Source organism: Trachypithecus francoisi, unplaced genomic scaffold, assembly GCF_009764315.1.
Source record: "Trachypithecus francoisi isolate TF-2019V2 unplaced genomic scaffold, Tfra_2.0 Lachesis_group0, whole genome shotgun sequence".
Taxonomy (NCBI): domain Eukaryota; kingdom Metazoa; phylum Chordata; class Mammalia; order Primates; family Cercopithecidae; genus Trachypithecus; species Trachypithecus francoisi.
Window position 1 is genome coordinate 133,387,439 of NW_022681453.1, and position 144,179 is coordinate 133,531,617.

Below are 144,179 nucleotides of genomic sequence, written 5' to 3' on the forward strand. Positions count from 1 at the left end.
GCTCACGTCTGTAATCCCAGCACTTTGGGAGGCCAAGGCAGGCAGATAACCTGAGGTCAGGAGTTTGAGACCAGCCTGGTCAACATGGTAAAACCTCATCTCTACTAAAAATACAAAAATTAGCCAGGTGTGGTGGTGTGCACCTGTAATTCCAGCTACTCAGGAGGCTGAGGCAGGAGAACAGCTTGAACCTGGGAGGCAGAGGTTGCAGTGAGTCGAGATTGCATCACTGAACTCTAGCCTGGCTGACAGAGTGAGACTCCATCTCAAAAAAATTTAATTAATTAAAAAATAAAAACAAATAAAATTTCATTTGTCTAATAATTAAAAAAATTTTCTAACATTTAATTTTGTGGGTACATAGCAGGTATATATATTTAGAGAGTATGTGAGATATTTTGATATAAGTGTGCAATACATAATAATCACATCATGGAAAATGGGGTATTAACCCCCTCAAATATTTATCCTTGTATTACAAACAATCCAATTATTCTCTTCTAGTTATTTTAAAATGTACAATTAAATGAGTATTGACTATAGTCACCCTGACGTGCTATGAAAGACTAGGTCTTATTCATTCTTTGTATTATTTGTTGCCCATTAACCATCCACCCCAACCCCTACTACCATTCTCAGCCTCTGGCAACCTTTGTTCTATTCTCTATCGCCATGAGTTCAGTTGTTTTGATTTTTAGGTCCCACACATTTGTGAGAACATGCCATGTTTGTCTTTCTGTACCTGTGTATAATAATTTGATTCTATTGTATTTTATCAAAGTATTGGTATACAATGCAATGAATTGGAAATTTTAACATAAAAGCTCTTTGACCACAGATAGTTTGACTTGAGTTCTCTTGAAAAAGTTCAGTCTGGAATATCTTCCCATAAGTTTATAAATGCACTTTCTGGAGTAAAAAGATGTTTGAATCCCCAGCTGAGAGTGTGCGCTTCAAAAATGGAAGAGAATCATAAAAAGAAATCACAACTTTAATTTATATCTTAACGGTTCATGATTTTCATGGAGTAACTGGTTAAAATAGAAATTTCTGGCTTCTGACCACGAAGTCCAGATGTAACAGTATGTACTTGATATACTGAACAGGACGGTAACTTGGAACATTTAAGAGGGGGAATTGGTTTCAAGCACTTCCTCATTTTCTTGGTCTGTAAAATGAAGAGGTGAGACCAAAAGAAAAAAACTTTCAGTGTTCTTTTCAGATCAGTATAAAACTGTGTATTTTTATAATTCTATAATTGACTATTAAGTTTAAACTTTTCTAATAAAGATATCTGCTGGTATATGACAAGGAATAACAACAGGTCTTCGAAAAAAGTAGATGGATAGTCATTATTATTAGTCATTGCTATTATTTTTTACTTTCTACAAATGCAACACATTTTTAGTGGATGGAACTGCCAAATACTGAATTATTTATCAGAGATTTGGTTTCTTTACCAGTAACTAGCTGTGTGACTGAGGATAGATGACTTCACTTGTTTGTGCCCTCTACTTTGGATGAGGAGATTAAATTCTGTTGCCAGCATCCCTAAAATGTCAAGGGGTGCTGGGGAGAAGGACGGAGGGCTACGTAGGTTGGGGACTTCTTGGGAGTTACCCCATCCTCAGCCAAAACAGCTTCTTTTTTGTGTTTAGAGATGGGTGATATGATTTGGCTCTGTGTCCCCACCCAAATCTCGTCTCAAATTGTAATCTCCAGGTGCTGAGGGAGGAACCTGTAATCCCCATGTGTTGAGGGAGGAAAGTGATTGGATCATGGGGGTGGTTCCCCCATGCTGTTCTCGTGATAGTGAGTGAGTTCTCACGAGATCTGATGGTTTCATAAGTGTTTGCAAGTTCCTCCTTTGTTCTTCTCTCTCCTACCATCATGTGAAAAGGTCTTTGCTTTCCCTTCACTTTCTGCCATGATTGTAAGTTTCCTGAGGTTTCCCCAGCTATGTGAAACTGTGAGTCAATTACACCTCTTTCCTTTATAAATTACCCTGTCTCAGATATTTCTTTACAGCAGTGTGAAAGCGGACTAATACGATGGACCTTTGACTCGATTCCCGTAAAAAGGTTGGGAAAACTCTTGGGCCATATGATTGCCAATGTCTTTGCTAGCCTTATGTTTGCCTATTGGCATTGTACCATTTAGTGGCAGATGCCTGAATTGCAGGTATATTGTCTAGGTTTGGGCGTTGAAAACTCAAACATATAGAAGACAGGCAAACTATGTAAGTGAATGAAGAGGGCTGGATATAAGCCCAACAGGGAGCAGTGGGGATGTGGTGAATTAGGAAGCACATGCCCTGTCTAAAGGGGACCTCAAAATTCAGCTCCTGCCCATTGTTGCCATGAGGAGATGTGAGCACTGCCTTAGGGGCCATGCATCCACTATGTATTCTCGGAGCTAAATGTGACTCATCTGCCCCCAAACTGTGGTTGACCTGAAATTCTTAGATTTTTTTTTTTAAGCTAAGTAACTAACACACATGATAGCAGGCTAGTAGGCCTAATCGTCTTTCCAATTGCTTAGCATGGTATTTGGTGCATGGTAAACAGACTATGGATGTTAGCTCTCATTATTATCATCATCATCATTATTACCTAATAATGATGTAGCAGACTTGGATCTGCTAATAATTGCAATGGAATTGTAAGATAATTATACAATTTTGTGCTATTCAAATTTAATTCCCTTAAAAGCCATATCATAAAACTGGAACATTTTGGAGAATTACTGACAACAGGAGAAAAGAAATAAATGAAGCCTCATTGTGAACTTGAGTCCTAGCCAAGGTAGGTCCTCTGCTGCTCTGCCAAGTGTGACCCTTCAGACTCACTGTGGTTCACAATGAAAAATGTGTGGGTGTCCAGCACTATCGCACACTTCGGTGTGCTTGCTCTGTGTCTGACAGTCAGACCTACTCCAGTGATAATAAAACAACACAGTCACACTGAATGTGAAGGTGTCTGAATATTTGGCGTCTTTCTCACCCACATGATTATTGCAACTTTAAAAGAAGTTAGAAAATCTACAGAATAAGGTCTCTTTTCTTACTTTTTTCTAAAAATGTTTTATCTTGTCTTAATGCCAGATAAACTTGCTTACTTATATGCAATGTAAATGCCCAGAGACTGATTTCAGATACTACTGTGAAATCCTGTCTGAGAATTGACTCTACCTTTAAAGAAGGCTGTAAAACAAAACATAAGAGGAAAATTTAAAAATGCTCTCTCAGTTCCACCAGCCTAACAAAAGCATGATCATTTCTCTGCATTCTCTCTCATACATGCTTTTACATTAAATAAACTAAATAAATCCTGACTTTACTGAACTTGTTAGAGGCTGGTAAAGGGGTGGGTGGTTACAAAAATGAGTTTTCTTATTTTCTCATAGTTTCATAGTTCTCATAGTTTTTACTCTCTAGGGGGTAGGGAGACACTGAGAGGTAAAGGAGAATCTTAAAATGGAATAAAGAGAGCAGAGGATGACAAGTGGGGGTGTCTAGGAAGAAGGAAGCATGAAGGGGAAGGCCTGATTAATACAGACTGTGGAATTCTCCAGCCTTGAGGTTCCAAAACCCCTTTGAAACCTGTTCTCACCGAGGGTTTCTTTTTTAAAGCAGATTTTTTTTTTTTTTTTTTTTTACTTCTTTTCTTTTAACTTTTATTTTAGGTTCAGGGGTACATGTGCAGGTGTGTTATGTAGGTAAATTTATGTCACAGGGGTTTGTTGTACAGATCATTTCACCACCCAGGAACTAAGATTAGTACCCAATAGTTATTTTTCTCTGTTCCTCTACCTCCTCCCAACCTTCACCCTCAAAGAGGCCCTAGTGTGTGTTGTTCCCCTCTATGTGTCCATGTGTTCTCATTATTTAGCTCCCACTTATAAGTGACAACATGCGGTATTTGGTTTTCTGTTCCTGCGTTAGTTTGCTAAGGATAACGGCCTTCAGCTCCATACATGTTCCTGCAAAGGACACGATGTTGTGCTTTTTATGGCTGCGTAGTATTCCATGGTGTATATGTACCACAATTTTCTTTGCCTAATCGGTCATTAATTGGCATTTAGGCTGATTCCATGTCTTTGCTATCGTGAATACTGCTGCGAACATTCACGTGCGTGTGTCTTTATGGCCGAATAATTTATATTCCTTTGGGTATATATCCAATAATGAGATTGCTGGATCGAATAGTAGTTCTGTTTTTAGCTCTTTGAATAATTGTCACACTGCTTTCCACAACGGTTGAGCTAATTTACACTCCTACCGACAGTGTGTAAGTGTTCTCTTTTCTTCACAATCTTGCTAGCATCTGTTATTTTCTGACTTTCAAATAATTTGCTAAGGACTTCTAATGCTGGAGACCCTACTAGATCTGAGGGCTTGAGTTATATGTGTACACATTTCTGTTTTCCTTTGATGAAGTTTTATGTTAAGAAGCAGAACATTTCTTGTGTTGCTACAGAGAGCCCTCATAACTATTTTTCGTAATCTACCGAAATGTTTTCCTTGTGTTAGGTATGTATGTTAGATCCAGTTTATCACAAATATAAATAACACTGTGACCAATATCTTTATACATACAGTTTGTTTTCTTCATTACAGTTATTTCTTTAGGATAAATTCTGTGAATTTGGGAATGTTGAGTTTAAAGAGATTATTATTGTGACTCATGTCATATTGACCAATTGTCTTCCTACAGGTTGTACGAATTCACATTGCTACCAGATTAAGTGGGAGTTTCAGTTTTCCTGCAGACTTCTGAGAACTGGACTTTATAGATTTTTGTTTTCATTGTTTTAATTTTTGTTTTAATCTTGGAAGGTTAATAGAGCAGAAGATCTTTAAAAACTGCTTGTCGATTATTATTATTACTACTTTTTTTTTTTTTTTTGAGACAGGGTCTTGCTCTGTTGCCCAGGCTGGAGTTCAGTGGTGTGATCTTGGCTCACTGCAACCTCTGTCTCCTGGGTTCAAGTAATTCTCCTGCCTCAGCCTTCTGAGTAGCTGGGATTACAGGTGCCCACCGCCATGCCTGGCTGATTTTTGTATTTTTAGTGGAGACAGGGTTTCACCATGTTGTCCAGGCTGGTCTTGAACTCCTGGCCTCAGGTCATCCGCCTGCATTGGCCTCCCAAAGTGCTGGGATTACAGGCATGAGTCACTGTGCCTGGCCTGATTATGATTATTTTTTAATAGAGACAGAGTCTGCCTTGCCCAGGTTGCAGTGCAGTTGTGCCATCATTGACTCACACTTGCAGTCTCAACCTCCCAGTCTCAAGCAATCCTCCTGACTCAGCCTCCCAAGTTGCTGGGACCGCAAGCTAATGCCACCACAAATAAAAGATAAATTTGATGAATATATAGAAATATATCAACCTAAATTTTTTATTTTTATTTTTTAATTTTTGTAGAGACAGGATCTTGTCATGTTGCCCAGGCTGGTCTCAAACTCCTAGGCACAAGCAATTCTCCTGCCTTGGCCTCCCAAAATGTTGGGATTACAGATGTGAGCCATCGCACCCAGCTTTGTTTATTATTTTTATTTTTTCTTGTGTTGATTGCCTACTTATGTCTTTCACCATTTTGTCTCATGGGATTGAGGTAATGCTCTCGTATATATATTTACCTACTTTTATATGGTATAAGTAGTAACTTTTTGACAATTAAAAATTAGCTATACTGGTCAGGTGTTTCTCCTTTTAAATCTCGGTTTAGTTAGGTTTGTGCTAATCTGACCCAGGCTGCCATGTACTTTGTTCATATCTCACTATGCTACTCATAAGGTTGTGCTGTAATTACTGGTTTATTTGTCTTCTCCTATGGAGCTATGAGCTCGTTTCTATATACCCAGCATCTTCCACAGGGTCTGGTACATAATATTTGCTCAAAATTGCTTGTTGAGGTTTTAGAGGAAAAAAAAACACACATTTGAGCAAAAGAATGAAACGAAGGAGTATGCTGCAGTGATACCACCATTTTCAATTTTAAGAACTAGAGGGAGACATGATTTTTCTTCCTTCAACCAGGAAGCCATAGGAAAACCTCTGGCTGACCCTGTAGGGAAGTTGGAGAGCAGGACTTCCTCTCTCCCCTGGGGCCTCACCCAGGACTCCGAGGCCTTACTTGGAGAGCCCCTGGGGGTCTGGGTGGGTAGTTACTTTCCTTTGGCACCACTTTCTGGGCAAAAGCTTCCAGTGTTTGGATTTTATTAGCCAATAAAATTAGGGGGAAAATGCTGGAAAAAAATCACAGCACACTGTTTTACTCCTGTGAATGAATAACATAACTGGCAACTACACTGTTAATGTCTAAATGGATTTTCTGTGCTCCAAGCCAAAACACATTTCATAAAGTTACACAGAGATGGATAGTATCCCAGTTAATAAAAAGAGTTGTGCGTGAAGGATACATGCTCCAACAAAAGGGGCACTGATTGGTGCTAGGTTGCTGGAAGTTTTGCATTTAGCTGTGATTTTATTTTATTTTATTTTATTTATTTTTTGAGATGGAGTCTCACTCTGTCACCAGGCTGGAATGCAAATGGTGTAATCTTGGCTCACTACAACCTCTGCCTTCCGGGTTCAAGCGATTCTCCTGCCTCAGCCTCCCCAGTAGCTGGGACTATAGGCGTGGGCCACCATGCCCAGCTAATTTTTGTATTTTTAGTAGAGTCAGGGTTTTTACCATGTTGGCCAGGATGGTCTCGATCTCTTGACCTCATGATCCTCCCGCCTTGGCCTCCCAAAGTGCTGGGATTACAGGCATGAGCCACCATGCCTGGCCAATTTTATTTTTAAAAAGTAAATGTTCTATTAAATAGTTGAACTTAAACATTATTACCAAATCCTAACTTTAAAAAGTATATTTATTGAGCAAGAGTTTGGAGATACAAACATGTAGGTGGAACTTTAGGAGTTATCTTGGATAATTTCCAACATTGTATTATTGACCACTTGAAATTCGCTTGAAATTGCAGCCACCTCTTCCAACAGGGCTATTTGTAACAATGGCTAGGAAATATGTGGTGCAGGACACAACCTGCTTGGACAAAGTAGATAGCATCCTACATATATTTAATATATATAGGCCGGATGCAGTGCCTCACACCTCTAATCCCAGCACTTTGGGAGGCCGAGGCAGGTGGATCACGAGGTCGGGAGTTTGAGACCAGCCTGATCAACATAGTGAAACCCCGTCTCTACTAAAAATGCAAAAAATTAGCTGGGCATGGTGGCACGTGCCTGTAATCCCAGCTACTTGGGAGACTGAGGCAAGAGAATCGCTTGAACCTGGGAGGCAGAGGTTGCGGAGAACCGAGATCTTGCCACTGCACTCCAGCCTGAGTGACAGAGCCAGACTTGGTCTCAAAAAATATATATATATTTAAATGTATATTATTAAATATATATCAAATCATTAAATTAAACATTAATAATCAAATATATATTTATTTAAATATATAAAATTTAATATATTTATATATAATATATATATTTATATATTTATATTTAACTTAAAAATATTTAAGTTTAGGCCACCTCGCCTGGCCTAAAATTTGATATTTAGATGAGATTTTGAACTTGGAGTTGATAGTGGAATGGCTTAAAATTTTGGGATCAGGCGGCCAGGCGCGGTGGCTCACGCCTGTAATGCCAGCACTTTGGGAGGCCAAGGTGGGCGGATCACGAGGTCAGGAGATCGAGACCATCCTAGCTAATACGGTGAAACGCTGTCTCTACTAAAAATACAAAAAATTAGCCGGGCATAGTGGCGGGCACCTGTAGTCCCAGCTACTTGGGAGGCTGAGTCAGGAGAATGGCGTAAGTAAACCCGGGAAGCGGAGCTTGCAGTGAGCCTAGATTGCACCGCTGCACTCCAGCCTGGGCGACAGAGTGAGACTCCATCTCAAAAAACATTTGGGATCAGGTGAATGTATTTTTGCATGAGATGAACATGAATTTTGTGGTGCCCTGGGGCAGACTATACCAGGTTAGTGAGTGTTCCCCCACACAAATTCGTGTCCTTTCTGGAACCTTGGAATGTGATTTATTTGGAAATAGGGTAGTTGTAGCTACAGCTAAGATGTAAGTTAATATGAGGTCATATTGGAGTAGTGTTGGCCTTAATCCAATATGACCAGCGTCCTTATAAGAAGAGGAGAATGACCAGGTGCAGTGGCTCATCCCTGTAATCCCAACACTTTGGGAGGATGAGGTGGGTGGATCATCTGAGGTCAGGAGTTTGAGACCAGCCTAGCCAACATGGTGAAACCATATCTCTAGTAAAAATACAAAAAAATTAGCCAGGCGTGGTGAAATATGCCTGTAATTCCAGCTACTCAGGAGGCTGAGGCAGGAGAATTGCTTGACCCTGGGAGGCAGAGGTTGCAGTGGGCCAAGATCGGGCCACTGCACTACAGCCTGGGCAACAGAGTGAGACTCCGTCTCAAAAAAAAAAAAAAAAAAGAAGAGGAGAAGGCAAACAGAGAGAGATACCCTACCCAGGGAGAAGGCTATGTGACAACAAAGCAGAGACTGGAGTGATGTGTCTACAAGCCAAGGAACACCAAGAATTGCTGGCAACACCAGGAGCCAGGAGAAAAGCATGAAACAGATCCTCCCCTAGAGCCTTCAAAGAGAGCATGGCCCTGTGACACCTTGACTTTGGACTTCAAACTAGGAGACAATAAATTTCTGTTGTTTCAAACCATGCAGTTTGTGGTGCTTTGTTTTGCAGCCTTAGGAGATGAATACAACTTGTATATGTGCCATTATATTGATATGTATATTATAAAGCATATACCGAAATTGATATTGAAAAATGCATAAAGATAAATAAACCAATATTTGAAAATTTTTTATCTTGTTTATCTATAGTATATGAAAGAGTTTTGAGAGCAATAATCTTGAATATATGCTATTTTAAAATAAACTTTAAATTTTGGAATAATTTTATATTTCTAGAAAAGCTGTAAAGATAGTGCAGAGAATTCTCCTGCGCCTTTCCTTGTGGCGTGTGCATGGCGGGGGTGTGGCAACCAGATGGTGCTTCCCAGATCGATAGCATCTGTGATACCCAGGAGAAAGTATTGACCTACTCTCAACATCAAAGCCCAGCTTTACTTCCACCATCTTCCTGCCTCAGTTTCCTCATCTGGAAACAGGGATGAAATTGTTGTGAAGATGAGTAGATCCTGCTCTCTCCTATGCTAACTAAACGACCCTGTTTCAGGTACAGTTTCCTCCTCTGTAAAGTAGAGAGAGTCATACCTTCCTCACAAGGGTGTAAGAAGAGGGGTAGTTGTTCAGCTCTAGGCCACTGGTCGTCTGATCTTCCCTTTCTTTATTTCTCACCCCATGTTTTCCAGGTTTCTCCTTAGCTCTGTTCTTGTTTGTGACTGTAAAAATGCCAAAAGACAGATCAAATATCCACACGGTATGTTCAGATGCACCATGAAAATTTGCTCTAAATACACAGCTCACAACATGTGCATTTGTGTGACCTTGTCTCTGTGTGTGTGCGTGTTAGAGAGAGAGAGAAAAAGAGAGAGAGAGAGAGAGAGAGAGAGAGAGAGAAAGAGAGAGAGATTGGTGACCCCTTATAGACCTTCCAGTCTTGAGATTCTTTGTATCAAGATAGGCAGAATCTAGGCTTGATGCTTTTTATGCTGGAAGTTGTCTTCAGTTCTGTAGTCCTCTGGAAAATTCCAGGAGGAGGCTTCTTCAGTACATATGTCTGAGAAACGCTGATTTGTTCTAAAACGAGCAAGTGTGTGGGTTGCTACGCACTGCTCCTCAGCACACTCCCCTCGCCCCCACTTCTGCCAGCACCAGCCTTGCCTTCAGCTGAGGAACCTCTGCAACCATGGCTCCTTTCTCTCCAGACTCCCTGGGCGGGGGGGAGGGGACACGCCCCACGGTCTGGTCCTCAGCCCTTTTCTCCTCTTGTTGCATGATGACAAAGATCCCAGAACACCCGTTTTAGAGTCAGCTGTTCTTAGATCATTTTGTCAATGTGTCTCAGTCCTGGCTACATTCTGGAATCTCCTGGGGGAGCTTTTAACACATACAGATTTCTGGGTTCCACCCTTAGAGATTTTCATGTAATTGGCCTGGGGAGAGGCCCAGGCATTGGTATGTTTTTAAAGCTCCCCTGGTGATCTAAAGTTCCACCATGATTAAGAACAATTTCCTCAGTCTAGGATTTTGCAGACCACCTCTTATAGAAAGCAGGGGTGTCTCTTTTGTTCACCACTGTTTCCCCTAGCAATGCAAATATTTGTTGAATGAATGATCAGACTCACTCCTCAAAGCCCTGGGGAGTCCCTGACTCTCATGCAGGGCTGGGGAGAAGAGGGGGCCAATTTTCTGGTCTCTAGGCCCCCATTCCTACTTTTACAGGAGCACCTCAGTTTTATTTGTTAATTTTCAAGAAAGTGTCCAGGTAAGATAAGGAAACCCCTCACTACTGATAGAGTGTGGTGGTTCTACACAAGAGAACAGGGGCCATGTCTCCTGATGCAGCAGAATGGCCTGAAGAACAAGGATTCCTGTAATAAAATTTCAACACATGATCATTCATGAGTAAAGTTATGTAGCTTAAGATTAATTTCATTATACAATTATAGAGTTCAATATGTTACAGCCATTTTTCATAATAGCCTTTTTTTTTTTTAGCATGGTTTCAGATTTGCAGAATAGTTGAGATGACAGTACAGAGTTTCCATATACCCTGCACCCAGTTTTTCCCTACTACTACCACCTTATATTAGTTTGTTACAGTTAAAGAACCAAGATGGATACATTATCATTAACTAAAGTTCATACTCTGTTCAGATTTCCTTACTTTTTGCCCAATGTTCTTTTTCTGTCTCAGGCTCTCATCCAAAATATCACATTATATTTGTAGTTGACATTTATCCTTAAGCTCTTCTTAATTATGGTAATCTCTCAGACTTTCTTTTTTTTTATGACGACCAGTTTTGAGGAGTACTGGTCAAGTTTTGAAGAATGTCCCTGTATTGGAATTTGCTTTTCTCATGGTTTAACTGGGTTTGTGGATTTTTGGGAGGAAGTCTGCAGCGGTAAAGTGCCATTTTCTTAGCATCATGTCAATCTATTAATATAGTTTGTCACCGTTAATGTTGACCTTGATCTGCTGGCTGAGGTAACGTTTGTCAGGTTTCTTCATGGTAAAGCTACTTTTCCCATCTCCCCTTGACCTAACTGTGCCCTTTAGAATGAAGTTACTGTGCACAGCCCACACTTACGGAGTGGGGAGTTACATAACCCTCCTCGAGTGGGCAGCATCTGTGTACATTATTTGAAATTCTTCTCCATGGAAGATCCTTCCTTCCTTCCTTCCTTCCTTCTTCTTCCTTCCTTCTTTCCTCCTTCCTTCCTTCCTTCCTTCTTTCCTCCTTCTTTTCTCCCTTCCTTCCTTCCTTCCATCATTTATGTCAGTGTGAACTCTGGATATTTATTTTATATTTTGGTTTGCAATCCAATACAGGAATACCTCAAAGATATTGTGAATTCAGTTCCAGACCACTGCAATAAAATAAATATCACAATAAAGCAAGTCACATAATTTTTTTTGGTTTCCTGGAGTGTATAAAGTTATGTTTACACTATACACGTTTATAGTCTAATAGGTGTGCAATACCATTAGGTCTAAAAAATGCACATATTTTAATTAAAATTACTTTGTTGCTAAAAATGTCAGTGATCACCCAAGTCTTCAGTAAGTCATAATATTTGTGCCGGTGGAGGGTCTTACCTTGATATTGACGACTGTGATTAGTCAAAGGTGGTGGTTGCTGCAGGTTGAGGAAGCTGTGGAGATCTTGGGTCACTGCAGCTTCAACCTTCTGGGCTCAGATGATCCTCCCACTTCCGCCTCCCAAGTAACTGAGACTCCAGGCATGCGCCACCATGCCTGGCTAATTTTTTGTATTTTTAATAGAGATGGGGTTTCATAATGTTGCCCAGGCTGGTCTTGAACTCCTGGAATTAAGAAATCCACCCACTTCAGCCTCTCAAAGTGCTGGGATTACAGGCACGAACCACCACTTTCTTTTCTTTTCTTTTTATTATTATATTTTAATTTCTAGGGTACATGTGCATAATGTGCAGGTTTGTTACATATGTATACTTGTGCCATGTTGGTGTGCTGCACCCATCAACTCATCAGCACCCATCAACTCATCATTTACATCAGGTATAACTCCCAATGCAATCCCTCCCCCCTCCCCACTCCCCATAATAGGCCCCGGTGTGTGATGTTCCCCTTCTCAAGTCCAAGTGATCTCATTGTTCAGTTCCCACCTATGAGTGAGAACATGCGGTGTTTGGTTTTCTGTTCTTGCAATAGTTTGCTGAGAATGATGGCTTCCAGCTGCATCCATGTCCCTACAAAGGACAAGAACTCATCCTTTTTTATGGCTGCATAGTATTGCATGGTGTATATGTGCCACATTTTCTTAATCCAGTCTGTCACTGATGGACATTTGGGCTGATTTCGAGTCTTTGCTATTGTGAATAGTGCCGCAATGAACATACTTGTGCATGTGTCTTTATAGCAGCATGATTTATAATCCTTTGGGTATATACCCAGTAATGGGATGGTTGGGTCTTATGGTACTTCTAGTTCTAGATCCTTGAGGAATCGCCATACTGTTTTCATTAATGGTTGAACTAGTCTACAATCCCACCAACAGTGTAAAAGTGTGCCTATTTCTCCACATCCTCTCCAGCACCTGTTGTTTCCTGACTTTTTAATGATTGCCATTCTAACTGGTGTGAGATGGTATCTCATTGTGGTTTTGATTTGCATTTCTCTGATGGCCAGTGAGGATGAGCATTTTTTCACGTGTCTGTTGGCTGTATGCATGTCTTCTTTCGAGAAATGTCTGTTTGTATCCTTTGCCCACTTTTTGATGGGGTTGTTTGTTTTTTTCTTGTAAATTTGTTTGAGTTCTTTGTAGGTTCTGGATATTAGCCCTTTGTCAGATGAGTAGTTTGCAAAAATTTTCTCCCATTCTGTAGGTTGCCTGTTCACTCTGATGGTAGTTTCTTTTGCTGTGCAGAAGCTCTTTAGTTTAATTAGATCCCATTTGTCAATTTTGGCTTTTGTTGCCATTGCTTTTGGTGTTTTAGACATGAAGTCCTTTCCCATGCCTATGTCCTGAATAGTATTACCTAGGTTTTCTTCTAGGGTTTTTATGGTATTAGGTCTAACATTTAAGTCTCTGATCCATCTTGAATTAATTTTCTTATAAGGAGTAAGGAAAGGATCCAGTTTCAGCTTTCTACTTATGGCTAGCCAATTTTCCCAGCACCATTTATTAAATAGGGAATCCTTTCCCATTTCTTGTTTTTCTCAGGTTTGTCAAAGACCAGATGGCTGTAGGTGTGTGGTATTATTTCTGAGGACTCTGTTCTGTTCCATCGGTCTATATCTCTGTTTTGGTACCAGTACCATGCTGTTTTGGTTACTGTAGCCTTGTAGTATAGTTTGAAGTCAGGTAGCGTGATGCCTCTAGCTTTGTTCTTTTGACTTAGGATTGTCTTGGCAATGCGGGCTCTTTTTTCATTCCATATGAACTTTAAAGCAGTTTTGATTGAGTTTCTTAGTCCTGAGTTCTAGTTTGATTGCACTGTGGTCTGATAGACAGTTTGTTATAATTTCTGTTCTTATACATTTGCTGAGGAGTACTTTACTTCCAATTATGTGGTCAATTTTGGAATAAGTGCGATGTGGTGCTGAGAAGAATGTATGTTCTGTTGATTTGGGGTGGAGAGTTCTGTAGATGTCTATTAGGTCTGCTTGGTGCAGAGCTGAATTCAATTCCTGGATATCCTTGTTAACTTTCTGTCTCGTTGATCTGTCTAATGTTGACAGTGGGGTGTTGAAGTCTCCCATTATTGTTGTATGGGAGTCTAAGTCTCTTTTTAAGTCTCTAAGGACTTGCTTTATGAATCTGGGTGCTCCTGTATTGGGCACATATATGTTTAGGATACTTAGCTCTTCCTGTTGAATTGATCCCTTTACCATTATGTAATGGCCTTCTTTGTCTCTTTTGATCTTTGATAGTTTAAAGTCTGTTTTATCAGAGACTAGTATTGCAACCCCTGCTTTTTTTTGTTCTCCATTTGCTTGGTAGATCTTCCTCCATCCCTTTATTTTGAGCCTATGTGTGTCTCTGTATGTGAGATGGGTCTCCTGAATACAGCAAACTGATGGGTCTTGACTCTTTATCCAGTTTGCCAGTCTGTGTCTTTTAATTGGCCCATTTAGTCCATTGACATTTAAGGTTAATATTGTTATGTGTGAACTTGATCCTGTCATTATGATATTAACTGGTTATTTTGCTTGTTAGTTGATGCAGTTTCTTCCTAGCATCGATGGTCTTTACATTTTGGCATGTTTTTGCAATGGCTGGTACCAGCTGTTCCTTTCCATGTTTAGTGCTTCCTTCAGGGTCTCTTGTAAGGCAGGCCTGGTGGTGACAAAATCTCTAAGCATTTGCTTATCTGTGAAGGATTTTATTTCTCCTTCACTTATGAAACTTAGTTTGGCTGGATATGAAATTCTGGGTTTAAAATTCTTTTCTTTAAGAATGTTGAATATTGGCCCCCACTCTCTTCTGGCTTGTAGAGTTTCTGCCGAGAGATCTGCTGTTAGTCTGATGGGTTTCCCTTTGTGGGTAACTCGACATTTCTCTCTGGCTGCCCTTAACAGTTTTTCCTTCATTTCAACTTTGGTGAATCTGACAATTATGTGTCTCGGAGTTGCTCTTCTCGAGGAGTATCTTTGTGGCATTCTCTGTATTTCCTGAATTTGAAAGTTGGCCAGCCTTACTAGGTTGGGGAAGTTCTCCTGGATGATATCCTGAAGAGTGTTTTCCAACTTGGTTCCATTTTCCCCCTCACTTTCAGGCACCCCAATCAGACGTAGATTTGGTCTTTTCACATAATCCCATACTTCTTGAAGGCTTTGTTCATTTCTTTTTCCTCTTTTTTCTTTAGACTTCTCTTCTCGCTTCATTTCATTCATTTGATCCTCAATCGCTGATACTCTTTCTTCCAGTTGATCGAGACGGTTACTGAAGCTTGTGCATTTATCACTTATTTCTCGTGTCATGGTTTTTATCTCTATCAGTTCATTTATGGCCTTCTCTGCATTGATTATTCTAGTTATCCATTCTTCCATTCTTTTTTCAAGATTTTTAGTTTCTTTGCGCTGGGTACGTAATTCCTCCTTTAGCTCTGAGAAGTTTGATGGACTGAAGCCTTCTTCTCTCAACTCGTCAAAGTAATTCTCCATCCAGCTTTGATCCGTTGCTGGTGATGAGCTGTGTTCCTTTGGAGGGGGAGATGCGCTCTTATTTTTTGAATTTCCAGGTTTTCTGCCCTGCTTTTTCCCCATCTTAGTTGTTTTATCTGCCTTTGGTCCTTGATGATGGTGACGTACTGATGGGGTTTTGGTGTGGGTGTCCTTCCTGTTTGTTAGTTTTCTTTCTAACAGTCAGGACCCTCAGCTGTAGGTCTGTTGGAGATTGCTTGAGGTCCACTCCAGACCCTGTTTGCCTGGGTATCAGCAGCAGAGGCTGCTGAGGATAGAATATTGCTGAACAGTGAGTGTACCTGTCTGATTCTTGCTTTGGAAGCTTCATCTCAGGGGTGTACCCCGCCCTGTGAGGTGTGGGGTGTTGGTCTGCCCCTAGTGGGGGATGTCTTCCAGTTAGGCTACTCAGGGGTCAGGGACCCACTTGATCAGGCAGTTTGTCCATTCTCAGATCTCAACCTCGGTGTTGGGAGATCCACTGCTGTCTTCAAAGCTGTCAGACAGGGTCGTTTGCGTCTGCAGAGGTTTCTGCTGTTTTTTTTTTTTTTTTTTTATTTAGCTGTGCCCTGTCCCCAGAGGTGGAGTCTACAGAGACAGGCAGGCCTTCTTGAGCTGCTGTGGGCTCCACTCAGTTTGAGCTTCCCAGTGGCTTTGCTTACCTACTTAAGCCTCACCAATGGCGGGCACCCCTCCCCCAGCCTCGCTGCTGCCTTGCCGTTAGATAGCAGACTGCTGTGCTAGCAATGAGGGAGGCTCTGTGGGTGTGGGACCCTCCCGGCCAGGTGTGGGATATAATCTCCTGGTGTGCTGTTTGCTAAGACCCTTGGTAAAGCGCAAATTGGGGTGGGAGTTACCCAATTTTCCAGGTGTTGTGTGTCTCAGTTCCCTTGGCTAGGAAAAGGGATTCCCTTCCCCCTTGTGCTTCCCAGGTGAGGCGATGCCTTGCCCTGCTTCAGCTCTCGCTGGTCGTGCTGCAGCAGCTGACCAGCACCAATTGTTTGGCACTCCCTAGTGAGATGAACCCAGTACCTCAGTTGAAAATACAGAAATCACCCTTCTCCTGTGTCGCTCGTGCTGGGAGCTGGAGACTGGAGCTGTTACTATTTGGCCATCTTGCTCCACCTTCCTCGACTGTCGACAATTTCTTAAAATAAGACAGAAGTGAAGTTTGCTGCATTGATTGACTCTTCCTTCCATGGAAGATTTCTCAATAGCACCCAATGCTGTTTGATAACATTTTACCCAGAGTAAAATGTTAAATGCCTTCAAAACTGGAGGCAAATGCTCTCAAACCCTGCTGCTGCTTCACCAATTACATTTACGTAATATTCTAAGGCCTTTGTTGTTATTTCAACGATGTTCATAACATCTTCACTGGGAGTAGTTTCCATCTCAAGAAACCACTTTCTTTGCTCATCCATAAGAAGCAACTCCTCATCTGTTCAAGTTTGATCATGAGATTGCAGCAATTCAGTCACATCTTCAGGCTCCACTTCTAATTCTAGTTCTCTTGCTGTTTCTACCAGTAACTGTAGATTACTTTCTCCACTGAAGTCTTGAACTCCTCAAAGTCATCCATGAGGGTTGGAATCAACCTCTTCCAAATGCCTGTTAATGTAGATATTTTGAGATCTTTCCATGAATCATGAATGTTATTAATGGCATCTAAAATGGTGAATCCTTTCCAGAAGGTTTTCAATTTACTTTGCCCAGTTCCATCAGAGGAATCACTATCTATGACAGCTATAGCCTTCACAAGATTTATTTTTTTTTAATAATAAGACTTGAAAGTCAAAATTACTCTTTGATCCATGGATGCAGAATGGATAATGTGTTAGCAGACATGGATACAACATTAACCTCCTTGTACATCTCCATCAGAGCTCTTGGGTTACCAGGTGCATTGTCAATGAGCAGTAATATTTTGAAAATAAATCTTTTTTTTTATGAGCAGTAGGTCTCAACAGTGGGCTTAAAATATTCCATAAACCATGCTGTAAACAGATGTGCTGTCATCCAGTCTTTGTTGTTCCATTTCTAGAGCACAGGCAGAGTCGATTTAGCATCATTCTAAAGGGCTCTAGGATTTTTGGAATTGTAAATGAGTATTGGCTTCAATTTAAAGTCACCAGCTGCATTAGCCCCTAACAAGAGAGTATGTCTGTCCTTTGAAGCTTTGAAGCTTTGAAGCCAGGCATTGACTTCTCTCTAGTTGTTAAAGTTCTAGGCCAGGCTTGGTGGCTCATGCCTGTAATCCCAACACTTGGGGAGTCTGAGGCAGGAGGACTGCCTGAGCCCAGAAGTCAGAGACCAGCCTGAGCAACATAGTGAAACTTCATCTCTAAAAAAAAAAAAAAAAATTAGGCAGGTGATGGCTTGCACCAGGAGTCCCTGCTACTAGGGAGGCTCTTAGGTGACAGGATTGCTTGTGCCAGTAGTCCCAGCTACTAGGGAGCTACTAGGTGGGAGCATCACTTGAGCCTGGGAGGTGGAAGTTGCAGAGAGCCAAAATTGCACCACTGCACTACAGCTTAGGTGACAGAGCAAGACTCTGTCAAAAAAAAAAAAAAAAAAGAAAAAAAAAAAGAAAAAAAAAGAAAAGAAAGAAAAAGAAAAGAAAAGATGGCATCTTTTTCAAACAGGAGGCTTGGGAGGCCGAGGCAGGCAAATTACCTGAAGTCAGGAGTTGGAGACCAGCCTAGCCAACATGGTGAAACCCCCATCTCTACTAAAAATACAAAAATTAGCCAAGCATGGTGGCAGGCACCTGTAGTCCCAGCTACTTGGGAGGCTAAGGCAGGAGAATCTCTTGAGCCCAGGATGGGGAGGTTGTAGTGAGCAGAGATCGCCAGCCTGGGTGACAGAGCGAGATTCCATTTCAAAAAAAAAAAAGAAAGAAAATCTGTTGGTTAGTGTAGCCACCTTCACCAACAATCTTAGCTCAATCTTCTGGATCTTCTGGATAAGCAGCTTCTCCATCAGCACTTGCTGCTTCACCTTGTGCTTGTATATTATAGAGACGGCATCTTTCCTTAAACCTCATGAACCAACCTCTGCCAGCGTCCAAATTTTCTTTTGCAGCTTCCTCACCTCTCTTAGCCTTCATAGAACTGAAAAGAGTTAATCCAATTGCTCTGGATTAGACTTTGGCTTAAGGGAATGTTGTGACTGGTTTTGATCTTCTAACCAGACCATTCAAACTTTGTCCATATCAGCAAAAAGGCTGTTTTGCTTTCTTATCATTCATGTGTTCTCTGGAGTAGCACTTTTAATTTTCTTCAAGAACTTTTCTTTGCATTTATGACTTGGCTAACTGTTTGGTGCAAGAGATCTGGCTTTTGGCCTATCTTGCCTTTCAATATGCCTTCCTCACTAAGTTTACTCATTTCTAGCTTTTGATTTAAAGTGAGAGATGTGTGACTCTTTCTTTCACTTCAACACTCAGAGGCCATTGTAGGGTTTTTAATTGGCTTAATTTCAATATTGTTGTGTCTCGGGAATAGGGAGGGGAGAGAGAGAGAGAGAGACAGAGAGAGAGAGATTGAGAGACAGGGAACAACAAGCTGGTGGAGCAGTAAGAACGCACACATTTATCGATTAGGTTTGCCATATGGGCACAGTTTGTGATGCCCCGAAACAATTACAATAGTAGCATCAAAAATCACTGATCACATGGCCAGGCACGGTGGTTCACACCTGTATTCCTGGCACTTTGGGAGGCTGAGGCGGGAGGATCACTTGAGGTCAGGAATTCGAGACCAGCCTGATCAACATGGTGAAACCCTGTCTCTACTAAAAATACAAAAATAGCTGGGCATGGTGGTGGGTGCCTGTAGTCTCAGCTACTGGGGAGGCTGAGGCAGGAGAATCGCTTAAACCCAGGAGGCAGATGTTGCAGTGAGCCGAGATTGCACCATTGCACTCTAGCCTGGGCGACAGAGTGAGACTCCATCTTTAAAAAAAAAAAAAAAAAATCACTGATCACAGAACACTGCAATAGATATAAAAATAATGAAAAGGAACTGAGTATTAAAATACTGTGAGACTCACCAAAATGCAACACAGAGACACAAAGTGAGCACTTGCTCTTAGAAAAATGGCACCAATAGACTTGTTTGATGCAGGTTTGTCACAACTCTTCAATCTGTAAAAAACAAAACAAAACACACACATACATACACAATGTATGTGAAGCACCAGAAAGTGAGGCACATGGGATAACTAACTACCCATATGCATCACATTGAAACTGGATCCATTCCTTACACCATATACAAAAATCAATTCAAGATGATTTAAATACTTAAATGTAAAACTCCAAACTATAAAACCCTAGAAGAAACCTAGGCAACACCATACCATTAGGAGCCAGGCACGGGCAAAGATTTCATGAGAAAGGTGCCAAAAGCAACTGCAACAAAAGCAAAAATTGACAAATGGGATCTAGTTAAACTAAAGAGGTTCTGCTAATTTCTGTAAGAAATTAGCGACAGAGTAAACAGACAACCTACAGAATGGAAGAAAATGTTTGCAAACTATGCATCTGACAAAGGTCTAAAATCCACCATCTATAAGGAACTTAGATGAATTTATAAGAAAAAAACACAAACAACCCTATTAAAAAGTGGGCAGAGAACATGAACAGACACTTCTCAGAAGAAGACATATGTGTGCACAACAAACATCTGAGAAAAAACTCAACATCACTGATCATCAGAGAAATGCAAATTAAAACCACAGTGAGACACCATCTCACACCAGCCAGAATGGCTATTATTAAAAAGTAAAAAAGAAAAAAAGAAAAAGAAAAAGAAAAAAATAGATGCTGGTGAGGTTGTGGAGAAAAAGAAACACTTTTACACTTTGGTAGGAGTGTAAATTAAACCATTGTGGAAGACAGTGTGGCAATTCCTCAAAGACTAGAGACAGAAATACATTCCACCCAGCAATTTCATTACTGGGTAAATACTCAAAGGAATATAAATCATTCTACCATAAAGACACATGCACAAATATTTTCATTGCAGCACTATTCACAATAGCAAAGATGCAGAATCAATCAAAATGCCTATCAGTAATAGACTGGATAGAGAAAATGTGGTACATATACACCATGGAATACTATGCAGCCATAAAAAGAACGAGATCATGTCCTTTGTGGGCACATGGATGGATCTGGAGGCCATTATCCTTAACAAACTAACGCAGGAACAGAAAAGCAAATAGTGCATATTCTTATTTCCAAGTGGGAGCTAAATGATAAAACGCATGGACACATAAAGGCGAACAACATACATTGGGCCCACTGGAGGGCGAAAGGTGGGAGGAGGGAGAGGATCAGGAAAAATAACTAATGGGTATTAGGCTTAATACCTGAATGATGAAATTAATAGGTACTACAAACCCCTGTGACACACATTTACCTATATAACAAACCTGCACATCCTGCACATGTACCCCTGAACTTAAAAGTTAAAAAAAACAAAGTGAGGCACAATACAATGAGATATTCCTGTACTTGTTAATTTTGTTGCTTAAGTTGTTCCAGCTTTGGCCATTGGGAGTTCTTTCACTTAGTTCTTGTTCCTTTGAAATATGACCACCAATTTTTAAATATTTATTAATTTTTTCGCATTTCCTTACTTTCTGGCACTGCAAGATGCTACAGTCTTGTGTTTATTTCCTGCCCCAGATTGTAGCCATTTACTTGTATTGTTCTTTTGTATTCCTTAATTACAGGCTAATGTTGTATTTTTTCCCTCAGAATAGCTGAAAAATTAAAAAAAAATTAGAATGGTGTGTCAGATAGTTAGGGTCTTGTGATATGGGCCAGCTTTAAAGATTTGTAAGTTGTTTTGATTTATTTTCTTGGTTGAAGTAAACTTTTTTTTTTTTTTTTTGAGATGGAGTCTCTCTCTGTTGCCCAAGATGGAGTGCAGTGGCATGATCTCAGCTCACTGCAACCTCCGCCTCCTGGTTCAAGCGATTCTCCTGCCTCAGCCTCTTGAGCAGCTAGGATTACAGGCATGTGCTACCATGCCCAGCTAATTTCTATATTTTTGGTAGATATTGGATTTCACCATGCTGGCCAGTTTGGTCTTGAACTCCTGACCTCATGATCTGCCTGCCTCGGCCTCCCAAAGCTTTGGGATTACAGACGTGAGCCACTGCACCCGGCTGAAACAAACATTTTCATACCAAATTTGGTATTCATGATTTTATATATATTTTCATTTATTTATTTTTGAGACAGAGTCTCGCTCTAGTTGCCCAGGCTGGAGTGCAGTGGTGCAATCTCTGCTCACCGCAACCTCCATCTCCCAGGTTCAAGCTATTCTCCTGCCTCAGCCTCTTAAGTAGCTGGGATTACAGTTGCCTGCCACCATGCCTGGCTAATTTTTTGTATTTTTAGGAGAGATGGTGTTTCACTGTGTTGGCCAGGCTGGTCTCAAACTCCTGACTGCAGGCCTCATCTGCTTGCCTCGGCCTCTCAAAGTTCTGAGATTACAGGCATGAGACACCGCACCCAGCCATACAGATTTTCCTTTAAAAGAGACCTTTCCGGCTGGGCTCAGTGGCTAATGCCTGTAATCCCAGCACTTTGGGAGGTCAAGGCAGGTGGATCACCTCAGGTCAGGAGTTCGAGACCAGCCTGGCCAATACGGTGAAACCCCATCTCTAGTAAAAATACAAAAAATTAGTTGGGCGTTGTGGCGGGCACCTGTAATCCCAGCTACTCGGGAGGCTGAGGCAGCAGAATCGCTTGAACTCAGGAGGCGGAGGTTGTGGTGGGCCGAGATCACACCATTGCACTGCAGCCTGGGCGAGAGAGCGACTCTATCACATACACACAGAAAAATAATAAATAAATAAATAAATAAATAAATGAGACCTTTCCTTTGTACTTATGACTTGGATGTTTGTTGCAAGAGGCCTAAAACTTTTATACAGTTATAACTGTGTAACTGTATAAACTGTGTAACTTTTATAACTGTGTAAACGTTTTAGGCTGTAGATATTTCCCTGCTGAGCCTCTGCTGCCCCTTGGCTGCCTAAAGTGAGCCACTGCACCAAGGAATGAAGTCTAGGCTTTCAACAGTCATGGTCAAGAGAGAGAGTGACAAAATCGGGACATGGAGAAAAAGCTGGCCCAGCCCATGGGCCAGGACAGCTGAGTCATTGCTTAAGCTGGTTGCTGACCACCAGCCTTTGTTAACAGCCCTTCTTTGCCAATAATGTAACTTCAGTTGTTGTATTTATTATTTTACTAACCATGTGGTACTGGTGATTCACTCAATAAGTGTTCAGCGAGAACATCTGCTATGTGTTAGGCATCTCCCTGGGCACGGCTGGAGATAATAAGCGAGACAGGAAACTAGGAAGCTAGGAACAAACTCCTAGAAACTTAAAGTGCAGAGGAAGAGGTAAGATAGGAGGGTATATGGATAATTACAAATGGAATGTAACCGGTACTCTGGAGCCATATAATTCTCTAGGAGAGTTGTATTCTCTTTTGGGGTATCAGGGAAAACCCCATAGAGCAGGGGATATTTGGATTGGGTCTTGACAAATGAGTAGAAGTTTGCCAGGCAGAGAAAGGGTCACTTCAAGTTGGGAAAGTTTCACCCTAAGCTTGTGAAAAGTCCCACCAGGCACATCAGGAACCCTAGAGAGGTCAGTGAACCCAAAATGTAATAACGATTTAGTATTCTTTCCTAGATTAACAGTTCCTGTGCCAGATTCATCGTCATAACTCTAGCACCCAGACGGAATAGTAGGTGTTCCCCAGCATTTGTTGAGTGAATAAAAGAAAACATGCAACACGCATTCTAAGTTGACTTCTTCAATGTATGCGAATATTTGACTATAAAGACGTGCAGCATAATATTACATACAACAATAAAAACCTCAAAAGAACTTACGCTTTCAGATTGGTTAGAAAAAGTGGGGTATGTTCACGAGTACAACAGAATTTGATGTGGCCAATAACAATAAATATTACATTTATGAATATGGAAGATTATTTAAATATATTGTTGTGTGGGAGTAAGAGGTTACAAAAACAAAATGTACAATATGAATAAGGTTTGTATACACAATAATTATATATTGTATATGTAGATTTATACACACACACGTATAAGTATATACACACACACACGTATATGTATATATATGAACCATCTGAAAGGATTTTTGCAAATAAACTATGGATTATTTTGATTTCTATTTTTGGTTTATTATTTTTCCTAATTTTTCTATAATGCATATGCATTAGATATGTAATAAGAAAACTGCTTTTAGAAAACTAAAATTTTGAGAAAAAGTGTTTACTCTTAAGTGTTTGGTTCTCAAAAGTAACCAAAAAAAGTTACCTATTAAAATGAAAACGTGTGTGTGTGTGAGTTTAGGAATGGTGTAGCTAGATTGATATTTTAACACCTTGTTGTCTCATGTTGAATGATGGTTTCCTAAACACTGTCTCATTTAATTCTCACTACAGCCCTGGGTTAGAGGCGAAACTGGCATTACTATGAGTGAGAAGTGATAGTACTGGGAACTGAGGCTCAGAGCCTAAATTCGGCCTTGCCTAAATTCTCACATCTGCTGACTGACTGAGCTGGAAGTCATCCACAGACCTCTCCACTCCAAGGGCCAGCACATTCTTCCTTTCTATTTCAGAGTATCCTGGGGGAGGCAGAAAACAGCCACAGCAATATTCCAGGGCTTTTTCCAGACATTGCAGCTTTTGAAGATGATACTCTGGAAGAATATTTGAAAATATGCAAAGAGGTCTACAAACAATTTTTAAGTAAAAAAAAAGCAAGTTACAGAAGTATGATCCCATTTCAGTAAAAACTAAAGTTTGCACAAACATATAAAATAAAAAGCAATAGAATATATTGTCAAGTCAAAAAGCTGAATGTAATAATGTATGTGATATGCCACCTTTTGTAGTAAGACAGGTGTAAAATAAGAATTTATGTTTGTACTTGTATTTGCATTAGACAACATTAGGAGGATGTAAAAACAATCAGAGTTTACCTGAGAAGGTGAGAGTGGGTGGGAAGCATGATGGAGGGGGAAGGGGTAGGGGCAACACTTCTCAAGGAATATCTTTTTAATGCCACTTTGATTTTGAACCATGCCAAAACCAAAAATTAAAACAATTTTAAATGTGGTAGACATAGCAAAATGCTTATTTTTGGGTAGGAGAGAAACAGAGAATATGTATTCCCTTCTCTTGGTGCATCTATATTTTCTCAATGTTTTACATGTGTAGGAAAGGAGTTATTTTGAAACATTTTATTCTAAACTTATTAAAGTCTTTGTATCCATGGCTGAAAAGAAGAGTTGAAGGAGATTTCAGAAGGATTTCAGGGAAAAAAAGGCATCCTGTAGGCTACTGTAAAAAGGAATCCTTTTTTTCACCTGAATCTGTTTATCCCTTCAGCCTGCCAGGCTGCAAAGATGCATTCTGGACCTGGTTTCCATTTTAGGAATAGTCCCTAGAGTTCTCTCTGGAATTGCATTCAGGATACTGCTTGGCTAAAAGGTGATTTCTCACTACAAGGCTAGTCCTCCTCAACCCCAATGTTGATTCAGATAATGCTCAAAAAAGAATCCCACACCACCTACTTTCAGGGAAATGGAAGACGTCCAGTCCCAATATATTCTCTGGGCCTTTAGCATTTTTGATTGATTGTGAATTTAAAGTATTTTTAACTCAATTCAAGTGCTTCTCTCTCCAGAGACTGCTCCTCCTCTGCTTCTCGGTTGTGTTATCTGAGTTGTATTCGGTGAAGTTTGGCTGGGTGTTTGTTGACACATTTTCTGGGCAAGGCTATTTGAGAAACATTGACATTTCCCCTAACTTCCTCTCCAGGCATTAACCCAGTTTGTCTCCTCATCCCTGTTGGTGCTCCAAGTCTCTTTCTTGGAAGCGAAGAATCTGCTTTCGTCTTCACAATCACTTTCAGATTTTTTCTTCTCTCTTTCTTTCTTTCTTTCTCCAGACTTGTCTCTATTCCCTCAGCTTGGGCCTCTGCCCAGTCAGCTTCCGAAACATGCTGTCTCCCTAAGCACACAGTCCCTCTGCTCTCAAATTTGGAAAGGTCCTCGGAAATCTTTTTAGTGTTGCAAAATAATCAGGAATCTCCTCTACCACATCTTGGCCAGATGGTCATCCAATGTCTTCTTGAATGCCCCTAATGACAGAGAGCTCACTCTCTTTCAAACCGTTGTTGGTGTTTCCTAAGGAAGCCGAGAGCAAGCTTGAGGTCCCCTTGCTTGCTTTTTAGTTAGTGTCCATCTGAGTGAAAAGAACGGCCTGAGGGAAGGAGGATGGAAAAGAGAAGAGATCATTGCCCAGTCGGGACTAAAGGGAGCAGGTCTGAGACTGGCATTTCCCCCAAAGGCAATGAGGTAGCCTAGAAAGAGCTCTGCATTTGGCCCCAGAAGACAGGGCCTTGTCCCAGCTCCATCTTTCACTTACTGACTCAGTAATCTGGGTCATTTGTACTGAGTCTAGCTTCTCTTATTGATAAAATTGGTGGTGTAATCACATCATAGGACTAATGGGAGTGTTGAATGAAATAATGCAGGTCGAAATGCTTTATAACTAGAGGGAGTCTTACAAACAAGAGCACAGTTATCGTCTAAGATGCTAGATGCCTGGCTTGGTAAATCTGAACTAGCTCAGCCCAAGGAGGTTACAAAGTGGAGAGTTTGTGGATTTACTCTGCCTGTACCTATGTGTCATTGGCAGAGTCAGCTTGTGGCCACCGTGGCCTCCTCTGAGGGGAAAACTGCAATGTGATGACAGAATCTGGGCAGGTTGGAGACTGAGGATGTGAGTTCTCATCTGGAATAAAATGCTCATTTTCAAGATGAATAAGATGGGTTGGCGACTTGCCCAGTCCTGTGGCTCACTACGGTGGGCTGGACCGTGACCCTAGAAGCCTGATTTCTAGGCACAGCTGCTGTGAGGCTTCTGACAGAGGTGCAGTTGTTATGTCAGATAGTATAATCTTCATTGTGCAGGACTTCCTGGATCACTGTTGCAAGTTTAACACCCCTGGTCCTCATCCACTAAATGGCAGTTGCAGCCCCTTGTCGTAAGGCTATTAAAAAGGCTCCCACACATCTGCCATTGCTTTTGGGGGCAGTACTTCCCCTGGTTGACAATCACTGGGAACTTTAGCGATACGTCCGGTAAAGTGCAAAGAATATTGGATCAGGAGTTAGAAAATAATGTCTGCCCTTAACCAGCTCTGTGATCTAAAGAAAATGATTTCATGGCTCTAAGCATTAGTTTCCCCATCTATGGAATGAGGGAGCACATCCAGAGGTTCTCTGAGGTCTCTTCCACGCATCTGTGTCCCAGGCCTTCCTCTCTGGACTGCCTGCACCCAAAATGCCTCTATCAGTGAGCTTTCATGTTAGGTCTTGATATGATAGGTGATTTGGGTTCTTTTATACACACCTTTCTATATTTTCTAAATGTTATACATTGAACATATATTGTTTTTCATAGTCACAAATTGATATGGTTTGACTGTGTTCCCACCTAAATTTAATCTTGAATTGTAGCTCCCATAATTCCCATGTGTTGTGGGAGGGACCTGGTGGGAGGTAATTGAACCATGGGGACAGGTTTTTATTGTGCTGTTCTTGTGATGGTGAATCTGTCTCATGAGATCTGATGGTCTTATAAAGGGCAGTTTCCCTGCACATGCTCTCTTGCCTGCTGCCATGTAAGACATGACTTTGCTCCTCCTTCACCTCTTGCCATGATTGTGAGGCCTCCCCAGTCATGTGGAACAGTGAGTCCATTAAACCTCTTTCCTTTATGAATTACCTAGTCTTGGGTATGTCTTATTAGCAGTGTAAAAATGGACTGATACACAAATAGTTCCTCATCTGTCTATTCTCGCACTCTTGTTCTCATTCTCACTCTTGTGGACTAGCCTCCCTGCAGCCCCCTGTCATTCCTCACCCTCTCCCCTCTACCAGCGGGGATTGTTCCTTTGCTAGTCAAGCTTCTTTCACTAAAGAAACAAGACCAAAATCCTTTGACCAACATATCTCTCTTTTCGTCATTACAATCGCAGCTGTTTTAAAAATTATGTGCCATTTAAAAAAAAATTTTTATTTTTCCATAATTTCATACTTACAGAAATTTGCAAGACTAGTACAAAGAATTCCCACATAACTTTCACCCAGATTTCCCCAACATTTACATTCTACCATATTGCTTTAACTATCTCCCTATCTCTCTCCCTCTTTTTTTTTTTGAGACAGAGTCTCGCTGTGTTGCCCAGGCTGGAGTGCAGTGGCACAATGTTGGCTCACTGCCACTTCCACCTCCTGGATTCAAGTGATTCACCTGCCTCAGCCTCCTGAGTAGCTGGGATTACAGGGATCTGCCAGCATGCCTCGCTAATTTTTCTATTTTTAGTAGAGACGGGGTTTCACCATGTTGGCCAGGCTGGTCTTGAACTCCTGACCTCAGGTGATCCGCCTGCCTCAGCATCCCAAAGTGCTGGGATTACGGGCATGAGCCACTGCGCCCAGCCCCTATGTATCTCTATCCATGTAGTTTAATATAAACATATAAATATATATGTATTTTTTCCTGGACTGTTGCAAACAGGTTTCGTCTTTGTCCCTAAATACTTCCATGCGTGTTTCCTATAAACGTAAGTACAATGATCAAAATCAGGAAGCTAACATTAATACAATATTCTCCGGTCTACAGACCTTCTTTCTGACTTGTCATTTGTTCCAATAATGTTCTTTATAGCAAAGAAGCATTCGGGATCATGCTTTACATTCAGTTGTCACATTTCCTTAGCTGTTTTTGATCTAGAACAGTTTCTGTTTTTTTCTTTGTGTTTCATGACATTGACATTTTTTAAAGAGTAGAGGCTTTTTTTTTTTTTTTTGTAGAAAATTCCTCAATTTTAATTTGTCTTATGTTTCCTCATGATTCGAATAAAGTTATGCTGCTTCGGCAGGAACACTACAGAAGCGATGCTGTTTCTCTCAATGTCACATCTTGAGCACATAATGTTGATCTGTCCTGCCACTAGTGTTATAGACTGAATGTTTGTGTTCCCCCCAAATTCATATGTTGAAATCCTAACCCCCAGTGTGTGGGGCCTTCGGGAGGTGAGTAGGTCATGAGAGAAGAGGCCTCATGCATGGGATTAGTGCCCTTATTAAAGAGACCCCAGGGAGCTCGCTCATCTTCTTTCCATCCATGAGAATACAAGGAGAAGATGGCAATCTCAACCCAGCAGATAGTCCTCAACCCAGCACATAGTCCTCGCCAGAACCTGATCATGCTGGCGTTCTGGTCTCAGACTTCCCGCCTTCAGAACTGTAAGACATCAATTTCTGTTGTTTGTAAGCTACCCTGTCAATAGCATTTTTTTTTTGTAGCAGCCTGAACTAAGACAATTAGTCATGTTAATTGTGATCACTTTGTGGTGTTAGCCAGATTTTTCCACTGTGAAGTTACTATTGCTTCCATTGTAGTTAATAAGTATCTGTAAGGAGGTACTCTGAGATTATGCAAATATCCTGTTAGTCCTCCAATTTTTCACCTACTAATTTCCATTAATAATGCTTAGCTTGAATGAATTATATTATTGTGATGACTGAATTATAAATGAATTGCATTATTATATTATAAATGAATTATATTATGATATTATTATGACTTACTAATTCCTTCTACTTTTTTAAAATTATTATACTTTAAGTTCTAGGGTACACGTGCACAACGTGCAGGTTTGTTACACATGTATACATGTGCCATGTTGGTGTGCTGCATCCATTAACTGCATCCATATACCTAACTGCATCCATATGCCTAATTAACTGCATTAACTGCATAACTGCATTAACTCAATTAACTGCATTAACTGCATAACTGCATTAACTCAATTAACTGCATTAACTCAATTAACTACATTAACTGCATAACTGCATTAACTGTAGTTAATAACTAATTAACTGCATTAATTGCATTAACAGTTAATTAACTGCATTAACTACATCCATATACCTAATGTTTACATTAGGTATATGTATTAGGTATATGTTTACATTAATTACGTTAATGTAAATGTCATTTACATTAGGTATATCTCCTAATGCTCACCAACACCCCCACGACAGGCCCCAGAGTGTGATGTTCCCCACCCTGTGTCCAAGTGTTCTCATTGTTCAATTCCCACCTATGAGTGAGAACATGTGGTGTTTGGTTTTCTGTCCTTGCGATAGTTTGCTCAGAATGATGGTTTCCAACTTCATCCATGTCCCTACAAAGGACATGAACTCATCCTTTTTTTATGGCTGCATAGTTTTACATGGTGTATATGTGCCACATTTTCTTAATCCAGTCTATCATTGATGGACATTTGGGTTGGTTCCAAGTCTTTGCTATTGTGAATAGTACCGCAGTAAACATGTGTGCATGTGTCTTTACAGCAGCATGATTTATAATCCTTTGGGTGTATACCCAGTAATGGGATGGCTGGGTCAAATGGTATTTCTAGTTCTAGATCCTTGAGGAATTGCCACACTGTCTTCCACAATGGTTGAACTAGTTTACAGTCCCACTAACAGTGTAAAAGTGTTCCTATTTTTCCACATCCTCTCCAGCACCTGTTGTTTCCTGACTTTTTAATGATTGCCATTATAACTGGTGTGAGATGGTATCTCGTTTTGGTTTTGATTTGCATTTCTCTGACGACCAGTGATGATGAGCATTTTTTCATGTGTCTGTTGACTGCATAAATGTCTTCTTTTGAGAAGTGTCTGTTCATATCCTTTGCCCACTTTTTGATGGGGTTGTTTGATTTTTTCTTGTAAATTTGTTTAAGTTCTTTGTAGATTCTGGATATTAGCCCTTTGTCAGACAGGTAGATTACAAAAATTTTCTCCCATTCTGTAGGTTGCCTGTTTACTCTGATGGTAGTTTCTTCTGCTGTGCAGAAGCTCTTTAGTTTAATTAGATCCCATTTGTCAATTTTGGCTTTTGTTGCCATTGCTTTTGGTGTTTTAGTCATGAAGTCCTTGCCTATGCCTATGTCCTGAATGGTATTGCCTAGGTTTTCTTCTAGGGTTTTTATGGTTTTAGGTCTAACATTTAAGTCTTTAATCCATCTTGACTTAATTTTTGTATAAGGTGTAAGGAGAGGATCCAGTTTCAGCTTTCTACATATGGCTAGCCAGTTTTCCCAGCACCATTTATTAAATAGGGAATCCTTTCCCCATTTCTTGTTTTTGTCAAGTTTATCAAAGATCAGATGTTGTAGATGTGTGATATTATTTCTGAGGGCTCTGTTCTGTTCCATTGGTCTATATCTCTGTTTTGGTACCAGTACCGTACTGTTTTGGTTACTGTAGCCTTGTAGTATAGTTTGAAGTCAGGTAGCGTGATGCCTCCAGCTTTGTTCTTTTGGCTTAGAATTGTCTTGGCAATGCGGGCTCTTTTTTGGTTCCATATGAACTTTAAAGTAGTCTTTTCCAATTCTGTGAAGAAAGTCATTGGTAGCTTGATGGGGATGGCATTGAATCTGTAAATTACCTTGGGCAGTATGGCCATTTTCATGATATTGATTCTTCCTATCCATGAGCATGGAATGTTCTTCCTTTTGTTTGTGTCCTCTTTTATTTTGTTGAGCAGTGGTTTGTAGTTCTCCTTGAAGAGGTCCTTCACGTCCCTTGTAAGTTGGATTCCTAGGTATTTTATTCTCTTTGAAGCAATTGTGAATGGGAGTTCACTCATGATTTGACTCTCTGTTTGTCTGTTATTAGTGTATAGGAAAGCTTGTGATTTTTGCACATTGATTTTGTATTCTGAGACTCTGCTGAAGTTGCTTATCAGCCTAAGGAGATTCTGGGCTGAGACGATGGGGTTTTCTAAATATACACGCATGTCATCTGCAAACAGGGACAATTTGACTTCCTCTTTTCCTAATTGAATACCGTTTAATTTTTTTCTCCTGCCTGATTGTCTTGGCCAGAACTTCCAACACTATGTTGAATAGGAGTAGTGAGAGAGGGCATCCCTGTCTTGTGCCAGTTTTCAAAGGGAATGCTTCCAGTTTTTGCCCATTCAGTATGACATTGGCTGTGGGTTTGTCATAAATAGCTCTGATTATTTTGAGATACATCCCATCAATACATAGTTTATTGAGAGTTTTTAGCATGAAGGGCTGTTGAATTTTGTCAAAGGCCTTTTCTGCATCTATTGAGATAATCATGTGGTTTTTGTCTTTGGTTCTGTTTATATGCTGGATTACATTTATTGATTTGCATATGTTGAACCAGCCTTGCCTCCCAGGGATGAAGCCAACTTGATCATGTTGGATTAGCTTTTTGATACGCTGCTGGATTTGGTTTGCCAGTATTTTATTGAGGATTTCTGCATCGATATTCATCAGGGTTATTGGTCTAAAATTCTCTTTTTTTGTTGTGTCTCTGCCAGGCTTTGGTATCAGGATGATGTTGGCCTCAATAAAATAGGTTGGGGAGGATTCCCTCTTTTTCTATTTTTTGGAATAGTTTCAGAAGGAATGGTACCAGCTCCTCCTTGTACCTCTGGTAGAATTCGGCTGTGAATCCATCTGGTCCTGGACTTTTTTTGGTTGGTAGGCTATTAATTATTGCCTCAATTTCAGAGCCTGTTATTGGTCTATTCAGGGGTTCAACTTCTTCCTGGTTTAGTCTTGGGAGGGTGTGTGTCCAGGTTTTATCCATTTCTTCTAGATTTTCTAGTTTATTTGCGTAGAGGTGTTTATAGTATTCTCTGATGGTAGTTTGCATTTCTGTGGGATCAGTGGTGATATCCCCTTTATCATTTTTTATTGTGTCTATTTGATTCTTCTCTCTTTTCTTCTTTATTAGTCTTGCTAGTGGTCTATCAATTTTGTTGATCTTTTCAAAAAACCAGCTCCTGGATTCATTGATTTTTTGAAGTTTTTTTTGTGTCTCTATCTCCTTCAGTTCTGCTCTGATTTAAGTTATTTCTTGCCTTGTGCTAACTTTTTAATTTGTTTGCTCTTGCTTCTCTAGTTCTTTTAATTGTGTGATGTTAGAGTGTCAATTTTAGATCTTTTCTGCTTTCTCTTGTGGGCATTTAGTGCTATAAATTTCCATCTACACACTGCTTTAAATGTGTCCCAGAGATTCTGGTATGTTGTGTCTTTGTTCTTATTGGTTTCAAAGAACATCTTTATTTCTGCCTTCCTTTCGCTATGTACCCAGTAGTCATTCAGGAGCAGGTTGTTCAGTTTCCATGCAGTTGAGCGGTTTTGAGTGAGTCTCTTAATCCTGAGTTCTAGTGTGATTGTACTGTGGCCTGAGAGACAGTTTGTTATAATTTCTGTTCTTGTACATTTGCTGAGGAGTGCTGTACTTCCAACTATGTGGTCAATTTTGGAGTAAGTTCAATGTGGTGCTGAGAAGAATGTATGTTCTGTTGATTTGGGGTGGAGAGTTCTGTAAATGTTTATTTGGTCTGCTTGGTGCAGAGCTGAATTCAATTCCTGGATATCCTTGTTAAGTTTCTCTCTTGTTGATCTGTCTAATGTTGACAGTGGGGTGTTGAAGTCTCCCATTATTATTGTGCGGGAGTCTAAGTTTCTTTGTAGGTCTTTGAGGGCTTGCTTTATGAAATCTGGGTGCTCCTGTATTGGGTGTATATATATTTAGGATAGTTAGCTCTTCTTGTTGAATTAATCCCTTTACCGTTATGTAATGGTCTTCTTTGTCTCTTTTGATCTTTGTTGCCTAAAGTCTGTTTTATCAGAGACTAGGATTGCAACTCCTGCTTTTTTTTTGTTTTCCATTTGCTTGGTAGATCTTTCTCCATCCCTTTATTTTGAGCCTGTGTGTGTCTCTGCATGTGAGATGGGTCTCCTGAGTACAGCACACTGATGAGTCTTGACTCTTTATCCAATTTGCCAGGCTGTGTCTTTTAATTGGAGCATTTAGTCCATTTACATTTAAGGTTAATATTGTTATGTGTGAATTTGATCCTGTCAGTATGTTGTTAGCTGGTTATTTTGCTCGTTAGTTAATGCAGTTTCTTCCTAGCATCAATAGTCTTTACAATTTGGCATGTTTTTGCAGTGGCTGGTACTGGTTGTTCCTTTCCATGTTTAGTGCTTCCTTCAGGAGCTCTTTTAAGGCAGGCCTGGTGGTGACAAAATCTCTCAGCATTTGTTTGTCTGTAAAGGATTTTATTTCTCCTTCACTTGTGAGGCTTAGTTTGGCTGGATATGAAATTCTGGGTTTAAAATTCTTTTCTTTAAGAATGTTGAATCTTGGCCCCCACTCTCTTCTGGCTTGTAGGGTTTCTGCCGAGAGATCCGCTGTTAGTTGGATGGGCTTCCCTTTGTGGGTAACCCAACCTTTCTGGTGGCCCTTAACATTTTTTCCTTCATTTCAACTTTGGTGACTCTGACAATTATGTGTCTTGCAGTTGCTCTTCTCAAGGAGTATCTTTTTTTTTTTTTTGAGATGGAGTCTCACTCTATCTCCCAGGATGGAGTGCAGTGGCACGATCTTGGTTCACTGCAAGCTCCGCCTCCCATGCTCATGCCATTCTCCTGCCTCAGCCTCCCAAGTAGCTGGGACTACAGGCACCTGCCACCATTCCCAGCTAATTTATTGTATTTTTAGTAGAGACAGGGTTTCACCATGTTAACCAGGTTGGTTTCAATCTCCTGACCTCATGATCCACCTGCCTCGGCCTCCCAAAGTTCTGGGATTACAGGCGTGAGCCACCGCACCCAGCCGTCGAGGAGCATCTTTGTGGTGTTCTCTCTATTTCCTGAATTTGAATGTTGGCCTACCTTGTTAGGTTGGGGAAGTTCTCCTGGATTACATCCTGAAGAGTGTTTTCCAACTTGGTTCCATTCTCCCTGTCACTTTCAGGTACACCAATCAGTGGTAGATTTGGTCTTTTTCACATAGTCCCATATTTCTTGGAGGCTTTGTTTGTTTCTTTTTACTCTTTTTTCTCTAAACTTCTCTTCTCGCTTCATTTCATTCATTTGATCTTCAATCACTGATACTCTTTCTTCCACTTGATCAAATCAGCTACTGAAACTTGTGCATGCGTCAGGTAGTTCTTGTGGCATGATTTTCAGCTCCATGAGGTCATTTATTTCTTCTCTACCCTGTTTATTCTAGTTAGCCATTCATCTAATCTTTTTTTCAAGGTTTTTAGCTTCTTTGCGATGGGTTTGAACGTCCTCCTTTAGCTTGGAGAAGTTTGTTGTTACCAATCCTCTGAAGCCTTCTCCTCTCAACTTGTCAAAGTCATTCTCTGTCCAGCTTTGTTCTGTTGCTGGCGAGGAGCTGCATTCCTCTGGAGCAGAAGAGGTGCTCTGATTTTTAGAATTTTCGGCTTTTCTGTTCTGGTTTCTCCCCATCTTCGTGGTTTTATCTACCTTTGGTCTTTGATGATGGTGACATACAGATGGGGTTTTGGTGTGGATGTCTTTTCTGGTTGTTAGTTTTCCTTCTAACAGTCAGGACCCTCAGCTGCAGTTCTGTTGGAGTTTGTTGGAGGTCCACTCCAGACCCTGTTTTCCTGGGTATCACCAGTGGAGGCTGCAGAACAGCAAATATTGCAGAATGGTAAACGTTGCTGCCTGATCTTTCCTCTGGAAGCTTCATCTTAGAGGGGCACCCAGATGTTAGAGGTGCCCCTCTGGGAGGTGTCTGCCAGTTAGGCTACTTGGGAAGCACTTGAGGAGGCAGTCTGTCTGTTCTCAGATCTCAAACTCCGTGCTGGGAGAACCACTACTCTCTTCAAAGCTGTCAGACAGGGACGTTTAAGTCTGCAGAAGTTTCTGCTGCCTTTTGTTCAGCTATGCCCTGCTCCCAGAGGTGGAGTCTACAGAGGCAGGCAGGCCTCCTTGAGCTGCGGTGGGCTCCACCCAGTTCGAGCTTCCAGGCGGCTTTGTTTACCTACTCAAGCCTCAGCAATGGTGGACGCCCCTCCCCCAGCCTTGCTGATGCCTTGCAGTTCGATCTCAGACTGCTATGCTAGCAGTGAGCAAGGCTCCGTGGGTGTGGGACCCTCCGAGCCAGGCGTGGGATCTAATCTCCTGGTGTGCCATTTGCTAAGACTGTTGGAAAAGCACAATACTAGGGTGGGAGTGTCCCAATTTTCCAGGTACCATCTGTCATAGCTTCCCTTGGCTAGGAAAGGGAATTCCCTGACCCCTTGTGCTTCCTGGGTGAGGTGATGCCCTGCCCTGCTCCATGGGCTGCACCTACTGTCTGACAAGCCCCAGTGAGATGAACTCAGTACCTCAGTTGGAAATGCAGAAATCACCCGTCTTCTGCATCACTCATACTGGGAGGTGTAGACTGGAGCTGTTCCTATTCGGCCATCTTGGATCCTCTCCTTCCTTCTACATTTATTGATGACTTACATACATGCCCTTTTTATTTTGTCAAATGCCTTTTCAGTGTTATAAAAATGGTCATTTTTTCTTTTAGATCTATTAATATGGATTATACTGATAGAATTGCTAATATTGGACCATCCCTGCATTCTTAAACTTCAAAGTCATTATTTTTTTTTCTTGTTTCTTTTAAAAAAAATTTTTATGTTTTGCAGAGATGGGGTCTGGCTATGTTGTCCAGGTTGGTCTTGAAGTCCTGGGCTCAAGCAATTCTCCTACCTCAGCCACCCAAAGTGCTAGGATTACAGGTGTGAACCACCATGACTGGCTTTTTTTTTTTTTTTTTAGATGAAGTCTTTCTATGTGGGAGTACAGTGGCTATTCATAGGCAGAATTATAGTGAGCTGCAGCCTTGAACTCCTGGCCTCAAGCAATACTTCAGCGTCAGTCTCCTGAGTAGCTGAGACTATAGGCATGTACTGCCATGCCTGGTTTATTATTATTATTACTATTTTTTAAATGCAGCTGAGGTCTATTTTTATTAGGATTAAAAAATAGGATTTATTAGAATTTTTTGCATCCATGTTTATAAATTAGATTGATTTATAGTTTTTGTATGTGAAAGCTTTGTTATTTATCAGTATAAATGCTATATTCTCTTTATAAAAAGATATTTGCAGGGTTACCTTTTTTCCTAAGCTATGGAACAATTTAAATGGCATTGGCATTATCAAATGTAGAAATTATGGTAAAAAAAAAAATCCCTGTGACATTGTCTGAGCCTGCTGCTTTTGGGGGGCCTCTGATAAAATTTTTAGCTTTCTTTTTTTTAATAGAAATTGGTCTATTTTTATTTTCTACCTATTTTGGGATTGGTTTGGGGAAATTATATTTTCCTAGAAACTCACCCATTTTATTCAGGTTTTCTTTTTTGTTTGTATTCTGGTAATTGGTATGCAGCTAGCATTCAGATGTTCAAAGTTACTTGCATAGAGTTAGTGAAGTAACATAATGATTTTTTATTTTCTCTAATTCTAGGTTTGCTTCTTCCTTGTCATTTCTTATTTTGTAAGGTTAATCCTTGTATTAATTTTCTGTTGCTGTGGCTTATTCTTAGTAGCTTAAACAATATGCATTTATTATGTCACATTTCCTTAGGTCAGAAGTCTAACCAGGTGTCACCAGGTTAAAGTCAAAGCATTCGCGGGGCTGTGTTCCTTTCTGGAGGCTCTAGGACAGTATCTTTCCTTGCCTTTTCCAGTTTCTAAAGGCTGTCTGTGTTCCTTGGCTTACAGCCTTCTGTTTTTCATCTTCAAGCCAGCCGTGGCAGGTCAGATTCTCACACATCTCTCTAACCTCAGCCAGGAAAGATTTCCTAATTTTAAGGACTCACGTGATTAGATTGAGCCCACGTGGATAATCCAGGGTACTCTCCCCATCTCAAGATCCTGTATCTTAATCACATCTGCAGAGTCCTTTGGCCACATAAGGTATTGTACTCACAGATTCCAGGAATGAAAGTGTAGACATCTTTGCAGGAGCCACTGTTCTGCCCTTTTTTTCTTGATAAAGTTAGCTAATTTTTTTTTTCTTGGAGTGCAATGGTTTGGACTCAGCTCACTGCAACCTCCGCCTCCCGGGTTCAAGCAATTCTCCTCCCTCAGCCTCCTAAGTAGCTAGGATTACAGGCATGTGCCACCACGCCCGGCTAATTTTTGTATTTCTGGTAGAGACGGGGTTTCACCATGTTGGACAGGCTCGTCTCGAACTCCTGACCGCAGGTGATACACCCACCTCGGCCTCCCAAAGTGCTGGGATTACAGGCATGAGCCACTGTGCCCGGCCTTAAGTTTAGCTAAATTTTTATCTGAAATAAAAACATTTCATTTTTTTCCTTTAATTTATTCATTGTCTTGGTTTATTCTTATTTCTACTATTTTTCTGCTTTCTAATGCATTAATTTATGCTTTTCTTTCTACTTTAGTTAATTTTGTTGTTCTTTTTCTGAGTTTGGAGTTAGACAATTTGTTTTTCTTCCTTCTTCTTTATTAGTATAAAGATAAAATTTTCTCTGTACACTGCTTTAGTTCCTTGTTGTCGTTGTCTTCATTATGATTGATTTGAGATATAGTACAATTTATTTTATTTCCTAAACCCAAGAAGAGTTTAAGACAGAATTTTAATATTCTTTTTATTTTCTGAAGGTAGAAGCATCTTCTGAAGTTACAGGAACGTCTCTTTATTTTCTGATTTTCTTATCAGTACTGGTTTAATTGTGTTTTGGTCTGAGAATGCTTTTCTGTGACCCAATATTTGGTTAAGTTTCATGAATGTTTTATGAGCCCTTGGGGTGTGGGGAATGTAGTCTATATTTTCACAGGACAGGACTGAAATTTCATCTATCTGAACTTCCTTGCTAATCATTTTATATATATATATATAGTCTTACCTAGCCTTGCTTATTTGTCCACTTTACCTGTCACGGACTGAAGGAGGTGAATTAGTCTCTTACTAACATGTTTCTATTTCTCGTTGTATTTTGTTTAATTTATAGTATATAATGGTTATTGTTATATTACTTGGTGTATAGATTTCCATAATTATTATATCTTTATTGTAGATCTTTCTTATCTCATTTGGTATGGTATTTTTTAAAGTACAAAAGCTTTTAGGCCAGGAGTGGTGGCTCACGCCTTAATGCTAGCACTCTGGGAGGCTGAGGTGGGCAGATCACCTGAGGTCAGGAGTTTGAGACCAGACTGACCAACATGGTGAAACCTCGTCTCTACTAAGACTACAAAAATTAGCTGAGCATGGTGGCAGGCACCTGTAATCCTAGCTACTCAGGAGGCTGAGGCAGGAGAATAATTTGAACCCGGGAGGCAGAGGTTGCAGTGAGCCGAGATGGTGCCATTGCACTCCAGCCTGGGCGACAGTGCTAGATTCCATCACAAAACAAAACAAAACAAAAAAAGTTTTAAGGTTTTATGTGGTCAAATTTTATCAATATCATCCTTTATGGTTTCTGCGTTTTGCTTAAAGAGGCTTTCTCTACTCTCAGCTTTTAAAAATTATTCAGTCATGCTTCCTTCCAGTACTTTTGTGGTTTTGTTTTTTACATTAAAAACTTTTAAATAATCTGGAATTAATTTTGATGTAAAGAATGAGTAGGTGCCCACTTCATTACCCATTCCCCAATCTTAGTCTTTTCAAATGGCTTATCAGGTGTCTAAACATCTTTACTGAGTAATTAGTTACAGGAGACATCTGGTGTTTTTGCCTCCTGCCCAGCATCCCTTGCCTCTTCTTTTAATAGTAGCTGCTTTATTTCCCTAGGGGAACCACCTCTCATTATATGTGGTTTGTTTGGAACTAACAATAGCGGCTGCTCCAGGCTTGGGTATGTAAATCAACATTGGTATCATCTCCCTGGCCATAGGGATAGGGCATGACCCAAACTAAACCAATCAGAGTCAAGGAGACTAAGTTCTAAGACTTTTATTGGGATTATTTCAGAAGAGAGAGTCTTTTCCTGTTGGACTTGAAGCTGTAAAAGTATAAGTGTGGGCTTCCAGAGGCTGCTACCATGGGTGTCCCAAGAATAAAACCAACACAGTGAAAAGCAGAGCCTTGTGTAATAAAACGAGGCTAGGTGCTGGTAAAATTATTTGAGCCTCTGGATCTATGTTCTGCCCTTGGATGTATTGGTAATGTGTGCCAATTTATCTATTGATCATCTATCTATGTAATGTCAGGGGTTCCCCAACCCTCGGGCTGCAGACTGGTACTGGTCACTGGCCTGTTAGGAACTGGGCCGCACAGTAGGAGGTGAGCCTTAGGCGAGCCAACTAATCCCTGCCTGAGCTCCGCCTCCTGTCAGATCAGTGGTGGCACTGGATGCTCACAGAGGCTCTAACCCTATTGTGAACTGTGCATGTGAGGGATCTAGGCTGCACACACCTTATGAGAAGCTAATGCCTGATGATCTGAGGTGGACCCTTTCATCCTGAAACCATCTGCGCCCCCACAATTTCACATGTCCAGACAAAAATTGTCTTCCACAATACCAGCCTCTGATGCCAAAAATGTTGGGAACTGTTGATAGAGTTTTTTACTTGCAAGCAAAAGACCCTTGACTTAAAATAATCCATTGATTTGAAATAATGCTTTTATCATATATAAAATTCTGATATGAACTTGCCCCTCTAATCTGTCCCATTGATCCATTTATCTATTCCAAGGGTCATAAACTAGAGGAAGTTGTTTTTCAGATGTCTTTTGTTTGGTTAGCTCACTTAAAAACATTCTGAATTTGAATGTTGCTGTGAGTAATGGTCGATAACAGTACCCACTTATCCCCCTTCTTCAGAGAATTGCTCTTGGTGAAACAGGAGCCCTCCAGGAACCCCCAAACTCTGCTAGCAACTGAATTCCATGGGGTCCAAAAAGGCCAATCCTCTTGTCTTAAAGGGAGACTAACTGTGTTCCAGAGCATTCTTGCTTCGCTTTTCCTGCTTGCTGGAGTACCGCCTTTACTCCCTGTCTCTTAAGAGCATTTCTCAATAAGCCATTTGAACAAGAATCCCAGCCTCAGGTTCTGCTTCTAAGGAGCCTGAACTAAGTGAGAAAGGAATTCTTTTCAGGTGGTCATAACACTCATCCCTAAGAGTTGTCACTAACTGGAAGAAGTAGTCCCTCTAAGAACAGAAGCAATGTGGATTAAAGATGTTGATTCTTTTAAATGTTTCTGCTTAGTTTCCTGGATCCAAGATATATCAGATAATCAACACTGGGCAACTATCAATGTATAGTTTTCTTTGGGTAAGAAGATCATCAGTGGGTGCTAAGACCATTGGGTGAAATTTAGTTGGGAAATGGGTTATTATTAATCACATAAGGAAAAATAGACTTTTATAATCAAAAGAATTGGCATTACCACCTTAACAAAGTGATCAAACTCAGCGTCAGTAATATTGGAGCAAGCCAACATTAGGTGCCTCTCAGAGGGATGATAGGAAATACACGGTAACACTTAAGTAGTATTCCTGCCAGAAATATTTAACCTGAATCCAATCATGAGAAAATATCAAATCAATTCAGCCTGTGAGACATTCTACTAGACAATGGGCCTAGAGAATGTCCTTGTGAGCTGAAGTTCATTAAAAAGTGTATAAATAGGGCTAGGTGCGGTGGCTCACGCCTGTAATCCCAGCACTTTGGGAGGCCAAGGCGGGTGGATCACAAGGTCAGGAGCTCAAGACCAGCCTGGCCAAGATGCTGAAACACCATCTCTACTAAAAATATGAAAAAAAATTAGCTGGTCATGGTGGCGGGTGCCTGTAATCACAGCTACTCAGGAGGCTGAGGCAGAGAATTGCTTGAACCTGTGAGGTGGAGGTTGCAGTGAGTCAAGATGGTGCCACTGCCCTCCAGCCTGGGTGACAGAGCGAGACTCTGTCTCAAAAAAAAAAAAAAGTGTTGAAATAGACGAGATAGATGAGTTTAAGTGTTTACATGTGTTCATCATACTATTCTTTCTACTTTTCATAGGTTTGAAATTTTTCAAAAACAAATTTGCAAAAAAATACAGTATTCTTTATAAAGTCACACAAAATATATACTATATAAAACTCTCATGTATTTTCAGATTTGGTGTGTGTCATTCAGTGAAAACCTATTTTATCAAATCATATTATGAAATGTGCATTATAATTATAGTCAATACTCCTCTCATTTCAGCTTATAATAAGGTTTCATACCTCCTATTAATAAAAAATAAAATTATATGCTAGCTGCCGGACCAATTGGTTTCTTTTTCATTAAATACATGGGAAATTTAATTTTAAGTTCTAATGAAATTAATGGAGCTATTTTCGCCTTTTTAATGCTTTACTTAATTGCATTATCCCCAAAAACTGTCTACCAGAATTCAATACCTACATGAATACACATTTACTACAGGAGTAACTTGCCTTCTGTAATACTCATCATATTAATAATAATTAATAATTTTATCCACACATCACACTAGATAATTATAAAATAATGAGAACTTATGTTATCTTCTTGTTTAGGTAACTTGGATGTGACGACTAACATTAGATCCACATGAATTTAATCTTGACCTGGCTGTTTTAGTAATATTTCTTGCAATATATGCTCCAAAATGCATCATTTCAAGTTTTAAAAATATTATTCCTTACGATTTGTGTTAACACATATATAATATATATATTTTTTGAGGCACAGTCTCACTCTGTCACCCAGGCTGAAGTGCAGTGGCGCAATCATGACTCACTGCAGCCTATACCTCCTAGGCTCAAGCCATCCTCCCACCTCAGCCTTCAAAGTAGCTGGGACTATGGGTGCACGCCACCACACCCAGATAATTTGTATTTTTTGTAGAAGAGGGTTTTGCCATGTTGCCCAGGCTGGTCTTGAACTCCTGGGCTCAAGCGATCCCTCTGCGTTGGCCTCCCAAAGTGTTGGAATTAGAGGCATGAACCCCCGCACCCAGCCGACACAATTTTTTGAATTGAAAAATGACGTAAGACTCATTCTGACAGAAATTAAGTCAGAGTCCAATTTGGCTGATTGGTTTGATAATGAGACCCAGCTCTGCCAAAAATGTTCTAGCAAACGTTTTTCAGAATGCTTATTACTGAATGATCTAAATGGAATATTTGAAGTTTTGATAAAATAAAGGATGCAATAAAACAAAAGCATTTAAATAAAAAATATTGGGTGATATGGCAGAAGGATTCTAAACTGGCTCCCACAATCCTTGCTTCCTGGTATTCTTGCCTTTGTGTAATCCCCTCCCTTTGAGTGTGGATGGGACCTTGGACTTGCTTCTAACCAAGGGAACACAGCAAGAATGATGGGATCAATGTGATAATGTGATATAAGATTGTAATGCCAGTTTTGTTAGGAGAGTCTCCCTTTCTGGCTTCGAAAAAGCATGGCCATGCTGGGAAGACCCACGTGGCAAGGAGCTGAGGATGCCCTCCAGCTGACAACCAGCAAAGAACTGAATACTGCCAACAGCCATGTGAACTTAGATGAATCCACTCCCAGCCATGCCTCAGAGGAGACTGCTGTCCCAGCCAACACCTTGACTGCAGCCTCATGAGACCGTGAAGCAGAGAACTCAGCCAAGTCATGCCTGGACTCCTGACCTACAGAAATGTATGTTGTTTTAAGCCACTAGTAATATTAGCACTAATGGATACTAATTAGTAATATTGTGCACTAATGGATGACTAATACAAAATGGCAAAGGTAGGCTGAAATTAATATTTCAATATTTGAACCTCTTTGGAACCGAGCCCTATTAAACGGGAGTCCAGATGAAAGAATTGCAGGTGTACCATAGAGCAGTGGTTCACAGACGAGCAGGCACCAGAATCACTCAAAAGGCATGTTGGCAAAACACCGATTGCCGGGTCCCACCCCCAGAGTTTCTGATTCAGTAGGTCTGGGATGGGTTCTGAGAATCTGCATTTTTTTCTTTCTTTTTTTTTTTTGAGATAGAGTCTCACTGTGTTGCCCAGGCTGGAGTGTAATGGCACGATCTCGGTTCACTACAACCTCCTCCTCCTGGGCTCAAGAGATTTTCCTGCGTCAGCCTTCTGAGTAGCTGGGATTACAGGCACACATCACCACACCCAGCTAATTTTTGTATTTTTAGTAGAGACAGGGTTTCACCATGTTAGCCAGGATGGTCTCGATCTCCTGACCTCGTGATCCACCTGCCTTGGCCTCCCAAAGTGCTGGGATTACACGCGTGAGCCACCACACCAAGCCAAGAATTTGCATTTCTAACAATCTGCCAGGAGAAGCCGATGCTGCTTGTCTGGAATTCACAATTTGAATTCCAGATTTGAATTCACAATTTGAATTCCACTCGGTGGAGTCATATGGACAGTACTTACTTCTTTCAGCAGTACTTACTTACTTTGAGAGCCACTGTGTGGAGTCATCCAGTAGCTAAGTATTAGTAAAGGCTTTCTGGTGTACTGAGTCATTGAGAAAATGATTAGATCGTAATAACTGGTAATAAATCCTTTTGCAAGTTAAATTGTTTTCGATATTTTATTTTCAATAAAATTAAAGGGGGACCCAATAGAGTTGTTGTCAATTGATAAATCATTACAAATAATTTTTGATGAAAGAATATGTGAATTTTTTTTTCCCGCTTTTCTTTCTTTTTTTTTTTTTTTGAGACGGAGTCTCGCTCTGTCGCCCAGGCTGGAGTGCAGTGGCGCAATCTCGGCTCACTGCAAGCTCCGCCTCCCGGGTTTACGCCATTCTCCTGCCTCAGTCTCCCAAGTAGCTGGGACTACAGGCGACCGCCACCTCGCCCGGCTAGTTTTTTTTGTATTTTTTAGTAGAGACGGGGTTTCACAGTGTTAGCCAGGATGGTCTTGATCTCCTGACCTCGTGATCCGCCCGTCTCGGCCTCCCAAAGTGCTGGGATTACAGGCTTGAGCCACCGCGCCCGGCCAGAATATGTGAATTTTAACAAGTAAACTTGTTGAAAGTTGGAAAGACTTTCAAGAATGGAGTGGCATTTCCATTCAAAACTCTCACACGCAACTCCTTCTATTCCTAAGTGCTTGGTGAACAAGGTATATTAGAGTAGGTTAAACTGCTGTTACAAATAGACCCAAACATGGTTCAAACATAAAGTTTATTTCCTAATTGGCAAGTGTTCTCCTGCATGTGGTGAATCAGACACCCAGGTTTCTTCCATCTGTGGCTCCACCATCCCCCCAGGGTCTTGCCATCATCTACACCCAACTAGAAGAATGCACAGAGGAGTGCCTGCTCTCTTAATAGTCCTAGCCCAGAAACAGCATGTTTTATTTCTGTTTATCTTTAATTAGATTGTATCCATCTGGGTCCAATCAGCAGAGAGAAACCATATAGTAATTTGAATAGAGGAAGTTTAATAGGAAGAATTATTAATTGTAAGAGGGGATTGGAGTCACAAGGGATTGGCAGTTCAGAAGTGAAGGGATAACATTTATAAAAAGTGGATACTATCCCTAAAGCTGAGCAAGAGCACTCCCACCTCCTTCTCTTTCATCAGGGCTGAGAGTCATATTTCATTGAAGAGGTGTATTTGAGGGCCCCAATATTATCCTTAGGTTCAGTGATATGTGAGGACTCAGGATTCAAAAAAGCTTTTATACTCAGGGTTATGGTTTGTTATAATGAAAAGAGAGTTAACATCAGCAAAAAGAAAAGGCACATAGGGCAGAGGCTGGGACAGACCAGATGCAAGCTTCCAGTTGTCTTTTCTCGGTGGAGTCATATGGACAGTACTTACTTCTTTCAGCAATGATGTGTGAAAACACTCATAAATTATTGCCAACTAGGGAAGCTCACACAAGCCTTGGTGTCCAGGATTCGTATCAGGGGTTGATCCCATAGGCATGGCTGATTGTGCTCACAGCTGACCGTAGTTATTCAAGTCTTCAGCTCTTCCAGAGGCCAGTTGATACCAAGAACCCCACCATAAATCACACCATTAGCATAGACTACCTGGCATGGCCTAAGATCTTAGGTAAACAAAGACACTCTTATCAGGCAGGATATTCCAATACTTTTCTTTTTTCCTTTTTTTTTGAACATATAGGGCTTGGACAACGTGAACTGAGTTAATCCTTTACCGCACTGCAGAGTATGGCTATTGTTCACTGAAGGGTACGGAAGTGCCTTGCTGGTTACACTTGCTGGAAATCTAACCTATTGGGTGCCAGGGAAAGCTGCTCAACCCACTCTGCTACAAAACTGCCTGGAAGGGTGGGACCAAAAGAAGCTGCAGGCTGCTAGGTGCTGCTGACTACTGTGCACTGCAGTACATGGACCCTGGAGAAGCTGTGATTCTTGGAGGAGGCTGCACACGGGAACCAGGAAGCCAAACGCCTTTCTCTTTCAGTATCACTCTAGCACCCCAAAGCTTCAGTGACAGCCACCAAAGGAAACATGTTTAAAGGTCCCAGATCAACTTTACGGAGCAAACAGACAAGGGTGAATTTGAGCTGAGAGACAATATATTGATAACAGGCACAGCCACATTGCAAGGAATGCTGGGAAATATAGCTCACCCACGTATTTACCTAACAATCTTATTACTAAAAGAGAAGAAAAATGATTTTGGTGGACAGGTAGCACTCTGTGCCACATGATATTTCTTAGACTTAAAATGGAAAATAGGAATAGAGATGCTAAGCCCATCTCATTCTTGCAGTGAACTAGTGGAAAAAAACAATAACACTCCCATCTAGCTCATTCAGATATTCAATTCAGACAGATTTTTACTTTTTATGTTTAGTAAGTACATATCAGATTTGGTGATATATTTATGTTTTCTGATCAATTGTGAACCAATACTTGTAATTGCTCAATATAGAATAATTTTTAACATATATAGCTTTATTGTCAAAGGAAATTATTTAAAGTAATTTGTTGTATACAAGTATGATAGAGTAAAAAAAAAATTTTTTTTTTTTTTTTGGGATGGAATTTCTCTCTTGCCGCCCAGGCTGGAGTGCAATGGCACAATATCAGCTCACTGTAACCTCCACCTCTTGGGTTCAAGCGATTGTCCAGCCTTGCCTCCTGAGTAGCTGGGATTACAGGAGCCTGCCACCACGCCCAGCTAATTTTGTATTTTTAATAGAGATGGGGTCTTGCCATGTTGGCCAGGCCGGTCTCAAACTCCTGACCTCAGATGATCCACCCACCTCAGCCTCCCAAAGGGCTGAGATTACAGGTATGAGCCCCACATCTGGCTGATAGAGTAAAATTTAAAAGTAGGATAAATCCTGGCACAGTGGCCCACACCTGTAATCCTGGCACTTTTATCCAGCACTGTAATCCTGGTAGGCTGAGGCAGGTAGATCACTTGAGGTCAGGAGTTTGAGACCAGCCTGGCCAACAAGGCAAGACCCTCTCTCTATCAAAAATACAAAAATTAGCTGGGCATGGTGGTGGGTGACTGTAAACCCAGCTACTCGGGAGGCTGAGTCAGGAGAATCGCTTGAACCTGGGAAGCGAAGGTTGCAATGCACCAAGATTGTGCCACTGCACTTCAGCCTGGGTGACGGAGTGAGACTTTGTCTCAAAAAAGAAGAAAGAAAAAAGAAAAAAAGGTAGGGTAAAGACTTCCAAGTATAAAAATATATCAGGATAAAATACTTTTGGGGGTATATATGGAAATATGGATTCAGGGATAAAAAAGAAAGATATAAAAGTCTGTTAAAGAAGAGATTGTGTATTTTAGTGGTAATTAATGGTGATAATTTGGTGATTGTGGTAATTAAATTGCTATTGTATGCAGAATCGGTTGCTAAATTATAATATTTTTATTTAATTTAATTAATGTATTTATTTGAGACAGAGTCTCACTCTAATGCCCAGGTTGGAGTTCTGTGGCATGATTTCAGCTCACTGTAACCTCTGCCTCCTGGGTTCAAGTGATTATCATGCCTCAACCACCCCAGTAGCTAGGATTACAGGTGTGCACCACCACGCCTGGCTAATTTTTGTATTTTTGGTAGAGACTAACCATGTTGGCCAGGCTGGTCTTGAACTCCTGATCTCAAGTGATCTGCCTGTCTTGGCCTCCCAAAGTGCTGGGATTACAGGCATGAGCTGCTGCACCTGGCCACTAAATTGTGATAATATTTTTAAATGTCAGAATTTGTAATAAGTGGGAAATTATTTTTATAATATGGTGGAAATTATTAAGGGTCAACTTAAAATCGTGTTAAAGGGTACCTAGATTTTCAAAATTCTTTTAGAGAGAATGTAAGGAAAAAATGTGAAAACTACTGATCTAATTTATCATTTTGTCCTCAACATCTGGCTCAGAACATGGTACATAATAAGTGCTCAATAAATATTATTTGAATAAAGGTAAGAAAGAATGAATTAAACAGAGGTGTACATATAAATAATGCCCAATGTAGACAAAGGTTGTGAGAACCTTGGCAAAAGAAATTGCAGGATATTAGTAAAGGTACAAATCCACACAATCTTTTCTGGAAGGCTCTTCGCAGTTTATATAAATAGCTTTAAAATTTGCCTGCCTTTTGACCAAATCATATATCTTCTAGGAATTTATCCTGGAAGTCGTAAGTGAACAAAGATACTCATTACTGCATTCAGTCAGTCAATACATATTTCTTAATCATCTACTCTTTATCATAGATAAAGCAGTTAGGTATGGTCCTGCCTTCATAAAATCTACCGTTTACTAGAGAAGGCCAAGTAACTAATCTTGCAAATGAAATGTTAAAAATTGTGAGAAATTCTATAAAAAAATAGATAGCAAGCACGGAAAGAGTATTAAAATGGTGTTGGAGGGGAATGAGAGCAAATCTAGGAAGGCTTGGAAAATGAAATTATTCATTTATTTGAAAGATAAACTGATTGTTTTCCCTGGGGTGCTCTTAGAAATGAGGGTAAAGAGTGTGTGGAGGGTAAGCTGCTTGGAGGCTAGGGATGGATTCAGGGGGCAGTATAACATTTCAGCTCCAGGAACAGCTCATGTCAAGGCTGAAACAGGAGGGAGCAAGGTATGGTGGAGACACTGAAAGAAGGCAAGGGGCCGTGGAACACATGTTATAGGGGAGAGGATGGTGCACGGTGTGGCTGAAGAGGTATTGGCTTGGTAAGGCCAAGTTCAGGATTTTGATTTTATCTCAAACAATGACTATAAATATTTTCAGAGGAATAATTAACGTAAAATAAAATGCACACACTTCAGGTGCTCAGTTCAATGAATGTTAACAAACATATACATATAATAACCACCCAAACCAAGATATAGACAATTTCTATCAATTACCCCAGCACGTTCCCTCTACCCCTTTCCAACCAATACCTGTCCACCCATCCCTTGCTACCACTTTCTATCACCATAGGTTAGTTTTGGCTATTCTAGAATTTCATATATTATAGAATCACACAGTATGTATTCTTTTGTGTTATTATTTAGTTTAACATAATGTTTTTGAGATTCACCCAAACTGCTATGTGTATCTGTAGTTCATTTTCTTTTATTGCTGAGTAGTATTCTGTTGTATGGATACCATGACTTGTTTATTTGTTCTCTGGTTGATGGGCATTTGGGTTGTTTTTAGTGGCTGTTGTAAATAAAGCTTCTAGAAATGTTCTTGCATATGTCTTTTTGTAATACATGTTTATATCTCTTTTTGGCAGGTACTTAGACTTGGAATTGCTGGATCATAGAGTAGATGTATGTTTACCTTTGTAATAAACTGCCAAATAGTTTTCCAAAGTTGGTTGTGTCATTTAACACTCCTGCCTGCGTTGTATACTTGCCAACATTTGGTGTTGCTGGTCTTTTTTATTTTAGCCACTCCAGTGGGTATCGTTGAAAAGTCTCAAGTAGGGGAGTAACTTGTGCTTAAAAACAAATCACTCTGACTACATCATGGAGAAGGGGCAGGGGTGGGGCAAGAGTAGATGTGGTGAGAACTGTTAGGTGGTGACTGCAACAGTCCGGGTGAGAGATATTGGGAGATTTATGGTACTGATGATGGAGGTGGATTTTAGAGATATTTAGAAGGTAGAATTAATAGGAGTCGGTTACTAATTAAAACAACAGAAAAGACCAAATTATTATTTGCCATTTGTTTGATTTTGGGCTGGGGGGAGTGTAGATTACTTGGTTTGGTGGGCATGGGCACATCATATTTGTGGTCCCTTTAACTCCAGCAAAGGGGACTGCTTAAATATATGACGTTACATATCTACTATGGAATCACATGCTGTCGTTAAAAATGGTGTAAAAGAATTTTTCTTGATATGGAAAGATGTTCAAAATACAATGCTTAAAATAAGTTTAAAGACTTCGTAAAGTGTACAGCATGACCATTTTTAATATTTAAAATACGGTATAGAGAAAAGCCATCTGGCAAGATGTAAAGTGTTAACTGTGATCTCTAGGTTGAGTTTTCAGAAAAGTTTTAAATTTGGGCTATGATTTTTTTTCTGGTTTTCTACAAAGAACATATGCTAATTGTGTAATATGAAAAGTTATTTAAAAACACTTAACATTTCAAAAATAGAAATTTATTTTAAGAGCACAAAATGAGAATAAATAGAGCCCCAAGGGGATGGGAAAGGTAGTGATAACAGGATCTTGATCCTTCTTCCTTTATCCTCAGATACTCTTTCCCACCCTGTATCTTCTGGTCCGGCTACCTGGCAGGGGTTCCTAGGCCTTTTTCAGCCTTTGAGGGTCTGAGAGTAGAAGGGCTAGTCAGAGAGGCTGAGCTGAACTCAAATCCATGATTTTGAAATCCATGGAATCTTCTCTGATCCCTGTCGCCAACTGAGGGTACATTCAAACCTCCTTTGGATTCTAGTAGTATTGATCAGTTCTACTGCCTCTGCCACTCTGGAAATGGCTTCTGCAAGTCATACATGGCCTCCACATTGCTAACCCAGCCACAGTCCTCACCGTATTGGACACATCAGAAGCACTGGCCATTGTCGCTCTCTCCTTCCTCCCGGAGACACCCTCCCGGTTATCCCCTATTTCACTGGCCACTCTTTTTCAGCCTCCTTTGCAGGTTCTTCTTTGTCTCTCTAGCCTCTTAATCTTGGAGTGTCCAAGGGCTCAGTCCTTGGAACTTTTCTTCTATTTATACTTACTCCCTTAATCACTTCATCCAGTTTTAGCTTTAGATACTCTCTTGCACACTGACAATTCCTAATTGCTATCTGCAGCCTGGATCTCTCCCCTGAACTCCTGACTTGTATAACCTAATGTGTTCCCATCTGGATTTCTCAAAGGCATGTGAAAGTTAGTACGTCCCCTAAAGAATACCTTTTCTTCCCCCACCTCTCTCCAAATTGTTCCTCCTCAGTCTTCTCCCTCTCGGTAAATGGCAACATCAACCTTCCTTGGGCTCAGGCCACAAACCTTGGAGCCATAATTGACTTCTCTTTCGTTTCTCACCTTCCATGTCCAAAACCTACTGGCTCTATCTTATAAATGTATTCATATATGCTGTCTGTATGCCCTGACCCATGCCACCATCTCACCCCACCTGGATTACTGCAGCCTCCTACAACTTGGTCTTCTTCCTTCCTTCCTTGTTCCCTACGGTCTATATTCAACTTAGCAGTCAGAGTGATCTTTCAAAATACACATCAGATGATGTCACTTCTTAGCTCAAAAAACTCTAACAGCTAGACATAAACAGAGTAAACGCCAGAGTCCTTAAAAAGCCTACCCGGCCCCAGATGATACAACCCGTTACTTTTCTTTTAACCATATTCTGTCTGACTTCTGGATCCAGTTTCACAGTCCTTGTTATTCCATAAATATTCCAAGCATGTTCAAAGCTTCAGGGTCTTGCACTTGCTCTTCCCCTTGCAGGGAATGCTTTTCCTTCCGATATCCATCTGGTAGCTACTTTTTTTGGTCTTTGCTCAACTGAGACCTTCCCTGACCTACCTCCCTACTTAAAATTGCAACCCTCCACTCCCACTACTCACCATTTCCTTTCCCTGATTTATTTTTTCCCATAGTACTTAATACTTAACAAATTCTATCATTTGTTTTTTTCCTCCCTTGCCCAGATGTAAGATCCTTGAAAGCAGAGATTTATTTCCCTCCACTAATCCTAGAGCAGTACCTGGCATAAACTAGGCACTATTTATTGGATGAGTAATACTCAGTATGTTATACCTTGTATTCTAGTTTCACCTGGAGAAATGTTTCCCCCACTAGATTGCTAGGTGCTGAAGGAGAGGGCGGGCTTCATTGTGACTCCCTTATCTCCAACTGCAAAGTGTCTACTACAGTGTCTTACACATCATAGATGATTGATACATGATAACTCAATGATGAAAGCACAGACTCACCCTTGTTTCACTCTAGGAAACAGGTCATCCAGGAGAGTCCAGCTAATTGTTAAAGGTAGGTGTCACAGACATCACTGATGCCAGCTCCATGTACCCTCAACCCCCTGAGCTAACTGCATCTGAAAACAGTTCCTAGCACACTGATTATCTGTGTCTACTCTCTTCTCTTCCTGATAGGATATATATTGAAGAGTTAACATCTCTGGGGATAACCTCCAACCAATAGGGGCAGGAGTTGGAGGATAAATGCCCCAGCCTCCCCAGCTTCTGGTCAACATGGTCTGGATAACATGGTGTCAGTAGTGTTTAAGTATAGCATTTAAACATGTAAGAGGTTGTCACACAATTATTATACCACAAACAGGGCTTTCGCTTGAAAATGCCATCTCACTCATTTATGTTTAGCATCCAGCAGTGCCTGGCACCTAGCAGGTAGGTGCTCAGTGGATGACTGAAAATGAAGAAACATGCCCTTAATGGTGGAACTGAGCCATCTTCAGAGCTTCCTTAAAAATGGTGACTTGAGAATGGTGTTCTTAACTAGTTAACTCTCCTACACACGCACACACCCCCCTTGACTTCCCTAGGAAACTCCTTTCTTTCTCCCTTACTGCCTATGAGATCGGGGCAGTAGTACTTCATCAGTGCCCTCAGTGAACCTGGGAGGTTAGGCCAGATGGCCCCTGAGACCATCTAGTTAAACCCAGTCAACCACTGAACCGGGGCCAGAACCCAAATGTCTATATAGCCTCCATGGGACTAGTCCTCTTTCCACAGTAGCCACTGTGAAAATTCCAAAAAAGAAATTAATTTTGGAGGCTAACAGCCATGGCATCTTCAGACTCAATTTCAACAGTATTACTGTTTAAGAAAGGCTGCCAAAAAGATAATGGAGATGAAAAAGTGCTCTGTAAGCTGTAAAGTGCTACCCAAAGCTTATCTGACTGCCAAGGTCAACAAACCCAGGTTTGGGTGTAGAGCCAGCGCTTAAAACTGGAGGAGCTGAGGCTGGTCATTCAAAGGGCCCCTTCTGAATGGGACACCAGTGTACTCGCTGGGATCAAAAGGACATAGCTGCTCGCCTGGTACCACCCTCACACCCTCCCCCTATTTTAAGTACAATACACTTATGCTGAATAGAATACTTAGACTATGTATGTGTACTAAACAATACTTACACTATGCATTTGTATTAAACTGATGATCTTTTGGACTTTTTTCCTTTTGTTTGTATTTCAGAGGCCACACATTGAGCAGCAGCCACCTGCACCGCTGGGCAATGAACTGCCTCTCCAAAGTTTCCAACCGTCTGGGTACATTAGTGTTTTTCTTCCACATTAGTTTACATTTGTCCCAGCTGCATTAGAATTTAGATTCTGCACATACTCTGGCTCTGAAAACCACATTCTTCTGTGCTCACACTACCTCTTTGTCATCTAACAACTGAATACGCATTGTTCCCCTGGCTTGGCTCATGAAAGGGGACCCTGATGAAGAGTAAACTGCCCATTTTCTGGGCTTCCTTATCCTAGCGCCCAACACTAGAAGGGCGGCAGTGTTTGGTGACCTCCTGCGTTAGGTTAACGATCTGGGTCTGGGCCCAGGCTGGATAACGAGCCCGTGAATAATGGGGAGCGGATTGTTAAAACCTTATCATGGTGAAGCTGAGAGGCTGAGACGGCTTTTTCCTGCGCACTCCTGCCCCTACTCCCCAAGCATCTTTTCTTCATCTGTCGAAGCTAATGGGGTTTATGTGGCAGACATTCATTCCTCACAAGTTCCAATTCAAGCGGCGGTGCACCGATTCAGTCTCGATGTTTCTACACTTAGAGGCTTGTAAAACAGTAAAGAAAGATAGCAGATAAACCGGCAGAAAGCCTTCTGTTCTAGGCTTGAAAAAAGGCTCTACTTTATTTCTCCACTGTAATAGGAGTCTTGAAAAGGCCAAATTAGAGGTGCAGAAAAAGGGTGAAATAAGAGCACTAAAAGCCATAATAATACTGCATACAACCCAGCAAACTTTATTTTCTTCCACATATTTCCCGAGTGATATATATTTCAAGAGAAAAAGACAAACTTGGAGGAAAGGTTTTTACTGCTGCATGGCTAGAAAAAAACATAGTGGGCAAAACTTTCCTGAGCTTTTTTTGTTATTTACCAACCATTAATTGAATTTTTACTTGTCAAGAGCAAAACTTATTGGGGAAAAACTAGAAAATGAATGGTCTTAAGTTCTTATTGGTTTTCAAAGTATTCACATAAGGGGCTGAGAATAATCCTGGGACTCCAAAGTCCTAGACTACTTTGTAATCTTTTCACACAACCCAAAGCCAAACATGGGCTATACTTTAAAAAAAAAAAAAAAGTTACTAACAATTGGTGGCTCGGTGGGCTCAAGGGGATGAGGCAATCTCAGCTTACCTTTGCCTGTCAAGAGGATCTCTTGACTTTCTACCTCTTTGGATTACATTTTTAGCTGGAGTTTAAGAGCAGTTGTCTACGTCTATTTCCAGGTAACAGAGTTCCCTAAACTACCCTCAATTCCACTGTCCACTAGTAAGGTTATATTGTTGAGAGGGCTAGGGTGGGGGCGGAGAGAAAGCCAGGGGGCTTTTGCCTGCTTTAAAATTAGACCAATGAGGGCAAGAAAGAGGCAGGTTCAGGTGCTTGGTAAACGAAAAGCAAACTTCTTTATTGTACACAGTACAGAATATAACGCAGCTTGGCAGGATGCATACGGCCCTGCGCAGGGGAAAGTATTTCAAATCAACTGGCAGGTTAAAGCCTTTCTGCACTGTAGACTTTCCACACTCTGGAAAAGAAGCAAACAAACAAACCCCAAAGAACCCCCGAAAAAACCAAAAACCATCCGGGAGGTGCATGAGTCCAATGGGAATGCAATGGTGATGCTGCTGTCCTATGCCCGGTGACAGCACAGGCCACGTAAGTTACAGCAGGGGAGGGGTAGCTCAGGCTACAGAGGATTATTTTCATATTGCTAAGACAGCATAAATCCATTCAAAAAAAAAAAATCCAAACCAGGGTAAGTAAAGAAAGGAAAACCAAATCTATACAGCATTTACAACAAATAAATCTCTAGCCAGCTGGGGGTAAAATATGCATCTATGTATAGACTATGTGTAGGTTAAGAAAGCTATAAATATGGTTTAGAAAGAGTCCTTTGATTAGAGTACAACGCTAATTAAGGCCCAAGCTACAGGTTTACCACCTTTGTGGGCTAATTAGCTTCCAATAGAGGAGAATCTCACGTTTCCATAGCTATAAAGTGCACCCCTTACCCCTGTGAACCTCTTCACAAATGTGCTGTCGGTCATAAGGGGGACAGTTTGAGACTGTGGAGTGCTCCATTGATAGAAAAGCAGTTCAAACGTGTCTCACACTCACGGAGTAGCACTGCCTCCTTCACATATGAGGAACAGTGTAGTCCTTCTTAATGTGCTAAATGTCATGGGGAGCACAGAATCCTACCAGCAGAGCAGGCAGCAAGGTACCACCAGTAACTTTTCCTCTACTTTGAGCTCAACTTTCACGTAGCTTTAGCTTGGTTGTTTAAAACTTTTCCAATATAATACAGCAATGAGAATAATTTCTTTTTAAAAAAAGGCAGGAATCTAGAATGCTAGCACTGTTGCTTACCTGTCAGTTACACACGTAAGTCTCAAACCCTACTGAATCATACAGGTAGGGTCTAAAGTCCAAGATTTAAAGAAAAAGGAAAACAAAACAAACTGATGAAATGGAAATTGTCATCAGTCATGCCCAGGGAAGAATCCCAAGGGTTCTCACCAGGTGACCAGGTTTCCAAAGGACATGACACATGTTATATACATATGCTTTCCAGAGAGGGCATGTTAGTGAACACGGGGAACTATACACAGAGAATCTAAGCTTGTGTCCAGGCTGCCCTGTACACTTCAAAAATGTACAACTCAGGTGCAAATGTTCCATCAGGTTGTCTGGTGCAGAAAGCACAAAGCAGGCAACATGGCGGGCTTTCACATGGCCAAGGGGAAGCCTCAGCAAAGCCCCTCTCAAGCTGCAGTATCTTCATAAGTTGGCACGGCCCTGGCTAAAGGACACAGTGCACAGTTACCAAAAGGTTTTTGTTTTTTGTTTTTTTGCTTTAAATACCAAAACTACAAAAATCAGTTTATAAACTGTTTTTCCAAAACAACCACCAAAACAAAACAATCCCCCAAATCAAGGCAAAACAAAATACTGTCAAAAGTGTTAATCGCCCTTCTCCAAAATAAAAGTCATCCACACTCAGCCATGTGATTGGGAAGAGAAAGGGTGCTTGCTCTACTTGGCGACCACATGGCTGACGGTTCCCAAGAGTAGCCATGGTTTATGATTTTGAGAACCACGGAGTGGGCTACAGCTGTTCTAACTGCCCCCCCTTTTTCTAGACAAGGGGTAATATTTCAGATTCAGCTAGAAGAGCTTTCCAATGTTGAAGATATATTTTTAACCCTTAATGGTTTGAGCCTCCCCAACTTAGCCTACTTACTTTTCTATGGGTTTTGTGATTTTTCGACAAATTGTGCACATCAGAGCCCTTCTATGTAAAGGCATTTAGTAGTCCATGATCGATGCAGATTGTCACATACTGTGTCCCGTTTTGCGGGTACTAACCTGAACAAGATATTGCTTTGCATATATTGTCCATGGTAAGGAGACTCCATTTTGATCTCTTCCCAGAAACCTCATCAGAATCAGAGTTGAGGCACCAGCCTTTTGGTGGTTTTTTGCCCCTCCCTGTTCCCACTCCCCAGCCAATGTATCTGTCTTTAAGGGTGCCAATCCAGAGACGACTTGGGTTCTCCAGATAATACTCAAAGGGCAAGCTTTAGGAACAGTCAAAAACACAAACAAAACCACTGCCCTCATTTGCCTGAATGGGAACTGCTAGCTCTAGGGTTTGGCCACTCTGCCACTCAGAAACTTAGTAAGCAAAGCCTTCGGCATAGGGGAGGCTGCTGCAGCGGTCCATGTCCAGGAGGTAAGCAGGGCTGTCTTCAAAGTGGGTCAGCGGCAGGGTGTCCTCCTCGCTGAGGTGGCACTCGGACTCTGCCTTCAGGAACGGACGCTGGTTATCCGGGAAAGCCATGGAGAAGAGGGCATCTGGGTCACAGACAAATTTGTAGACGTATCGCTCTCCAGCCACCTGAGGGAGAAAACACACCTTATAGGGCCCAGTTGGAACAGGGCATGGGATCAGGGGAAGAGAACAAGGTATTCCTAAGTCACAAAGCCAGGGACCAAAGGAGCAGCTGATTACCCCCATCACTCAGACTTAAAATTTTGAGAAATCCTGGGAACCTATTAGCTGCCAAGTATTTTACTGACACTACAGCAGTTAAAAAAGAAGGTATCTGAATTTCAAATTCACACTAGATGGACTCTTAAAAGAAAATTCCCACTTTCTGTCTTCCAGTGACAGCTTTGAAAGCATGGTTATACTGAGCCTGGAGTCTGGTGTTCCAAAAAGGTGTAAGGACTGATAGGTGCAAGGCAGAAGCCTGACCATATTTTTGGTCACCTCCGGAGTTTACGGTCTTCACAGTATGGCCTTGTTATTTTGAAAGGTTAGAAATCTGATGAGAGAGAGCTTGTGCAGAAGCCTTAAGTCTGTTCCGAAGCAGAAAAGAATTGCTTTTGGCTTACCCTGCAGTTTTAAATGACTCATCGCATGGCTCTGTCACACTGAGGGAACCGCTAACTACCTTTCTATGGGTTTTCTGCATTATAATATTAGAAGCAGAAGGTCTTGGTTATTCAAGGGCCTCATGGTATGTGGCCGATGAGCCATCTGTGTCAATGGGATCACCTTCTCTCTGCTGGTTGTTTAGCAACAGTACAAGAGGCATCTAATACCGAAAATCAAACCCAGTAATTGGCTTCTGTCTGGCGACGCAGAGGGGCAAGGGAAGGCACCCAAATTACTGATAAGATAAACATTTTAGATTTAAAAATTCAAACTGTTGAGTTTAATCTTGCCCTTCAGTCATTCTGCTGTGATTCTAAAATCTTTTTTTTAGTTGAACAAGTATGGCTCTGCTTCCAAATCTCTATCAGTCAACCATCTCTAGTTAGTGTTGTAGGCCAGTTTTACCTTAAAGCCCAACCCTGAAAATTAGTTTGTGTGGAAGAGTGAGGCAGGAGAGCACAGTGGAAATAATCCTAGATCAGAAGCCAGGAGCTGCCAGCTTCCAGTCTTGGTTTAGCCACTAATAAGTCTTAACCTCTGTGAACCTCAATTTTCCCTTCAAAAATGGAGGGTATGGCACTACAGCTTTTCTAAGTCTCTCTACACACTGACGGGCTATCATTCACCTTTTAATCAGCTCTCATTTACTCGTGAGTCATATAACAAATAAAATAATAACCCCTTCCTTACATTGGATGGCACATTATTATTTCTGAAATATTTTCAAATATATTACCCTGTGGGATTAAAGCAAGAATTATTATCTACATTCTTATTAGAAATAGAGGCTTTGGGAGATTAAGTGACTATCTACATTTTTATTAGAAATAGAGGCTCTGGGAGATTAGGTGAGTTTCCTCAAATCATACAGCCAACAAATTGAAGTGTTAGGATCTGAGCCCACGAAGCCTCATTCCTGGGCCTTCCTGTACTCTTTGCCTATTTATTCTCAGAAATGAAGTTCTCTTCTACTCCCTTAGAAAACACAGAAGTTAGTCATAAGGACAGCTCATTTCCATTGGTTCAAGTTACTGTGTCCTGGGTTGCATCTCCCCGTGTTGGATGTGGAGTTGGGAACAGCAAAGGAATGATGGCTCTCCCACCTGAACTTAGGATTTGACCTGATGATATCAACTCTAAGGAGGACAGGGGACAATGTGGGGTGGCTGCTGATGGCTATGGCATTTCTTTTTGGGGTGATAAAATGTTCTAAAATTGATTGTGGTAATGGCTGTACAGCTCTGTGAAACCACTGGACCGTATACTTTTAAAAAAGGAGGGGTAGGGTAGCGGACCACCTGTCCTACAGCATTTAACTCTGTGTCAAGCACTGAAGTTAAACCTCAATTTCTAACCCAAGGGAGCTCATACTCCAGTGGGGGGTAGCAACAAGAAAGGAGTTATTTGAGACACAGTGAGAAGAGCAGTGGTAGGAACAAGTACTGGTGCCATCAGAAGCAGCAAAGGGGACCGGACCACCCAACCCAATCTGAAATGGAAAGGTGATGACTGAGACAGAAAACAAGGAAGGGCTGGCCAGGTACTGAGAGCATTAGGAATGTTCTAGGTCTTAAGGAAGATGTAATTTAACATGTGTTTTCCATTTTATGGTATGCTTGATAATGTACATGTATGTAACATGTATTCTCTGGCAAACAAATACTGCATTAAAGTAAAAGGTGGCTATGCTAGTGAAAGCCGTCAAGTTTGAGTGAAGAAACGAGAGCTGGGTGGTAACCAGAGTGGGAATAGCCTCAGAGGCTGTATGAAGCACTAACAAGTCTAGAGTTTATCTAGAAAATCACAACAAGCTGTTGAGTATTTTTTAAGGTGGCAAGGAGAATATAGGGTCACATTATTACCCACCTATGAGAAAATCTGGCTTCTTGTAGACAAGTTCTCAGCAGTTTTGCCCATATGCTTCTGCCAAGTTCATCTTATTGGCTACTGCCAGGTAGACTGCCTCAACATATAAATGACAGGATCTGGGCAACTGTACATTACGAATCTGGTAGCTAAGAAAGACTTGCCATTCCCATCTTCTACTTCTCCATGGGATGCTGAGACTGTGGCCCTTGCTACCTATCCCACTAAGATTTTTGTACTGATTTCCTCAAAATATGCTTCATCCTTTATTCCACAAAGAGCAACCTGCTACCAGGTGACTCTGCTGCCATTCTACAAACTTTGAGTTTTTAACTTGAGTTCCAGTTTCTGTAAGTCTGAAAGAAAAATCAGATGTTCTTATTCCTCTAACACTTCTGAGCGTATCAAACTAACAGATTTGGAAGTCTAGGTGTTTTAACAACTAGAGACTTCAACCAAGCTGTTGAAGTAGAGACCTTCAAGCTGATTCCCTGGAGTCCCTTTTGGATACAACAGTTGGCCTAAGTTTCTGGGAATTCTCATAGATAGAGGCAGTTTCGGGAAAACAGAGGAGCCTAATTTTCCACTGGGTGTTCTACATTCAACTTCTAGTTTCCACATACCCAAGAGCATGAGACGTACCCTATATCTCATTTGATTCTTGTCTCAAGTTTGTCTTCTCAAGATTGTTTCCTACCACAGAATCACTTAGAGAGCTAACATTTTCTCCTAGTGATGACCACCAGTCTCACTACAGAAGCCCTGGACCTTTTCCTTAAAAGAGACCAGAGTGGGCTAAGGGTCTTGTATAATGGCTCACCTTCTGCATGATGCCCTTTTCATAGTAATAGCGGAGAGAGCGGCTCAGCTTGTCATAGTTCATGGCTGGCCGGTTCTTCTGGATGCCCCAGCGCCGAGCAACCTGAAGAGACAGTAAGGTGAAGAGCAATGAAAACGCATTCCCTGGGCCCTGTGTTCTCTCCCAATCCCAGCAGAGCCAGTTCTGTAACCTGATTGCTTTGGTCAATGATCCACTACTCTGACCTGGAAGGGAAGGCATTTAGCTCCTTCCAGACCAAATGTTCAACAAAGGTGATGATTCAGTGACGACTACTAAGAGGTGAGACCTAGAGATGGAAGAATCCTAGCACTTTAAGATTGCAGAGGGCTTGGCTAACATCCCAGAGGATGCAGGCCCTCTACTGTTTCTCCACGTATGAATTATTGACTAATACCCATAGACCATTAACATGTTGCCATTAAGTGCTATGGTTTCTGTAGCAGTCAATAAGGAATAATTAGAATGGTCATTCCTGAAACATTAGAAACACACTAGTGAGTTGCTAATGGGCCAGCAGAGCAAAAGTTCAATTCTAATAAGATTGGAGGGGGGCTGGGAGATGTTTACTTATTGCAGCTCACGGACTAAGGGGGAATCAGATCATTTCAGCCTGCTGCCATCCAACCCCACGCTCCCAGCAGACTTGCAGAATGGACATTAAAGCATGTAGCACCATTATCCACTTAATGAAAAATTAACAGGGCTTTCCAAACAGTTCTGAAATGCATTATATCCAACCCAGTCCACCTGAGGTGTGCTGACAGGGCAATATAATTGGAGCGCTGGGCACAGAAGCCTTATAGCAGGAAAACTGCCTAGTCGAGTTTACCCAATGATCACGGCAGCCAAGCAACTTCTGTACTCAAGCATATCAACTTCCAAAATCCTACTTATGAGAATGACTGTCAAGGTAGGAGAATAACCCTGAAAATGTGAGTTTTACTCAGAGGTTTTCAAATGTATGCAAACCATGGGTCAGGGGTCATGTTTTGAGCATTTTAGGTCAGTTTTGGAAACTTAAAAAAAACCCAAAAAACTAAAAAACTATATTCCTTCGGTATTTTATTTTTATCTCCTGAGATGGAGTCTCACTCTGTCGCCCAGGCTGGAGTGCAGTGGCATGATCACGGCTCACTGCAACCTCTGCCTCCCAAGCTCAAGTGATTCTCTGGCCTCAGCCTCCCGAGCAGCTGGGATTACAGGTGTCCGTCGTCATGCCCGGTTAATTTTTTTATTTTTAGTAGAGATGGGGTTTCACCACGTTGGCCAGGCTGGTCACAAACTCCTGACCTCAAGTGATCCACCTGCCTCAGCCTCCCAAAGTGCTGGGATTATAGGCATGAGCCACTGCGCCTGGCCCCTTAGATATTTTAAAAGCCAAATGTTAGACACGGAGTAGGAGGCAGAGAGAAAACAGCATTTCACATAAATCTTTTCCTTAAAATATCTGGGCAAAATGAAAGCAACATCTTCTAAATTCAGGATTCTAAAATGACCTTTAATAAAAACCAAAAATTATCTGATAAGAATGCATCTCTCTTAATTACAATAATAGCAATGATTCTACTCTGCCTTGCAAGAAACCCTATGAAAATTCAATTTCTGTTCAATTGCTTCATGTCCCCACAGGAGACACCATGTCTTGGGTCTCCTTTTTTCTCCATATGGTACCCACTCAACTCTACCTTTGAAACAGCCGAAAAGGCGAAATTAACCAAAAATCACATCCTGGTTAGAGAAGATAAACATTTAAAACCAATAGAAATAATGGTAAGAAGAGAAATCTGCTAACCTAATAATATACTTCATTGTATCCTGTTCAGAAATGCTTTATAAAACTAATCTTTAACTGCTGTCTGCCACAAGTGACACAGGAAAATTTCAAAGAAGCCCAGCCTCATCATTTTACTATGTTAAGGGGTGGAAAACAATCTTTGAATATTCTTCAACTTCAGCGGCGACCTCTCAGCTGTCACTTGCATATGCAATTGCTTACTGGAGAAAGGTTTGGTATATGCAGATTTCAAAGCAGCTCTGGTAGCCATAGTTACTGACTCATCCTCTCGGGCCAGAGCCCTGTGATTCTGTAGCCCTCACCACGGCTGTTCCTTCTACAGTAATGCATGGTGCGGCTCAGCTCCAGAGCAGCTGGGAATTAGGGCTGCCCCTCTTCTGGGATTGGGGAGGCAGGCAATAGCTTGTCATCAGATCTTTCTTCTCTCTCTAGTTACTTTGGTAGCACATATCCTGAGGACTGAGGCTGAAGGAGTTAACGGATCTACCTATTCCTCTTCCCCTTAAAAGAGAGAGCAGCCACAGCCCAGGGAGTGGCTCTTTCTAGCAGCCCATCCCTTCAAACCTCCCAGCAGCAGTTATCTGCCACATGTTCAACAAACAACCCTACCCCCCAAAATATTCATTAATGCAGATTCACAGTTAAAATGGCTCCAGATTAAAGCCGAGTCAGTCATAATTGAGAGGGTGCTAAGCTGGATGACTATCAAAAGACATTTGATTAGGGGGCCTGCCAAAACGCAGTTCTAAAACCACAATTTCCATGCACAGTGTAATGGATATTATGGATAATTACCCAGAGTGCACTACTCAGCCACACAGCTGCCTACAATTACGTCCCCAACAGCTTCCTCCTCCGCTTCACCCTTCAAGCTCCCCCATGACGACTTCTTACAGCTTTTTCCAGAAGCTGGTATCTTCCTGACATTAACAAGAACAGGGCCCTCACAGGTATACAAGGAAGGGCAGGGGGGAGCTCAGCAGTCACCTGTCCTGAGGCTAACATGCACATGTGGCACCCAACTGATCCTGGGTGAAGAGAAAGGAACATCTGGAGCTTAGGGAAAGCTTGGGGACTTCAAGGTGGGGTGGAAAGCACCATTTCCTGAAGAAACAAAGCTGCCCGGTCAACCGAGGGAGGCTCAAGGACACCACAGGCTTCTCACATGACTTGGCTGCCTGGCATTTATGAGCATTCTGTATTAATATTAGTTTCTTTATTAAGTAAGAAAGCAGGGGCCCTTTGCCATCTGTTCATCATTCTCTATGCCACTGGTAGGAGTGCAGAAGATTCAATAACAGCTTTACCAAGGGTCATAACCAGGTTTACCTGCAGCTGGACGGCCTGTGCTTAGGCCCGAGGCAGTGGCAATAAAATAATAAAAGCTCCTGTTTGTGAAACAAGATAGATCAATAAGGGCTGCCCACATGACAGAACTACTTTCAGAAAGCCCCAGTGAACCTAGGTGACACGCTTTTCTCAAACTTCACATAAACCAGGCCACGTTATTCGGAAAGCAGTGAGCAGAGGCATGGGCCCACGTGGGGTGGATGGCTCTCTAGGGGTGCTAGAAGCCTGAGGCATGGCTCTGCTTCTACATTGCAGGAAAAAACCACGTAGGCACTAAACTAACACAGTGGCACTCAACTCCAGCTCTGAAGGTAGACTGAACCAAATAGAAGCTGTTTAATTAGTCCATCTAGAGATGCTGACACATTTCCATTCTCGTGAGTGAATATAAAACAGGGAACACATATGCGTATCTTGTTTTCTAATTGCCTTTAATGAAGTCTGCCTTCTATCAATCAGGATTCTTCATAAATTTCCAATCCATATATTCTCCTCCTTTTCCTATTTGAACCATTAGACCACTTTCTTCTTCCAAACCAAGTCTCAGGTTGCTACCTCCTCCTGTTAACCCCATGCCAACGTATTTCTTTGGTGTGCTAAAGCGAGCCCTAGAGTTAACTGAACACTGAAAACAGCAATTCTCGTTCAAATGCTTTCTAAGAGTGTCTAAGAGTGTTGTTCCCAATTTAATTATACCCAACCCAAAGATGCCTTTTGATCTGCTGGTTTAATTTATATGCCTAAGAACATGCTACTAAAAGAAGCATATGTCAGTTTTTTTGGGCAGTTATTTCTGTTCCATTTATAATCTCTCTAGATTCTAAATCAAACAGAAATTAAAAATCAACCCCTTTAGAATATGCTATACTGAGAGCCTGATTTAATTTACTTTGTTATGTGATATTCAGGAAAGGGATTCTAGGGTGTGTCTTCTCCATTGAAGAAATGGTACTGGTTCTGTCAACAGAGTTATTTCCGTTCTAGGCACAAACACAGTAACAATGTTTTTTTCCTATTAAAATAATTGAGGTTTGTATCATCTCTCAACTACTCTATTATGATGTCACATAACACACTTTTATTTTATTTTTTTGGACACAGGGTCTTGCTCTGTCACCCAGGCTCAATCGATCCTCCCTGCCTCAGCCTCCCAAGTAGTTGGGACTATAAGCACACACCACCATGCCTAGCTAATTTATTTATTTATTTATTTATTTTTTGTAGAGATAAGGTTTTGCCATGTTACCCAGGCTGGTCTCAATCTCCTGGGCTCAAGCAATATAGTTGCTTCAGCCTCCCAAAATGTTGGGATTACAGGTGTGAGCCACCGTGCCCGGCCATAACACACCTTAAAAAAAAAAAAAAAAAAAAAACCTAAGCTCATTAAGATTGAGTCACCTCTGATAATTTGATTTCTCCAGGCCACAGCCATCTTAAATACACTGTGGGTAGCTGTATCCTGTAATATATTGTCAAAATGTCATACAATATGTTCATGTAGCCTCAGAGACAGACTATGGCCTACAGGGGCTAAGACCAAAACAAGTCTGTATCATTGAAACAATACTTGAAAAAGACTTTCCAAGAGGGACACCATATCCTATTTGAATATAAGACTTCATGATCTTGCTCCCTAGATTTTGCAGAAGTGTTACAAATACTTTTAATGTATTCTACAGTGGAGAACCCTGCCTGTCCATGCATTATAAACTGTCCCATTAATAGGAGGGATACTGCCAAGCCCAGTGGCCAGGCAAGAGTATGAATGAGAAGGAAGAGCAGACTTGACACAATAAGAAGCCTCAATGGAAATCTAAACAAAAAACACCATCATCAACAACAACAAATCAAAACCCATCTGAATTCAGCATCCAGTGCATACCTCTTCCGGTTCTATCAGCTTGAACTCCATGCCTCGGCCTGTCCAGGCAATGAAGTGGGCATTGGCTGGGTCATCAAGAAGGGTGACCAGGAACTGCCACAGCTGAAGGGAACCTCGCCTCTGGTAAGGGGGCCCCTCTCGATACATGGTAGGCTCCTGTTTGACTTTGCCTGTTTAGGACAAGGACACATCACACAATAGCTTAGTCCTAAGTTTCTCAGGTAGTTGGGACAAAAAGGAGTTATTCATGCTGATTTAATCACTGGACTTGGGAAGAGAGTCATGGCTGAGGTGTTCTGACATATGCCAACCTCTACCTGGCAACAAACCTTGGATGGGGCTACTTACCTTCCAGTCTCTCAGGCACAACACAAGTGTCGTCAAAGTATAATCGAGGATCTTTTTCATATGAAAAACCTGAAAGAGAATTTAAAAAGAAAGACTACATTGCTTAACAAATTCTATGTTGTACTAAAACACTATGGATTTAAGGACTAGAGTGGGATCCTGTCATTTCAGACCCTAAGTCCTACTGCTGTATCTATGACAGACGGAATTTTCAGGGACTTCGAGAGGGCTCAGGCATTCCGATTCTGATGTAATCACCTGCGCCTCAGTCAGAGCCGCATCAATTTCTGCTTTCACAGCTAAGGCTGCGGGGAAGTGCTGAGTCACCAGGACGGTCCTTCACATTTTGCTTCTGAGGTCTGCCTGGATCAATGTTGCTCTGACTAAGCCTTTACATCTGAAAACACATCTCTATTTCAGTTGGCCTAGCTGGATGGATTTGGTTCATCTGTACACGGACCTGCCATTTTCCTTTTAGCTAAAATTAATTTCAACCTTTCCTATAAAGTCATCCAAGCTACTCACATACCTCATTCAATTACGAAAGAACTTGAAGGGTAAAGAATGTTGCCAAAATGAATAAAGACTTGGGCCTGTAGAGGATTTCGAAAGCAGTATTGGAGGTATTATTACCAGACACAGTGGAGAGGATCTGAAAAGACTTTCTAGCAATGAAACAAATTCATCGTATAGATGACAAAACGGAGGTCAAGAAGGAGGAACTGGCCCAACAACACATGCAAAGGAAATAAAAGAAGGCAAGGCAAAAAGTTAAAGGGCTCAAGAAGGAAGGATGGCCTGACAGTCTTGCTCCACAAACCCCTAATATACATTCGGTGCTAACCACCATGTCACTAGGCACCCTGTCAAGATTGGTTTAAATCAAAGCCAGGTAACAGGTAACTTTGATGGGGGTTCCATCCCTCCTTGTAGTTTAGCCTGTGTCAAGGTGTAAGGTCTCCAGTGTATATTCCTTTACCAGCACACATCTTAGGAGAATGCCCCAGGGCTCCTGTCTGATAAGCGGTGCTTCCCTGTGCTCTGTTTTCCCTTCAGTTCACCTGGCTCATAGTACAGGTCTATGTGTGTTGGATATGCAGTATGGGCAGGTAGGTGAAAAGGCTCTGCAATGAAGGACTTTCATTAGAGTCTGAGAAGGATTCACTACGACTTGAAAAATCCATGAGGCTGGGCATGGTGGTGAGCAATTATAATTCCATGAGCAATTATAAGGATGATTGCACCTGTAAAAGTTCAAGGGTTCTGAATGAGGATAGGCATAATAACAAGTGCTATGTGGCTTATGGAGGAGTAGGCAATAAGTGATTTTAGATCGGTTTGTTGAAGACAAATAGCCTGTAATCCCAGCACTTTGGGAGGCCGAGGTAGGTGGATCATGTGAGGTCAGGAGTTCGAGACCAGCCTGGCCAACATGGTGAAACCCTGTCTCTAGTAAAAATACAAAAAATTAGCCGGGCATAGTGGTGGGCGCCTGTAATCCCAGCTACCTGGGAGGCTGAGGCAGGAGAATTGCTTCAATCTGGGAGGCGGAGGTTGCAGTGGGTGGAGATCACGCTATTGTACTCCAGCCTGGGCAATAGAGAGAGGCTCTGTCTCAAAAAAAAAAAAAAAAGAAAAAAAGAAAGAAGGAAAAATCCATGAGTAAAGGTGCCAAGATATAATTTTGCCATTCTTTGTTTCTTCAGTCAACCCAGATCAAGTAGCTTCTTGGCAGGACCAGCACCATTTTTAAGAGGCCTGGGACTGAAGAAACTCTGCACAACTGAGACTGTTTTGAGGTTTGTATTATTCATTTTTTTCTCAGCCCTAAGCATTAGTTCTCTGTTGCTTAAGGATATCAAAGGAAGTCTATTTTATTGACATTTATATATTATTTAATCCACTAAGTATATTTATGCCAGGCATTGTGCTAGAAGGGAGTCAGTAGCCAGGCGAATATAGACTTGGTCCTTGTTCTCATGGAGCCTGTATCTCAACTGGGGGAGACAGACAATAAAGGAGAAAAGGAAACAAGAGGTGGCGCAGCACTGATGGACCCCAGTCAGCTGTGCGATCTTGAATAAATTAATCTCTGTGCTCCAGTGTCCTCATTGCAGCAGATAATTCCTACCTTATGGTGTTGTTATGAGAGTTTAATTGAGTTAGTATCATTCAACTGATCTATTTCTCTATCTTCATACCAGAGTGCCAAGAGTAGCTCCTGGTACAGAAGTGTGTAATAAATGATAGTTAAAAAAATAAACAGTCGTTGTACATTCTGTTGAGGGCTATTAAGAAATTAACTGAATAATGTGAGAGCTTGATCTTATATCCTCCATGAAAGATTCTAAATTCCTTGAGGACAAGGATCGTATCTTGGTATCTTAGTGTCCTCATGGCACCTTACACATAAGTACTAAATAAATATTTGAATAAATGAGAGGTTTTATAGTCTTCATTAAAAAATATTTAAGAATATAATGCTAACTTTCAAGTCAGGGATTTAATGACTCCTGATAAATTTGTTTTCCAATTTGGCACTCAACTGACTTTTATGACAAACTGGTATACTCTGTATTACCAAAAAGACTTTCATAATCCACTATGCTTCAAATATTTTGCCTTGTCTGCCAGAAAGCTATGTATTTCCCGATCTTCCATATGTATTTTGATATTCTGGTGATGTTTTAATGGTCTTATTATAAAGTCATTACAAGTGAACTACTTCAAAGTTTACGTATCTGTCAAACTTGCCATGTTATTTTTAGAGTTCTTCTCCTCTAAGGTAATCACAGTATGTAGGAAAAAAATACAACCACCTACATCTAGATGAAATTCTCGGTTTGGTTTTCAAAACTAATCAGATAAAGGTCTGCCTATAAGAAGTATCACTTTGGCGTATTTTGTGGTTTCTAGTCATTGCCACATGCGGTCCTCTACACCATCTGGAAGATACTATTGGTTTAAGTGAAATTTAAGTCAGTTGAATTTGAGCCAGCAGTTTTATCAGTTGTGGCCACAATCATCTCATCACTCAAATAAAGGTGGCAGGAAGGAAGACCTGTTTGAGGAGCAAACTAGAAACGAAAGACTCAAAACGTTATTATGCAAGGACTCCAGGTGAACGCTTAGGGCAGGATGGCTATCTTAGCAATCACAGATGCCAATCAGAAACACTTGTTTCATTAACTGTTCCACAGGCATCTGTGGTCAAGCCTGTATAAGGATAGGAAAAGCATGTCAGGGTAATTTAGAACAATTAAAAATGCTGGATTCTTTGAAACTAACTTATTTGATGTGTGTGAAGTCAGGGAAAGGAATGGGAAAGGGTGGAGGGAAAACACACACAAATGCACCAGATAGTCTGTGTGTAGTAAGCAACCCAATGCCTTGCTAAAAATATTTCCCTTAAGAGCATGCTCCTTCCTAAATGTTGTAATTATGCAAAATGTTTTCCTCCCTCTCTTCCCCGACTCCCTCCTAGTTTGCCTGCTGCAGACATCAACTGCTTTTGTAGAAACATTCAGGAACCTCAGAGAGCCCCAAGCAGCTGTGCCCATCACAGCCAGTGTCCGGGAGACAGCTCTTCCTTTCCAGGGCTAGACACTCACTCAGAACATCACAGGGTACCCAGGGAAACAACACTCGGTCTCCCATCTAACCAAGTGAGTGCGAAGCAGCTACCCATAAAAACGACTCTTATGAACCAATCACTTATAAAAGCCACCCAGTGCTTCATGAGTTATCAGCTCCTTTGACTTGCATTTAAAATGACAGACCAGTGGTTCCCAACCTTGGATGCACACTGGAATCACCAGGGGAGCTTTAAAAACTACTAAAGCCTGGGTCCCACCCCAGAATTTCTTATTTAATTGCTCTGGATGAAGCCTGGAAGTCAACATTTTTAGAAGCTCCTCGGGTAATTCCAATGTTTGACCAAACTTGAGAACCGTTACTACTCAGTAGTTCTCAAACTTGAAGCTGCATCAGCATCTCCTGCAGGACTTGTTAAAACAACAGACTGCCGGGCCCCACCCCTGGGGGTTCTGATTCAGTAGGCCTGGGATGGGTTCTGAGAATGTACATTTCTAAAAAGTGCCAGGTGACGCTGTTGCCACAGGTTTTGGGAATCACACTGCTTTAAATCTTTAGGGAGAAATGTATTTGAGAAAAAGAAGACATACATCTGGGGAAGGTGTTATAAAAAAACTTCCCTGTTTCAATGTTTAGAAGGGAACTCCTCAATCCACCATCCCAAGTTAGCCTTTGCCCAGAAGGGTAACTTTAAGCTCTGAGCCCACCTCTCCAGGCCTTTCATGCCCCGCGAGCATGATCTCAGTCCCTACCAGGGCTCCTTTCCGTCAAACGAGCCCATTTATTTGCTACTGTCATTCATTTATGCAGGAGATTAAAAGCCCAATTATCCTCCCCCAACAAAAGGCTCCCTTCTTCCTTTTGATTCATATCTAATGACTTCTTTAGAGAAATCCTAAAATTTAAAAATCTGTGACAATGCACTAACAACAACAACAAAACAGACCCTCACAAAACCCAGCAGCAGATGCCTTAAAAAATGTCATACCCCCTTTTACCCAGAAATTTCAGAAACTTAGCTTCAAGAATCAAGAGAACAAGAAAACAGCTAGATGAATGTTCACAGAATTTGAGAATAATCTGGAAGTACCCACTTTTCAGCAACAGGTGATTAGCTAAATGCATACTCATGCAATAAGTACTGTGCAGCCATTAACGAGGAAATCACAGGGGAATGATGGGTGCAATAGAGATGACATTGGCTGTGGAGTACGGAAGGAGATGAAGAGTATGGGCTCTGGAGCCACAGGGCTTGGCTTAAGAGGTCTGGCTCTACTCTTACAGCCACATGCCCTTAGGCACATCTTTTATCCTCTCTGAGTCTCAGTTTCACTACCCTATGGGGCAGATAGAAATATCTATCCCTTGAGAGGTTGAGGAGGGCGGATCATGAGGTCAAGAGATTGAGACCATCCTGGCCAACATGGTGAAACCTCATCTCTACTAAAAATACAAAAAATTAGCTGGGTGTGGTGGCGCGTGCCTGTAATTCCAGCTACTTGGGAGGCTGAGGCATGAGAATCACTTGAACCCGGGAGGTGGAGGTTGCAATGAGCTGAGATCGCGCCACTGCACTCCAGCCTGGCAACAGAGTGAGACTCCGTCTCAAAAAAAAAAAAAAAAAAAAAAAAAAAAAACCCAAACAAAACCAGAAATATCTATCCTATAGGGCTGCTATGAGAATTCAACAACTGAATTTATGCATGTAAAGAACACAGAACAGTGTCTGAAACATAGTAAGTGTTCAATTTGAGTTAATGACTACTGTTAAAAAAAAGACTATAAAACAAGGAGTCCTGTATGATCTGTATAATTCTTTATTTACATATGCACAGCAAAGATTTAAAGACTATGTAGCAAGTTAATGGTTATCTCTGGGCAGTGAGATTTAATTTTCATCTTTTCGCCTATTTGTATTTTCTGAATTTTGTGTAATTAGTATTTGTTGTTTGTGCTAAGAATAAGCTACAAAAGTTTGTATTTTAAAGAAAACTAGGCTGGGCGCAGTGGCTCACTCCTGTAATCCCAGCACTTTGGGAGGCCGAGGCGGGTGGATCACGAGGTCAGGAGATGGAGACCCATCCTGGCTAACACAGTGAAACCCCGTCTCTAGTAAAAATACAAAAAATTAGCTGGGCGTGGTGGCGGGCGCCTGTAGTCCCAGCTACTCGAGAGGCCAAGGCAGGAGAATGGCGAGAACCCAGGAGGTAGAACCTGCAGTGAGCAGAGATCACGCCACTGCACTCCAGTCTGGGTGACAGAGCGAGACTACGTCTCAAAAAAAAAAAACACAAAACACAAAAAACAAAACAAAACACAGAAACTAGCTCAAAAGCAAGCTCCTCCAAGAAACTGACATTCTAGCTCCATTCTGACTGCTTCCTTGAAGCCATATGCTATGGAACACTTATGCATCTTATTTGTTCCCAATTACTTTCACCCTAATTAGTAGGTCAGCACTAATAAAGGCAAAGTCACAGGCTCAACCTTGCCCACTGCTCCTGCTCCTCATTAGAGTGAGATTATCTCAGAGACTTACTGAATTCAGTTGGTCCCAAAGGGATTGGGCACAAGAACTTGAGCAGACAACATACACCCTTGATATAAAATGATCATCTTCACATAAAAGTAATGTTAGGATATGTGTCAAGGTTGGTGAAGAATACCTTCCATTTCCCTCCCATGTTAAAAGTGGCAACCATTTATCATATAATAATAATTACAACGAAGAGTTACCCACCCCGAGCACTCAAACTAAGTAAAAAACCTAGAGACACATTTTTAAAACTCTAAGACATCCTTGGACCCTCACTGACATAACTATAAAACATATAAAAACCACTCTCACTGACATAACTCCTAAATTCCAGTTTAAGCTGATATTGTTATATAAAGATAACCTCCATTTCTGGAAATGTGGAAATACGGTGGGTTTGTTTTTTCTCCAAATTGTCCTATCCTCTTAAAAAGTTGGGGTCATTGCTAATGAAAATGGCAGCCCTCACAGGGTTCAGGGGCATGCCTTAAGCCCTGCCTGCAAAATAATTGAAGATTGCAACCAATTAGCTCTTATATTCATGAGCTAAGCAAGGTTTAATCTATGATCTCAAATCTTAGCCTGGAAACTGAGCAATTTTAAGCTTGAGTATTATTCAAGAAAAGAAAGAAAGAGGAAGGAAGGAAGGTAGGAGAAAGAAAGGAAGAAAGGAGAGGAGAGGAAAGAAAGCAGGTTCCTTACCTTCATGGCTGCTGGAGAAATAACCCCCTCTCATGTAGGATGACTGACAGTTAGGCACTTCTGAAAGGAAAGCAAAGGTGGACACCATCCTGTCAATAGTTTCTGCAGCAGAAGCAGCACATCGGTCAACTGCAGCTCTGTGGTAAAGCCCCTAAACACTCTGGGGTCATGTCTTTTTGGCTTTGTCCTGGGAAAGAGGTGCCATACCAATAAGCAAGATGGCAAACACCACAACCCACCATCTGAAAGGCAGGCTCTCCTAATCAAGGGTCACGGGAGGGAAAAAAAAAGATGTTTCACTCTCATTGTTCACTCATTTTAGCAATTAGTTAACACCTAATCTGGTGAAAGAGACAATGACAGTGGAAAAAATATTAGCTTTCAAAAGGCCAAGCCTGGCCTCTTGTCCCATGCTGACTCCTGGGTGTTAGAGTGGGAAAGGGAAAATGACTGCTTTAGATCTTTCCCAATTTGTTCCCCTTTACTCCTGGTGGTCACATCCAATTCTGCTCCAAGAGGTGGGAGTATTTTTAGGCCAAAGGGATTAGCAGACCTGAGGTTAGGAAGCCAGGACTAGCATTGGAAGGGGGATAGAGGATTGCAGTTTGGTCCATTTTTGCCATGCTGGGACTGTCACATTGAAACCAAACCACACTCAAATGATCTCTTCTTCAGGCATCATGTTATCAGTGTCCATCGAGAGGAAAGACAGTAAGTTGAGTTGTGTCCACGTGGGATGAGCCATCACCCTGGTAACACAACTTGGATCAAAGAATTACAGATATGGTAACATCTGTTGAGTGTCTTGCTTTAAGGGAGTGGAGTGGGGTGCAAAACCCATCAGGACAGATCAAAATGTCAGTCCTAAAGGAAAAAATGTTGCTGTTCATGCTACTCCTGAGAAAAATACATCAAAGCTTTCGGCTGATGGAAATGTTTACACACAATCACTACTTCACATTTGGTAATTTTTCTGTCATAAAGGAACAGGTCTCTCCCTTTTGCCTACCTCCCCAGCATTTCCCATAACCAACTGGTACCTGAATAGATCAATCTACGTATTATCTCAGAGAAGGTCAAGAGCAAATTCCATCCAAAACTGAACCCCAACACTCTTCAAGCTTGGACTCAGAGATGTACTTCATACCACTTCTGAATGCCTACTGCACTTCCTACCACTTACATACCTTTTCCGTTTTGTTTTGTATTCTGTTGTGCATAAACACGTCAGCTCTACTAGCTCCTAAGTTATTTGAGGGCAATTCTTATAAAAATCATAAAAAATTCTTATAAAAATTCCTGTCCCCAAGGCCCTGCATGTATAAGACACTGAATAACGAGACAGAAGAAAGCAAGAATGAAGCAACGAATAGCACAATTTGATGCTGACCTGAATCGACGCAGTAATCCCGAGGCTCCTGCTTGATTCCCATTGGTGACTGGAACCCGTGTGCTGGGGGCCCTGGCATGCCCGGGACCCCATGTTCATAGAGTGGGTCATGGTATTCTTGTTTGAATCCCTGAGGGGGCGGGGGAGCTGCAGGGACAATAGGCTCTGACATTTGCCGATGGTAACTGGGGCGATTATCTCCAGGAACTCCTGGCTGAGGAGGGAAGGGGTGGCAGGGTTCAGACAGTTGTCTCTGAAATCTGTAAGAAGAAAGAGGTTTTCGTGGTGAACAAAGACTTGATGAATACCTACTATGACTGAGCACTGGGGACTAGAAGAAGTTCCAATTAATGAAATTATTTGCAAGATACTTAATAATGCTTATTTCTGGACATTTTTACCTTCTTCCCAAAATTACATTGTGTATTTCGAAGCTCTTGAGTCAGGAAGTGGCAAAAAAAAAAAAAAAAAAATTAAAGCAATGATGTGGTAGCCTCTTTATCTTTCATGTATGTATACTGTATGCACAGTCTATCTGTATAGATGGGCCAGATTATGTATCTGAATATATGAGGCCAATTATTTGCAAATAGTACTAACATATACATAAATACTTGTTCACTAGTTCATCCATTCTCTCACCTACAGATAGAAGGAATTTTTAAAGACTGAATACAAACTAATCAGTTAGAAAATGTAGTTAAAAAAAGAGAGAGAATCCCATTCATAGTAGCAATAAAAAACATAACATTCCTAGGAATAATCAGGAAACGTATAGGCCATATAAGAATAAAATCTTAAAATTGTTTTCTGAGGAAAAGAAAGAGAAAAGATCTAAGAGAAGATATTTAGGACTTTGAAGCTATTGATTCACTGAAAATTAATCTGTAAAAGCAAATGCCTTCCCAACTAACTTGACCAAATGATTCTAAACTTTATTTTGAAAGGACAGAAGGACCCACTAGCTATTGACATATGTCATAAAACTACACTAATTAAAACAGTGATACAAGGAATTGAGAGACAGGCAGAGCAAAGGAATTTAGTGGCAAGCCAAAAACCGTCAAGTATATTCCAAAATGTACTACTTGTTAAGGTTAGCATTTCAAATTAGTTGGGGAAAAAGACCCCATTTTATACAGATACCAAAATAAATTTCACATGGATTAAAGGTTCCAATATAAAAAGTGAAACCAGGCCAGGCATTATGGCTTATGCCAGTAATCCCAGCACTTTGGGAGGCCGAGGTGGGCAGATTGCTTGAGGTCAGGAGTTCAAGACCAACCTGGCCAACATGACAAAACCCCATGTCTAGCCAAGTACAAAAAAAAATTGGCCAGGCATGGTGGTGGCTCACGCCTGTAATCCCAGCACTTTGGGGGGCCAAGGTGGGCAGATCAGGAGGTCAAGAGATTAAGACCGTCCTGGCCAACACGGTGAAAACTGTCTCTACTAAAAATACAAAAATTAGCTGGGCGCGGTAGTGCATGCCTGTAGTCCCAGCTACTCGGGAGGCTGAGGCAGGAGAATCGCTTGAACCTGGGAGGCGGAGTTTGCTGTGAGCTGAGATTACGCCACTGCACACCAGCCTGGTGACAGAGCAAGACTCTGTCTCAAAATAAACAACAAAAAACCCCCCAAAAATTAGCCAGGCATGGTGTTGTGCACCTATAATCCCAGCTACTCAGGAGACTGCAGCATAAGAATCACTTGAACCCTGCAGGCGAAGGTTGCAGTGGGCCGAGATTGTGCCACTGCACTCTAGCCTGGGTGACAGAGCAAGACTGTCTCAAAAAAAAAAAAAAAAAAAAAAAACAACAACAGTGAAACCATAATATGAAAGTAAATATATATGAAAACTTACAAAACTTAGGAGTGAGGGAAAACCTAAGTATCTTACCAACAGCAGAAATCATCAAGATAAACCTGGATATATCTCACTGTATAAATTTCTGTAACTTAAAAAGACACCAGAAACGAAACCAAAAGAAACACATCAAACCAAGGGGAAAGAAACACATCAAACCAAATGCCAGAAACAAAATCAAAAGTAAAACTGAGGAAAAATCTCCACAGATACAGCAATCTCATTGTTGACATAAAGAGCTTTTAGAAATTAACAAAAGATGAATATCTCAAGAGGAAAAAAATGGGCAAAGGACATAGGAATATCCTTACAGAATAGGAATGGTCATAAACAAAAAGTTTAACTCATTAGTAATTAAAAAAGTAACAAAGTCAAAAGAGAAGTATTTTTTTCCTTTTAGCTTGGAAGATGAGCAGGCAGTTAATCATTCTGTGCCAGGTACCTAAACAGCACTTCAATCACAGATGATGTGTAACTACAAAGATGGTCACCAATGCAGCTGTCTAACAAGGAAATCAGCTATATATATTGTGATACAGTCATTTAGTTGAAAGCAACCATTAGAAATTACATAATACGTAAATATATAACGGCTTGGAAAGGTATTTTTGACATATTCAGGAAGGTTGCGAAACAGTACATAGAGTATCAAAGCTTAGCAAAAATAAAAGTAGTAGTATGGTGTCATATAAAACCACAGAAAGATTGACATTTAAATATTAACACTGCCTATCTGTGGGGTGGTTATAATTCTAGGTGAATTTCTTTTTTTGCTCATCTATAGTTTGATAATAAATATGCACTGTTTTTATAACAAGATAGAACAATAAAAACCTGTTGCTATTATTTGAGTTTCCTTAACACTCTTCAGTTGTCAGATAGATCCAGATGCATGCCAGCTGCCCTTTCCCTGTTGGGTGTGCAGTGTAGAAGGGAAAGCCTGCCATCTCTTAGTAGGGAAGTGACCAAAGGCAAAGTTTCTTGGCTTCGTTTGCTTATCTGTGACATAGGGATGTATTATCCTCCAAATGCTTCTGAAATGGTGAAATACAATCATGTGTGTAAAGTATGGTTTCTGCCACAGCCATAATTGAGACTGGGATAGAGTTTAGGAAGGTGGCTGTGGAAGGTTAGAGATGTGTGACCCTCAGTCCATGAAATACACAGGAAGCACTAATCTATGTGTATAAAGAAAAGCATTTGTGAATATATACCCTCAGGTAGAAAGTAGGAGCCAAGGTTCAAGGGAAAATAATACAATCCTATACTATTAAGGTCTTATTCTCTACTTTTAGCTTGAATTCTATTAATTCATAGAATTCTTGAATAGCTTTAATAGTTCGAATTTGATTTGAATCAATCTGTGGGAACAGGTGGCCAGCAGATTTCTAGAACATCAAGATGTACAATCTTAAACTGAAGAGATCTGTAGGCAGATAGGACACTGTTTACATCAGGGTATAGCACAGCACAACATGCTCTGTCTTTACTACTCTACCTAAAGCAGAACGGTAAGATCATTTCATAATAGGAGAACTACTGGGCAATTTACATATACTTATCCTTTTATCCCAGACATCAAAAGCCTCAGAATCCACCTGGCCAATGTCTTCAACAAGTTTTACCAACTATTGAAGGTTCAGTGGGCTGACAGCCTTTCACGGGTCACTGAAGGCCCTACAGCAGAACTTCTTCAGGTTGCTGTTACTTAAAGAAACCTTTCAATGGTTTTTAAAGAAGTGTAAATTCCCAACTCAGGTTTACACTTGACATTTAGAACACAGGCACCGGCACCGTGTCGCAAACCTAAAGGGAATTCTTTCAGAAAAGAAAGATGAAGTTTTTTTTTTTTTTTAAAGACAGAGTCTTGCTCTGTCACCCAGGCTGGAGTGCAGTGACTTGAGTGACTTGATCTCAGCTCACTGCAACCTCTGCCTCCTGGGATCAAGCGATTCTCCTGCCGCAGCCTCCCAAGTAGCTGGGATTTTTAGTAGAAACGGGGTTTCACTATATTGGCCAAGCTGCTTGAATTCCTGGACTCAGTGATCTGCCTCTTTCAGCCTCTCAAAAGTTTGCTGGGATTACAGGTGAAAGTCACAGTGCCTGGCCAATGAAGATACTCTTTTTATTTATTTATTTTTGAGATGGAGTCTCACTCTGTCATTCAGGCTGGAGTGCAGTGGCATAATCTTGGCTCACTGCAACCTCTGCCTCTTAGGTTCAAGCAATTCTCCTGTCTCAGCCTCGCAAGTAGCTGGAATTACAGGTGCCTGCCATCATGCCTGGCTAATTTTGTTTGTATTTTTAGTAGAGATGGGGTTTTACCACATTGGCCAGCCTGCTTTCGAACTCCTGACCTCAAGTGATCCGCCCGCCTTGGCCTCCCAAAGTGCTAGGATTACAGGTGTGAGCCACCACGCCCGGCTGAAGATATTCTTAAGGCCTTATTTTTGTAAAGTGCCCAAATCTTGCACTACTTGAAAGGAATGGTAAAAACACCTTCCATTTTCTCTCCCTTTCCCCTCTGCCACTATTCCAGCACCTTCGAAGGTGACCTCCAGAAATCAGTTCCTTTGATAGCTCCGAGTCGGCATGTGCTGCTCAGTTCTGTAACCAGAGCCTCTGCAGCTGACAGGCCGATGGCCTCACTTCCGCTTAGTGCTCATCTTCTCACCTTCCACAATGAAACTCTAGAGTTGGCCTGGTATGGTCTCCTCAGGAAAAGGTACTTCCACATGGGCACTAGCCAGCAACCTCATCCCCTCCCCGCGGCATAACTTTAAGGATGTGCAAAGCTTAGACGCCTGTGATCTGCAGAACAGATTCTATAATTGGGATTGTTCTGTACTGGTTTGTTTTGAGAGAGCGGGAGTGGCCAAGGGGGATCTCAGGGGTAGGTCACAAAGCCAGTGTATTTGGAAGAAAGATTCTCAGAGCTTGCTGCTGATAATGTCTTTTATGTGCAGAGATTAGTAAAGTCATTCAGTCCTTGTCCTCAAAATACATCCTGTGAACTTTACTCACTGACCTTCATTTGAACCCCCCTCCCTTCTCCAGTCCTTTTGAAGTATGTGAGAATATGCTGTATACATAATACAACCATGACAAAGATGCCTCTAATTTACCAAGGCAGGCAATCACTTTCAGTGAAGGCACAGCCTGGTTCCTACCAAACCTCTTCTTCCTTCCCTCCCTCCACTCCCACCATTAGCCCAACAGAGCGCACTTGTAGGGAACTCACATTTGGTGAGCACAGAGAGACTTCTGACTCTGAAAAATCTTAAATTCAATAGGTCACAGTTTAAGGCTTTTTCGGTGCAAGTTTATTTAAAGAACCAGTTATTTATTTATTTGTCAGATTTATATAGCGCCTTTCCTCCCACGAGCTCACCCACACTCCCAACATTTGGTTTACGTTATGAAAACCGTTAGATGCTTTTTCTGCATTTCCTTTTTGGTTTCTGCTGCCAGCACACAGAGTAAACACAATGCTGACAGGAAAAAAAAAAAAAAGGAGAAAAGGACCTCACAAAGGCTATATGGTGATTATGGGTGCCAGGTGAAGCAGTGACCGTTTAAAGGCCGGCTGAGAAATGATACATAAAATCTGCCAAGAAATCAACATCATGCACTTAGTACTTCCGTTAAGGCTCAGGGAAGAAGATGGAAAATCGAGAAGCAGCATAGCTGGGTAAGAGGCTCTGGCTGTTAAGTCAGAATATCCTGGGCTGAAATCCAACCTTTACCACTTAGTAGCTGTGTGACCTTGTATGAGTTATCTAACTGCTCTGAAGCCTCAGTTTCCTCTCCAAAAAACTAAGGACAGCCAGGATACCTTGTAAAGATGATGTAAGATAATCTATATTATAAGGCCCAGCCCTGTTACAACACTGGTAAGTTCTCAATAAACATTATCTTCAACTGCCCCACCTTCTCCCCAAAACTCCCAAGCTAAAATCAGAAGATATGCAAATATGGCCGGGCATGGTGGCTCAGGCCTGTAATCCCAGCACTTTGGGAGGCTGAGGCAGGCAGATCACCTGAGGTCAGGAGTTTGAGACCAGCCTGGCCAACATGGGGATACCCCGCTTCTACTAAAAATACAAAAATTAGCCTGGCATGGTGGTGTGCTCCTGTAATCCCAGCTACTAGGGAGGCTAAGGCAGGAGAATCGTTTGAACCCGGGACAGGGAGGTTTTAGTAAGCCGAGATCACACCACTGCACTCCAGCCTGTGCGATGGAGTGAGACTCCATCTCAAAACAAAACAAAACAAAACAAAAAATATTACTGTGATGATGAAAGATTAGGGATAAAGGGAGCATTACATTTTAAAAACTTAACATTAAACAATGAAGTTTCTCAGTTTGCGGTATCTACATCATTTAAGGAAGCATCCTTTAGTATAGTTTGTGTAAAATAAAAGTGATTTTTAAAAAGTAAAATTGTCATAAAAGCTAACGTTTACTGAACACCTTCTCTGTCCAAGCGTGATTTTATTTAATCCACCCAATGCTTCTATGTGGTGTCTATTATCCTATTTTCAGATGAAGAAATCAAAGTTTGGAGAAGGTGAGTGCCTGCCTAAGGTCACACAGTAGCAGAGCAGCAATTCAACCCCAGATCTGTCAGTCTGTCCCACTCCAGAGCCACTGGTCTACAGTATTTCTACAATCGTTTTAAAATAGTCTCTGGAGGAGATTTAAATAAAAATCATATAGTCCAGGCAGCCAGAAAAATCCCATATGTTTAGAAATTAAGAAACATATCTATAAAGAACTCCAAGTTTGAAAGAAATAATAGAAAATACTTGGAGCTGAATTTTTAAAATACTGCAAATCAGAACTTGTGCAATGTATCTAAAGCAGAACTTGGATAGGGAGATCAAATAACTGATTGTCCAAACCAAGATCCTTTGGAGAGTATAAGAAGAAGCTATTAGCAATCACTTCTAGACAAGGCATAGACAGACCATAAGTGACTTGGCAAACTTCCATGTACAGTCACCCCAGCCTTAAAATAAATTTTATATGGTTTTGTGCTTATATATTATAAAGAAAAAGGGCTAAAAATTAGTGAGCTAATCATACAACAAAAGAAGTTGGAAAAACAGAATAAACCCAAAGAAAACAAAGAATAAAGTATTTTAGTGAGAGCAGAAATCAATGAAACAGAAAACACCCGAGAGAGAGTAAGTAAGGCCAAAAGCAGATTTGTTGAAAAGGCAATATATTGTCTGCCAAGACTAAGAAAAAAAAAAGGTCTATATAAATAATATCAAAAATGAAAAAGACAACTACAGATGCTATAGAGATTTTAGAAAGGGCACCACGAATAACTTTATGTCAATTAATTTTAAAACTCACACAAAATGGACAACTTCTTAGAAAAATTTATTTATTTATTCAACTAAATAGAAATCCAGGGCAAAACTGTAAAATGTGAAGACACTGAGCCAGTAATTAAAAATCTTCCTACAAAGAAAATGTCAGGCCCATATGGTGTTACCAGTAAATTCTTCAAAAAGTTCAAGGAATAAAGACTTCCAATTTCCCATGAGATATTCTAAAATACAGAAAGAAGACACCCTCTACTCATTTGATGAATATAACCTAAATGCTAAAACCTAGCAAGGACAATATAAGAAAAATTGTGTACTTTCTCAATCATGAGGACAGGTGTGGAAGTCTTACATATTTATATCAGAAAACCCAAATTCAGCAATGTACAAAATATAATACACAATAAACAAGTTAAGGCCAGGTGTGGTGGCTCACGCCTGTAATCCCAGCACTTTGGGAAGAAAATGGGGTGGGTGGATCACCTGAGGTCAGGAGTTTGAGAGCAGCCTGGCCAACAAGGCGAAATGCTGTCTCTACTAAAAAATACAAAAATTAGCTGGGCATGGTGGCTCCCGCCTATAATCCTGGCTACTAGGAAGGCTAAGGCAGAATTGTTTGAACCTGGGAAGTGGAGGCTGCAGTGAGCCCAGATGGCGGCACTGCACTCCAGCCTTGGCGACAGAGTAAGACTCTGTCTCCAAAAGATAAAAATAAAAAAAACACAAGTTAGCTTTGTCACAAGAATGCAAGGTTGGTTTCATATAAATCAGTGTAACTCACCATATTAAGAAATTAAAGGAGAAAATTATTTGATCATCCCAATAGAGGCAGTAAAGTGTTTAATGAATTTCAACCTCTATTCATGTTAAAAACTTTCAGTAAACTGGGGATAAAAGGAAGTGTCCTTTAGCTTGTTAAAAGGTAACAAGAAGCCTACTGTAAACATGATGAAACGCTAAAAACAAACCCTCTTAAGACTCAGAACTAAAAAAACCTCTGCACTCTAACCATTGCAAGAACATTATTCAGTCTGTCAAAGAAGGTTCCATTAAGCATCCATGAAACTCAGTTTCAGATCCCAAAGTGAATTTGTGCTGCATACACAACATGCTATTAACAGGCGCTTGGAGAAGAGATGCATCAGACACATTCACTTTATTCTAGGCCAGGCTACAAATGTGACTCACAGTCAAATTCATTCCTCTCTAAAAATTATTGTACTACAAAATCTGAAGGACAAAAATGAATAGCAATTTACTTTAAGGAGAGGAAGAAAAAACGAGGAAAAACAAGTATATTAAATCTCTTAATTTATCTAGCATCCTTAAGGAATTGGTAGTTTTTGTTAAATCAAAATTCCACAAAACTTAGCCCATCCCTTTAAGCTTTGAATCCTCAATAATAACCACGGAGGGAGATGCTCTTGACATTCTCAAACAGCTTAGGCCGTTTCCTCCTTCAGAAGACACTACCCAGTTGACCTTTTCCTGATGACTCCAGCACAGCACATAATGTTCTGTCAATTACAGCGTGCTAGCCTACCATAATACTGATGCCCTTAGGGGCTATCTAGAAGCAGAGGATTCTTCTACTACAGGAGCATTTTCTTAAATGTTGCTGCTTCTTGGATTTTAACCTCTTTTGTTGATGTCAAGTAAATGACAAAGCAGTGTGTTCCAAAATTCTTAGAGATACATTTTTCTTAGTGGAGCTTCTTCAGTTGAATTGCAGGGCTTTCCTCAACACAAGATATAATGAGATATGGTTTAATAAAAGCCAAAAATATATGCAGCCAGTACTATAGGCATAACATAGGAATATTTTTCTAAGTTCCTCCACCCAGCACATGTAAACATCATAAATAACACAATGAGAAAACTCTCAAGATTGGGAAGGCTGAAGGAAAAAATATTTCTCCTCTTCCAAGAGCAGCCAGTCTTTCAGGATAAGTGGAACATGTCTGAACATGTCAAATTACATATCTTTTCCCCTCTCCTTGCGGGGAGGAAATCACCAGTATAAATCATGGCTTTCAAACACAGTATTTATCTTCTAAAAATAAATTGAATTGTGAATAAGTATATGCGAAGACTATATAAAACATTAAGAATGTACTTTTTTCTTTATTATTTTCTTAGAGATGGGGGTCTCACTATGTTGCCCAGGCTGGAGAGCAGTGGCACAGTGAGATCATGGGAGTTTTGACCTGCTCTGTTTCTGACCCCTGGGCCAGTTGACCTCTGCTTAGGCAACTTGGTGGTCTCCACTCCCAGGAGGTCACCATATTGTTGCTAAACTTAGTGTGGACACCTGATAGATCGGCATAGTGTACTACAGAGCCCAGGACTCCCGGGGTCAAGTGATCCTCCCGCCTCAGCCTCTCAAGTAACTGAGACTACAGGTGTGTGCTGCCATGTGCGGCAAGGATGTACTTTTGACTAGATTACATTTTAGTTATTTACAGCATAATCCAGCAAATTTCCATCACTATCAATAAACATATATGGAGGACAAATAAGATACAGGGCTAAATGTGGCCTAAAGAAAGGAGTCTAAATCACAGGTTTTTATCCTCAAAGAGCTTACTCTATTCAACCGAACAGATACGGCACACCCAGCAAAACAAAAAAGACACATGTTAAGCACATGGGTTTGGATTAAATGATATAGGAATTTATTAAAATTTTGTAGTTGAAGAGATAGATAGAACTTAAAGTATAATAAAAAAAGAGATAATGTTCAAGGTCAAAACAAATTTATCAAGGTCAATTACACAGTTTTTATAGTAGACATTAGTGGGTGTCAGCAGCCCAAATAAAATCATAACTGAAACAAATGGCCTATGTCACAGGGCTGTTAAAAGTTTCAAATGAGACTCTATTTACTTCTATCATGCAAAATACCATGTATTTGTATTAGGGATTTCGTTTTGAAGTAATAGTCCCTCTAATTTTAAGTTCTAAGCCAAGAGATAACCTAGTCACCAATAAAAGTAATCTGTCCCACTTTTCGGCAGGCATAACAGTTATTAAATGCATGATTATTAAGTTTGATATTATCCATGACTGTAATTTCTATTACTTTTACAAAAATCAAACCAGGGATTTTAGTCTGTCTCATTTTCTGCGTACTATCCAGTATCTAAAAGCAAAATCAGTCATGTTTTCGATGCGTTTTATGTCACACAGATATCAAGTGGATGACCATATTAATAGACAAAGGCAGTGGAAACAAAATTTGGTAATATATGCTTTAAATAAAGGTGGGGTGGAATAAGGATGAGGGTAGAGAGAGCTGCATCACAATTTCTCAGAGTGTGACAAGACTATATCCAAGCCCCACCCCCAGGCCCACCGACTCTCTCTCTGAATGTTAACAAGGAATCTGCATTGAAAATCCCCCCTCCACACTCCTGCAGGGACTCCTGTGCATTTTCAACTTTGAGAGGACAGCACTCTTGTGTAGAAACCCAAGTGCCCAAGTGTTGTTTTTAATGGATTTGGTAGCCTACAGAGTACCTCCCCCTTTACCTCAATTATCTCAAGGATAGTGCGTGTGAGAACTTTGAATTTTAGATCCATCAGTCCTAAAGGCAGAGTATAAGAAGTAGTAAGTCCAAAATGCACAGGCAGACTTCAAGGAGGAATCACCCAAAAAAGAAATATCTGCATTCTGGTTCCCTCCTCTCTTCCTTTCAACACCCAAGGGCAAATAACTCATCAATCCCAGGAATCCAAACCTCCTTCCTTCTCAGGAGGCTGGGTGGACTGGAGGCAGGCTTATTTCTCAGCTGAGACTGGGGCTACCGTCTCCCAATTCTCCAGGAGAACTAGGATACTTGTCTCCCAACTCAGTTAACTGTTAATACAGTATGTTACATAAGGCCCTTGGATAAAGAACAAGGATTGAGGGGGAAATATTAGATAAAGGAATTTTCTTTTATACTTCATGGTACAACAAATAGAAGTTTGCTAAGAATTTCAAATACTGAATATATACCCGACCCCACCCCTCCTCCCCAGTTTTCCCATAACCCTTGCAGAAAATGAGCAAGATGCTGTTTAAAAACACCAAAAAACCATTGAAATAAAAATGATATCTAGGCCAGAGTTCACAAATTGGCAGGCCTGCGGGGTGATTTTGCCCAGAGAAGTTTTGTTTAGTCTGTAGAGTGATGTTGTTTTTAATTTGAATTAGTTGCCAACTTGAAAAAAAAAATCTACAATTTTTACATAAAAAACCAAGTATCCAAACTCTCCTGCACAAGTACAGGTTGTTAGTACAAGGTAACAACTGCTAAAAGCTCAGAGGCAGCTGTGTCTTCCAGATGAGCCCCGGGTGGCAACAAAGGCCGACTCCCGAGCCAGCCCCCCACCAACTCCATCAGTGCTCATCCCTTGAGCCCTGTGTAACACGAGTGTTCATGTCCCTTGGCCTAACCAAGGAATAAACAGCAACTAGCCATATTCTGCCGTTCTTAATGGTGACTTTCAGAGCAAAATGGGAAGTGGATCAGAACCAGACAAAGGGACCTTATTTTTTTCCCTGCATTTCATCTAGAAATAAAGTGATCTCCAAGTAAATACTGGCAGGCATCTGGAATGGACCAGGCCTGGGAAAGGTACACTCATGTTATTTTCCCTACTTCTGCCCCATTGCCACCCCCCACACCATCTTGCATCCTTTGGTAATATTGTTGACAACTACCCACCCACGGTTATCTCCTTATCCCAAAGAAACTTGAAATAAAAAAAGGCCCCCAGCACATCATCTATGAAAGAAGGCCACATGCATCAGAGATTCTAGAATGCCACTGATAATAAACTTAGAAGGCTGGGACTTTAAGAGGTCAGGTTTGGAGTGCACAGAGAAGGTTCCCTTTACACACTTTTTCGATAAATGAATGACTCTGGACAAGTTACTCCTGATGCCTCCATGTCTGTAGAAATATAAAAACCACCTGCAGTGTAACCAGGAGATTTCTATCTCAAAAGCAGATGTATAAACAAGGTCCTTAGCTAATCTCCTACTGTTAAAACATGTTCAAGTCAGATGAGTAATACTACCTTGTATAACTCAGCAATGGTCCCTTATATGTAAGTGAAATAAAGTTTGATTCTATTAATAGTAGGCAGCATCCAATGAGGAGTCAGGAACCTGCCCTCAGTGAGGGACAAGACTATCCTGGCAAGTCATTCTTCCTCTAGTTCTGTGAGAAGGGAGAATACCAGTTACCTCTCCCTTACCTACTTCATAAGGATGTTGTAGTCCATCAACCATCTGGTGTACCCTGGGAACAGGGTAGTATATAAACAGTCATATTCATATTGCTATTAGTCTTGCCTCACAAGCTGCCTCAGTGCAATCATAACTTTTTAGGAACCTGGTAAACAAGAAAAACTGCTTCCCCTCTCCCACTGAGAAAGGACAGGGATGAGGGAGGCAGTTAAGGAAGAAGGCCAGATCAACACCCACCTCTGTTCTGATGGATACTGGTTTTCAGGCATCATCTTTGGCATCTGCAGGGGTTGATGTGGTGGTCGGGGGACCGCAAATGTTTGCTGCTGTGGTCCAGGCTCTGGAAGCGAATGGGGGGCGGGGGCGGGGCCCACACCTTGAACAGGGCCAGCTGCAGGGGCGTGCGCTGAGGTGGGCAGAGTTGCCTGAGGTGGGGGAAATAGGGGATTCTGATGGGTGGGTGAGAGGGGGGTTGTAGGAGGGGTTAATGGCTTGAACCCAGAGGGAGGCTTCCTATCATAGGCACTGTAAACAGAAAAAGAGAAGGAACTATTAAGCTGAAATGAAGCAATTTGCATGGTTACCAGGTCCAGCAGAAAGCTAGTTTGCAGCCCATTGTTGCCAGGAAATAACAGCATTAACATAGTTCGCTCATAGCCCTGAGGGGATATTTGTACCTCCGAAAAGTGACAAACACACTGCGTCACAGGGACTTGTTTAACACTTCTAGTGATTTTTCTCAAGGATAATTTTAGCCTCTGCTTCCGGTTTCCTTTCTCCCTCCTTCTAAAAGAATTCTCCGTGTATGCCTGTGTAGGGTGGGTGGGTGAGGGGAGAATTTACGCTTTGCCAGGTGTTCTCTGGTCCCCTCTCCTAACTATTCCAGGGTTCCCAGGAATTAGTCAGAATCTGTGTTGAAGGTACGTCTGTGCTGTGACATCATTTGAATTAACAACTCTTCTCCTCCCCCTTTCAGGCAAATCTATGTTTATCTTCTAGAGCAAAGAATGATTTAAAATTAAAGCTTCATTCCTGGGGCCTGGATATTCTTAAGTAAAGGGCACAAGCTTCAAGACTTTTTCATATATTCTGATTTGGAGATTACTTCTTTGGTGCTTAAAGTTCACATTAACATATGATAGACATGAAGAAGTATATATTACCTGCCTCAAAGCCACAGATCAAATATCCCAGGATTGAGACTCTTTCCCTAGAAGGACTGGGTACCCTATGAACTTAGTGCCCTGTGGAGCCACAAGGCTTTAACGGTTTTCTTTCGTGTGCAGTAGAATGATCCCAAGGGAACTATGCTACACCTGGAGGATGACACTGCCATGAAAGGAGGATGTGTTCTACCCCAGGGTCTGCTGGGTAAGTAACACTGGGAAGGAACATTCAGGTTGATGGCTACTTCCAGAGACTTTCTGGGCAGCCTTTCTTCGACTCCACCTGCCCACTTACCAATAGTTGTAGAGGCACTTTTCTCCATAGTTAGCACCAAGAGCCTGCTCATGGCTACAAGACGACAGCTCAGAGGAGGGGCTGTGCAGCTCCCGTTTGATCTTGGTTGGAGGTGGGGCATGAAGCACCACTGAAATCAGAAGAGGGATAAGGGGGGAATAGAGAGAGAACAGCTGATTAACAGGGAGCACAATGCTTCCTTCTGCAAACCTTCTAACTAGCTGATTGTTCTTGGAACTCATGTCAAGTCACATGTCAGAAAAAGCAAAGCGATTAAACACACAACCTCCCATCTAAAGCCAATTAAATTCTTCAAAGTCAGAAGTCATCATCTGACACTTTTAATTAGCCAAGTCTTTTTTCCCAAATTTCTTTGGTCATGGGTCTTGCCTTCCAGAAGCTGCAAAACCCTTAAAAACCTTGCAGGTAATGGGTCTCCACCAAAAATGCAAGTGGCTGCAGACATGAAGAATTTTGTTTCCAAAAAGGACGAAACTACCAAAAATGTGTTGGTAGACATTACCAACACATTTAAGCTTATCAAAGGCTTAAAATTGCTGTGGCAAATATATTTCTTATTTAGATGCATATTTACAAATTAAATATAGAATTTTTAAAAAGTCCTTCCTCAAGTAACTTTAAATATCAGCTCTCAGCAAGAAATACTCAACTTTAGAGGCATTCCAAAAATTTTAAAAGCAAAGGAATAAAACAACACACCAATCCACTACCTAGAAAAGGCTAATGAATACAGAAAGCAGAAAGCCTGGCTACCTTTGTGCTTACATCTGCTTCCGGCCTGTCTCAGTGACTGACCAGCAAGGGTGGGTTTGTATAACCAGTCCTTTCATAGATGGTACAGTGAATGTTCCTGAATTCATGGAATAAATGTATAGAGCTACTGCTTTTGGTTTGGAAGCCAACTACATATTCCACGTAGGATCCGGAGAGGGCAGAGTAACAAGAATTTTTCAAATCAAGGTGATTTACATGTAGTGGCCAAAAAAAAAAAAAAAAAAAAAAAAACCAAAAAAACCCCAAAGAACAAAAAACTGAGTTTGCCTTTTCTGTCTTCTCTAGGAGCTAAATTGTTGCAGAGACAGCATTTTATCCAAAGTGGAAAGATGCATTTCACGCTATAAGGGTTGCCTTCTAGTTGAGTTAGAACAATTAATTACTCCTTGTCTAGCTACCTTGGAAGGTGGGGAAGGAGAGCAAGTTAAGCTTCTGTGCTGGCCACTGGCCACTGTATCAAAGGTCTCATTAAATAGCTAACTACAGTCAGTGGTCTGGTGACCCAATAACATTTTCAGTTTGACTCAATGTTTACACCTGAAACATCTTTAGGAGTTAGGTTAATTCTTGGTAATTATACTAGGTAGAACTAGCTAAACAAATCATCACTTCTCTTTTTTTTTTTTCTGAGATGGAGTCTCACTCTGTCGCCTAGGCTGGAGTGCAATGGCAGCGATCACTGCAATCTCTGCCTCCTGGGTTCAAATGATTCTCCTGCCTCAGGCTGCTGAGTAGCTGGGATTACAGGCGCCCGCCACCACGCCCAGCTAATTTTTGTATTTTTAGTAGAGACAGGGTTTCACCATGTTGGCCAGGCTGGTCTCGAACTACTGACCTCCTGATCCGCCCACCTCGGCCTCCCAAAGTGCTGGGATTACAGGCGCAAGCCACCACGCCCAGCCTAAACAATCATCTCTTTTCTATTAATATCTGATAAGACCGAACAATCTTCCAGTCAACTGGCCTCTCAGGTGCCTCTATAATCCCAAATTCTGAATTCAGGAGTGAGTACGAGACAGACGACTCTAGATGACAAGGTTATAAAGCAATGTTGCTGCAAAGTCCTGCCAGTGACTGACTTGAAAGGACAGGTTTTCATAATTCCTTTCTTACATAATGCCAACTGCTTTTCCTGAATATATAAAATAAGCTGAGAACTAGCAGATTATATTTAGAAGTCATTAGAGTTTCTCTCGTGATTTTTTGATGGTGACATAATGGCAGCCAACACTCAATTGTTATCAATTGTTTCAAATATTCACACAGAAAATAGCGAAGCTTGTTTGAATGTTGCTAGTAAATGAGAATTTGACACAGAAATCCCTTTCTCCAAGGCGGTAGTCTGGCAGTTCTCAGCACTGGCCCTTGGTCACTGCCCTTCCTCTCACCAGTCTTCTGCTATAAAAGTTTTGGCAAAACAATGAGGAAAGGTAATGATGACCCAATTTGAACAAAAGCTACATGTCCTTGAAACATCTACCTTTCTTGCTTTATCTAAAGATAGTCATTTGCAATCACTTTACCTAATTGTTTGGAAAGAAAACAATTAGTGTATTATTCAATGTCTGATTTCAGGTTTTAGAAGTGTCTTGACATTGTCACAATATTATTATAACAGTTACCAATTCTGCTGACAAGTCTAACACCAGAGGGTAAGCCAAAGTTGCCCAGAAAGAAACATTTTGTATTTGTTTCGGGAACTGCACATATCTAAAAGGATCTAAATTGCCAGCGAATTCTGATGTCTTGATTTCTTCAAATCTAGACAGTACTTAGTGTGTACCACATCATTTTGGCTCTAAATTATATAGTGCCTTCTACCCCAAAATGTCTTGTATGTGCAATAGTATATTCTTTATACAAAGGGGGAGTTCAAAAAGTATTTGCGTGAACAAATGGATTGTATTTCCAATTTGTTCTTACCCTTGAAGGCAGGGACCACATCTACCCTACAAGGCTGGGTACAATGTTAGTTATACATACTTTCCCCACCCAGGATAAAACATGGCAGGAACAAGAATGGAAAAAGTTTCACAGATCTACACTGACAGGAAAGCCACGAGGGGCCCTGTGAGTGGTGAGGAACAAGGCTCAGCTCCTTAAAGGTCTGTAGGACTAGAGGATGTGTGAAGGAGCCTAATTCTGGCATGTGTTAGTCAGAGATAGTGGTGTATTTAAAGCAGGAACTCAGAAGCCCAAGGAATGCTCCTTGCTTTCAGTCTGTTTCTTCATTTGTAAAATGAGGTATGCGATGCTGCCTTGAGAAATAAAGAAAAGGGCACAGCACCTTGCAGATGGTGCTATGATGTTGTGTAATTATACCCTGTGCTTTCAAAAACAGTATTTACCTTTGCACAGCTGACTTACTAGATGATGACAGGACTATAAAGGATGGCAACAAATTGGAATTGAAAAGGGATCATGAACTCTTGAGGAAGTCTGAAAAGAAATGCTAAAAAAAAAAGTTGACATTTGAGCTAATAAACATCTTCTGCAATTAGAAATTTTGAGTTTAAACTCAGAATTGTAGAAGAGGGCCCACCAAGTCAGGGGTGTCCTGACAATAATTCTTGCTGAATGGGGACTACCCTCTTTGTCATGAAGATCTTTCTTTCCTGCATCATTCATTCATTCATTCATTCATTCATTTATTCACAGAGTATGTTTGATGGGCCAGGTATTCTGGATGTCAGGGGTATATGATGCTATGCAAAACAGACATGGTCCTTTGCTCATGGCCTGCATAATTTAGTAAGGCATCTGACTTGTAGCATCTTCTCAACGATGCAATTAGAGATAGATTAGGGCCCCAGTATGCTGAATTCAAGTCCTTACATTTATAGATAAGGATCCTGAGGCCCAAAGAAACTAAAGGTCTTAGGCTGCTGCTATTCGAGGGGAGAAGAGGCAAGGGCCCCTGCACCGTCATTGTAGTCATCTTCTACCACACTGACAGAAACGCAAGATATTCCACTCGCTCACTTTGTACATTCAAAATAGAAGGCATAAACCTTTTTTTTCAACTAAACAAAAACACCGCTTACACCTGGTTAAGAGAAAATGCTCTAGAACAAAGGGAAAATAGTTGAGAAGAACTAACATCTCTGGAAAAGAACAGAGAAGGCTGATCAAGAAAGAAGCAGCCAGCCAGACCCCTTACCATTTCCTTTATGCCTAGTTGCCCTTATATACCTAATTTCATTCAATCTTCCCAATTTAATGAGAAAGCTATTAATGCTTCCATTGTCTTCATTTTACAAACATGAAAACAAGGCTCAAAGTCACTTGCCACAGTTTCACAGCTGGACAGTGGCCAGGATTCCTACCTATGCTGTTCTTAGTCTTTTCATTCTATTGTCTCCCAGAAGGAATCTGAGAGAAAAAAGACCAATAAAAGAGGGAATAAAAGAAAAAGGGAAAGAGAGAAGGAAGACAATACAGGAGAAGAAAACAGAAGGATACTTTTTTCCAGCTCTCAGGGCTGTATCCTCATGTTTACCCTACACTCCCCAGTGCCCTAAATCCACTCAAGGACTTACGCCTTTGTCTGGCTCTAGGATACCAAAATTAACCAGGATCTCTATTTCACCTCCCTTGTCACAGGCAATGACATCCCCGACTCCAGTAGCTTTCTTTTTTTTTTTTTGAGACGGAGTTTCACCCTTGTTGCCCAGACTGGAGTGCAATGGCGCAATCTCGGCTCACTGCCACCTCCGCCTCCCGGGTTCAAGTGATTCTCTTGCCTCAGCCTCTCGAGTAGTGGGATTCCAGGTGTGCACCACCACAACTGGCTAATTTTTTGTATTTTCAGTAGAGATGGGGGTTTCACCATGTTGGTCAGGCTGGTCTTGAACTCCTGACCTCCGGTGATCCGCCTGCCTCGGCCTCTCAAAGTGCTGGGATTATAGGTGTGAGCCACTGCGCCCGGCAGCCTTCACTTTTTGTAATCCTTGCCTCCCATTCTAGCATTCCATCTAAAAGGTCTCACTCTCCCTTCTATAGTTAAGCTGATCAAAACCTTCTGCTCATTCAGACAGTTGCCAGCACTTCAGAAGACCTGGTGTCTTCTACAGCCAGTCACTACTACCCAGACTCTGCACTGAAGCCATGGATGCCATCTCTCTCCTCAGAAGCCCTGCCCCGCCCTGAAACTGCTTCTGGACAATTGTCCTACTACCACCACTGAGGCAGGAAGACCTTGAGTGAGCTGTCTGGACCCCGATTTGACTATAAGAACTCTACTAAGGATCTATGCACAAATATATGTATGATAGTCTTAGCTCGTCAGGGGTAGGAAAAAGGGCAGCTAGCTGATAAGATGTAATTAAGTCCATATCTGTGGGTATGCACAATCAAGTATATGTATTGCCTTGCAGACAACCATAACACCATTTTAAATTTAGATGTGATGCCCACAAGTCAACCAACTTCACAGTTGCTTTTCTTATTAGACTAGGGAACTCCTTAGATTTTTCTATCTGACACAGGGATCAAAATCCAAGCCTGGTCCTAGCCAATGCAATAAGGCAAGAATAATAAACACAAGGCAAATTAGAAAGAAGGAAAGAAATCTGTCATTATTAACAGGTGGCCTGGTTGGGTACATAGAAAATATAAAAATTACCACAAAGTATAAGAATCAGTAAGCAAAGTCATTGGCTATGAGGTCAACATGTTAAAAAAACTTTCAATATACAGTAACTAAAACAATGTGAAATTAAAAGCATACACAATATCAACAAAATCATCAAATACCTAGGAAAATGTCTAATAAAAGATATATAAGATGTCTACACTGGGCCAGGCATGGTGGCTCATGCCTGTAATCCCAGCACTTTGGGAGGCTAAGGCAGGGCAGATCGCTTGACCCCAGGAGTTTGAGCCCAGCCTGGGCAACATTAACAAAATCCCGTCTCCACAAAAAAATACAGAAAAAAAAAAAAAAAATCAGCTGGGACTGTAGTGTGTACCTGTGGTCTCAGCTATGAGGGAAGGTGAGGTGGAAGGGTCACCTGAGCCCGCGAGGCTGAGGCTACTGTGAGCTGTGATCATGCCACCGCACTCCAGACTGGGCAACAGAGTGAGACCCCATCTCAAGAAAAAACAAAGAAAAAAGATACCTACACTGAAATCCACAAAACACTAAGGAAAATTAAAGAACTCTCAATAAATGGGAAGGATAGATCATGCTGGTGGACTGCAATGCTTCACATTATAAAGATACCATTTCTTCCCAAATTTATCTATAGGTTCAATGTAACCCCCAACAAAATCTCAGCATTACACAGAAGGGAGAATGAAGAAATTGCAATTATGCTTAACAATATGGATGAATCTCACAAATATGCTGGGCTAAAAGAAGTCAGGCACAAAAGGGTACCTGCCATGTAAGTCCATTAATATAAAGTTCAAAAAAAGACAAAACTAATCTACAGTGTTTGAAAGTCAGGGGGGAGGTTACTCTCGATGGGCTGGTGCCTGTTAAGGGGGCACAGGAGTCTTCTTATAGTCTGGTAAGTTCCATTTTCTGATCTAAACGCTTACACTTTTAAAAAAAAGCAGCCTGGTCCTCATCAAATAGCACCACAGTTAATACTAAGATTTATCAAATTTTAGAAAAACTTTCTTCTGTGATGGTCTAGAAACAGTCTTCCAAAGAAACAACTCAGTTGTTTTAAAATAGAAAAAATAAACTGGTCCATTCAAGAGAAATAATAATTCCCTCTGCTGACAAAATCTGTTTCCTGCCCACAAGTACAGGCCTGTGGACTGTTCAAGGCAGCCACCCCATGCCCGTGCTAACGGTAAACTTCACTATTACAGCCCCAAGGATCAAGACGTAGGAAAATAGTTTTGTTGGATGTTAATGATGAGCGACAGTTCCATTCAAAAGGATTTTTTTTTTAGAAAGACAAAACCCATCTTCTCTAATAAGGCTTTCTTTGGTGTTTCATAATCATCAAAGTTTCAGTTTGCCACAGACTTTGTTGTGAATACATAAAACATTTATGTAGCTGCTGAATGTTAAAGAAATTGCCAATTAGTTACCCTGCGGTTTGAAGGGGAGAAGGACTAAGCGTATCCGGATTTCTCCTACTTCACACACAGACTCTGACCGCCTTCCACCAGCTGCCATACTTCAGGTTCTGTTTTGGGGTTTTCCTTCTCCCTTCTTCAGTTTCATTTACTTTCATCTGGGCCAGACTCATCTTTCCCAAATCAGCTGTGCAGGCCTGACTTCCAGGGAAGACCTTATTTGGTCACATGCTATAGCCATGATCCTCTTACTTCACATGGAAAGTTGTGTCTCATGACAGAAGTTGACCAGAGCCCTGACACGTGCTTCTGAATGGTGTGTCCATGAGGCTGGCTGCAGCTCAGGGGGCTGGCCTAGGTCTCCAGAACCTCCCATCACACTTGAACAGATACGATGTGGAATGTACACAAATAGTAGTGACCATACACTGTTCAGGGTTCCAGAGCCACCATCCTGAAATGAAGGCCTTCTCCTAAGTCTCCTGGCCACCAGCTTTCTGGGTCACTGCTCCTCTCTCTGACCACTGCCATCTCACATCCCTTCCCTCTAGAGGAAGAATTACATACTGTGTAGTCCAAGAATGGGGGTAGGAGGGGAGAGAAGTCCGACACACCTGCCCATACTATTAATATTCTATGGTTGTGGGAGTGAATAGAACACAGGGAAAGAAGGCAGAGGAAAAGATGATCAAGAAGAGGGACCTGGAAATATAAGGACACTGGCAAAACAGAACCGAAAAACCCACCAGGGAAGAGCAAGTGTGACCTCTTTTTCCCTGATTTACCCTTAACTTGTCTGAGGACTCCACTGGCAAAGACCAGAGGGCTTTGAGTCACCAGAGGGAGTGTACCTTGTGCTTCCAACGTAGTGCTGTCTACTCTTAGCTCTTGCCTTTTTTAGGAATTTTGAGACAAAGCTCAAATACCTGGTTAGCAGGAAAAAAGATGTAGATAGGGTAAGACCTTTTTTTTAAGTTCTACTATATTACCAGAGAGGGTCAGAAATATTTATTTCAGGACAGAGCAGATTAAAAACTCATTTCACACATAAAATCTATTATACCTCAATATTCTTTGTAATTGCTCTAACAGCACTAGTGAATGTCTCTAAGAGTAGATAATACCCTGTTCTGGGAAACAAGAAGGTTCACAGGGAGATAAGGTTAAGTGGACAGGTTCTGGCACTTAAAAAAGAACATCTGGAAAAGGAGATGTCTGGATTTCCAAACCACATAAGAGGCATGCTCAAACTTGTTTAACATTGATCCTGCCTGGCAACAGTTTCCAAAAATAAAAATCGACAATGTTATCAAATTTAGTTAGGGGACACAAGTTCTCAAAGCAGAATTGGAGTAGGTATGGAAGAATGTGCCGTTTTTCTTTAATATCTCACACAGCTAACCTGTGTAAGGATAAATTCTCGAATTTAATACGTGAAAAATCATCCACACACAGTAAAATCAACCATTGAGCAAGCTGTGCTAAAAACTCTTTAATGAGTCCCCCAAAAGACCTCTCCTCAAACATGCAAAAACCATCTCTGACCCAATTCTCTCCATCTGTGTCACTCTGTTCTTTCACCACTGTTTTAAGGCCAACACAAACGCATGAATGTGAGAAGTGAGAGAATCAACAACATTGGAGATTTCTAAGCCTAAGGGCAGCATTTCTGGATGCTGTTTGCATTTCTATATATTCTTTAAAAATGGACCATAAAAAAGTCAACGACTGGCCAAGACTTCAAAAAAGTCACTGTTACAGGTAAAATAAAAAAGCTAGGGAGACTGTTGCATATTAAAGAGGATAAATGGAGCATAAACATAAATGCAATGTGTGATTTTAAACTGAATCCTAGATCAAAACCATTATCAACATTGCTAAAAAGATATCTGGAGACAATTGGGGAATTCTAAATATTACTGAATAAAGATTTTCTTAGGCTATGTAGCAGAATGTCAATCTGTGGAGATGCACACCAGAGTATTTGGGGTGAAATGTTATAATGCCTGAAACTTGCTTTCAAATGGTTAAGAAAAAACTACACACACACAGAGATGAAGCAAATGTAGCTATACGTTTTAAAAATAAATAAATAAAACAGTGATTCCGTCCCATTTCCTCTGTGATATTGGAGAAAAAAATCCTTTATCTTATGGTTGACTAACATGTCAAAAGTAGAGATGCTAAGAACTTCAAAACCATACATCGACACATGAAGAAAGCCACCCTTGGCCTATTACTGAATTGGAAGGATAATACACCCCTGGGAATCTAGCCTTACACAAGGATAAATGCTGGTCACACCTAATGTCTACGCCAGTGGTTCTCAAACATTTTGTTGGCTTTGGCCCACTTAGAAAGGACAAGGGAACACTCCAGAGACAGCAAAATAAAAACAGCCACTGCTGTTACTGTGACTACTGCCTGCTGCTAATACTTCCACCAAACTGCTTGGGTAGAAAGACAGCAGTTACACAAATGCAAAATGATTAACAAAAATAACACCTATCAGTAACTCTATATTCACATTAGTGCATATATAACAGGAACTAAAATATATGCCCAAGTCAACCACAAACATTCTTGAGAAAAAATGGAGAATTTCCACTCCTTGTGAATTTATATGTAAAACAGGTTTAGGACAATAGGTTGTCCAGAACAGCTGGACAACCCATTCGATTTCATCCCCAGGGTCTTCAAGAGAGTGCAAGGCAGCTATCACCAACCTGGGAAGGTTGGCAGAATTAAAAGTTCTCTTTCTTATGGTTCTCCTTCATTTTCTTCCCTCATAAGCAGCTGGGTTAGCCCCTTCTACCCCTAAAGGCTGAGCAGCGCTGGGATCAGGATGAGAGGAAGCTGGAAATAGGTGGCCTAGGCTTTTGCTGCTCTGAGCCTAGGGGCTCCCACTGTTCAGCCTAGTTTACGAGGCTAGATAAAAAGGAATATGGGGCTGAAGACCTAAACTGTGTTAAAGTAAGTACACTGCTTTGGAAAATCCCCTATGCATTTATGTCTTAGGAACCAAGAATGGCAGCTGGACCTTTGTGTGGAATCAAGGCCCTCCATACGACTCATGGGGGACATGACAAACACCTGATAAGCCAACAACTGGCTGGCCATACCACATGCCAGGGCTGAGATTTCAGGGCAGGCTCGTTCTGCAAGAACAGCTGCATTTGTCCTGGGCAAAGTCCCACATGAAGAAAGTAAGACTTGTGATTTGTGCTTGTGCTTTGGGATAGGGTTTGCTATTAGCAGGTACTGGGAAAGAAGCTTCAGAACTGGCACAGCTGTCTAGTATTCAGGACTTCAGATTAGCAATTAATCACGGTGGTGGAAGGAGGTTATGATGTTGATGACTCTGGGGTATTTTTGCGATTTGTCCTATTTCTCACCAAGAACCAAAGGACTGACTGTCACCCTGGTGGTGTATTTCAGGGCTCCAGGGTATCAGATCAACCATGAGGTAGCAGAATTCATCAATGAACAGTTATAGAATAGAATCCCTTCCTATAAGGCCAATTATCATCTTCTGTACAATAAATAACGCAAGAGCCAAATTAGGGAGTGGTAAAGCTAGTTCCTGGAACACTTGGCTTCAGGAATCAGATTTCTCCCATGTGGTGGGAAAAAACTACAGTCAGCAGAAGAGAGGCTTCAGGAACTGGTGTGTTGACAAAAACAAAACAAAACAAAAAACCAAAACACACTATTCTTCCTGATTTAGACCTAGAAACGTGGGGTAATACAATCAGCTCAAAATAAAAGGCTTTGAATGTATTATCGTGACATGGACTACGGGAAAGACAGATCCAAAAACCGGGATTAGGGTTACATTGGTATAGGAATAAGACCAACCTGAGGCCCAGATTCAAGTTTCTGAAGTTTTGATGGCTTTGCATGAAAATGTCTAGAAATACCAGGATGAAATAGTAGCCAATGAAATTAGAGCCAGGTCTTGCCACAGTGGGAAAGGAAGTGAGGGAAGGAGACACCTTTCTTGCTCATGAGAATAGATGAGGTTGTATCAAGTGTCTGGAAATTCAAGAGCCAAGACCTTTTGGGGAAGATTTTTGAAATGCAAGCTGAGGAATTTTGCTGGTGAGTGCTATGTTACAAAATGCTAGGCACCTTGCTTGAAAGATAGCATACAGACTATCTCCAGAGAGCCCACTCTCAGTTCCTAAGTGTGGTGGTGGAAACACAATTATTAAGGACACTGGAAGATTACTCTAGAATTCTGAAAATGGCCTTGAATATAACAGAAACTAAAGGGAAGAAAAGGAGCTTAGAAAAGAACTGAACCAACCTTGAAAATGCATACATAGCATTAGTAGACAATGGTATCTGAAACATCTCTAAGAAGTTGCCTGCAAAGAGAGTGGAATTTCTTCCAGAATACAGGAATTAAGAGTCATTGATAAAATTTCCCCCATCTGGGTTTCATTTTATCGTTTTCTGTTTGTTTTTTTAGAGGCGGGGTCTTGCTCTGTAACCCAGGCTAGAGAGCAATGGTGCAATCATAGCTCACTGCAGTCTCAAACTTCTGGGCTCAAGTGACCTTCTTGCCTCAGCCTCCTGAGTAGGTGGGACCACAGGCGCATACCACCACATCCAGCTAAATTTTTTTTTTTTTTTTAAGAGACAGGGTCTCACTATGTTGCCCAGGCTGGTCTCAATCTCCCGGCCTCATGTGATCCTCTAGTCTCAGCCCCTCAGTGTTGAGATTATAGGCTTGAGCCACTGCACCCAGCCTCAAAACTGGGTTTTAAAATAGATGATAGAACTGGTACCGAGAAGCAGTTAAAACCATGAGGCCATTCTCTGTAAGTCTCTCCTCCGTTGCTTGTTTACCTCAGATAACCCTAAGCCTCTGCTATGCCCTCGAGCTGACAATAGCAACATGGGTCTAGGTTGTGACACATATCATGTATTGGGTTTGCAGAACATTGCTTTCTCTGGGGAAATGCTGGCTGTATATAGAATTGGTGCTTGAAGACAAGATCCTGCAGAGTTCTGGAGAGTCAAGTGTTTATATAAAACCAGTGTTATGATATTTTATGCCCTTACTGTTCCTTGGAATGTGGGCTATATGAGATACAGGATAGATTCAACAATGGAGAAATCCAGCATATCAGCAATTCCAGCTTAGGGGACCCACAGGTTGTAGCTTCTAGTAGACCCCAGAACAAAGCCCATCTGGCTAGGGGTAAAAGCAGGGAAAGATGAAAATGGTGATTTTACACTTACAAAGGAATTTTAATTTCTTTGTGGGAAGGGGGAATGACTTGACAAGGAGGTTACACTTAACAGAAAAGGGCTTTAGTTGGGAGCATTCTCACACTGTTAAAAATCTTATTATTTGAACTATAAGGTTTATATTATCTAGTGGCTTCATATAACCTTGGGGAAGGGGAGGTGGTTTAAAGGTTTGCTTCCACTAAGCCTGGCTCAATGATTGCAACATTCAGCAAACAATTGCTTCCCTCCCCTCCCCCGTTTCCTATGGCCGCTTACAGCAATGGTAGCAGCTAGACAGCAGAACCAGCATAGGGTATCTGGCAATCAAATCCCCAACTGAAATACAATTGGTTAGAAGACAAAAACTAAATTCTGCCCATGAAAGTCAGCTTGGGAGGTTACTGTCTAACATAAAATTGTAACCCACAGGTTGGACAGTACAACTCAGGCTGACCGGCCAAAGTGTGGGGGGCACTCCAAACTCCAGGGGGAGCTCTAGACTTGCCCTACCTCTGTACTCCTTCCAGAGAGAAGAAATATGATCAAGTCTAAGATGACACCCAGGTCCTCAAGGACAGATGGGGGAAAAGATGGGGTGGGGTGATAGTTTTGGTTAGAAAGAGCAAATGTCATCCTGAACACTGTCTACCTTTTCTGCTGCATGAGGCTGAAAGCTGCTCCCACTCTCCAAAGGCTGAGAAGGCCCAGGGAAGAGCTCAAGGCAATGGGCCTGTTGCAGGCCTTCAGAGTAAAAGAGTCATCAAAGGTGACCTGTGGGGCACTAGCAAGTTTGCCAAGGTAGAGAAGTTGGCAAGTCATGCCTTTGGTCACCAACTAGGAGAGCTGGCTTTTGGGATACTGGTCTTGTCCTTTCTTCACTTCTATCAGTGAATGACATGGGTGATTTGTAAAGGTTTCTATTCTAACTCTGCCTAAAATACAAGGAAAGAAATTCTTTGTATTAATGCTTTGTCACTGCTCCCCCTCCCAAAAGAAGTGGTCAGGGATGGGAGGAGAGCCTTCCATCCAAGGGTGTAAAGTCCTAAATCAGCAATGTCCTAATTCATAGATGGTGACCCGTGGGTAAGAACGATTATCTATCACTGAATAGCTGCATCTTATTCTCAGGACAAAAATGCCTCTTTCAGACAGATAGTCATTTCCAAACAGAAAACCTCTGTTATCAAATAAAGAAGCAAACTGAATGCCAATGGTAGTAGAGTGATTTTTTTTGACCCAGATGAACTAGTTTCAGATTTACTTCCTTTAAGTTCATATTCTTTCTACACTTCAGCATTTTTCTTGAAACAGCTTGGATTTGTACAGTTCCTTTTCTTCAAAGGACTCATTTAGCCTAACAATTTAGGACTGTCACTTTAGAACTCCAAAAATGGAAACCTAGATGGCTTGAATGTAAGCGTTAGAAATTAAAGGTCAGTAAAGGAGACTAGAAAAGAATTAGACCAACTTTGATTGAGGTAGGGCTCAAGTATTAGTAGATATGGGGCTCTTCCATTAAAAACATTTTGTACGGGATGAATATTTCTAATTGCATAAGAGTGTCGCATCTCAGAATTTGTGGGATGTGGAGAAACCAAAGCATTTAAAAGTCAAGTAACATGCTTGTGAGTACAGAGCTGACTCCAGGAGAGTCAAGATAAAAAACAAGAGGTTCTTCTGACTTCTAATGCACCGCCCCCTTTCAACTACCATAGGCTGGGTTCTTTTAGACCTACAGCCACAGAGCTGGCATGTTGGTTACTTTCATGCTTAAGAGACCAACAGGATACAAATGTGAGGGACTGGCCTGATTACACCAAAGGAGGATCTGAGCATTATTCGAACCAGTGTTTTACTACTTTCCTTGGGCAGCTAGCTGTTCAAAGAATTTTAATAGTCAACCTGTAGAAATATGATAAGACAACTATTGGTTTTACTTTCAAGATTGAGAAAGAGGTCTAAGGAAACCCTTGTCCTCCCAACTCATTAGAGATGACAGGGCAACTTCCTCTACTGTGCCCTTACATCGATCACAGTGGATTTTACCATGAAGGGCTGCTCACAGTGGATCACGCAATCAGGATAAGGGGAAACAGGACATTTTTCCTGAAAGGAAAAAAAATTGCAAAACTAAACCTTAAGCTTTAACATCCCTTCTATAATTTACTCCCAACTTACATAATTCTCATCTACACTGTCACTAAAGTAAAATGTTAACAGTACTTGAAATAGGATTTAAGCACTGTGGAAAATCTTATCTTTAATTTCAAATTGAAAATTCATCCGTAAAATCTGACAGAAGAAAATCCAAACCCTAGGGAAATGAGTTTCTTCCCCCAGAACCATTCCCTTCTATCTATAGCCCCACTTCTCCTAAAAGCAGAAACTCAGCAAGTACGTCAAGGGTGCCTCAACTGTGACTTGCACTCTAGCACATGCAGTCTTACTGGGAAACATAGCATTAGCTGCTCAAAGTCTAAATGCAGCCTAGCAACACTTGGCTAGTGTATGTGTTTAAAAGAGGAAACAGAAAATGAGAAATAGCCCTAACTAGCTTTTGTTCTATTTATCTAGAAGGTCATCCCAAGGACTCAGAACTCTGGGTTTGAGACCCTTTACAGTGTTACTTCCCCACCAGCTGGAGACTGGGGCAGCTGGGATGGGAAGGGCCTGTGGTAGGGAATGCGGTGGTGTGTGGGCTGTATGCGCCAGGTGTCACAGTGTGCAGAGCAGGCGCTGTGGCCGAGGTGGACATAAACACGTGACAGGGCTCCTCTGCTTTTGCAGATACTCAGAGTCTAAGAAACGTGATTTGTTTCCCGTTTCAATAGGAATAAAAATTGGGAAGCAGGGACTATGATTATTAGTTGTCAAAATACTAAATACTTCTCAAAGCCCTATGCTGTTTCCACCTTCTTCTGCAAGAAATAAAATTCCATGGCTGCTAGGGAAGAAAAAAAATGAAGATGGAGTTGAGAAGCAGAAATTTTCCGAGTCAAGATATCCCTCAGCACAGCAAAGTTATCCCCCCTCAATTATTCTCTATTAAAATTCAGATGAGGAAACTAGGGGTAGGCTCCAGGATCTGGCCTTTACTGTGGGTGACCATGTGGAAGAGACATCCCCTCCTCTTCTATTCTACCTTTTCTATGGAAAAAGTATAAAAGACCCTCATTAAGTGCTCTTGCAGGCCATTACAAAGTATTTCCAGGCACTCAGCTGAAAGTGTTTATGTAAGCGAAGTCCTTCTCAGTCCCTCTGGAGAAACACACCTATCAGCATCCTCCTACACAGCTGATATCTAGTGTTACCTCCTGAGAGGTTTCAAACTCTCTCACAAAAGGACAATCAGCCGAGGCCTGCTCTTTTTTAATAGGGAAGGGAAGGCATGCTTGCAAGGCCAATTTACAGCAAGGGAAAAAAAATCCTTGAGGCAAAACACAAGTGCAAACTGCCTTATTAAGGTTGTGAGGATGAAGAGTAGGAACTAAGAAAAGCTCTTTAAAATCCTGAGGAAGCTGCTCTGGATCATTACTATTACGTTTTGTTTTGCCTTTTAACTGATTGTCCTTTTTATGCTCATCATACATCCCTGGGCTATCCCACAGAGCACACTGGACATGTATCTGTGAGCTGCCGGTGAGCTACTGGATAAGATGTTGGAGGATGTTTAAGTGTGGAAGCAGGTGGGTGTGGTGGTTCGAACCTGTAATCCCAGCTATGTGGGAGGATTGCTTGAGGCCAGGAGTTCCAGACCAGCCTGGGCAATACAGCAAGACTACCCCCACCCCACCTCCTTGGACAATCAATCAATCATCAATCAATCAAGGGTGGATGCTAGTTTGAGGCATGTGCACCCTTAAAACCTGGCCTAGTTTTGGCATGATGAGGCTACTTTGGTTTGGGGGTTGCTCAGAGGCTGGGTTTTTCTGGTACTTCCAAGGATGTTCATTTTGGGAGGTTATGCATTTGATTAGTGTTCAGTGGAAGGGTTTACAGCCATAGTGAGATTCCCTCATTGCTCAGTACCAGAGTTTGAGTACAGTCGTTCAAAAAATGATACTTACCTGATCACAGTGGAAAATTAAACAGGAGTGAAGGCAAAGGAGTAGAGAAACTACAACTTTGTCTCCCCCATGTTAAAACTGTAAGCCTAAGCAAGAAGTATCTGTGTCGTGGCAGGCAAACACCTAGGCTACTCAGGCCTGGAGTAGACTGAAGGTCAGAGGAGAAGAGCAGGCAGGAATCCTCAATGGGGAGCTAAAGCCACAACCCCACGGGGAAGGAGATAAAAGGGTAACAGCCTCAGATCAAGTCTCAACACCTCCCTCTCCAGGGGAAGCTAAACCACCCTCTCCTCTATTATCACTCCTTTTAGACAGCTACCGTCTAAAATGAGAGACAAAGAAAGGGGAGTGGGCTTCACTGGCTTTGTAGGTCAGTAGCAGCTCTTCCCCAGAAACCCAGGCCATCAGCCCCGCAGTTTAAGGGTTAAAGTGAGCACTTAAAAGAAAACTCAAACCCCATTAAGCCCAGGCTTGGAGAACAGGGAGCAGCAGGGAAGCCAAAGGAAACTAATTTTGGAGGCTCTCCAAGCTGCCAATCACAAGCATATTTCTAACAGTCCCAGTGTTGTTTGAGTTGGTTGTTTTTCCACAGGCTGCACAATGGGGTCTGGTTATTCATTGAAAAAGTCTGCAAGTGAGCCCCGCCCTCCATTCACAACCAATTTGGAATGCTCCATTCAGGCAAGAGGGGGAATCTGCAGCTCTGCTAGCTGGGGCAGACCTAATAGTGCTCAGCGCCCAGCTGTCGCCGCAGGGACGCTTGCTCGCTCAGTACGCTGTGTTTATGTAAGAAATTCAGACACGGCAGGGGCTCTTGCCTGCTGTGCACCCTTCCTAGGATTCAAATAGCCAAGACCCTTGTGGAAATCTGCAAGGGTGTGCAAAAGTCCGCTAGAAGTAAGGTCAGAAAGTGCCCTCTGGCAAAAGGGGAAAGGCAAAAGAAAAACTATCATGTGCCACTCGGTTCAAAATCTGGCTGTAGCTACCAGCTGAGAGAAAGAGACTTCAGTGGTATTTCTCCTGCCCCAGGGTAAGCTGGTTTGCATTAGGGGACAGCTTTCTCTGGAAGCCTGCCTCTCCAGACTTTCTTTCCCATTCACTGCTGGTAGCTGCATCGGGAGCCACCTGGCTTCCTCCCCAGGGGAGGAGGGCTCTGGAGACACTACTAGATTTTCTGGCTGCAGAGGAGGGGACAAGCTACCTATTACAACAATTTCACAGTTCCTTTTTTAGCTTTGGATCCAGCCTGAAGAGTTTGAATACCCTCCTGAATGCTCATGAGACATCAAAAGGGAAGAATGTGGAGATCTAAGGTTGGAGGGTGAAATCTACACTGAGACTTTGCAAAGTACAAGGCAAAAACCGGTTTCGTTTCTTAGGTATTTTTTCCAAACCTTCAATAATCACCCTGAGGGAAAGCTGATGGAGCCGGTCTGACAACCAGACTTTATTTCAAGGAAAAGCATACTTCTTTATGAAAAGAATGAATGCAGAAGATACATTTGAGCTCATGGTCGTTTCCTTTTTTTATCACATATTTGGCTCTTTTCAAATGTCTTATGTATACTTCTCACTGCCTGCCCTCATGTCCCCTCCAGCGAGCTCAGTGCCACTGGAAGCATTTCTCTGAAGTTCTTCTGACCACAGAATCCCCAATCCATGCCTTGGCTCTTCAGATCAGCCTCAAACTCCTGGCCTTTTAATAACTAGATCTTATCCTGCTCCCTGGAATCTTGCACTTTCTGCTTCAATTTCCCCCTAGATGCTTCTTTCTTTTTAAACAAGGGAGTGCCCTTTATTTTCTATGCAGAGTCCTCTTACGTGGAATTCTTTTCCCTTTAACATCTGAGTTGCTAGCCCACTGTCATTTGCCTGCCAGGCCCAAAGGTGTACTTACATTATGGTTATAATTTATACATACACCCTCTAACTAGTGCGGGCACATACTAGGGGCCTGGTTTCTTGCCACTCCTTTAAGCCAAGTCTAGAGGGACAGGACAATGATAGAAACTGACGACCAAAGCCTCTGTTAAATGAGCTTGATGAGTTCACAAAATGAATTTTTAAAAAAGCAACCTAATCCGGTAATGGCATCAGCATGCCTGGCACTTGTCCAAGAGCTGGGAGCTGCAACATGACAAGCCTCTGAGCTCCTTGGATTCCAAGTGGAGAAGCACTGTGTGCCAGGGCACAGATGGGGCCCAAGCTGCCTCAAGGGCAGCCGTATGCCCGAGAGGGGGCTGTCAGCCTCTGAGGCTGGATGTACTTTACCACCACTAAAACCCAAGAAATGTGTGGAGGGAACAGTTTCTCGGCAGAGAATCACACACCCCACCCCACAAGAAACTTTTTTTTCTGGGGCTGAAATTAAAACAATGATACTACTAGATGGTAGAAATGGGAGACAGTACAAATTTTCAGCTTCATTATGCTACCCATGTCTTACTCTTGTAAAACTGAAGAATGCTGAAAGAGGAGGGGATAAATGGTAATTTCTTGATGGATGCCAGGATTTTGTTACTTCTGGCACCTACACAAGTGATCTTGACACAGATGTAACTCCCCATCCCAAGTTTTTCTCACCAAATACAAAGGACTGGTAAGCCTACTGGGTTTTGTTAGATGACTAACAGCACAGAGACACAGAAGGGTAAGAGAAAAATTCAGTTTAAATAAGTCTAACTGAATTAAAGGTAGACAAAAGCAGATTTTGTAAAACAGATGGCTCCTTTAAGTAAATGGGTACTGTAGGTCTGGGGTCCTTGAGAATAACTGAGTCTAGGAATCTTTGAGGCTATCAAAACAGGAAGGATTTCAAATCATTTAGCACCCTCCCAGCAGTAAGGTACTGGGCTAGCTAACAAAGACTTTGAAAGTAACACTGTAAAACTTGGAGTCAAAGAATCTCTCCTCCATGTTTTCCTCACATTTTCTTCAGCATTCTTTTCTACCTTCAGAACTACTGACTCCTGAAAAGTATAAACCGATGGCCTTGTTTTCCCTCAAACCTCTAAGAGCCCACTGTTTTCTTTCTTACCTTGCCAAACAAGAAGACTTTAGGATGATCCTTTCGAATAGAGGTGGCCCAAGCAGGAAAATGTGGTGTTTTGCTACACCACACCTAGGACCAAAGACCAAAATGATGTACCCACTCCAAAGGAAAGGCACTGCCTCTACTATACTAACCTCACACATTAATAAAGAAATCCAGCTGAATAATCTCATCGTGAAACAGGATTAAGATCAATGTGTTTTAGGCTCAAGGGCTGTCATTAACAGTTAATCCTATTTCCCCAGCCGTCTATTGCAATGTATTTATGAAAAGTCGATTTTATCAGTTAATTAGCTGGTCCTTAGGAAATTACTTGTACTTCCTCCAGTTGTTCCATTCTTTTTGAAACACAGATCTTAAAAGAACACTTCAAGGGGAAAATGGGGTCATCTGGATCTTAAAACAATTCTCTAGGCTATATTTGGTATGGAGGCCATGATTTTGAAATAAGATTTTTATCATGCTCTCTACTCAGCATAAAATATCTTAGTTATTCAAGATGCTAACAGGTACATACTTACAATATCATAACTGAAATAAATAAGTGAGATTAAAAATCAGACCCGAAATGTATATTAAAAAAACTTCTATTTATATATGCTAAAATCGAGTAATACACTCTTTAAGTACCCAAACAGTTCAGAAAAACGAATGGAACACATCACCTTACCCCCTACTTTGAAACACTCTTGAGTTCCAATCTTATCCAAGGCATAGTTAGTTCTATGAAAATGTGTAGTAAAGATGTACACACATCTATGCACTGACCCAGATTCCCTGGTTTAGTAGCTCTATGTGTTAAGGTACACATTTAGCTACATACACACTTACGCAGATATACACACATGCACAAACACTTCTTCATATGAAGGACATATATACACAGTTTTATCTGTATACACACTAAAGGTGTCTTCTAGGAAACATGGCAGTTTTTTTTGTTTTTGTTTTTTAGAGATAGGGTCTTGCTCTGGTACCTAGGCTGGGGTACAGTGGTGTGATCCCTACTCGCTGCAACTGTAACCTTGAATTCCTAGGCTCAAGTGATCCTCCTGACTTGGCCTCCCAAAGCGCTGAGGTTACAGGTGTGAGCCTAAATGTCAGTTTTTTAATATTTTTTTTCTTTTATAATTGTTCTCTCTCTTCCAAATCCTAGACAGAAAAACTCAAAGCATCAAGGTATTGAGTAACTTTCTCATGATCATAGAAGGAAGAGAAATGACTGCTGAATTGGACAGCCAGAGGTCTCCCTGATGCTTTCCTGAATGCCATCTCTAGGTATCTAAAATAATGGAGAGCCCTGAATACACTTGAACATGCCACTACTCCCTGGCTCTGCAGCTTTGTGAGAGCTTCTTTAAGAATATTTATCTTTTTCTTACGTCACCTAATCCTTCCCATTTGCCCCCACTACTGGTCAGTCTCTCCAGCTATTTGGAAATAGCTGTGAAAGGAGGGGGCTGGGCAAGACTGTCTCTACAAGGGACATCCAACTCAAGCAATCTGAGATCTTCAGGGTTACTTCTTAGGACCAAAGGACAATGAGGTACACTAGTAGAATCCCTATGATCTATAGATTTCTATTCCCTTGAATTTGACCTTTAGGAGTTTCCATGCTTTACTGATATCTATATGTGTGAGGTAGAGGTGAAATCTGTACAGCTAGAAGTAAGCTGGGCATTTCTATAAGATATAAAAGCAATGGTTTCTTTCACTCAAATCAGACTTAAGGATGTATCCCTATGGGCAGGAAACCCAATTCTGAGAAACTTACAAAATATAATATCTTTAGAAGTTGAACTTTTAGTGTTTAGAGAAAAAAAAAAGGCCATAATCTTTAAAACTGACATTCCAAAATAAAAATATTACCTACATTTCTATTCTCTTTCTTTCACGTATACAACACATTTATACATATACAATGGAAAATTATCAAATCATTATTAATAGGAAAGTCTATTACCAGTGGCCACCAGTAAGAATATTTGTTACAGGCCGGGGATGGTGGCTCATACCTGTAATTCCAGCACTCTGGGAGGCTGAGGTGGGCGGATCACCGGAGGTCAGGAGTTCAAGACCAGCCTGGAAATCATGGTGAAACCCCGTCTCTACTAAAAATACAAAAATTAGCCAGGCAACCCCGTCTCTACTAAAAATACAAAAATTAGCCAGGCGGGGTGGTAGGTGCCTGTAATCCCAGCTACTTGGGAGGCTGAGGCAGAAGAAATGATCGAACCCGGGAGGCAGACATCCTAGTGAGTGAGCCGAGGTTGCGCCATTGTACTCCAGCCTGGGTGACAAGAGCAAAACTCTCTCAAAAAAAGAAAAAAAAAAAAAAAACCGGTTTGCTTTCCCCTGGCAAATCTAAGTTTGGCTTATATTCATTGGTTAAGTGAGTCAAACCAACTCATAAGGTTTCATTAAATTTGAATGAGTTTTTTCCCTCCCCTGAAAAAAATCACGGGCTCTTCCAGAAAATGACTGGAGTGAAGCTGGTCCTGAACTCGAGGCTGTGGAAAGTGCTCATGGAAAAGTTAAGTGCATGCAGCCGGCTGTGGGCTCTGCCAGCTCCTCCTCATGCTTCTGGCTGTCAGTCTGAACTACAGGAAAACATAACAGCAAGAATGAATGGCTCAAAGATGCACCACCCACATTTGTGTTCTTGCCTCGCTTCTTAGGCAAGTTATTCTACTTGAATCTATCCCTTCTTGAAACTCTACCTCAAGAAATAAAGTCAGAGGGAAAGAATCATTAGAAGACCTTTTCTAGGCTAGTCAACCATCTTTTATATCCTTAAAAGATAGAAAGGCTCAACCTTAGGCAGTTAAAACAAAAAGTAAGCAAAGTAAAAAAAAAATCATACTTGGTAAAGCAGAAACATCTCCCAAATTACCTCCATTTAAGGTACAGAATTTTAATTAAAGAACTTAGAACATTCTATTTGCTGAGCAGAAATTATTTCTAAAGAGCCAAAATACATTTATTGATTTCTTCACTTTAGCCTATTCCCATAGATAAAAATCTCTCCAAATATAAATCCTGCTTGCTGACAAAGAACATACCCTTGCTTCAGCACATGCAATCAATCTGAATGCAGCCATCTCATCTCCCTTTTAACTCTTTTGGGTTACAGAGAAACAAACAAAAGTGTCATAAAAGCATTTCAAAGAACCTCTGCCAAGAAAGCCACCTCCCAAACAGACTGCAGTTTATGCTGCTTTGAGCAAGAACTGGAAAGGCTGGGCCAAATTGTCAACACAGAACAAAGTTGGATTACAAACCCTGTCTTTCATGTTGCAAACACACACACACACACACACACACACACACACACACACACAAAATTTGGGTTATCTTTATTTAGTCTTTCAGTGGCAGGCTTCCCCATGAAAGCAATCAAAGGGCAATAATTAACATGCATTTACTCTCCTATAGAACACATCCACAGCAAGCTGTGACAAAGCTAAGGTAACCATGCATGTGTGTGTTACAGTTTATTCCCTTTTACAGTTTCATGGCATTGTGCCTTGGACATGAGGCCTATCATTAAGGAATGTTTAGCTGCTAACTCTGTTCTTACATTTAAAAGATTTGGAATACCCAGCTTTTTACTTAGAGACAGACCTAAGATACTGTCTCTCCAGTGGCATTTTTACACACATACACCCACCTACCGAGGGATAAAACAAAGCTGGGAAGAATCTGTTGGTCCAAAATGAGAAATTGAGTCCTTGCATGGCTCAGGTGCTTGCTATTATAAACTATGACTAAGAGACATGAATTTCTCTATGATGCAACTCTCAAGAGAGGCAGCATTTTCTCCAGGCCTCTCTTAAACCTGCTCATTCGCCAGTGACTAATGCTCTCTAGAGCAGCCCTGTGCTGCTCAAATTTCATCAGCCAGCTTTGTCCTTGATAACTCCGCCTAGACCATAAAAGCTCCCAAACCTGTTGAGGACAGCCCCAAATGATCAGTGCAAAGTAACCATGCTCCTGCCAGTGCTGAAAACCATCTTTTGAGCTTCCCACTGCATTTTATCTCTAGTAATGAGCGCTTAGTGACCATTTTAAGGAAAAGTTTCTCTTCTCTGAAGAGAAAAGCCACAGCAACTACATGAAAAGTAAGAATAAATCAGGCCACTCTGTGACCACCCCTTGTCAGCTTAGGAGTAGAGACAAAATTGACAACTGTTGGATGAAGCCAAAGTTAACTGGAGTTTTCCATTAACTATTTTCTGCACCTTTAAGAAAAAGAGAAATATCAGGTTCATGATTCACATCAAGGACTTAATTTATAAAACAAACCCCCAAAAAGCCACAAAACAATGCGTGATTAATAGATGCTTGGCCCAACACCATATATATTATGTCAGTTAATTTATAATTTTGAGCTTAAAACTTTGCAATATTCTTTTTTTTTTTTTTGAGATGGAGCCTTGCTCTGTTGCCCAGGCTGGAGTGCAGTGACGCGATCTCAGCTCACTGCAACCTCTGCCTTCTGGATTTAAGTGATTCTCCTGCCTCAGCCTCCTGAGTAGCTTGGATTATAGGTGCCCGCCAACAAGCCTGGCTAATTTTTGTATTTTTAGTAGAGATGGGGTTTCCCCATGTTGGCCAGGCTGGTCTTGAATGCCTGACCTCAAGTGATCCGCCCTCCTCGGCCTCCCAAAGTCCTGGGATTACAGGCGTGAGCCACTGCGCCCAGTCAGCGTTACAATATTCTTAAGGAAAAAGAAATTTAGGATAAAATTATGTTCAATAAGTCTTACCTGCAATACAGTAGAAACACTTTAGAAATAATTTTAATAAGAAATAAAAGTTTTCAGGGTTAATTCTGAATTATTAGAAGAAACTAAATGCATATTACTGTCTAAATCTGGCCATAGCTGAAAAAAGCATATTGTAGACATGGATGATCCAAGACCATACAATTCAGAACAAATGTGCCATCACCAGAAAGGTACTTACAGTTATCAGACTGAAAATCTGGGACAAACTGTTCATCATCAGGAACTTGTGCTGGAAAATAGATTTTTATTTTAGACCTTTAAGGTTTATTAAAAAGCACAGTAAAATGTTTTATATGGAAAATAGGACATCCATGAAACTTGCCTTCAGCTAACCAAGCCTCTTGAAGTTGACTGAGATCCTGAAACAGCTCTGAAATTGAAAACAGAAGACCCCAGAATGAGGATATTTCTTCTGCTAGGGAGAAGACAGGGAAGAATCTACATGCTACTGTCACTGGGAGCAGGCAAGCCACAACATAGGCAGGGAAAGCTTTACTACCTTCAGAATCGTGAGCCAGATCTGTGTCCAAAAACTTCCTCTTTCTGTCAATCACAGGCCGCCCTCTACATTCCTCAGATCGAGATTTCTGAAAGAGGCCAACAGAAAGTGAAGGCTCAAGTGTAGTAAAGAGGTCCAAAGGGGGTCGACTCACTAAACCAACAGGGGGAAGAGTCATATTGGAGAGGGAGGACAAAACAAACCAAAAGCCACATAAACTTACCCCTGGGACCATAAAAGGGACTTGCTGATCATAAAACCCATCCATGGTGCTTTCAGCGTCTCTAATATCACTTTGAGAGGTTTCAGCATTGAGTAATTTCTGGGGGAAAAGGGATCCTCCTGTAATATGAATTTGGGAGATTTTAACTAAGAGGTGGGGAAAAGAAACTATGAGGGGGGAAACAATTTTAGATTGCCTTTTTTTTAGGGCCTGTGCAAAATTATTACCCTTCTGCGAAGTACTTAAAACTTACTCAAGGTGCAAGCTTTACAGACCAAAGACGGGCTTGATTAATGGTATCAGAGGTACACGATGTACTTTGTGCCAAATCCATTTACCCAGTCATCATTTTTTCTTTCTTTTTTAAATCATTAAAATTACAGATTTGCTACTGTCTGTCCTCTACCAAAACAAAACAAAACAAAAACCCTTATTTTCATTATAAAAGGGTGATTTCAAGATTCCCTCATATACTCCAGGGCATTTGTAGTAGAGTTTTTAAAACAGAGATAATTTAATTTTTAACAGTACAGTGTCAGGAAGCAGAGAAACTGGGTTTAAGTATTCCAAATTATTGGCAATTAAAGACCTGACATACATGGTGTTTCTAAAAGCATTTTGTAGGTCAGTGTTAAAACACTATATATAGTTCCTAGAATAAATTGATCAGAGGTATACTTATCTTCACACACAACTCTTTATTTAAAAGAGGTCTAAATAGATATAGCATCTGTAATGTCACAAATATCTCCCTGGTTACTTACAGAGATATTTGTGACATCTCCAACTTCTAAAAGAATAAAATGCCTATGAAAAGTAATGGATTAAAAAAACTAATTCCATTGCATGTGGTACAATGCATCTCTACCAAAGGTCTTTTAAAACTCAGGCTGTTTTTTATAGTATAGTCATTTTTTCTAGACATAACCCCCACCCCACCCCCAAATGAAACTCATTTCAGGACTAGTTAAGTGTTGAGTCTGGGGAAAAAGGGTGGGGGGGTTAGAAGGGAGAAAATTTCTAACGTGAGTGGAATAAAGTAACAATTTTAGGAAGGTACCATCTTCCTCAACACTTTTATTCTCCAAATAAAAACACCGCTAAGTCAACAAAAGGTGGAAAATCATTAATTTCACTCACTCCAGCTCTAAGCAATTCAAAATGCTTAAAGGCCAATTTCTTTTGTTTAACATATACACACATTTTAAACAGGAAACTTTCCCCCGGTAAGCAATTCCATCCAATTTGTTTTTCACACTATGTGTAGCTTATCAAATTTTTCATAAGTGAGCAGGATACAAGGAAACCCTTCACAGCCAGCCTCCTCCTCAGCACTTTGGCCCAAGGAATCAGATTATTTTCAAAGTCAAAGGAAAGAGAGGAGCAAAATAGCACACAGTTCGTAACTTCCTAGAAAAACACTCGCGCCAGCCTGCCTGCGTGCCCCGTCCAAACAGCACAAGAAACGTTCAGAATAATACCTCTCTCAAATGCCACCAAACCGTATACAAAATTTGAGAAATCTCAGCAGTGAGTTGAGGGGGCATGAAAGAGTGTGCTCTGTCGCTTACGAAAGTCTGTCAGATTAAATCGTGGCCTTAGACATTTTGTGAATGTTTGTTAGGGGGAAGGGGACAACCAGTAGGAGACGGGAGGGGGAGATATTTTTCAGTCTCGTGATGAAATACTTCACCCGGAAGAGCAAAAAAAAAAATTCTAAAAAATGAAAAGAAATAAACTGCCATAAACGAACCGAGAAGAGACATTCCAAGGTTAGAAAAATTGTATTCCAAGTATAATTTTTTAAAAAGCCTGAAGGAAAGGCTCGAGTTCATCCAGGAGTTTAAACCACTTCCTTTGCGCCCCCCCCCACCACCCGCGCCCCGGGTGCCCCCAGGAAAACTTTAGCACAGCGCAGCGGCGCGATCCAGGCCCCTCCCCTGTGGCGCGCAGCGGGCCCAGTTTTATGAATGGGAGAGCGAGCCGCGGCCGCCACATCAGGTAGAGGCTGTAACTGGATCTCTCGCGCTGGGCCCCATTCACAAAATAAGACACACTTCCACCCAATTCCCAGCCTTCCCCATTCATGAAAACTCCTTCAGCTGCGCCCCCGCCCCCACTTCCAACGCACGCCCAGCCTCCGACGCAGGCCCCTCACCCCAGCGTTTTAGGAAGAAAGCTCAATGCTTCATTCACAAAAAGGGAAGAAAAAAAAAGCCGCAGGGAGCAGCGAGCCAACGAAAGAAACCCGCTTCATTCATAAAGTCACCCACATTCATAAAAACGAGGTGCTGCGGCCGGCGCTACCAGCCGCTTCCAATCCCTCCCACCCCCAACAGCTCTCCTTGGCACCCCCTCCTCGACCAGGAGTTCAGTTCCCCGCCCCGAGTTTTCTCCACCTTCTGAAAATGCGGCCAGAACCCTAATCCACTGCGAGGCTCCAGCATCTTTCGGTGCTGCTCCCTCCACACCCGTGTTATCCCCACCATCCCCAGGCCGCTGTTTCGGTGCGCCCCGATTTTTCTCGAGTCGCAGCACAGCCCGACGCCCTCAGCCTGCTAGGTGGGAGCAGGGCGACTGTATGTCCACTTTCCACTACCTGAAACTTGCAAGGCCTGCGTAAGTTCCTGGTCGACCCCCGCCCCCGCAGGCTGCACTTGCCTGTGTCATTTACCCCCTCCCGGTGCTCTGGGGGGCAGCGCCTCTCAGACATTCCCCTCAAACTGCTTCCCGCCCCCTCCTCCCAACTGCGGAGCTCCGCCAAGCGTCTCTTCTCGCGAGCCTCCAAGTCCCCTCGGGGCTCTCGAATCTCCAGAGACTGCGAAAGCCTCGCAACTCCGCGATCCCCCATCCACTTGGGAGCCCCCGCACTCGCGCTCCCGCGCGCCTCCCCCACGACGTGTGGAAAGCCGTTCTCCCCGCGCTCCGGAACCGTTAGCCGCACCCGCCCGGCGCCTCCCAGGAACCAAACTGGACCGAGCCGCGGGGGGAGGGGGCGGTCAACCCGGGGGGGTCACCCCAGGTACTGCACCCCGACTTTGAAGATTCTGAATCAACCCGTGAACTCTAGCCAGCTGGGCCTGTCGGACCCGTGGCCGGACGCCCCTTCTGATCTCCCTCCTGCCCCCGCAAAGCCCCCTCACCTGAGGCGGCCGCTCTCCTCCCCTTGCAGCGGCCCCGGCGGCGCAGGCGCGCTCACGCACGCGCGCACCGGGCCTGGGCGCCTGGGTTAAAGGCTGGGCCGAACCGCTCGGAAGACGGTGAACCGCTCCGCGCACCAGCGGCTGGACTCTGCGCCGCAGCTGCCAACCAGGCTGGAGCGCTGGCCCGGCCCCCCGCGGCCCGCTGCTCCGCCCGCCGCCATTGGCCCGCGGCCCTAGCCCAGCCTTGTTCCCATTGGCCCGAGGCCGTTCCCGCGGCTGTCCATCACCTCTTGTTTACCCTGTCTGCGGGCAAATCCAACCAAGCCGCCCCATTAACTCCGGCCCCCATTGGCCAACGATGCATCTCTCTCCACCCCCTCAGGGATCTGTTTTACATAATTTATGCACCGGGGGCCATTGGCCAATCAGCACAGGCTTGTTTATATAATGAATGTAAGGACGTTTTTCATTCATAAAAAACGCGACCTGAGGGGGAAGCTTAGCTGAGTCAGTGAAGCACTTAAAGGGGCCGAGGCCAGGAGTAGCCGCCGTTACTTCCCTTCTCGCCGGTCTGCCGACTTTTCACCGAGGCACGACTCTTCCCCCTTACCCACTCACCCCCACTTCTCACATCCAGCAAAGCCCCGACCAGAATTGGGTCGCTTGGCGCCAGACGTTCGCAGCTGCAGCACCAAGCAAAGTTATCATTTTAGAATTCAGGGGAGAGGAATTCGTCATTCCACACAGAGAAACTCGCTGACCGACCTGGGCGTTTAGCCCACAGAAACACAGAAAACGGAAACGGAGCCCTCTAATCTTAGTTACCTTTAAGAGAGGCCTTAATTTCTTTTAACCAGGTTTCCAGTGGGAAGAATAAGCAGCATCTCCTTTTAAAATCTCAGCTCCCAAACAGATTTTAGTTACGATTTTGTACTGGCAAGGCCTAAGGCCCAACCAAATCCCGTTTTCTCTTTAATTGCGGCTCGTAACCTCCGCCAGAGTGGGTTCTGTAGTCGAGGTGAGACAGGGTTCGGGCTCAAAGAAATCCTCTCGGGGGACAGCAGCAGCCAGTCCACCGACCTGGAAACCTAAATCCCTCCGAAACGGGCATGCAGGGTTAGACTTTTTGCTTCCCTCCCCGGGCTGCTTGTTTTCCATTTAAGTATTGAATGCAAGATGGTGTATTTGCGAATTAGATCCTGTGCAGCTGGGAACGACGAGAAGCGGCTCTGCTTGCCAAACGATAGGGCACTAACTGCAATTGCTGAGATTCTTAACAGGGTGTTCCAGGAAACAAATAAACAAACAACCCTCTCCCCTCTCCGCCCCCTTATCCCCTCCTGTGAAGGCCGCCGGGCGGCTCTATCTTCTCCCCGGGGATGTTGGGGGCCTGTGACGGAGCTCCGTTCTCGTCCTGCTGGAGTGCTCTGCCATTCACGCTGCATGCCATCGGTGGGGAGGAAAGATGCTAAGTGATAGAGGGAGCCCCTAGCAATGGGGGTCCCAGGGTGGCCAACTCTGGGGCCACCCCTACATTTAAGTCAAAGGTTGCCTACCTTCTTTCCTATCTCCACTTGTGTCTCTTAAACAGAGTGGACACTTGGTCTGTCGTTTACAGTCTTTGAAATGTTGGCGTGCACCTAAGCAACCTGCAGCACAGGTGTTGAGTCCTGGGCTCAGCACTGACCAGGCACGCTGGAGCTGTTGACTTTGAAAGACTGAAATGGGCATGAGCTGATGGATGGCAAGTGCTCTGAACATGTAACTAGCGGTTCCTTGAGATCTAGTTTCCCGGTAGAACATTTTGCTTCTGACTCCAGTTTTCCCTTAGTGCCCTTTTTCTTTCTCCAGGTGGTACCGTTTCTGTTTGGTGGCTGGAGATTCTACACTAGTACAGTTGTGCTCTGAGCTTATTGCTGACGTTCCTGAGAGCTCTATCTCCCTAGCTAGATGAAGGGCTCAGGTAAGCTCCCAGATCCTCCTCCTCCCCAACTTTGTCTACTCCCACTCCCACTCCTCTCCTATCCCATCCTATGACATCCTGCTCTGTAAACTCATTTTTCCAAAGGGGCTTTCTTACTCCTTTTCCCTTAAGTCTCTCAGGCCCCAGCCCTCCGGAAGGCTTACAGCCCACAGAGCCACATATCCTCACCATCTAAACCGTAACACATCAATCACACTTTATAACTTTGGCTACAGGAAAACAGTGCAGCATGCTTCACAGCAACTTCCTTACAGGGTTGGACCTGATGCCTGGAGTTTGGCTCTTGTGACCTTTGCCTCAAGCCAAGTCTCTCCATTCCACCTTGGAAAGAGAAGTGGGATAGTTCTGGGTTGAGTAGTAACAAATAGTGGCTCAGTTGGGGCAGGGGAGGATTGGGTGATAGATTTTTTTCAAAAAAGCTTGTCTTGAAGACATGATCATGTGTAGGGATTTACACCAGAATAGAGTAATTGCCAATTAATTATTTAGATTATTTAGTCATCCAGTAAACATTTATCTGGTACCAAATATTCAGCCAGACCTCGTGCCAGGCAAAAAAGTTGCAGAGATGAATAAGACCCAGTCTTTGCCTTGGAGGAGCCCACAGTCTACTGTGTAACTTCAGTATCTGAAGTTTACTCAGCACTTTAAATATGACTTGTTCATGTTATATACAATTCTTCACAGATTATCTCATTTAATTCTCATAATAATAGTACCAAAGTGGTCGGGTCAGACTATTAATATCTCCATTCTATAATATATAGTTGAGAAACTAAGGCTGAGAAAGATTAAGTAGTTTGCTAGTGGTCACAGTGCTTGAAAGTAAGTTGCTGAACTTGAATAGGAAACAAGGTGGTCACATCCCAGAGCCCATATATGGGAGACCTACCATGTGCCTCTCTTCAGCGACCACCAGGAAACATCGTTTCAACCCAGAGTGGTAAAAGACAGAGCTGGTCAAAGTCAAAGGAGGCAGATTTTAGCTCTGAATAGGGTTAGGAAGGACTCTGGGATGTCTGAAGTGGTCCAACAAAGGAAGACTGTATCTGGCCATGAGTCTCCCATCACAGGAAGCATTTATGCAGAAAGATTTAGGGATAGGGTAGAGGGACTAACGCATTTTCCAGGATAGAAGAACTTCGAGGATTGTTGCATCTCTCAGAGTCTCTGATTCTGGGAATTTGGAGCTTTGTGCTGTACAAGGGGTACAACTCTTGGCACAGCCATCTTGGCCGAAGCATTAAAAGTCAGAGTACAACCTGTGATTACCTGAGCCAGCTCCTGGGCCCAGGGTGAGTTCCTCATTGTTAAATATTTACTGATATCTTCTCTCCACTCTTCTTCCTTCTTCTCTTTGCTTCTCTTTATGATTTACCTCCCCGGCTCCTCTTCTTCTCTTGTTATCTTTGCCTTTATAAGAGTTAAAGGTTTAGAAGTTCTTTGTCTATTACATTGAGTCTTCCCTCCTGGGAACATTGCTTACATGGGAGGTTTTGTCCAACAAGCATGTGTTCTCATTATCATTCCCTCTCCTCCAGGAGAGAAACAGGGTTGGAAAAGAAAACAAAAAGAGAGACGAGTCCTCTGTTCCTCTGGAACATTCATCTAATGTCAATCTAGCCTTTGTCCTCTGGCAGTAGCAAAACTCAATCACAGCAGGTTAAGCAGACCCTTGTTCTTTAAACTCAATTTGCAGTGTGTCTAGAGGGAAACAGTGTAGAAGAATAGAAAAGAAAGACCTTGCCCCAAGCCTGAGAACTGTTACCCTTTAGAGGACTGCTTTTAGAATTTTCCCCTAAAATGCCAAAAACAAGTTACCGTATAAGGCAGGCAACCCTGTCTTGAGCTGATCACCAAAATGATGGTAGGAAATATGGAAGCATCATGATCCTGGTCTCTCATACTGGGAAAATGCCTCCTCTTTCTCTGTTAGAAATGCTGGGGTGAGTGTAGGCCTGCCTAGAGGTTGGGGTGTGGACTACAATGCTGCTGGAGTCCTTTCCCATTCTTGTATGGGGGGAAGGAAGGGATTTGAGGAAAGGGTCAAAAAGGTACTGAAATGTTGACCATGCGTGGTGGCTCACACCTGTATTCCCAGCACTTTGAGAGGCCCAGATAGGCGGATCACCTGAGGTCAGGATTTTGAGACCAGCCTGGCCAACATGGTGAAACCCCGTCTCACCTAAAAATACAAAAATTGTCCAGGCGTCGTGATGCATGTCTGGAATCCCAGCTACTCGGGAGACTGAGGCAAAAGAATCGCTTGAACTTGGGAGATGGAGGTTGTAGTGAGCTAAGATCATGCCACTGCACTCCAGCCTGGGAGACAGAGTGAGATTTCGTTTCAAAAAAAAAAAAAAAAAAGGTACTGAAATGTGTTTATTTAAGGAGACATAAAGAATCCTATCTTCCTTTCTAAAATTCAGAAATAAAGGCCCTAGAAACTTAAGGGGGAAAAGAACATCTGTTAGCTTCAATGTCTCTTTAAAAAATAGGGCCATATTGTCTTCAGGGTTCCTTCTAGCCAGGGAATAGTAATAGCTGACATTTACTGAGTACTTAATATGAGCCAGACACTTTGCTAAACACTCCACATGCCTTGGCACAGTTAGTCCCAACAACAGCCCTCTGAGGGAGGTACTATATAATCACCTCCACTTTTCATAGATGAGAAAGTTTAGGTAGAGAAAGGTTCAATCAATTGTTCCAGGCCACATAGCTAGCACGTAGTAAAAAAGGGAGTGTGCCTAAGCAGCAGAGCCTGCTCCCCTAGGGCCTGCCCAGTAGCCGCTCTGCTGCCCTGCGGAAGCTGTGTGTGCTTAATGACAGCAGCCAGCACTGCAAGAACACTTCCCTGTGCCAGGCTCTGTTTAGGGGCTTTGCTTATATTAACCCACTTGATCATCCTAATAACCCTGTGATGCAGATATCATTATTGTCCTCATTTTATAGATGAAAGTGAGGCACAGAGAGGTTAGGTAACTTGCCCAAGGTCACACAGCTAGTAAGAGTTGGAGTTAGGCACTGAATGTAGATCCTGAACAGAGTCCTTGCTCTTATTCGCTCTGCTCTGTTGCCTTAGTTCCTGCAATCTCTCACTTTGTCGTCTTGCCCCTCACCTTGTCCTCAGGGCTTTGGCTGCTTGCTTGCCACTCCAATGAGAGCTGCTGTGCTTCCTTAGGAACCTGCTTCAGCAACTCCAGCCAGTCTTCTGAATTATTGTCCTGGGCTGGCAAGGATTTGTCTTCGTGAAAGCCACTTTAGAAAGAGAATGGAAATGATGTTTACTGAGCATCTCCAATATGCCAGGCTCTGTGCTAGACACTTTACATACTACAGTGTTTCATTTAATATGCCCAATCTCTTTTAGAGGTGGTAATAACACCCAGTTTGCTGATATGAAAACTGAGTTTCAAAGTGAGAGGTTTAAAACCATGTCTGAGTTTTCTCAGTTAGAAAGGAGCAAGTCAGGTCTCTGACAGAATGCATGTTCTTGACCCTCGGATCCAGCCAGCCTGGGGGACCTTATTCCTCTCCTGGCTCTTGACTGAGCTTGAAGACATCCTTCCTCCTGTCTCCTTCTGACTTTCAATTCTTATGAAACAGCCACTATCAAGAAAACCTGGAAGAGCATGTCCTATTTAGATTTCTGATGGCTGACAGGTTTATTTCTTAAGCCCACAACTTTAAAAAGATACAACTGGCCGGGCACGGTGGCTCACACCTGTAATCCCAGCACTTTGGGAGGCTGAGGCAGGCCGATCACTTGAGGTCAGGAGTTCGAGACCAGCCTGGTCAACATGGTGAAACCCCATCTCTACTAAAAACACAAAAATTGGCCAGGCATGATGGCGTGCGCCTGTAATGCCAGCTACTTGGGAGGCTGAGGCAGGAGAATCATTTGAACTGAGGCGGAGGTTGCAGTGAGCCAAGATCATGCCACTGCACTCCAGCCTGGGAGACAGAGCGAGACTCCATCTCAAAAAGAAAGAAAGAAAGAAAGAAAAAGAAAGAAAGGAAGGAAGGAAGGAAGGAAGGAAGGAAGGAAAGAAAGAAAGAAAGAAGTGGGTAAAAATCTTAGGAAACTTCTCATGGCTTCTCCTTGACATCAAAACTGAGTCCAGCTCTGCAGCAGAATCTTCGCAGCACCCACGGGACCCTGCAATCCCTCCCAGGCCTCCTGAGTCCTTTGGTCTCGCCACGCAGGGAAGAGCTCCTAGAGCCAGTCACACGCCTGCATCCTTCCCTACCTCTGAGAAATTTGAAGGACTGCCTGTCCCCCATGAAAGAGCCTCAGGCTACTGGGCTTTTGGTGGATCCTGTGTTGGATCTTCCAAGTTTTCCTGCTCCCTTTCCAATGTCAGGTTGTTAATCAGAACATCACGATGCATTCAGCACATGCTTCTCTAGCCCCTCACATCTGTTGTAATTTTCTGCCTGTGATCTGCCATGGGCGTGGAAACCAGCAAACCAAGTATGTTTGCAATGGGCATAGAGAAAGAGTCCACAGGTTCTGAGTGGCAGCAAAAGCATCCCCTCCAATGAGGAAGTGGACAAACTTGGATGTGTAGACTTGGCAAAATCTATTTTGACCGCTCAGAGTCCTCTTTTTGCTTCCTTTTATGCCCTTGGTGGTGAGTTTTATGTGACCAGGGGTTAACCCCTTCGGTGCCCTCCTTGGACTTCGGCTCCTACAGCAGGAACAGGCTGACTCAGAACTTGCCTATCTCAAGCTACGAAAGGCCTTGCTTCAGCCTCTCCCGCAGCTCCACTGGAAGAGACTAAGGGGCTGGCAGGGCTGGAGCAGGGCTTCTTCATGGGCCTGCTTCAGCGTGGCAGCTGGAGAGCGGGTGGTAAGGCGGGTGGTTCTTTCAGCTCTTGGCTTGGTCTGTAGACGCCCACCTCTGCTGAGGCTCTGCTGGGCCTGTGGAGTGGGCTGTATTTATTTTGAGTTGGACAAAGGGAAGATCAACCATGGCCAACTGACAATTGAGCCCCCAGAACAAATGTCCCGTCAGTGGATTTGATCGCTTGGCTTCAAATGGGGGGTCCAGTCTGCCCTTTTCGCCTGAGGCATCTTCCCACTCATGGCCATGTCAAACCAGATAACCATAGTGAGTGTTTAAAAGGAAGTATACATCCTCTTCCCTCCTCTCTCCATCATGTTTCTTGCTAATAGTCTGTCTTGCCTGCCTCTTGGCTCTGGGGCAGGAGGCAGCCTCAATTTAAACCAGACCCATCTGAAAACCTCTTCTCATCCCCACTCCTCTCCCTTCTCTGCCTTCTCTCGTCTCAAGAGGCCAAACTATATGCCTAAAGATATACAATATGAGAACAGCATCGCATCCCAGAACAGCCCTGAAGGCATCCAGGTTCTCTGTCTGTTCCTTCCTGCCCTAAGGCTCTACTTGGGTGCAAGACACTAGCGCTCATGAAATGATCGGGGGCACAGTTTCACTCCCATCTCCATGCTGACCTGTATTTATTTCTAGGAGGCTGTAAGATCGGCATCCAGCTCTCAAGAGAGATTATCAGCTTGATGTAAAGGAATGTTCGGCCGTCTCAATTTGGGCCTGTTTTGCATGTTTACTTTTTAATTGAAGTATAACATATACAGGAAAATACACAAATCGTAAATATATAACTCTATGAGTTTTCACAAAGTAAGCACCTATGTGCATTCAATACCAATATTAAGAAACAGAACACTCCCGGCTCCCTTCCTCATCCCACCAAAAGCCGCCTTCATAGCCCTTACCGATTGCTAAATCCCTTTCCCCACGAGGATAGCCACCATCTTGGCTTCTGACATCACCACTCAGTTTTGCCTGTTTTTGTACTTTATATACATGGAATCATACAGTGTATAATGTGGTGTCTGGCTTCTTTTCTTCAACATTAGGTTTGGGATATTCATTCGTTTTGTAGTATGTAGTTATATTTCATTCATTCTCATTGCTGTATAGTATTCCATTGTATGAGTATATTACAACTCATTTACCCATTTTACTGTTAGTGAACATTTGGGCAGTTTCCAGTTTTAGCTATTTTTAATGATGCTGCTATGAACATTGTAGTGAGACTCTAGCGCATCTTTTGGTAAACGTCAACCTAATTTTAGTTGGTTCACTTAAGATGCAGTCACAGGAATTGTTTTAATCTCTTATTTCTTCGAAAAGTGACAGAGACTCATGACAAAAATTTCAGCATCACAGAAAGGTGTAGAATGAAAAATCAAAGCCCATATATAACCTCCTAGCCTGTATCCATTTTCATGCATGATTAACAGTTTCTTGTGTATCATTCTGTTTTCTATTCCCTAAACAACTATATCTATGTGTTACAACCTTTTAAAAATATAAATTAAATTTTATTATACTGTATTTCTGCCCTTAGGTCCCCTCCACCCCAACTCATAACACTATAGAGTCCCAGCGATAAGTGGGTGAGTGTATCTGACCATGGAAAGTGACTGGTCCTTCCTTCTGTCAGATAAGGCTGGGCAATCACTTTTTATTTATTTATTTTTTTTGAGATGGAGTCTCACACTGTCACCTAGGCTGGGGTGCAATGGCATGATCATGGCTCACTGCAACCTCTGTCTCCCAGGTTCAAGTGATTCTCCCATGTCAACCTCCCAAGTAGCTGGGATTACAGGTGCCCGCCACCACACCCTGCTAATTTTTCTATCTTTAGTGGAGACAGGGTTTCACCATGTTGGCCAGGCTGGTCTTGAACTCCTGACCTCAGGTGATCCGCCTGTCTTGGCCTCCCAAAGTGCTGGGATTACAGGCATGAGCCACGAGGCCTGGCCTGGGCAATCGCCTTTAATGGGTTCTTGTTAAGGTAAGGCACATAGGAGTTTGCACAGCAGTAAGTTTCATTTTCACTTCTAGAAGCATTTGTTGAGTTGCTGGTGTCCTCAGCTTAGGACTTGTCTGAGAAAAGGTTACAGTCTAGTGGGAGGTGGAAGAAGGGCACAGGAACAAATAGCTATTGTACAATGTTTACAGGTGTCGTAATAGAGCCCTGTAAATGGGTTCTGGGAGTACAAATGAAGGGGCAGTGAGTACTTCCTGTGAGGGTCAAGGAAGGCTTTAGAGAGGGTTGACATTTGGGACAGCCCTTGAATGATTAATTACTCAACTTTGCTTTGCAGAGCAAGTAGCTTTCCAGGCAGAGGGAACAGCACACACAAGCATATGGGGGCTTGTCAATAGCTGACACATCTAGGGACTGTCGATTCCTCATGTGTGTCTAAACTGTAGAATGTTGGGTCCGGGGGAGATATGACTGAGAAAGGGCTAGAATGAGTATTTTAGGGACAGGACATCAAGGGTCTTAGGTAATCATTAAAGGAGTGACAATTCACAGTTTGGAATCATTTAATACATCGCTTAGGTACTTAAAAACAATCAACCAGGCTGAGCGTGGTGGCTCACACCTGTAATCCCAGCATTCTGGGAGACCAAGGCGGGTGGATGGCTTGAACCCAGGAGTTCAAGACCAGCCTGGGCAACATGGCGACACCTCATCTCTACAAAAAATTGCAAAAATTAGCCAGGTATGGTGGTGCACGTCTGTAGTCCCAGCTACTTAGGGGGGCTAAGGTGGAGGATCACTTGATCTAAGGAAGTGGTGGTTGCAGTGAGCTGAGATTGTGCACCACTGCACTCCATCCTGGGTGACAGAGCAAGACCCTGACTCAAAAAACAAACAAATACCAAACAAACCAAACAAAAAACAAAACAAAAAACCAATCAACCAAAAGATAAAAACCCCTTCAAACATCATAGCCTTTGTGATGTCTTCAGTTAAAGCACAGATCACATTATTTGTGCATCTGTATTTCCTGTGACACAAATTCCTCTTACAGGGAACCTCTCAGACTCTTGTCTGAATCCTTCAGCCCCAAATACAGCACCTGGCACTTAGGAGGTGGTCACCAAAGGATGAATGAAAATGTGAATGAGCAAATGAGCAAGTGATTTCTACTGCACAGCATAACACTGTGCCTGAGAAAGGGGGTGGCTGGGTTACCTTCTCTTTGTGGACGTAAGTTTTACAGGTGCTTCTGCCTTGCTCACATGGTGGAAGAGGAATGAGGAACTGGTAACCTGGCCTCTGCAATAGCTCAGAGTGTGTGTGGAGGGAAGCACCGCATTTCCTTAGCAGCAGTACCTGGACCCTGGGACACAGAGTTTCATTTTGGTCAGATTAGGAATGGCATGAAGCTCAGTGGGACCCTAGGGTCTCATCTTAGCATTTAGCAACCCAGAAGGAGTTCATACTGCACCCAAATTCCCAAGTCTCCCATTTGCATGTCCTCATATAAGTCTTGTTCAGAAGGAGGACTTCTACCTCCTCCTTAACTCATTCTACCTACGTCCCTTTCCCTCCCTGACAGGTGCCCCTTTATCCACTGGGACTGGGCAATAGTGATCAGGTTGGAAGAACCACTTTCCAGTTCTCCTCTGGTCTGGGAAGACTGGGAGGCTTCAGTGTCCCCCCTAAAAAGAGTATTTCACTCACCCCTGCTGTTCCTGGTCCTCACCATTGTTGCCAGTTTCCTTGTGATACACTCCCTTGCATCTGGAGGGTCTTTAGGCAGCCAAGAAAAATCAACATTCCGAGGCTTTCCTTTCTGCCTGACCATCAAGGAATTTTCTTCATCAAGTAGCATCCTGGTTGGGAGAATTTTGTATACCTTTGACTTGAACTACCTTTGAAATCTTTCTTCACTCTTGCTCCATAACCTAATTGCTTTGAATATTTATCTGGGTTTCATCTAGATCTTCTCACCTAGGAATGTTCATCTTGAACCTGTGAGCTGACCTTAGGCCTGCTCCAACAGGGTCTGTCTCCGTCACAGGGGAATATACCAGCTAAATATGGACTTCCCCTTCCTCCCTATTAGTTAAACTGCTTTCCATGACAAGATGCAATTTTTCATTACAGGATCCATGTTTTACCCATTCCAACCCACACATTCCTGACTGGAATGCGAGTAGCATTCATTTACAACTATGTGTTCACCTTGTAAATGTAAATGATAACTAGGTAATCCATATGGTAATATGGTAATAGCTCTATAGACTCTCATTTGGAAGAAGCTCTTTATTTATCCAAAGATCTTCAGTGGCGTAAACCACCTCCCCCTGCTTCCCGGATGTGCTGTTTTCTCTCAAAGCTACTAAATTATTCCTGTGCTTCCTTGTGGCAGCTGGGGTATGGTGAAAAGAGCATGAACTTGGAGCCAAACCCCCATATCCTATCTCACCTCTGTCATCACTGACTAGGGGATTGTGGGTTCAGGCTATTTTATTTCTCTGCATATCAATCTCCTATCTGAAAAATGGGAATAATAACTCCTGTCTTACAGGGCTGTTTGACTGTTCAATGAGATAATGTATGTGAGGATGTCCGGTGCCAGGTAGATGCGGGCAGTGGAAACGGGTTTCCATCTTGTGAAGTGGATGAATTTGAGCAAATAATTTAATCTCTCTGAGCCTCAGTTTTATCATTTGTAAAACAGGGATAATAATGCAAACCTTAAAGTTTCCAAAAGGAATAAATAGAATATTTGAAAAGCATCCAGCAGAGTATCTGGAATAGAGTAGAAATGTAATACATTGTGCTGTCTCCCAACTTTTCTGAATGAATCTTGTCACTACGAGCTCACCTTTCATGACCACCAGTGACCATTTCAGTAAGATCCACAATGGTCTTCTCTGGGGTAAATTAAATAGTTTCCACACCTTCCTTCTCAATGTGATATTTCCTCCTTTGTAGATTTCACTTAGTGTTTTCTTCTTTACTACTTTTCTCTGATGTCGAGTGTTTCTGTCTTCCTCACTGATTTCTAAAGAAACGAAAGGGATTCTAGTGGATCTCAGGACAGAAATGAGAAAGCTTTCTTGGAGGATGGGACCTTGCAGAATGCCCAGGTATTCTTTGGCAGAAAAGGGGTCATGGAGACCATAAGAAGAATGGTATGATGAAGGCATAAATGTGTATGAATCTGATATGTTGGAAGAAGAAGAGTGTGTCTGAGGCAATACTTTGTAGAGTCACTGAGATGTCCTGGCTCTCAGCAATCACAATTTTCTTAGTAGAACATTATGACTCTTTTTTTTTCCTAAAAAAAAAGACTATCAGAAAAGTATGTGGTATGTAATTCTATCGTATGAACCAAAACAATTTTATTAGTAGAAAATGGGAATTTATTTTATGTGTACATATAAGATCACAACCATGAGCACGTGTCTGAAATAAACAAGCTGTTGAAGGACACGTGATGGGCTGCTCCTGAGGCTTTTCCATGATTATTCACACAGGACTTGTTCCTTCGCCTTGCCATCTGTGGGCTCTCACTAGAGATAGGCAGAGCTGTGAGTGCCAAAGGTTTAACAAAAATTGATGGGAAAAACTTAACATTGAGAAAATTGTATCTTTGAGCATAATTTGGACAAGCTTCCACTATTCTATTTTAGTGCAGGAACATTTCTTTCCAACTTTGGAGTGCCACTGAAGTTCAGTCTGCAGGGAGAGCTGGGTTGGGTGCTGGGGGTGGGGTGGGAATTAGGTGGGATGGGGTGGGGGTGAGGGTAGTCTGGCAGAGGGAGGTGAGTTTGGAGGAAGTTGGGTAGGGGCTGTATATTGGGGATCTGAGGAATTTGGGTCTGATTCTTCAAGCCATGGTAAGTTGTAGAGTAAAGGAGTGACAAATGGAAGGGAGAAATTTGGGAATGACAAAACTGATGAGGGTGAATGGTGGGTTGAAGCACATCAGAGCAGCGAGGTGAGAGAAAGAGAGCACAGACCTGGCTGAAGAGATGGGAGATCAGAAAAAGCATTCTTCAGATGCCTTCTTGTCCCGGCTCAGAACACCCCAAAGCTCAGAGGAACAGGACTGGGTTCACAAGGAGGAACAGGGAAGGCTGTCTGGGCTATCAACACTCTGAGTGTCTTGGAATCAACCCAGCACGTCCTGCTGCTGCTGCTTTCTGCCTCTGCTAGCTTGGATCCGGTAGGAAGAACAGAGTTTTACATTCTTTCAGTGAGTAATTGACTAAGCTCCACACCAGGTGTGAGTAGGGGGCTGGGGAAGTTCATATTTGCTCCTCCCCTGACTTCTTCTCCAACCTCCCTCCCCCTAGGCACACCAGGGATTTGTTCATCGGGCTGATCTTGAATGGTAGAGATAGATTCAAGCCATTTTGAGCCCAGTTCCAGGGTAAACAAGTAACAGAATCCTGTAGGCTGTTACATTTGTTGTTTTAAAAAGACTTGGTACATTATTTGTAAGGGAGTGCTATGGGAAGTAAAATAGTTCTTTCAACTGGTAGGCATGCCTATCTGTCATGATACTTAAAAAAAATTAAACTTATGGCCTAATTCCAATCAGAGAGGTTTCAGATATTTAATAATCTCACTTGTTACAGTTTCTCCAAAAGCATTTGTTTTTGTTAAGTTTTAAAATCAATCTTCTCAATTCACCCAAATTGGGAGTTATAAAGACACTTTAAATTGTAAAATCATTCTATATCCATTGTATACAATTAGGGAAATATAAAAAAAATTAAAAATAAACTAAACATCCATCATTCTAGACATGAATACTGTTAACATTTAAACATATTTCCTCCCTGTCTTTTTTCCTTGCTGTTTTACGTAATGGAGATTTTAAAAGATAAAAAGTTTTGTATTTTTTCCCAGTATTATGTCATAGGAGCGGCTCTAGGTTATTTATTTATTTATTTTTTTTGAGACGGAGTCTCACTCTGTCACCCAGGCTGGAGTGGAGTGGCCAGATCTCAGCTCACTGCAAGCTCCGCCTCCCAGGTTTACGCCATTCTCCTGCCTCAGCCTCCCGAGTAGCTGGGACTACAGGCGCCGCCACCTCGCCCGGCTAGTTTTTTGTATTTTTAGTAGAGACGGCGTTTCACCGTGTTAGCCAGGATGGTCTCGATCTCCTGACCTCGTGATCCGCCCGTCTCGGCCTCCCAAAGTGTTGGGATTACAGGCTTGAGCCACCGCGCCCGGCTGAGTGGCTCTAGGTTATTAAGCATTCTTCAGAAACTCAATTTTTAAGGTTTGCGTAATATACCTTCTTATAGTTATAATATGATTTGCTTGTTTCCCCAATGTTGAGTGTTAGGCTGTTTCCAATTTTTGAGGTTAAAAAACAACACTACCATGAATATCTTTGTGTGTGTGTGTGTGTGTGTGTGTGTGTGTGTGTATGTTTTAGTATAGGTATGACAGCAGGAGATCTGGCTACATTCTGTTGCCTGTTTTAGATGGGGATAGGACTGCCCCCTTGCCATTATGAATGACAGCTGTCAGCCAAAGGGAGGGCTGCACTAGAGACTGTCAATCCGGCTCCTGGGAGAAGGGATAACACTCAGCACAGGAATGTTGTAAACACATTACGGAGGTCTTGCAATTCCACTTTGAAATGGAGGAACCTAAAATACAATCCATTTTCAGATGAGGTCGGGTTTGTTCAGGGTGGTATGGCCATAGACAGCAATCCATTTTCAGAGGAAACAGAGGTTTTCAAAAAGCCTTTTGAATGGACTTGACTAGTATTGTGTGATTTTTAAATTAAATTACACATGTTAAAAAATGGGGGATCTAATGAAGTAGAGAATAGAAGTTACTTTGAATGATAAACTAGTGGGAATAGTATTCGTGAAGTTCCAGGCAGGCTGACTTCCTTGGTGAGTTCACCAGGGTAACAGGAGGAGTGTTGGAGCTGGAAAAGCAGAATTCTGACACTAGCTGGGCCATATTGGGCAAGTTCCTTGGTGTCTCTGAGCCTCAGATTCCCCACTAACAAAATGAGGTGGATAATGACACTAATATTTCTCACCAGCAGTTTGTTGTTAAAAGGATTTAAACACCAAGGAAGGATTAGTAAATGGCAACTAAGGCTGTGCCTAAGGGATGGCTGGGGCTTGTTCTTAACCCAGAATTCAAAATAGGCCTGCCTGACCTCAGGACAGTGCAACACAGGAGACTCGCACATACAGAACATGGATGTAAAGATGGAGTCCTGGGTTATAGTTTCAGAATCCACTGTAGGGATCTTAAACCTTCTCTCTTCAGGCCTTGAATAAATGATTTAATTTGCACACTGGGCAGTTCAACACTATTGTTTTTTCTTTTTTTGCCCCAGCCTGTGAAAAAGAACGGGGCTGGGCTAAGGCAAAGTTGAAACATTGCATTCCTCTGTCAGAAGCTTAAAAACCCTGCAATCAAACCCGAGGCCCTATTCGGAAACCAGTGTATCCGATGACAGCTTATTATAGAAGATTCTGAACTTCTAAGAATTCCTTAGTAGGAAACAAACAAAATACAAAGATATCCTCCTAATTTTCTGCAACTGGGAATTTTTGTTTTTTCTTCCTCACTTCTCCCATCCATTCTGCATGTTTGTTAAAATGTAGGCACACAGGGTCCATGGTGTGTGATACTTGGGTGGGCAGAAGGCTAGTTCAGCCGGCCAGCAAGGCAGGCAAGATGTGGTTCAACACACACATTGCTGGGAACTGGAACTTCTCCCTCATTAGTTAAACATGGGCACGAAGTAAAGATTTCTGTGTGTGCCTGTGTGTTTTCAAACGGCAGGTTCGGCGCTTCTAAGTACATAGCATGATAGGAAAGAGAAGCCTGTAATCACCTCTCTTGTCTGGGGTCCTGACGGGCCCACAGCGGGTTTGATTTACATATCTTCAAGCGGGAAACTTGTCATCCAGTCTTCATTCGCCCTTCTCTCTGGGCAGGAAAGAGGTCCATTTTTCCCGCTCCACAGAGGACATTTTATTTTTGCAGTTCTTTGAACTGCCCTCAGAGATCTAAGCACCAGGCTGAAGGCAGCTCTGTGTATCTTTGCAACAGATTAGAACATATTCACAATTTATTTGCTCACAGAACAAATATTTCCCTTGGAATGAGACCGAGGCAGTGGAGCAGGACCAGGCAGGACCAGCCACCAAAGACGGCCCCCAGGCCCCACGCTGGGCCTGCTCAGCGCCTGCACAGTTGGTTCCACATAATTGCTTCTCTGCACTCACCTCATTTAGGCCCTATAGACACATATGGGCTGATTAGTTGAGTCATTTATTGATTCAGGAATATTTGTTGAGCCCCAACGATGTACCAAACACTATGCTGGTTACAGAAATAAAGAGAGAAACACATTCTGTCCTCAAGGGGCTCCTAATCAAGTAGGGGAGAGAAGCAGTGTCTGTATGTTAATAAATCAAATCAAGGTGACAAAGATAAGCTTCAGAACCCAGGAGACGAAGTGTTTGAGGTAGGTCATTATTCTGTCTGTGTGTTACGGGGTGTGTGGGCAAGGGTGAGGTGTGTGGGGTGGTGTGGATATGGTGTGTATGGGCCTCTGTGTGTGTAGGTTGTGTGTATGTGGTGTGTGTGTGTGGTATGGGGAGTGTGTTTGCGTATGGGAGTGTGTGTGGTGACAGTGGTGAATATGTGTGTGGGTATGGTAGTGATGGTCATGGTTGGTGTTTAGTGTGTGTCGTGTGAGAAGTGTGTGTGGGTATAGGGATGTGTGCGTGTGTGTGTAGTGGTGATAGTGGTGTTTGTGTGGTGTGGGGGTGTGTGTGTGGTGCAGGAGAGTGTGTGTATGGGAGTGTGTGTGTGGTGACTGGTGGTGAATGTGTGTGTGTAGTGGTGGTGGTGTTTGTGTGGTGTGGGGTGTGTGTGTGTTTGATGGAGGAGAGTGTGTGTGTGTGGTGAGTGGTGGTGGTGAATGTGTGTGTGTGTAGTGGTGATGGTGGTGTTTGTGTGGTGTGTGTGGTGTGGGCTGTGTGTGTGGCGAGTGGTGGTGTTGAATGTGTGTGGTGAGTGGTGGTGGTGAATGTGTGTGTGTAGTGGTGATGGTATGTTTGTGTGGTGTGTGTGTGTGGTGAGTGGTGGTGTTGAATGTGTGTGGTGAGTGGTGGTGGTGAATGTGTGTGTGTAGTGGTGATGGTATGTTTGTGTGGAGTGTGTGTGTGGTGAGTGGTGGTGTTGAATGTGTGTAGTGGTGGTGATGGTATGTCTGTGGGGGGGTGTGTGTGTAGTGAGTGGTGGTGGTGAATGTGTAGTGGTGGTGATGGTATGTTTGTGTGGTGTGTGTGTGTGGTGAGTGGTGGTGTTGAATGTGTGTGTGTGTGTGGTGATGGTGGTGTTTGTGTGGTGTGTGTGTGTGTGTGTGTGTGTGAGTGGTGGTGGTGATGTGTGTGTGTGTGTGTGTGTGGTGATGGTCTGTTGTGGGTGTGTGTGTGTGTGGTGAGTGGTGGTGTTGAATGTGTGTGTGTAGTGGTGATGGTATGTTTGTGGGGGGTGTGTGTGTGGTGAGTGGTGGTGTTGAATGTGTGTGTGTAGTGGTGATGGTATGTTTGTGTGGTGTGTGTGTGTGGTGAGTGGTGGTGTTGAATGTGTGTAGTGGTGGTGATGGTATGTTTGTGTGGGGTGTGTGTGTGTGTGTAGTGAGTGGTGGTGGTGAATGTGTGTGTGGTGGTGATGGTCTGTTTGTGGGTGTGTGTGTGTGTGGTGAGTGGTGGTGTTGAATGTGTGTGTGTAGTGGTGATGGTATGTTTGTGGGGGGTGTGTGTGTGGTGAGTGGTGGTGGTGAATGTGTGTGTGTAGTGGTGATGGTATGTCTGTGGGGGGTGTGTGTGTGGTGAGTGGTGGCGTTGAATGTGTGTGTGTAGTGGTGATGGTATGTCTGTGGGGGTGTGTGTGTAGTGAGTGGTGGTGGTGAATGTGTGTGTGGTGGTGATGGTCTGTTTGTGGGTGTGTGTGTGTGGTGAGTGGTGGTGTTGAATGTGTGTGTGTAGTGGTGATGGTATGTCTGTGGGGGTGTGTGTGTGGTGAGTGGTGGTGGTGAATGTGTGTGTGGTGGTGATGGTATGTTTGTGGGTGTGTGTGTGTGTGTGGTGAGTGGTGGTGTTGAATGTGTGTGTGTAGTGGTGATGGTACGTTTGTGGGTGTGGGTGTGTGTGTGTGTGGTGAGTAGTGTTGAATGTGTGTGTGTAGTGGTGATGGTATGTTTGTGTGGTGTGTGTGTGTGTGTGTGGTGAGTGGTGGTGTTGAATGTGTGTAGTGGTGATGGTATGTTTGCGTGGTGTGTGTGTGTGTGGTGAGTGGTGGTGTTGAATGTGTGTAGTGGTGATGGTCTGTTTGTGTACTGGGGATGTGTGTGTGTGGTGAGTGGTGGTGAATTGTGTGTAGTGGTGATGGTGGTGTTTGTGTGGTGTGTGGTGTGTGTGTGTGTGTGGTGGAGGAGAGTGTGTATGGGAGTATGTGTGTAATGGGTGGTGGTGGTGAATGTGTATGTGGTAGTGATGGGGGAGGGTGGTGGGTGGTGTGTGTGTGTACACGTATACGTGGGTCCAGACGGAGGCAGAAATGAGGTCTTAGATCTTCCTGACAGCGATGAAGGGGAGGAGTTGTGGTCACAGGGCGTGAGGGGGGACGGCAGGCAGAGGGCTGAGCCTGCGAAGGCATGGAGATGAGACAACTCCAGAGGGTATGTGCAAGGGGAGGTGAGTGGTGGGAGGTGAGCTAGGAAGGCATTTTTACTGTTGACCCGTACTTTCTAATCAAGACAGTAACAGTTTTGCAGCTGTTCCTTTTCCTATACTCATGTGAGGATTTTGGGTTAGAATTGCTGTGTTCTTCTCCGCGGGCCAAAGCTCACTAGCGCTGGGGCCTCCATTCTGGGAAGGGCCCTGTAGGTGAATCTCTGAGCGTTTACTGGCCTCCTTTTCTACCTGGGCTGCTGCACCCAGAACAGTTCTTAGAGTTTCTAGCCTCCTGAGCTCGCAGAATGGCAAAGGTGGGTTCTATTGGACTTGGGGCAGAGGAGGTTTAAATGTGACGATCCCTGAGGCAAATGTTAGAAAAAAGGGCAGTGCCGCAGTGCAGGGGATCTCCAGCTCTCTCACAATGCATGGCTGCCCTGGCTAGATCTGCGCTGTGTGGAGCTGTTTAAAGAACGAACAAGGGGCCAGGCACGGTGGCTCATGCCTGTAATCCCAGCACTTTGGGAGGCCAAGGCGGGAAAGATCACCTGAGGTCAGGAGTTTGAGACCAGCCTGGCCAATGTGGTAAAACTGCGTCTCTACTAAAAATACAAAAAGCAGCTCGGCTTGGTGACGCATGCCTATAATCCCAGCTACTTGGGAGGCTGAGGCAGGAGAATCACTTGAACCAGGGAGGCAGAGGTTGCAACGAGCCGAGATTGCGCCATAGCACTCCAGCCTGGGCGATAAGAGCGAGATTCTGTCTCAGAAAAGAAAACAACAACAACAACAAACGAATAAGGAGGCAGATGACAGGAGCTGGCTTTCTTCCTGAAATTTTGGTTTGCTTTTTATTACTTTCCCCTTACTGGATAGGGTCAAAGCTGCCTCATGATTAAGTTGGCCAGATAAGAATGATTTATTTCCATTTTACTAGACAGGGACCGGAAACCCTTACAGAAAGTCTAAAGTTTGCAAGATACTGGTCATATTGTCTCAGCTCATTTTCGTGGTTACCTGCGAGGTAAATGTTTTCTGGTATCATCCCCATTTTACAAATGGGGAAATTAGGGCTAAGAGAGGTAAAGTCACTGGGACAAAACCACTCAATCTCTTCTGTGAGTTCCTCATCACGGATCGTCTCACTGAAATTTGAACCCAAGTCTGTTTGGCACCAAAGACCATGTTTTTTTCATAATGCTTCCTGAAGTTTATGAGGCAGCATGGTTTGGCTAAATGATGGTGTTTCGTTTTTTTTTTTTTTTTGAGATGGAGTTTTGCTCTTGTTGCCCAGGCTGGAGTGCAATGGCACAATCTCAGCTCACTGCAACCTCCGCCTCCTGGGTTCAAGCGATTCTCGTGCCTCAGCCTCCCGAATAGCTGGGATTACAGGCATATGCCACCACGCCCAGCTAATTTTGTATTTTTAGTAGACACAGGGTTTCTCCATGTTGATCAGTCTGGTCTTGAACTCCTGACCTCAGGTGATCCACCCGCCTTGGCCTCTCAAAGTGCTGGGATTACAGGCGTGAGCCACCGTGACTGGCCGATGGTGGGTTTTATCATTACATAGGAATGGGTTTAAACCCAAGTTCTCCTCTGTGCTGGTTAGGTACGTGACCTTGCATTCTTTCCTTCCTTGCTCCCTTGTGAAGTGTTAATTGAGGCCTATTATATCCGTGTCAAGCACTCTGCTGGGGTCTCAGAACATAGCAGCTAACTTCACAGTCCTTGCCCTTCCAGGGCTTCCAGTCGGATGAATAATTCAGACAATGAAATAGGCAAGTACAATGAAGTTTGAGAAGTGCTATGATGGGAAGCCTCAGGTACTCTCTGTCCAATACAATGGCTGCTAACCACAGCCCAGTGCTATCAGTATAAAATGCCTGCAGGAGTTTGAAGACCTAGTGCAATAATATAATGTTAAGCACCTCATTAATAATGTCTTATATTGATTACATGTTGAAATGATTATTTATGGGATTTGCTGAGTTTAAAACTCTTTATAAATTCAAATTGATTTCACCTGTTCCTTTTTAGGTCTTTGTATGTAGCTACTAGAAAATTTAAACTTAGGCCGGGCATGGTGGCTCATGCCTATAATCTCAGCACTTTGGGAGGCTGAGGCGGGTGGATCATTTGAGGTCTGGAGTTTGAGACTAGCCTGACCAACATGGAGAGACCCCATCTCTACTAAAAATACAAAAAAATTAGCCAGGTGTGGTGGCGCATGCCTGTAGTCCCAGATACTCAGGAGGATGAGGCAGGAGAATTGCTTGAACATGGGAGATGGAGGTTGCATTGAGCCGAGATCACACCACTGCCCTCCAGCCTGGGCGACAGAGTGAGACTCTATCTCAAAAAAAAAAAAAAAAAGAAAAAACAAAATTTAAACTTACATATGTGGCTCACATTGTATTTCTAAGGGACAGCGCTGCTGTGGAAGAATAAAGGCATGCAGATATTTCCTATCTTAATGCAACAATCAAAGAACGTTTATCCTGTGACCTCCCCAGGAAGGCACAAGAGATGCTTAACGAGTAGGAGCTTCTCTCCCTCCACACATGGTTTAAGAGGCTTTAGTTTATTGTGGAACCCTCAGTCCTCTGGTACTGTGGAGAAGTTATCAGGTGACATGGCTGCAGAGCTTGTTCAGTCCCCTCGAGGATTCCTTTGGGTCCTGTATCTTGAGAAGTAGCTGTCGTAACCCATCTCCCCCATGCCCCCCGAAAAACCCATAGCTGACAGTCAGATGAAATAAATGTTGCTTGTTGCCATGGCCCCTAGGTATCTATGCTTTTCTTTATTTTAGCAAAAGGAAGTCATGTTAAATATTTCAGGAGGGTCTGATTTTCAATATCTTTATTGGATTGAAAAAGACAAGGCACATTAGGTTAATGATAAGGCCTTATCTGCCCATTAGATTCATAGAACTGGGAAGGGTCTTGGGAACTGACTAGTCCCACTTCTGACCCTCCTTCTCAGAAAGTGAAGCTGAGAGAGGCTAAGGGGCTTGCCTAGGGTAACAGAGCCAACCAAGGTGCTCAGTGACTGGAACCCAGTCTTTCCATCCCCCGCTTCCACATGCAACCGTCATTCTGCACTGCCCATTCTATTCTGAGATGCTCCCTTTTCTGCTCCTACCTCCCAAAGTCTCCTCCTGTTTGTCCCCATCCTCTTCTGCTGCCTTCTCTCTCTCTCTGACCCAGTGTCTTGTCTTTAATATAACAGGCAACAGAAACAGGTGTCAAAAAGAGATAGGCGCTGGGCATGGTGGCTCACGTCTGTAATCCCAGCACTTTGGGAGGCTGAGGCAGGTGGATCACGAGGTCAGGAGATCAAGATCATCTTGGCCATGGTGAAATCTGTCTCTACTAAAAATACAAAAATTAGCTGGGTATGGTGGCACGTGCCTGTAGTTCCAGCTACTTGGGAGGCTAAGGCAAGAGAATAGCTTGAACCAGGGAGTCAGAGGTTGCAGTGAGCCAAAATCGCACCACTGCACTCCAGCCTGGCAATAGAGCAAGACTCCATCTCAAAAAAAAAAAAAAAAAAGAAAAAAGAAAAAAAGGACACCAACAAATGAAGCCAGGGAGATTTTCGGTGGCCTTGACAGTGGTTCAGGGCTGGGCGCAGTGGCTCATGCCTGTAATCCCAACACTTTGGGAGGCTGAGGCGGGTGGATCACCTGAGGTCAGGAGTTCGAGACCAGCCTGGCCAACATGGTGAAACACTGTCTCTACTAAAAATACAAAAAATTAGCTGGGCGTGGTGGCCGGTGCCTGTAATACCAGCTACGAAGGAGGCTGAAGCAGGAGAATTGCCTGAACCCAGAAGGTGGATGTTTCAGTGAGCTGAGAGCATGTCATTGCACTCCAGCCTGGGCAACAAGAGCAAAAGTCTCAATAAATAAATACATAAATAAATAATCATTGTTTAGGTGAAAAGGCAGCCTGGGTGTGTTTGGAGGAGCATAGATTTGGAATCACAGGCTCAGGGCTTGAGGGCTGGCCATGAGGCCTTGGAAAACCATAGTTTCCTCCTGTTTAATCAACTTCACTGGGTTGTCATGAGGGGCAAATAGGACCATGTTTCTGAAAAGGTTTTGTCATCTCTGAGACGTCATACGAGTGGTGGTTATTATCATTCACACGATGCTAGGAGATGTTGTTGGCTGTGACAGCAGGATGAAATAGCAGAGTGATATGGTTGCCAAAGAAAGCTAATGTGGTATCGAGAGTAAGGGACGCGACTCTCCACTTGACCATCCGTTTCTGGGACACTATGCTGTGTTCAGTTCCGGGAATTGCCTTTTAAAAGGGACTTTGGCAAACTGTTGTTGTTCCAGAGAAAATCGCAAGAATAGCTTAGGGTTTGAGAGTTATGACATATAAGGGATGATTTAAGGATTTGGAGGATGTTTAGTCTGGAGGAAAAAAAATAAAGACTTAGCTAGAATGAGGTAGGTCTTTCCAAATATCTGCAGGTTGTCCTGCGGAAGAGAGGAAAGATTCATTCTGTGTTGCTAGTGGCCAAGCCAGGGCCCAATGATGGGAGTTAATAGGAGGCAGATCTGGGTGCCATCGGAGCCTATCTAAAACTCAGAAAGTTGTTCCCAGATGAACTTCCTGGGAAAGTAGTGAGCTGTCCATAAGTGGAAGTGTTCAAGCAAAAGGGGCTGTTTATGGGCACAGGGTGCTGTGAAGAGAATTCCTGCTCTGGCTGAGAGGTTGAACCAAGTGTTCTCTGTGATCCCTCCAATTCTGAGACCACGATTATCTCCTTCTGCTCTCTCAGATCTTGCTTGCTGATCTGCTTCCCTCACCGTTTTTGATGTCTTTGTTGACTATCTGCTCCTTCTGAGAATGCTTTAGGGTTTTAGATTCAGAAATATTTCTGTAATCGTTGATAGTCCAGTGTAACGGAAAGTAGGAAGGAGGAACATTTAAGAACAAAGGCAGTGTTGTTACTTTGATGGACACACAGTAACCTGTTAAGTGGGGGTAGAAGCAGAAACATGGTGGTGTGTGTTTGGGAGTCTTGTAAATACTACAGCAAAGGAATAGGCATCCCTTATTCTTAGCTATAGTTTAAAATGCAAGCACAACTGCTAAAGGCCTTTGTTCTTGAATGGACCAGCATTCTCCTTGTTTATACAATTCTTTTGTTAGCTACAGAGATTCAAGAAAATTCTCACTATAAGAATTCTAGATCATAAACTGCTTTCCAGACTCATAATTTAAGTGCTTTGCTGATTTGGTTATATCAAATTCTGTACAGGAGGTGTTTTCATGATTTCTCGACTTCAGAAAAGCCATTTTCTTGAAAATATTTTTTCACGCATAGTTAGTGTTGCAGCTGGGAGAGTAAGAGGCTAGCTGAATCTCTACAGTTGAGTGGGCAGCTGAGCTATTTCCAGGATTTTGTTCTGCCCCCAAGTAGCAATTATGCATCTGTCTCACAGTGCTCCACCTCAGACATCCCCACCGTCATTTCAGAAACCTCCACCTAGACTCTAAGGCACAAAATAGCACTCAGCAGATCCAGGTGGAAGGAGGAGGGAATGGGTAAGAACATTTTGGTCACGTTCCCTGAGGTGAGAGTGTTTGCCCAGCCCTGAGAATGACAGCAGAGACATGGAGAAAACTGTGGATCAGGATATGAATTCCAATACTTTGGGAGCCTTGTTGGTCCACTGTGGCAGGAAGAGCCTGGAGAGACAACAGTAATGGTTCTTCAAATCCGGGAGACTGGCCAGTTGGGCCAGGCTGGGCAGGGTGGTGGGGTGTTGAAGAGGCAGCAACAATCTGTAGGAGCTGCAGCGTCCGTGGTCATCCTCTGAGACTGCTGCCCTATTGCAGACCCAGTCTGAGGCTGCTGTGTTGAACCCACGTCCTGTTGCCTTAGCTCCACCTCAGTGTGCCCTTGAACCCTGGGCTCAGGACAGCCTCAACCTGGAGACCAGCAGGTGGATTTGCTCTTGGATCTACATTCTGGACAGAGGGACCAGCCAACTCTGATTGGAGCCCACAGCCTTACTCCCCACTCATTCTTTTTTTTTTTTTTGAGACAGAGTTTTGCAATGTCGCCCAGGCTAGAGTGCAGTGGCATGATCTCGGCTCACTGCAACCTCCGCCTCCAGGGTTTAAGCGATTCTCTTGCCTCAGCCTGCTGAGCAGCTGGGATTACAGGTGCCCACCACCACGCCTGGCTAATTTTTGTATTTTTAGTAGAGATGGAGTTTCATCATGTTTGCCAGGCTGGTGTCAAACTCCTGACCTCCCGCCTCAGCCTCCCAAAATGCTGGGATTACAGGCACGAGCCACCATGCCTGGCCCCCACTCATTCTTTTATTCCAGACCTGCTTCCTCACCAGTCTCTTATGTCTAGGGGTGCTCTTCTATAAGCTCTGGTTTCTGAGCTTATAGAAGTCTGGGAAAATGGAGTCTGGGAATGGAAGGGACTTCTTACCAAGTCATTTTAAAACCCTGACTTGTCTCTGTCCTTCCAAAGTAGTCCTACTTTCCCTGAATGGAGTGATGCAATCGTTCTCAAACTTCTGTGGGAATGAGATAGCCCCAGCTTTTAAAATATCAGATGTCAGAGGTCCATTCTCAGAGATCGTGATGAGGGAGATCCAGGTGGGCCCCGGGAATCTGGAACCCAGGTGTTTCTGATGTAAGCAGTCCCTGGGCCATACTTAGAGAAACATTAGAGGAAAGAACATGAATTTTGGGGTCTAAGAGAGACAGAACTGGGTTACTTATTGTGTTATGTATTGAGCAAGTTAATCACCACTTTTGAGCTTCCTGTTTTCATCATGTATAAAATGCTGACCACGTCTCAGGGGAGATGTCAGTGTGAAGATGTACATAAAGTGTTTAGCTGGGGCTTTTAAAAAATTTTATTTTACTTTAAGTTCTGGGATACATGTGCAGAATGTGCAGGCTTGTTACATAGGTATACATGTGCCATGGTGGTTTGCTGCACTTATCAACCCATCATCTAGGTTTTAAGCCCCACAGACATTAGGTATTTGTCCTAATGCTCTCCCTCTCCTTGCCCCCCACCACTCAACAGGCCCCGATGTGTGATATTCCCCTCCCTGTGTCCACGTGTTCTCATTGTTCAGCTTGCTGGGGCTTATTAAATAGGGCTTTTGGCTCTCTCTCCCCCTCCTTCAGCACCAGGGAATTGGTAACAGAGAATTTTAACCCCTCCTAGACATGACACATTAGTGGTGCCTTTCTAGCAGCGTGCACCTGTGGAATGGTCACAGAAGTGTCTGGAGGAGCACACACATCCCCAGTGCTCTGTGCCTGGACAGCCAATCCTGATTTCACAAGCAATGGCATGAAAAGAAATGACCAGGAGGTCAGAGGTCAGCCACTTGCTGTCATTTTTATTTGCAGTAAACCACACAGTCAGAACATACACAATATACAGTGCGTTGCAAAGCAAGTCCATGGCACTCTATGCAGGTAGATGAGCAGGCTCGAGCAGGCGACCACTGTTACAGAATAACACGTCTAGGGTGGGGGAGGCAGTGGAAGTGGAAGAGCAAGGAAGGAAGGATCTGGATCCTGGTCCTATGCTTCTAGTTAGCTACTGCCCCAGTCATGGCTAGTAAACTGCATTTCTGCACTGCAGTTGAGGTGTGTTAGGACCTTTAGCTTCAACCTGTGCCCAGGGTCATCCCTAAACACTGAGGTTTAGCTGAGTTTCGTAAGTGGAAGCAGTGCTTTTCCACAGTGGGACTGATTCTCTCCCAGCACACTGGCAATTCAAGAGGGCAAAAGAGGTTTGATACATGGAAGGGAAAATACTTACATTTCAGGGTTCATGTATATATCTGTGTCAGTGTATGTGTATGGGTGTGTGTAGAGGTGGAGAGTTTACCTAAGCATTTCTTTGTAGTGTTTCTTTCATGTTGGACACCTCCCATCCCTAAAACTGACTGATTTCTGAGCATGATCAATCATTGAGGGAAGGAAAGTAGATTCTTGGCAGAGGGGCTAGGAGTTGCCCTCCTGGGTCAGCAAGGCTTGGAGAAGCCTTGGGCCTGGTGGGAGACCCATGAGGACAAAGACCCTACCTCCTGTCTTATGGCTGTGGCATTTACCCAAGGTGAAGCAAGATCACTACAGCAGGAAGGTCTTTAGAGCACCACCTTGTTTGACAGATAGAGAAAAACAGGTCCCAGAAGCCTATAGGATGTGTGTCCAAGACCATGTAAATGAGACAGGACTGAAGCCCACTCCCTGTGCCGCTCTTGTTTTCCCAGGCAGGGTTTCAGGCCTTATCCTAACATGGGATGTGGAATGATTCCCTTCCACAGCAGCCTCTATGGAGTATTTGCCAGACTTCCCCAAGATAGAAGGTTCTTACTTGTTTTCTACAGAGAGAGAAAATCATCCATCAGAAACCCCTTAGCAAGTGGCTTCTTGGAATTATGACTACTTGCTAATAATACTTTCTCTGAGATACCCACCGAACTTTGAGGTTGACGGTACAGAGAAGCATAAACGCATAAAACTTCTTCCCATTCTATGGAAGAGGACAGCTGTGCTGTAAGCTGGGTCAGCAACTTGCTGTGAATCCTCTTCTCTTTAGTTGAGTTGTCTGCCTCTTGCCATCTGAAGGAGGAAGCAAGAAAATGCGGCAGGTTTTGAAATCTGCCTTCTTGCTGAGTGACCTACACATTAGACCACACTGTCTCTATTAAGACTGTAGACTACCTCAGCAGGTTAGCACAGACCAAAAAGGGTAACAGCTGGAGCATCAGGCCCTGTCTAGGTGAACACCTGCTTTGCCTCCTATCCAGGGTCCTGGGAGAGTTGCTTTGAAGAAATTTTTTATATGCTGATGGAAGAACCAGTACTGAATGACCACCATTTGTTATTCAACTATAATCAACAGAGATAGACTTTGTGCTATGCAGGCTGCCAACTCTGCATAAAAGGTTGGACTTGATAACATCTAAGGAAGGGCCTTTCCAACCTAAGGGGGCTATGATTTTAGAATTCCTTGCTTCGTGGACTTTTCATGTTAATTGAGATAGTTTGCTAGAAACTGTGAGTCCAGTAGGGTTGTGCTTGTTGGTTTTTGCTTATTTGTTCTGTCTTTGTTGATTTTACAGAAGCACAATCCACCTAATTGCCATAGCCTCTAGCCCATTCTGTGTTCCTGAATCTGTTTTTACATTGAAACTATGATTGTTATGGCCTGGGATGTTCCACTATGTCATTGTGGGTTAAACTTCCCAACAGTTCTCTCTCACAAAGGTGCTTTATGTCTGTGATGAGACTCAAGAGGTGAAGAGAAAAAGGACAGTAGTATTGAACGGAGAGGTTTAAGTTAGACATTGAGGCCATTTTTTTAATGGGAGAAGTTGTGAGACGCTGGAGTGCATCCTGACATTGGGCTTGGAGTATGCCCTCTGATCTTTCCTGGGCCTTTTAAGCACAGGTTTGCCTGGAGGTAACAAAGCGGGCAGATGGCCCCTTAAAACCCTTTTCTAATCCTCTGATTTTATGTATGAACATTCTAAAAATAGAACCATGCTGGGGTGGGGAAGGGTGCAGAGAGTGAAGAAAAATATCATGAGAATAACAGAAAAAAAGCAGAAGAAGTAGGCTCGGGGTGTGGGTAGAGGTTGAGAAAAGCAGAATGTGATGGGAAAAGATGGAGAAAAAGTAAGAGAACTGCATTGCGACATATTAAGAGATTAGGGTGCAGTCCCTGACAGATCGATATTCTTATTTATTTATTTTTTGAGACGGAGTCTCTCTCTGTTGCTCAGGCTTGAGTGCAGTGGCAAGATCTCAGCTCACTGCAACCTCTGCCTCTTGGGCTCAGACGATTCTCCTGCCTCAGCCTCCTGAGTAGCTGGGATTACAGGCACACATCACCACACCCAGCTAATTTTTGTATTTTTAGTAGAGATGGTATTTTACTATGTTGGCCAGGCTGGTCTTGAACTCCTGACCTCATGTAATCCTCCTGCCTCAGCCTCCCAAAGTGCTAGGATTACAGGCATGAGCCACTATGCCCAGCCCAAATCGACATTCTTTTTTCTTTTTTTTTGAGATGGAGTCTCCCTCTGTCACCCAGGCTGGAGTGCAGTGGTGCGATCTCAGCTCA

General features: G+C 42.4%; 1 protein-coding gene and 1 long non-coding RNA gene across 3 annotated transcripts; one reads left to right on the top strand and one right to left on the bottom strand.

The window, feature by feature from the left end:
- Positions 1–54,384: 54,384 nt before the first annotated feature.
- On the bottom strand, positions 54,385–115,720 carry ETV5 (ETS variant transcription factor 5). The gene is made up of 13 exons (XM_033211961.1): positions 115,509–115,720; positions 112,366–112,484; positions 112,143–112,230; positions 111,966–112,013; positions 111,822–111,872; positions 87,663–87,792; positions 86,439–86,726; positions 73,756–74,015; positions 72,366–72,425; positions 65,534–65,602; positions 65,186–65,355; positions 60,138–60,239; positions 54,385–56,908 (listed from the first exon to the last, which is right to left on the bottom strand). Exons 2-13 carry the CDS (start codon positions 112,408–112,410, stop codon positions 56,687–56,689), a joined length of 1,533 nt encoding a protein of 510 aa, XP_033067852.1. The 5' UTR covers positions 112,411–112,484; positions 115,509–115,720; the 3' UTR covers positions 54,385–56,686.
- Positions 65,612–73,766, top strand: LOC117083854. 2 transcript variants are annotated; one of them, XR_004437233.1, is made up of 3 exons: positions 65,612–66,432; positions 67,240–67,332; positions 73,676–73,766. It is a non-coding gene; the product is annotated as an uncharacterized LOC117083854 (long non-coding RNA). The 2 variants fall into 2 exon arrangements; XR_004437234.1 differs by having other exon boundaries at positions 65,612–65,890.
- Positions 115,721–144,179: the final 28,459 nt, after the last annotated feature.

What these genes read in the sequence shown, in the direction of transcription:
- ETV5 (XM_033211961.1), bottom strand. Translation starts at nt 112,410, where the DNA reads ATGGATGGGTTTTATGATCAGCAAGTCCCTTTTATGGTCCCAGGG. An exon ending in TCCCTTTTATGGTCCCAGGG is followed by an intron (nt 112,231 to 112,365) that starts GTAAGTTTATGT and finishes GGCCTCTTTCAG; the next exon opens with AAATCTCGATCTGAGGAATG. An exon ending in AAAAGGGCATCATGCAGAAG is followed by an intron (nt 56,909 to 60,137) that starts GTGAGCCATTAT and finishes TTTCTCCCTCAG; the next exon opens with GTGGCTGGAGAGCGATACGT.